We start from the raw sequence: 144,179 nt of genomic DNA on the forward strand, positions 1-144,179 counted from the left end.
GATCCTTCGGGGCCCATCAGGGGCCGTTCAGGACTGGTAGTGACTGCTCCCTATGCCGGTCCTATGAAGGATTTGTCCACCAATGCCCAACCCGCGCCATTGTTTAGTGATTATACTATACGGCTGCCATGTTGTATTACTTCCCTGAGAAGCGATGGTGGAATCTCAGACAGATCCTCCAGTGTGAGCAGCGCCTTCTTAGTGTGTGGTGACAGCACTGGTGTGACTAGTAGGGGGCCACTCATTTCCCAGCTGACTGAGGCGCCATAATCCTGTCACATTCCAGCCCACCTTAAATCCATGGAGGTGACTCCCCGCCGCTCAGCCCTCCCCCGCCACACTGAGCCATCACCAGACCGGCACACAGTGTCCTCCCTCCTCTCAGCCCTCCATCCTCGGCTCCGGTTCCAGTCTCGTACCACCTTAACAACAGCCGGCGCTCTGCGGACCGCGGTCACATGACACGGCGCCGCCATTTTGTCTTAGGAGTGAAGTGTGAGGTAAAAAAGAGAGAAGGGAGAGAAACCGGAAAGGAAGACGGGAGATAGACGGAGAGAGCGGCGGAAGGGCACGGAGCTCGGCGGCTGCCATTCTGCCTGTCAGAGCAGCTGTCAGCAGGGTGAGGAGCCAGGCCAGCGGAGGAGCGGACATTGCACTGACAGGATCCCTGAATCTGTAGGCCCAGCGCGGACACAATGTCGGGTCAGTCCATCACAGACCGGATCACGGCGGCCCAGCACAGTGTCACCGGCTCAGCCGTGGCCAAAGCCGTGTGTAAGGCGACCACACATGAGGTGATGGGGCCCAAGAAGAAGCACCTGGACTGTAAGTCGTGTCTATAGTGTATGTAGTATATATAGTGTAAAGTATATAGTGTGTACAGTATATAGTGTATACACCCTGTGTGCTCTCAGTTTATAGTGTATACACCCTGTGTACTCTGTCTATAGTATATACAGTGTATAGTGTATATGTAGTGTAAAGTATATAGTGTATACACTGTGTATTCTCTGTATATAGTATATATAGTGTATACACCCTGTGTACTCTGTGTATATAGTGTATATAGTCTGTCCGTACATCCAGCATCTCCTCAGTACTCATGGATGCACGGAAAACATTGGGCTGTGTTCACACTTCATCATCAGTCGGACCTGTGTGCGGCACCAGGAGCTCAGGAACTTATAATGGTGCCATCGTATTGACAGGAGGAGTAACAGTGCGAGTCATTGACCCTCACCTATGTATACAGTGCACAGAGTCCTATATACACACTATAGTATACTGGGTATGGGGCTCTGCTTGTGTATACAGTGTGTAGGATGATATATACACTATGTGTACTGGGTGGTGTTCTGTATATATGTCCTTACCTATGTATATAGTGCCCAGACTCCTATATACACTATAGTATACTGGGTATGGGGCTCTGCTTGCTTGTGTATACGGTGTGTATTCTGCTGTGTACGTACTATATACTCTCTGTGCTCTGTATACTCAGGTTATGTATCGTTATATATCTTACCTGTGTATACAGTGTGCATTCTGCCCTGTACATACTATATACTCTGTGCTCTGTATACTCAGGTTATGTATCATTATGTATACGGTGTGCACAGTGATATGTACAATGTATACGGGTTATATAGTTATAGTCAGTGGTGTTAGTTCCTCCCTGTATACTGTATGGTGTCTCGTATACCTGTGCTTATGGTGCTACAGTGTTTGATTTTAATATATAAATAATATGTGGATCTACATTGTTCTGTGTATATATAATGTATACGTCATGGTGCATATATAGAGACCTATACTGAATGTGAGTGTGGTCTGTATGCGGACACCCTGTATCACTATATTACATGGCCTTATCTCTGTATATAGTGATGGATATATATAGATAGATCTAACAGAGTGATATGTGTTGTCACATGCCTCTACCTGTGTATATACCCTACCTGCTGTCACATGCCCCTACCTGTGTATATACCCTACCTGTTGTCACATGCCTCTACCTGTGTATATACCCTACCTGCTGTCATATGCCCCTACCTCTGTATATACCCTACCTGCTGTCACATGCCCCTACCTCTGTATATACCCTACCTGTTGTCACATGCCCCTACCTCTGTATATACCCTACCTGCTGTCACATGCCCCTGCCTCTGTATATACCCTACCTGTTGTCATATGCCCCTACCTGTGTATATACCCTACCTGTTGTCACATGCCCCTACCTGTGTATATACCCTACCTGTTGTCATATGCCCCTACCTGTGTATATACCCTACCTGTTGTCACATGCCCCTACCTGTGTATATACCCTACCTGTTGTCACATGCCCCTACCTGTGTATATACCCTACCTGTTGTCACATGCCCCTACCTGTGTATATACCCTACCTGTTGTCATATGCCTCTACCTGTGTATATACCCTACCTGCTGTCACATGCCCCTGCCTCTGTATATACCCTACCTGTTGTCATATGCCCCTACCTGTGTATATACCCTACCTGTTGTCACATGCCCCTACCTCTGTATATACCCTACCTGTTGTCACATGCCCCTACCTCTGTATATACCCTACCTGCTGTCACATGCCCCTGCCTCTGTATATACCCTACCTGTTGTCATATGCCCCTACCTGTGTATATACCCTACCTGTTGTCACATGCCCCTACCTCTGTATATACCCTACCTGTTGTCACATGCCCCTACCTCTGTATATACCCTACCTGCTGTCACATGCCCCTGCCTCTGTATATACCCTTTCTTTTTGTCATATGCCCCTACCTGTGTATATACCCTACCTGTTGTCATATGCCTCTACCTGTGTATATACCCTACCTGCTGTCACATGCCCCTACCTCTGTATATACCCTATCTGTTGTCACATGCCCCTACCTGTGTATATACCCTACCTGCTGTCATATGCCCCTACCTGTGTATATACCCTACCTGTTGTCATATGCCCCTACCTGTGTATATACCCTACCTGCTGTCACATGCCCCTATCTCTCTATATACCCTACCTGTTGTCATATGCCCCTACCTGTGTATATACCCTACCTGTTGTCATATGCCCCTACCTGTGTATATACCCTACCTGTTGTCACATGCCCCTACCTCTGTATATACCCTACCTGTTGTCACATGCCCCTACCTCTGTATATACCCTACCTGCTGTCACATGCCCCTGCCTCTGTATATACCCTTTCTTTTTGTCATATGCCCCTACCTGTGTATATACCCTACCTGTTGTCATATGCCTCTACCTGTGTATATACCCTACCTGCTGTCACATGCCCCTACCTCTGTATATACCCTATCTGTTGTCACATGCCCCTACCTGTGTATATACCCTACCTGCTGTCATATGCCCCTACCTGTGTATATACCCTACCTGTTGTCATATGCCCCTACCTGTGTATATACCCTACCTGCTGTCACATGCCCCTATCTCTCTATATACCCTACCTGTTGTCATATGCCCCTACCTGTGTATATACCCTACCTGTTGTCATATGCCCCTACCTGTGTATATACCCTACCTGTTGTCATATGCCCCTACCTGTGTATATACCCTACCTGTTGTCACATGCCCCTATCTCTCTATATACCCTACCTGTTGTCATATGCCCCTACCTGTGTATATACCCTACCTGCTGTCACATGCCCCTACCTCTGTATATACCCTATCTGTTGTCATATGCCCCTACCTGTGTATATACCCTACCTGTTGTCACATGCCCCTACCTCTGTATATACCCTATCTGTTGTCACATGCCCCTACCTGTGTATATACCCTACCTGCTGTCATATGCCCCTACCTGTGTATATACCCTACCTGTTGTCACATGCCCCTATCTCTCTATATACCCTACCTGTTGTCATATGCCCCTACCTGTGTATATACCCTACCTGCTGTCACATGCCCCTACCTGTGTATATACCCTACCTGTTGTCATATGCCCCTACCTGTGTATATACCCTACCTGTTGTCACATGCCCCTACCTCTGTATATACCCTATCTGTTGTCACATGCCCCTACCTGTGTATATACCCTACCTGCTGTCATATGCCCCTACCTGTGTATATACCCTACCTGTTGTCACATGCCCCTACCTCTGTATATACCCTACCTGTTGTCACATGCCCCTACCTGTGTATATACCCTACCTGTTGTCACATGCCCCTATCTGTGTATATACAGTGGGGGGAATTTATTAAGACCTTCTTAAGCTCCTTCACTAGAATGGAAGTCTAAGGGTTGGTTCACATTGGTGTATGAATTCTGTCCGGTTAGAGTCTGCATGTAGACCCCCGGACAGAATACAATCACACGTGCTGTGCTGTAAAAGCACACGGACCCCAGAGACTATAATGGGGTCCATGTGCTTGCCGTGCACTGCCCTGACAAATCATTCTTGCAATCGCGATTGTATTCAGTCCGGGGGGTCTCCATATGGACTCTAACCGGACGGAATTCATACGCCAATGTGAACCAGGGGTAACACAGGGGTAATGCTTTCATTTCGTTCAGGTTTCTGTCCCCAAACCCATTTTAATAACTGCGGAAAGAAAAACACTGCAAGCATTGCTTTTCTCTCTGCATTTTTTGCCCTTTTTGGTTGGAAACCAGGCGCACCCCATTATAGTCTTTGGTTTTCGCAGGTAACTGCTTTTTGGAAGCGGATTAAATTTCCGTTTGAGGGGTCCACGAACAGAAACCTGAACACAGATGTGAGCTCAGCCTAAGTTATTCAGGGACTGATGTAGATTTCTATATATCTCAGCACCCCGGGACAACGTTTTCTCTGCTTATCTCCATCCACTTTTGTAAAACGTAGCCAGCCGTGTGTAGATAGTGGGAAGCGTTTCATATTTGGTGCAAAACACCCCCCCCCCAAAAAAAAAAAAAAAAAAAATCACTATGTGGCAACTATTTCCATCGTCATCCCACAACCATGTCCATGAGTTCACCCCTTACTGCGTACAGTAATACATGGCCATCTATTAGGTATGGATAAGATATTTATGGGGAGAATTCTGACTGGATAGCGGGTATAGGTGATGGGCACATCTAGGCGTATCAATGGAAAACGGAGCAGGGGGTTGGGCGCTGGTTGCTGATTTATAGTCACCGCTGTGACTACTGGGGGTAGATGGGGGCATTGGTGGACAACTTTTGGTCGATGGCTACAATTTGCGGTCGTTATAGGTGTAAATCTAATATTGTGATCATTTTTGCAGCTTTGATAAATCTGTTGTATATACGGTTACCCTTGGTTCACATCTGCGTTCAGTAGTCCGTTTGCAGGGAGTCCGCATGGGAACCCTCATGAACGGACTACCGAACGCATTTGCAAGTGGTGTGCAATAAAAACACACAAATCCCATAGACTTTAATGGGTCCATGTGCTTGCTGCGAGATCTCCGCATGTTCCCTGATTTGTGTACTTTCACTGCACACCGCTTGCAAGTGTGTTTGGTAGTCCGTTTGCGGGGGTCCCCATGTGGACTCCCCCATACTGATTACCAATGCAGATGTGAATGAGGCCTTAGATGGACAAACCAATCTCTCCCCCACCCACATATCAAAAATGGAGTCTGTGTTGTGGATGTGCTAAGTGTGTATTGGGCAGATGAGCTTAAATGGCTGCAAAATTCTGTTTTGTGACTTTTTAGGTGAGGATTTTGGGGGTGAAGAGCTTGATAAATTACCACTGTAATATGCAGAGTATTGAGGGAAACGACTCTGGGTGAGACTTTGGAGACTCAGTTGCAGGTTGTCGAAACTGAGGCCTCCATATTAAGGGATGACTCTGCCGTGACGTCAGAAAGAAAAAAAAAAAAAATTGTTGTAGAAAATGGGCCGAAAAACGCAGCGTGGATGAATTTATGAAGCCCTAAGCTCTGGAAATCTGCCATAAAGGCTAAGGTCTCACGGGACGATCCGCACCCCTAAAGGAAAAAAATGCGGTGGGAACACATCGGGGTTCTTTCCGCAGCGCTTTAAACAGAAAGTTCACAAAGTTTTCCTCTGCGGACTTTCTCTTACCATTATATCTACGGGGAAGCTGCCGGCGTTTCTGTAGGTAGAATTGACATGCTATGATTTCCAAAAATGCGCCGGTTTCGGAAATCCCTGCAATTCCACTATGCATATTTTTTTGCAATGTGTGGATGGGATTTGCAGCGTTTATGCCATTAAACCCATTGTCTATTAGGACCTGTGGCTAGTTAAGTGTCTCAAATCGACCTGACAGGTTCTCTTTAAAGGGATCCTATCTTTTAAACACAATTTTTTTTTTTCTCCCTAACATGTTGGAATAGCCTTAAGAAAGGCTATTCGTCTCCTACCTTTCCTTTTCTTCTCTGTGCCGCCATTTGCCTGCAATCCCGGTTTTTCTCTGTATGTAAATGAGCTCTCTCGAAGCCCCCAATGCTGCCATTGGTGTCCCAAATGCTGCCAGAGAGCTCTCCAGTGCCGCCTCCATCTTCTTCTGCGACGAGGTCTTTACTGCATCTTCTTCCGGCGGCATCTTCTTACTTCTAGGCCTAGGGCAAGCCGACTACGCATGCCCACAGCCACAAGAAAAATGGCCACTTCCACAGTATTATAAGTGGCCATTTTCTCGTGGCCGGCGGGCATGCGCAGTCTTCTATGCCCAAGGCCCGAGGCCTAGAAGTAAGAAGACTCCGCTGGAAGAAGACGCAGTGAAGACCTCGTCGCAGAAGAAGATGGAGGCGGTGCTGGAGAGCTCTCTGGCAGCATTCGGGACGCCCTCAGTGCTGCGAGAGATCATTTACATACAGAGATAACCGGGATTGTTGGCGAACGGCAACGCGGAGAAGACATCTAAAGGTAGGAGACGAATAGCCTTTCTAAAGGCTATTCTGACATGTTAGGGAGAAAAAATAGTGTTTAAAAGATAGGATCCCTTTAACAAACATTGATAAACACTGACTTTAAAACCTCCCCCTCCTCAAAAGGCAAATCATTAAATCCCCTTGGTGTTTGTCATTATTTGTTTTATCAGATCTTATCCAGTGTACCAATGAAATGAATGTTAACATACCGCAACTTGCTGACACCCTCTTTGAACGGACTGCCAATGGTAGCTGGGTTGTCGTATTCAAAGCCCTAATCACAACGCACCACCTTATGATGTACGGAAATGAGGTAAGATTGCTTTTAATGTTGTCCCTTTTTTTTTTTTTTTTTTGTAATTGAGCAAGTAATATTCACATTAATGGGATGGTAAATGTTATAGGTAGAGATGAGCGAACACTGTTCGGATCAGCCGATCCGAACAGCACGCACCCATAGAAATGAATGGAAGCACCTTTGACGCCGACTTTGCCGGCGGCCGGCGTCACAGGTGCTTCCATTCATTTCTATGGGTGCGTGCTGTTCGGATCGACTGATCCGAACAGTGTACGCTCATCTCTAGTTATAGGTTCATGAACAGCAGAATAAAGAATGGGCCTGTGTTTTTGCTTCCTCTTAACAGGATTTTATAGGACTAATGTGCTGTGAATAGGTCACATGATGAACGAACGTGATACCCCTAGTCTGACAAGTGACGTTACACTCATTGGTCATATTGCCGACACGTGTAGATGACTCCAGGAAAAATCCTTTAAAGGGATACGATCATTGAATACCCTTTTTTCTGATTAACATGTAGGTTTAGCCTTAAGAAAGGATATTCTTCCCTACCTTTAGATGTCTTCTCTGCGCCGCCGTTCGGTAAAAATCCCGGTTTTCTTTGGTATGCCAGTGAGTTCTCTTGCAGCACTGGGGGGCGGTCCCTAGCGCTCAAACAGCACTGGGGGCGTCCCCAATGCCGCGAGAGAACTCTCCAGCGACACCTCCATCTTCTTCTGGAACGCCCTCTCCCTGTGTTGTCTTCTGTCCTAGGTTTCAATTTTCTAGGCCTTGGACAGAGCTGACTGCGCATGCCCGGGCCACAAGAAAATGGCCGCTTACACCAGCTTACTTTGTAAGCCGCCATTTTCTTGTGGCCCAGGTATGCACAGTCCGCTCTGCCCGAGGCCTAGAAGATTGAAACCCAGGACGGAACAAGACATAGGGAGAAGCCGTTCCTGAAGAAGATGGAGGTGTCGCTGGAGATTTCTCCCACAGCATTGGACCCGCCCCCAGTGCTGCAAGAGAACTCATTTGCATACTGAAGAAAACCCGGATTATATACCAAACGGCGACGCGGAGAAGACATCTAAAGGTAGGAGAAAAATAGTCTTTCTTAAGGCTATTCCTACATGTTAGTCAGAAAAAAAAGGTATCCAATGATAGGATCCCTTTAAATAGTCAAACCACTGCTTTTCCTATGTATTTTTTTTTTAAATGGCATTTATTACTTCCTGATTTTCATCACTTTTTGTCTTTCCTTTTAGCGATTCATTCAGTATCTTGCATCCAGAAATACGTTATTCAACCTCAACAACTTCTTAGATAAAGGTGCTATGCAAGGTAGGTACACTTTATATTACACACTATGGATATAGTTTGTCGATGATTTCCTTTTGAAACGAAGATTCTCCGGTTGCGCAGTGCGGACGGCAGGGATTTTAAGCTATTTGGAGCTTCTTGCCTATGTTTAAGGTTGAACTTCCTCTTCAGACTGGACCGGACTCCTCTCCTCACCTTTTCTGTATTTTTAAATGCTTATAATCCCCATCAAATAAAATTTCTGGAGCAGGGACACTCAACAGATGAGTTTATTGCATTATGATAGCAGCTGGGAGAAACTCTCATTTTAGGACCACGTCTCCTAAGCCCTGACACATCGCAGTAATGGCAGCAGGGATGATGACCAATCTGAGGGTTTCTCCCAACCAGTGTTGGTTTCCATTCTTTGTGGGACGCTCAAGCCTTATACTTTGTGTGTGTGTGGGGGGACAATAATGGTGCATTATACTGTGTGGGGGGCAGTAATTTATCCTTCTATTCCATTTGACTACCAGAGTTAAAATGAATATAATTTCCCTTAATTTTTCTTGTCTAAACTTGGGGTATGTCTTATAGTCCAGGGGTAGCGAACCTTCAGCTCTCCAGCTGTTGCAAAACTACAACTCCCAGCATGCATACCTGCTCTGCTGTTCTTGGAACTCCCATGGAAGTGACTGGAGCATGCTGGGAGTTGTAGTTTCACAGCAGCTGGAGAGGTTCCCTACCCGAGTTGTAGTCTGTATTTAGCTCAGACCTTTCCTTGAAGGCGGACCCTGGTCAGTAGAATTTAGTAATAACTAGAGATATTTATTTCAAAAAACCAAGTATGTATTGTGGTGTTACTCTAATAATTCCCCGTAGTAATGTATGAATAAATTAAGGACTAAAGCAGTATCGCTTCTGCCGCTGCTGGCTTCATGCAGGGCAGGAGCATAGCGATGATGCAGGCATCTGTGCTGGCGTCCAACCGTCCCCGGCATCCGCCTCTCTATTACAGGGGATGCCGGTTCTGTATTGGCGGCCCCTTCCCCCCAAAGGGTAAACTACCCCCCCCCCCTCCAGACTCGCTCCCGTGCGCTTAGCCCCTCCTCCTCCCCCTCCCCCCTCAGAGCAGCTGATACATCACTTGACTTATGACCAGATAAGTCAAGGGATGTGTCAAAAAAAAAATGAGTAAAGTAAGATAGTGGAGAAACAAAGCGGTTTTGCTGAAGCAATGTATTTAGGAAAAGTCTTACATCCACATTAACAAGCAGTATAGATAGGATCCTTGTGATGGGACAACCCCTTTAAATCCTTTTCTACCCTTTTCTAGGCTACGACATGTCGACCTTCATTAGACGCTATAGCAGGTATCTGAATGAGAAAGCCCTCTCCTACAGACTCGTGGCGGTGGACTTCACCAAAATGAAAAGAGGGTATGTATAGCGAGGGTGTGGGTCACATGCTTGATACCTCTTGACTGTTTTTCTAAACCTGTTTTTCTGTCCCTATTTTAGGATAGATGGGGTTATGAGAACCATGGCTACAGAAAAGTTATTGAAAACTCTTCCTATCATTCAGAATCAGCTAGACGCTCTGCTAGATTTTGATGTAGGTGCCCCGTGACCTTGTGACTGTAGCGTCTTTAGTCCTTTTTTCTTTTCTTCAAGTGTTTTCAATATGTCTGTGTTTATTATAGGCAAACCCAAATGAATTAACTAACGGTGTTATCAATACCGGCTTCATGCTGCTCTTCAAAGACTCCATTCGATTATTTGCTGCCTACAATGAAGGAGTGATTAATTTGTTAGGTAAGTCGTCTTCTGTCCGTGTCTACAGATCACTTATGTTTCAGCACAATTTTAGTGTATTGGAAATAAAGGGCGATATAAGTTTTTGCTCTGACGTAGAAGCTGTTTAAAGGGCTTCCTGGCACATCGGACAGATGCTGCATTCAGTAGATGGGCCTTAGACATTGCTGTATATCCCGCATGCCTCCTAGTAAGGCGAGCTCTACATCCAGAATGGTGGCTGTCCACGTCTGTCTTTGCCTTTACTTCTATGGGACACTTGCTTTCAAACAGTCATTATGCCACCAAAGTCTGGGAATACGGACTGGTGCATTTATGGGTTAACTGGTATTGCCATCTCTCTTTATATGGCCATATCCGTAGGAAATGCCAAAATCCCTGATAGTCAGGTGCAAAAGAAAGAACCGTATCTAGCTCATGTCAGGAGTTATGGAAATAGCTGAGCAGGCGATCTTGCAAGAACAGACAACGGAAAGAATGATTGAGGTCACAGAAGTGGCATCTACAGCTAGTCGTACTGGTGACAGCCGTAAATACGAAGATGGGAATACTCCTTTATGTAGTCTGCTTCCTGAAATATGTTGTTTAAGTAAAACTACAAATGCTGGAAATGTTGTATATAATGCAAATCTATATGTAGTTAGTATCCACACTGTTAGTACAGAGCACATTGCATGAAGAAAACGTCACCGTTCAGCAGCTGGACACAGCTCTAATCTAAGTGTAACCTCCTATTTGTTGAATCTTGAACATTTTTTCTTCGTAGAAAAATACTTTGATATGAAGAAGAACCAGTGTAAAGAAGCCTTGGATATCTATAAGAAGTTTCTCGCTCGAATGACCAAACTGTCCGAATTCCTCAAAGTGGCAGAGGTCAGTATTACTGTTCCCGTATCAAAGAGGCCTCCTGTAGCTCTTGGCACTGGTACAGTAGCACGTGTCATGCATGCCCTACAAATTGAATGCTCAAATCTGGATATGCCAATGGTGAATGAATGCAGCTACAATAGTACACAGTGAATGCATTACTGCTCGATGCCTTTCTCACTTTTCTGCAGGTTTTGTCTTGCAACCAACAGCAACTTGCAAGTTTTCCCTCCTTTGCTATGTTGACATGGCACATTGCTCCCTGACTACATCAAGCCTGATCCACGCATAAGCCTCTAATCTTTGCATTTTGAGTTGCACTAACTGCATGATGTCGGCACCTTGCAGATTTCGGTTGCCTGGTTCTTGCACCTTTTGCTTTCATTGTTGATAGCAAGTGCCACTGTACCAGTCCATTAAGTTAACATAGGCCCTTTTCCCTTCATACTGTGTGTGTAAGCATTCAATATCCACAGCACTCTCCATTGCCGCTGCATGAAGTAATGTACACTTTTCTTTTCCCCCCTTTTTTTTTGTGAATTCAGCAAGTTGGGATTGATCAGGGTGACATTCCAGATCTTACTCAGGTCAGTGTGCATTTCACATTCATTCCATTCTTGTCATTTCACATGTCTTCCAGGTCTCTGTATTTTTATTGCTTTTATCCCTAAACCATTATCATGAGAAGTTTTCTCTTCCGTATATATTTTTATATGGAAAAAACATTCATGTGAACTGGTGACTTCATGTATCCACCTTGAATATTTCAATCCAAAATCTAACCATTGCATCGCAGCGCCACCTTGTTCTCTCTTTTGAAATGATAGGGACAATATGTAATGAGTGTTGCTTTTTGTGAAGCTCGGGTTCTGTGGTTAACGTCTGCTATAACATAAGTCTACTGAAAGTGAATGGGTTGATGTTTAGGTTTTGATGACTTCACTCTTGACAGGTTTGCAAATTCAGACTAAGTATACAAAATGTGTGTAATACATTATAGTTAAATGGTCTGTCCAGTTCACTTTTACATAGAGGTCAGTAGCAATCTGACACCCTGGACCCAGATATTTAACTTCATCACTCTTTACATCAAACACCGTCTGCTTCATTGCAACAGCTGCCTCACATAATAGTCAATGGGGCAAGGATACTATTAAGCAGACGGCATGCAATGTAAACAGTGACAAGTGCCATGACCCGCACAGGTCAGTTGCTGCAGCCTTTGGAGCTGCTCAGTTTGTAGAGTCAGGAGCAGACAGCCTTGTATACTGTGGTGTGGGAGCCGAGCTGCAGCACAACCACTACACAGTGTACAGAGCAGCCTGCTTTGGAGTTTGTATAGTGTACACAAATAGCAGTTATTGGGGGAGATGCCAAGTTTCAGACTCTGACAGATTCATTACTGACAATCTATCCTAAGGATGCACCAACAAAAACCTCTTTAAACAGCTGCATGTTCCTGCCCTTGACTCCCTTTGGTGCATTTTTGTTTATTTTCTGTATATAACAGCAAAACTGCACAGTATATATTTATACACACGGTCCCTTGTATTGAAAAGCATGGAGGCCTGTGTATTTCAATACGATTAAAAAAAATATCAGGAATGGCTTCTAATGTGGTGCACATCAGAGACTCTCCCTTACTGTGTTGTTCAGAAGAGGCCAAAGATCTTCAGACATCAGAACTACAGATGAGCGGGTGGTATTTGTTCAAATACCTCGCTGCCATAGGACTGTGTGTAAGCGGCCGATCACCAAGGGGTTAAGCGCATCAATTATTCACTGCGCTTAACCCTTTGATGATCGCCTGCTTACATGCATTCCTATAGCAGCAAGGTATTGGGTCGAATACTACTCGCTCATCTCTAATCAGAACCTCTGTCAGGGTCTTTTCACGCTGTGTGTTGACTCTATGTGCCACAGAAGCTTCTGGAGCATACTGTACTTTGCACAGATCCATAGGCTTCCAGTATTGCAAAGGAGGCCATAAGAGTATTGGGTGGTATAAATAGGTGACGTTTTTATTCCATACAGTCGCATCTAGTTAGAAACCAATACTGAACATTGGTGACCATCTCCTTATATCTCTGCGGTATTTGCAGGGGCACCGTACAATGCAGCGTAAGAGAATCCTAAGATTACGGTTTTGGCACCTGGTATTATTCTAGTTTTAGCAGGTGATTATTTAACAAATTGGGATTGCTGGAATTTCCTAGTAATTGTACTTAAGTGATTTCCTACCAGAACTTTGTATGATCTTATTATACATGTTATGTGTTTAGAAGAAATTTTAAAGTTCGTATTCTTGTGTGACACTGCAGCGAATGCTTTAGGTTAGGTAGAGTCGAGAGGAGAGACGAGTAAAACGAGGTTAGACGCAGGTATTTTTGTCTTGTACAACTTTGCATTGACTTTTTCTCTGAAAAGGGATCTAATTGATGACTATTCATCTGCAGGCACCCAGCAGTTTGCTGGAAGCACTCGAACAGCACTTGGCATCCCTTGAAGGGAAAAAAACAAAGGAACTCTCAGCTGCTAGTCGGTGAGTTGCACATAGCGCTCTCGTCATGCCAAGTGTGAGACTCTTAATTGAAGGACATCATCTAAAACTGTTTTGTCAAAGATTTCTTTTTTTTTTTTTTTATTTCCCACTCACGTTGCTATGTACAGATTTTTCACCCTGTTTATGATCTGTCTCTTACATGGAGGTGGATAATGGATGTATGAAAGGTTACATTTTGTGTTGTATTTGACATTATTTTGTCAGCTGATGTGTTTTTTTTGTTGTTTGCTTTACTGCAGAGCTAGCACTTTGTCCAGTGCGGTATCTTCTCTCGCCACAACTGGTTTATCTTTTTCTAAAATGGATGAAAAGGAGCGACAGCAGGCTCTGGAAGAGGAACAAGCAAGACTTCAAGCACTTAAGGTCAAGAAAGAAACAAAATTCTGTACTATTCACATATGCCATTTTCCACTGTATTTTAACAACTTAAAGGGATTCTATCATTAAAATCACATTTTTTTCTCGCTAACACGTAGGAACAGCCTTAAGAAAGGCTATTCTTCTCCTACCTTTAGATGTCTTCTCCACGCCGCCGTTCGGTAGAAATCCCAGTTTTCGTCTGTATGCAAATGAGTTCTCTCGCAGCACTGGGGGCGTCCCCAATGCTACGAGAGAAATCTCCAGCGCCCCCTCCATCTTCTTCAGGAATGGCACCTCTGCGCGTCTTCTTCTGGAGCTGGGTTCAAACTTCTAGGCCTCAGGCAGAGCCGACAGTGCATGCCCGCGGCCACAAGAAAATGGCCGCTTACTTACTGTGTAAGCAGCTGTTTTTCTTGGGGGTTGTCTCAGGAAGTCAGCTCATATCAATATATCCTATTAGGTCATATGGATATTATATGGGTTGTTAAATCTGGAACCTATTACAGCAAAACATGGAAAAAAGAAGCGTCCTGCTCGATATAAACCACCAATAGCAGTTTCAGACCTTTGATTTATAGCAGCTACATTGACATGGGAATCCTCATGTCCGAAAATAACCTTAAGGTAACGGAGAGAGTTGTGAGGATGCTCGGAGAGGTGAGTGGTGTCATTTAGCTAATGTCTATAGTAAGAGCCGTTTTTTTCTGTATCCAGCTTTATAATAGCTGTGTTGTGTCTGATGTGGATCTGAGAGGTCAGACTCCCATTGGTCACAACATAATGGAATATCTTATTTTATTATTATTATTATTATTATTAGCTGTATAAGAGGACAATACCACTGTAATATTAAGAGTGTTGCCTTTTACTGTTATTGTACAGTCTCTTATTTTCTCAATGTAAATGATTTCTCCTTCCAGGAGCAGCGTCTTAGGGAAATTTCTGTTGTGTCAAATTCTACACCCGGATCGACCTCGCCAAGCACGTTATCTGGAAAAAGTGTTAATACCACTTCAGCTGTGGACCTTTTCTCAACACCTGCGCCAACAACTAATAGGTAAGTCTAGGAATGTATACTGTGATTTAGGGAATGGAGAAGTCACCCATGTGCAGTCAGAGACCTCCTCACAGACAGGGTAGGGATTAAAATCAGCCACTAATGTATATGGAGGTGTAAGCGTCTCGTGGCGGCAGATGTTAGGGGGGGGATAGAAAGTTGGGACATGTTGGATGGGAATAGGCCGGGTCCAGGGCCTGGTGCTTGACTACATGTAGCGGTCTCTGTGAGCTTGTCACGTCATGTTCATTAATCAGATGACCATTCTTCAGCTCAGTCCCATCCAAGTTAATGGAGTTTAGCTGCAATATCAGGCACTGAAGCAACACCGTACATGTCATTGAAATTGATTTAGAAAAGTTCCACACCAGCAGCGGCTTACAACACTCTTCCCAATCAGAATATGTTGGGGTCAGGTGCTCTGTCTCCGCTCGCAGGACTTCTCTCTCTGCATTTTTGTGCTCTTTTCTGGTAGAAACTCGATAGACCTCATTATAGTCTACGGGGTCCACAGGTTTCTGAGGGTAACCGCTTTTCTGAAGCGGATTAGGTTTTTATTTAGGGGGTCAACAAGTGGACACCCCTGAATGAAAACCTATCGCCAGGAATAGCTGCTGGCCAAATAGTCTACTAACAGCTCTGTTATGTGTATGGCCATCGATGGTCTTATATACACCTCTCATGTCGCCCCAGACTTGAAATGTAGATTTCGTTTAGAGCAAGGTTACAATGATATGCATTATGGAAAAGATGGTTTTCGGGTAATTCTCGCTTGCACTCCTCCGGTCCAAAAGAGCCTCCCAATGTGCATTAAAGAATCAGGCTGAAAGTTGTATTTTGCTTTTACATCAATCCTGATTTTGTTGGTCTTCCAGTGGTGGGTTTTAATATTGCAAATTAAAACCATTTGTTCTTTCCAGCATGCCCAACCTGACCAGTGATCTGTTCGACTTGCAGCCAGCATTTGTACCAACAGTACAAAGCACTCCTGCCATAGCAACATCTACAAATAGCACATGGGGAGGTAAGTGCAAGGAGTATAGATATGTTGTATAGGAGTAGGCCTTGAAGTTGTTGCATTATCTCTATTTATGAAGAGCTCAATGATCAAAGACATTGTTGTATTGCTGTTAGGATATACTTCAACCTCAGTATACAGATAGCACAATGGCTTTGGTCTTATTTATATTTATGGGACTACAGTACCCAAAATATTACACAACGCACACCAATTTGTTACAGTCTGCGTCGGTTTCTTATAGTATTTGTTACTATTCTTTTCTTCACAGGGCCCTTTTCCTCATCCAATGGAGTTAGTTCCCCACCGCACTTGGACATCTTTGATATGCAACCTGTTGAAGAGGTTGTAAAGTCTACCCCCGCTTTCAGCACATCTACATTTCCTTCTAAACCAACAATGGGACTTGTTAGTGGTAAATCTAACTTTGTAAATCTATGTGTAACCTTGCATGTATTGTATGACCATTCTTAATGGAGACAGAGCAGATGCGTGAATATTTAAAGGGGTTCTATCGTTAGATTTTGGCCATTTGAGATAATCCTATGCCTGAATAGCCTTTAAAACCGACACCGAGTAACTGCCTCCAGCGTCTGTATTCTCAGCGGTAGGGAATTGAAATCTCGGGCGTGCACAGTAAGCATGCTCGAGCGCCATTTTCATGTACAGAACTGGAGTGCATCGGTAGTTGGGAGATTTTAGTCACATTCTATTGGGAACGTTTGCTATACTCTCCTATGACTGACACCCAATAGGATGAGGTGAATACGTCCTGTTGTACTTCTTATCAACTCCGTCCGGCCGCTAGATGCCGCTCGTTTTCCAGGAGCATTCGTGCAGGCGCAGTCCCACAGACAACCGGTAGTTCACAAACCGTGCTGAAGACTGGACATGACTATAAGTAAATGGATCAGGTCCTTCTTTCCCTTCTAATTCTTGTCAGACTTGGGCTCCATGGACACGACTGTAGTTATTATCCACCACTGCATATAAAGTACGGACACATTCATTCCTTCCCACATGGCTGTAATTTTTGCAGTTTTGTGTCCGGGCTCTAGTAAAGAACCACAAAATATGGAGCAGATTCTGTACTTGTCCATATTTGCAGCTCTGTCCATTTATTTCAGTGAATGGGGGTCAGTGATAAATACTAGAGATAAGCGAACATGTTCGGAACAGCCGTTTCGAACAGCACGCTCCCATAGAAATGAATGGAAGTGTGTGTGTGTGGGGGGGGGTTAAGCGGCCGGCCGCCGGCAAAGTCTGTGTGCCAGCTGCTTCCATTCATTTCTATAGGAGCGTGCTGTTCGGAACGGCTGATCCGAACAGTGTTCGCTCATCTCTAATAACTACGGATGACGCACATAGTAGAGGGATGCAAGGCCCAATATGGTGGATGGGTGTGAACGTAGGGTCCCAACCCCAATTATATAATATAAATGGAACGGATGACGCACAGCTACCAATCCATGTGTCTGTGCTGTTTTTACTGACCCCTAATTTGTCCAGCTTGTTCTCTGTGTATCTGAGATGCTTTTAAGGTTTCTTTTTATAAAACCTTTTTGCAGATATTTAATTATATTATAGTTCTGTTTTTGTCTCATGTTAACTGTGAAATTTAAAGGTTATGATCAATGTATAGTAATTGAGTGTTGGGATGTCATTGCATTTAGGTTTCCCCATGCAGTCGGGTGTACAGAACGCTTCCACAACGATGAATGTGGACTTTGATGCTGTATTTGGAACAAAGATTTCTGCACATGAAAGTAACGAAACACCAGGTAGGCTTTGTTTGCATTATCACAGTTATAATAAGGGTATGTTCACATTGGTGCTTGGACTTCTGTTATGCTACTCTGGTTTTGGTCTTAACGTTTCGTTTGTTTTGTCCTCCTGACTCAAGATACATAGTAATGTACAATGCTATTCTGCGATGTTCACACGGCATGTTTTACTAACTGAAAATTACAGGGATGATTTTAAGATAAATTCAGCCTTGTTGTGTTTTACTTCTACGTGACCTTTTCTTCGGTTGTGAGAATGCCTTTTGGTTCGATTCTCTGTGTCCTCCACTTACTAAACTAATTGTGTTTTCTCGTTTTCTTGCATGTTTTCTTGTGCTTGCCGGGGCGTCTCGCTGGTGAGTTATTAGATATTTCGTTTTTCTTTTATTAACAACTAAAATAATCTTCTGCTTTATTATTGCAAAAGGATTCCTCGTATTCCATGTGTAGATCTGATCTACCCCGCCAGCTATACTTCATTGTACAGATGTGTTCTGCTTTATGTGTGTGTCACCCATTTCATCCAGTAACCCCGCTCTGTACTAGTCCTGCCTGACAGTATGGAGTCTCAATGGTATATAAAGCCCCAAAACTAACTGAACTGACTGCTTGGGAATGGCGTGACTAAACTAGTAGTATAGAAGTGTAACTACATAGTTTGTGCTGTAGAAAAATAACTTCTGCCCATCACTTCCAACCAAGGAATAGGAAAGGCCATGATCGAAGGGATAAGTAAAGGAAATGTCATTCAGTGGTGTTTGGGTAGAACGTGGGTCTGTGTTAGAGGAAGGTCACACTACTGTATTTATAGTCCGTTGCTCTTATCTGTTGTAAGATGAGAGCAATGGACAATGATTGTAGAGTGATGGCTACAGACGGCGCCTTCTCCATCTGCATCAATTCCCATTGACTACAATGTCGGAAAACATCACCATTTCTTCCATCGTGTTTGTTTACTTTTGCAACCAAATAATTGCACGCAGGATTTGTTATTCCGTCAGCAAAGTAACAAAAAAGATATGATGGAGGAAATCTTATGTTCTGTTTTGTACATGGGGTGAATGGAGACGGACACCAGACATAGTAGACTCTGTCTTTAATGTTTGTTGCTCTCACCTTATGATGAATGAGAGCAATGGACATTAAATAAGACTAGCGTGAAGGCATCCTTAGGCCGGGATCACATCTACGCTGGTGCCGTTCCGTTCCCCTCTCCGCATCAGAGAGAAAAGCGCTGCAAGCAGGACTTTTCTCTTCACATTGTTTGTGCAGAAACCACATGGACCCCATTATAGCCGAGGGCAGATGTGAACCCAAAGTAAGACCAGTAGATGAGCCACAATTACCAGACACTATGCAACGCTTGATAAATCTGAAGATAACATTGCCATCTTAGACTCCAGCAAAACCTTCCCCTCCTGATAAGTTTTTCTCCCAATCTTTAGATTGTTTCGAACTTGTAACTTTGCGTTGTGACGAACATTTTTGCAAAAGGGACAAAACGAAGTGCGACAATATGGCTTTTGCTTTTCCCTTTCCATTATGAATTAGCGTCACAAAAGCCGATGTGAAATGGTCACTTATTTTACTTTTCTCCTGACCATAAGGTTCCCACAAATTCCATATATCCCTTATCTACAGGAATATAGGTTTGCTTGGAACCCCAGGGATCATATGTTGTGTTCCTGAGTCATGTGTGTGAATGAGACAACCTTGCACGTGTCGGACCACCACTTTTATTCACACAATAGACTTGAGATTGGAACGCTGAAGGTCTCGGTGGTCAGACCCCTGGCGATCCTACATTTACCTCCTAGTGGTAATTGTTGTCTGTGGGCCAGCCTCAAGGTATTTATCTTGAGGGGCGACATTGCTGTAATTGAAAACAATGACTTCTCTAATGAAAACCATGCGTCCCGTTCATATATAGGTATGTTATGCAGTGTATAGTGATAGTTCTGTCGTCCTATTCAGTTCACACTTGTTTTTTTCCCCCCTTTAGTTACCTACTTTATAGATGATGTATTGCAACCGACTGTCTCACAGCAACATCAGCGATCTGCAGCGCCCTCCACGCAGGCTGGGAAATTGTTGGCAAACGACCTGGATTCCTCGCTGGCAAACCTGGTTGGAAGTAAGTGGTTAGAGGCCGGTTTCTGTTGTTGGGTCGTATTTCTCTTGTAGATGCTTTTCCTCACAAAATTTCGTTTTGCGTTTTAGATCTTGGTTTTGGAGGAACACCGTCAAAAAGGTGGGTGAAGTGATTTCTATTTTGTCCAGAGCCCGGGCATGTCATAGAGACCTGTCAGTACTTGTAAACAAGTTCTTGTTCTCAGCCGGGATTGGCAGCTGTTCTAGGACCCCAAGTCATACATGATGTGTTACTGTTTGTGTGTGCGTAGATCTGACATGCAGTGGAATCAGCCTACAGAGAAGAGACTGACTGGTGGCACAAACTGGCAGGCAAGAACAAGCACGTCAACCACATGGAACCCTGCACCCGTAGCACCTGTACCCGTACCTCAAATGGTAGCTATTCTGATTTGTATTGGTTATTTTAGAATACCAAAGTTTGTCACTTTGCCAACCAACACATTCCTGACCCCAGAAGTGATTGCTGAGGGTCTCGCCCATTAGATGCCCTTTCCATGACACAAGGAGCTGGGCCACAATGCTACTTGAAGAGTAGCTAGACACTATAACATTCATGTCAATTTTGTACCAAATTGTCTTGGAATTGTGCTAATTTGCTATGATACAACTTTTGTTAGTGGCAGCTACACATATACGTATCTCCCCCCCCCTTCCCCCATGTAATATTTACCGATAATCCAGCACAACAGTCCTGAGACTTTGCTCTATTACATGTGGTCTCTTTAGTGCTCTTTTGGTTTGTGAGATTGTAATCTTGTTGGTTTTATTAACCATGCTGTCCCAGAATGGAGTCCATTATTCTACTGGATATGTAAGTTCTCATTTTTGTAACTATTATAGTTAGAATTGACATGTTTTTAATCATTTGCAGGTTTTAGTTTTTACTTTATTGCACTGCATTGAAGGAGCTCTGATAGCCCGGAAGGATTGATTTTTCATTCTGGCTACTAAGCTTAATAATAGACGGACACTTACCAATTCTGTAGGGGTTTTCTTTGCAGAATTGTTGCAATAAAATGTTAGATATTTCCTAATCGGACATATATGTAATCTTGTGAGAGAGTTTCCCCATGTGTGAGTCTTATGGGAAGGGCTTGTTAGACAATATATTAGATGCCATTATACCTCCACTAGATGTATGTGCAGATGGAGTGATGTGATTTTGCCTTCATTCTAAGGTTCCTGCACCAATGAACTATCCAGCCGCCACACCTCAAGTGCCTGTGTATGGAATGGTAAGAAAGTTATTCACGTTGCTTCCGGGTGGCTCTTTTGGGGATTCTAAAGTGAACAAATTCTTGCTGTTGCTTTTAGGTGACGTTTATAATGAAACCATTCTCCTTTGCTCATGTCTATTTGGTTTTTGCTCTTTAGGTTCCTACACAGATTGGTGCAAATCCTCTTATGGTTCCTCAGCCACTGATTTATACACAACCAGGAATAAGACCTACAAACCCATTTGCACCTGTATCTGGAGCACAGGTAACGTAATGAAATAATGGGCTAATAGTTACCAATGTAGAAAGGCTTCCTCCTCGTGCACAGCAGCTTAGTTACTTTTGATAGATGCTTGCTGGATACATTCCTAGATTTTAAAGGGTTAGTTCCATCCTGGCATCGCGCTACTGAGATGGGAATGACTGCTGCTGTTGAACACCAGAGCAAGACTTAAAGGGATCCTATCATTAGAATCCCTTTTTTTTTCTAACATATAGGAATAGCCTTAAGAAAGTCTATTCTTCTCCTACCTTTAGATGTCTTCTCCGCGCTGCCGTTCAGCATATAATCTGGTTTTCGTTGGTATGCAAATGAGTTCTCTCACAGCACTGGGGGCGTCCCCCAATGCTGTGAGAGAATTCTCCAGCGCCGCCTCCATCTTCTTCAGGAACCGGCCTCTACGCGGCGTCTTCCGGTCTGGCTTTCAATCTTCTATGCATGCGCATTCGGCTCTGCCCGCAGGCCTCGGGCAGAGCCGACTGCACCTGCGTGCGGCCTATTTTTTTTTTTTTGTGACCGCTTACTGGAAGAGCTCGCGTAAGCAACCACAAAAAAAATGGCCACATGCGTAGAAGATTGAAAGCCAGTCCAGAAGACGATGCGTAGAGGCCAGTATCTGAAGAAGATGGAGGCGGCGCTGGAGATTTCTCTCACCGCATTGGGGACGTCCCCAGTGCTGCGTGAGAACTAATTTGCATAAAGACGGAAAACGGAATAACTACCGAACGGCAGCAATGAGAAGACATCTAAAGGTAGGAGAATAATAACCTTTCCCCCTACGCCCAACAGCAGCACAACTGGGGTATTCCTGCCCCTATGAGCTGTTAGGACAGGTGGAATTTTTAATTACCTAACAGCTTTTGACCTCTATAAGAGGCCGGAAGACCTGCTCCTCCCTTGTGTTTTTTTCTGTCCTGTGGGACAGGACAGGTGGTCAGGGGGGGAGCAGATGTTCTGACCTCCTATAGGGGTCCACTACTCTCCCCCACCGGTACCTGACAGCAGAAGATCTTTTTCTGGACATCCTCTTTTTTCAGCAGAGGTCCCCTTCTCCCGGTGGGGACCCTGCCGGCTCGTGCACGCTCCTGTCCGGCTGGCGCGCCGGGTCGGGGCTTTCCCCTAGGAACGCTAGACCTAGGAACCTTTCTCAGGTTCCTCCGGTCCGCCGTCTAACAGGGTCCGCCGCACATGTGCAGTGCGCGGGTCTCGCGGCGGACGGGAAGAGAACAACCCCTAGACACGAGCATTGCACGGTAGTTCGGGAGGGGGGTCCCCCGGTCCTGGGGACCATACCTGGGTCAGATCCCCCTCCCCCTGTCTTCTCCCCTCCCCTTTTTTTCATGAGATTCTGGCTCCGTTGTAGCCCCTACCCCTTGGGCGGGGCTCCGGGCAAAACCCCGCCCCCTGGCCTATTTAAGTCCCCTTAGAGCTTCAGTTAGTGCTTGTCGCTCCGGTTGCAAGCACATCAGTTGGTGAAGCTCCCTGGTCAATTTCTGTGCTGGAGAACTGTCTTCATTGACTAAGGTTTGGCGGACATGGCCGGGGGGGGGGGGGGGGAGGTTGGAGAGTTGCATCTCTGAGTGCAGTAAGTAGTTAGTGTATCCTTTTTCTTCCTCCTCAGAATGTCTTCTTCTTCCTCCACTGTTCCGCCTAGAAGGAAGGCTACTTCCAAAAGGAAGCATCTGGCGTGCGCTTCGTGTAGAGTGCCGCTGCCTGATGACTCCCAATATCGCTTCTGTCAGGGGTGCAGGGCCCCCTCTGTTGAAACAACTCCCATGCGAGAGATGGTGTCCTGGGTGAAGGGGTATGTCCAGGACTCCATGAAAAGAATGGAAGCCGTCTCCCTGGCCAAGAGGCCACGGCTGGATTGCGAATTGTCCCTGCCGCCTCTGGAAAAGCTGCGCCTCAGGGATGTGGAGTCGTCTTCTAGTACGGAGGAGGAGAAGGAGATTTTTCCCCTGGACAAAATGTCCAGAGTATTCAAGACCCTAAGAATCAGAGACCGGGAAGGCAGGGAAGGCTCTAGCCGTAGGTCTCGTACCTTCAGGCCCTCTTCGGAGATGCTCCGCCTGATGGAGGGCAAATGGAGGCACCCGGAGAGATCCTTTGCGCCATCCACACGCTTCAAGGCACTTTTTCCCGTCTCTGAGAGTCAACTAAAGGCGTGGGGTCCCCCGTCAAAGGTGGACGTCGCCGTGGCCAAGTTATCAAGGCGCTCCATCCTTCCATCAGAGGACGGCTCGGGCCTCAGGGACCCCATGGATCGCCGAGTCGAAGGATCTTTGAGGCGTGTATATTCGTCCGCCTCTGCCCAGGCCTCTTTGGGCATGGTCGCGAATGAGGTAGCAACTGGCTTACGCGCAGAACTGTCATCCCTGGCCAAGGACATCGATTCCGGCGTGGATCGTGATGATCTCCTCGCGGCAGTGTCCGACATCACGCTGTTGGTGGATCACCTGACAGAAGCTACCCATTTTCAGACCCGTCTGGCGGCTAGATCCATGGCACTGGCTACTGTGGCTCGCCGACCCCTATGGCTGAAGCCCTGGAAGGCTGACCTTACTTCCAAAAATAGTCTCTGTGGTCTCCCCTTTGAGCCCGGACGGCTGTTCGGAAGGGAGCTCGACCACATCATGGAAGGCTGGGCCGACTCTAAGAGCAAGAACCTGCCACAGCCCCTTGAAGGTCGGAGTACCTCCTTTCGAGGAAGAGGCACCAGAGGCCAGCGGCGATCCGGGAAAGGAAGAGGTCGGGGCTCATCTCGTGGCCGTAAGAATGCCCCCTTCTAATTCCCTCTCAGTACACCCCCCCCTTCCTACTCCCCCCCCCTCCCCTGGGGTGGGCGGTCGTCTTTCCCACTATGTGGAGGCCTGGCGGCAGAATATTCGGGACCCCTGGGTCATCCAGATGATCCAGGAAGGTTATAAAATTAATTTTGTTTCCCAGCCGCCAGAGAAGATGGTAAGAACCCGCCCTCTTCAGGGCCCCAAACAACTTCATCTGGAGAGATTGATTCAGGAGTACGTGGACAAGGCCGCGCTAGAGATGGTTCCTCGCGCAGAACAAGGCACAGGCGTCTACTCTCCAGTCTTCTTGGTCCCCAAGCCATCAGGCGAGTGGCGTATGATCATCGATCTCAGGTATCTGAATCACTTCATCCGCAGGCTGCGGTTTCGCATGGAAACCATAAGGTCAGTACTACCTTTCATGCACCCTGGAGATCACTTCGTCACTCTGGACCTGAAGGACGCCTACCTCCACGTACCCATCTTTCTGGCACACCGAAAGTTCCTAAGGATTGCCGTAGACATACAGGGGAAAGAGGCGCACTTCCAGTTCGCAGCCCTCCCGTTCGGCATATCCTCCGCCCCCCCACACCTTCACAAAGGTCATAGCTCCGGTCGCTGCCGCCCTGCGCCTTCAAGGCATATTCATAGTCCCGTACCTGGACGACTGGCTCCTCAAGGCTCATTCAAAGGAGGTTCTTACCACACAGGTGCAGACCGTCGTAGCTCTACTAGACAAGCTGGGGTGGCTGGTAAACTGGCAGAAGTCAGTGATGGTGCCATCAACACGAGTTCAGTTCCTGGGACTTATTCTAGACTCTCTCAACATGACGGTCTCTTTACCCTCTCCTCGCAAAAGGAAAATTGCTCGGGCGGCACATCATTTGTCTTCCACACGGAAGGTCACCATCAGGACGGCGATGAAGGTCCTCGGATTGATGTCCGCTGCCCTAGATGCAGTTCCTTGGGCCCTATGGCATATGCGCCCTCTACAGAACGAGATCTTGAGAGTCTGGAATCACAGTCCTTCAGGTTTACAGAAGCCAATCCAGTTAACCATCAGCACCCGGCAAACCTTGCCCTGGTGGACCCATCTGCGAGATGGGAAGTCCTCGGTCCAGCCCGCCCGGACCCTGTTGACTACAGATGCCTCCCTCACAGGCTGGGGAGCTCATCTGGGGGAGACCCCGGTACAAGGTACATGGAATCAGCGGGAGAGGACGCACTCATCCAACTGGCGCGAGCTTACCGCAGTTCATCGAGCCCTTCTGTCATTTGCACCACTTCTACGAGGGAAAGCGGTCAAAGTAAGATCAGACAATCTGACGACAGTCCATTATATCAACAAGCAGGGAGGAACCAGGTCCCCCTCGCTCATGCAAGTCACCAACCTGATCTTCTCCTGGGCAGAACGAAACCTCTCCCAGCTGGCCGTGGTACATATCCAGGGCCGCCTGAACATCCTAGCGGATCAACTCAGCAGAGGCCGGCCGACCGCAGGCGAATGGTCCCTGAACCAGGACATCTTCCACTACCTGACCAGGAGGTGGGGTCTCCCCGAGGTGGATCTGATGGCCACCCAACACAATGCCAAAGTAGAAAGGTTTTGCTCCCTGTACCGGGAAGACAACCCTTTGGCGGTGGATGCCCTGTCAATACCATGGAGGTTCGAACTGGCATACGTGTTCCCTCCCATCCCGATGATACCGAAGGTATTGGCGAAACTCAGGCAGGACCAGACTTCGGCAATAGTGATCATGCCGTTCTGGCCAAAAAGGGCATGTTTCACCGACCTTATCCTTATGAGTCGGGGGAACTACTGGAGGCTTCCACCAGTCAGGAACCTGGTGTCACTGAACAGTCGGCCGTGCCTGGGCCTAGACAAATTCAACCTCACTGCCTGGAGGCTAACCGCGCCATACGCGCAGATAGAGGATTGTCCCAGGGAGTGCTAAGTACCTTAGCCCATTCAAGAGCAGAGGCAACCAATCAGAGCTACCAAAGGATCGCCCGGATATTCCGAGATTGGTGTACAGGCAGCCACCGCGATCCAGACAGAGATGCAGTCCTAGAGTTCTTACAGAACGGCTTGGAGAGAGGACTAGCACCTGCCACCCTCAAGGTTCAAGTGTCAGCTCTATCTGCTCTCCTGGAGACACGGTTATCACAAGATCCTCTTGTCAAACAGTTCCTTAGGGGGGCTGCCAGGCTCCGCCCCCAGGTACGGCCCCCTGTCCCCAGGTGGGACCTGGCCGCGGTTCTACAAGGGCTATGTGCGCCCCCCTTCGAACCATTATCTGAAGTGGACTGGAAGTACCTGTCATTTAAAGTGACCTTTCTGTTGGCAATAACCTCCGCCAAGAGGGTTGGCGAATTGCAGGCTCTAGCAGCCTCCGAACCTTTTATAACTTTCTTTCCTGACAGAATACAGCTAAGGTTCGTCCCAGGATTCTTGCCGAAGGTACCCACACTTCAGAACACCAATCAAGTGATCACCCTACCGGGTTTCTTTCCCTCCCCTGCCACTGAGCAGGAGGAGAAGCTACACACACTGGATCTGGTAAGAGCACTACGTAGTTACCTGGATCGTACAGCACCGTTCCGAAGATCAGAGAATCTTCTAGTTAATGTGTTTGGCCACAATAGAGGCGCTAAAGCATCAAAGGTAACCCTGTCTAGATGGATCAGAGAAGCTATCAGCTGTTCCCTACGGGCTCAGAATCTTCCTGTTCCAGATTTCCTACGAGCCCATGCCACCCGAGCAGTGGCGACATCATGGGCAGAGACACGGTTCCTCTCTCTAGAGCAGATATGTGCTGCAGCCTCTTGGAGCTCACAGCTGACTTTTGCCAAACACTACAGATTGGACTGGCGTACGGCCGATGCTACAGCATTTGGGCACTCCGTCTTGGCATCAGCCTGCCAGGAGGACCCGCCCTAGGGGAGATAATACTTGCTAAATCCCCAGTTGTGCTGCTGTTGGGCGTAGGGGGAAAGAAAGATTATGAATGATAATCTGTTTTCCCTTAGCCCAAACAGCAGCACAAGGCTCCCTCCCCAAGAGGTGCTATTGTACAGATTTTGTGTATATGTGTGTAGCTCTTGGCATAGATTGCTCTGTATATCATACTTGTTACTAACACAAGGGAGGAGCAGGTCTTCCGGCCTCTTATAGAGGTCAAAAGCTGTTAGGTAATTAAAAATTCCACCTGTCCTAACAGCTCATTAGGGGCAGAAATACCCCAGTTGTGCTGCTGTTTGGGCTAAGGGAAAACAGATTATCATTCATAATCTTTCTTTCTTAAGGCTATTCCTACGTGTTAGAAAAAAAGGGATTCTAATAATAGGATCCCTTTAAAGGAACAGCCAAGTAGTGCTGCTCTGTGTAACTTCCATGGTAGTTCCAAGAATAGCAGAGCAATATGCATGCTGGGAGTTGTAGTTTTATAACAACTGGACTGTGGAAGGTTGCCGACCCTTGTCCTAGGATATGTATATATGCAATTCTGGAACACACAGAGGTGCAGAGGCGGTCAAGGCTGATGCATGAAGTGCTGGTCTTTTTAAAACTTCCCTATAGACTTACATGTGTATCTCAATGCTGAATGTCAGGTAGCAAACTGAATATCCCCACAGTGTGGTCAGAATTGAAGAAGGCTATATATATATATATATATATATATATATATATATATATATATATATTATAAAAATTTTATTTTTTTTGTTTTTGTCATATTAATCTCGTCTATATATGATCTCATTAGTAGAAATAAATAAATGTTTTAGTATTACAGTGGTAAATTTTATTTTATTATTTTTTTCTCCCAGATGCAATTCATGTAAAACAGCCAAAGCAGCAAGGAGGCATTGACAACCAAAAACTGGTGAAAAAGGGATATCCAGTCCTTTGCTGGCACGGTCTTACCAGGGCACCCACGTGATTCCAGTTTCATATAAAGTCCCCTGCTTTAGAGATTGTTGGTTAGAACTGTCCTTCTGCCATGGAGTCTAATGTGACTGTGTAAAAGCTGCTCCAAAAAAAAAAACCAAAAAAAACACCCCCATCCTTCTTTCTTTTTTTACTACACTGGTGGTAGGCAAAAATCAGATATATAAAACATTTCTAAATGTGAACATTGAGGTGCCTTTGTCCAACAACACGAAAGGGGTTTTGTAGTCTTGTTTTTTTTTTTTCTCCTTGTCCCTTCCCTTCTCCATTCTTCAATCTCACATCACTCCCCATCTTTCTTCCTGACAACACATGTAGCTTTTCTGAAGATTTTGCTCAACGGAGGGTGAGCCGTAGGATTGTCAGGTTTCATTGTGCTAAACTAAACACGATATTGTGTATCCCGAGGACCAGGTTCAGTCTTCACGAGAAGTCCACGTCAGGAAAGCCAATATTTTATACTGCGGAGATGAACTCTGGAGCTGTAGGAACCAGTAGAGCCGATGGCAATGCAATAAGATGTCTTTATTGTCGGAAATTTTTCCTTTAAGTGTGGGTCCGAGGTCATTTTGTAAAGTCACAACTTTTTGTTATATAAATGGTATCTCTCGCTCCTTGTCGTCATCCACTTTTTTTTTTTCTTCTGTATATTTCACCCTTAAGATTCAGCCGTGACTTCTGTGTTCAACATATTGCACATGACAGGAGGCGATTTTTTATTTTTTTTCCCTTTTTGACACCGCTTAAAGAAAGTTTCTCCTTTGTAACCAGTAAGCAGGAGACGTGTAACTCTTGCTGTTCGTGCCACTTTACTTTAAAGACAGTACATTTTTTTTATTATGTAAATATATATTATATATATATCCTGAATTAATAATTTTCTTTAACGCTGACGCGTCCTTTACCTTTAAATCCTATTTCTCAAAGCAACGTCCTTTCAAAAAGGATCTTGACAACGTGCAGATTATCGTGGACTATGATTAGTCGATGCCAAATTAGCTCAATAGATGAAACGCATCAGTCTATATTTATTTAATCATAACGAGAACATCCGAATATTTCAGTGATCTCTTCAGTCCGCGTTGCCATTATAGCCATTTGCGGCAATGGAGGGAGAAGGACATCGAAGCCGAGGTTTACTGTGCCCATCTACTACAAGAATGTGGATCTCAGAGTGTGGTATTGAAATAAGATATCTCAAAAAGAATGAAATAATGTTATAATAAAATGGTATGTGAACTTTGTTGTATGCTTGTCTGAGTTGTCTTTTAGAACTTGTGCAGAAGCCACACCGACTCCATTATAGTCTGTGCGGTCTGCGGGTTAGGTTTCCATTCGCAGACTTCCCGAATGGAAACCCATGTGCAGATGTGAACCGGGCCTAAGCAACGTTCTGCTTATGAAGCTAGGCACCTGCAATTTATGTGGCTGTTAGTTTGACTCATACCACCAACCTAAATTTTGTACAGGTCAAGTACGCTCCACCATGGTCATCGTATTCTCTAGTGGCAGGGATCTATTTCAGAAGGTGAATGGCCCCTTGCCACTCTGCAAAAATTGTTTAAGAACGGTTTGACCAAAAAGACGGCTCCTGTCGAAATCAATGGGAGCCGGTCCGTTCTTTTTTTCCGGGAGCCGTTTGTTCCAGATCCCAGAAAAAAGAAGCGACTTGCTCAGTCTTTCAGGCGGAGTCACCTTGTGACATCGGCCTGAAGACAATGCCAACTAGGACATTCATTTGGGCTTAATCCGGAGCGGAGTGCGTGACTGGATGCTGGTGCACTGCATTGGCATCCAGCCGCAGCTACCCTGGGTCTTGTAGAGTCCATGACTAAATGGGCCAGAGCTGTTTTGGTGGCAGATGGTTTTAGTGAGAGGCTTTTTTGTTTGTAACTTCGTGCCAAAACAGACTGATATGTCCCATGGACAGTAATATTCAGCGACTACAAAAGAAGATGGTGCTGGAAGGTGCGGCCTTGCCTCGGGAGCACCAAATGCTCATTTGCATGCACATATGTGTGTGGTACATACATTATATGGAGTAAATTGTTGCGATCCTATGGGAGCTCTTATGATATCTCAGAAGCCACAGCTATTCATATGGAGTTTGTCCCCTCTTTGCATCTCTAGCAGCCTACTCTTCTGGGAAAGCTTTCTACAAGATTTTGGGGTCTGTAGGAATTGTTGCCCATTTGTTGAAAAGATCACTTGTGATGTCAGACATTGATGTTCAATAAGAGGAACTTGATCTAGTTCATCCCAAAGGTGTCTGATGGGGTCGAGTTCAGGGCCAGACAATGTCTTCCATCCCATACTCTCCCTTCCATCGATGGACCTTGCTTTGGGGTTCCCGATTGACTGACTGGCTGTGGACCATTGCCCTATTGTGATGTCACCATGCCTGTCCTAATGTCATAATACTCCATTGTGATATCTCAGTGCCCAGTTGTGATGTCACAATTCCCCAATGTAATACCTATTGTTGTCCCAATACGTTATTATGAGGTCACAGTTCACATTGTGAGGTTATAGAGCCCTATTGTCATGAGTTAAACGAGATGTCACAATACCCCATTGTGATGTCAAACTAGGTAAATAATGTTTATTGGTGGGCGGCACATTGGTGGGGCTTTCTGCATCTCTCGCTTTGGATTTTTCTGCATCTCATCTCTTCTGCTCCAGCTCTCATGCAAGTCTAACTAGATGTATGCACACACCTCAACCTTGAAATTGCAAAACCAAGGACAATGCAAATCGAGGAGGAGCATGTGTTGCAAAGATTTGCAAATGATCAAGTTTGCAAACACCTACCTCCAAGCTGTGACATGTGGGAGGAGCATAAAATCCAGATTGGAGGCAAAGTTTATTTTAGACACAAAAGGCTTCACAAATAGAATCTTGTGGTGGTTGGGGGGGGAAGGGAGGGATGTCTCGGTGAGGCCGTTTGTTGCCAGTTACTGCAAGTTGTCACAAACTGAGCGCGATAGAATTCTTGAATTGAGAGACTGCTGGTAGATTGCTACGTGTCCAAGCCAAGATGTCAGCACTGGTCTAAGTTGTGTGTCACGGAATGACAGCAAGATGTGCCTAGAGGTGATCCCCTGCAAGGACAGATCGTGTAGCGATCTATTCTGACCTTGGACATCACGTCCCGAGCCTAGGGTGGCAAACTTGATACAAACTATCAGAAGGTGCCTGCACATAGGTGGGCTTATGAGGTGTCCTATTGACCTCACAATACACAGCAAGTTGTGCTTTTGTCTCAGAAGCCCCTCGACCTCCTGACCACTGGGGGGGGACCGGCAATTCCCTGCGATCAGACACTTATCCCCTGTCCTGGGATAGGAGTTAAGTATTTGTAATGTGGCAAACCCTTTAAGGAGGACCTTTCACTGATTTGGGCACAGGCAGTTCTATTTACTGCTGAATTCAGCGCACTTCCGGCTTTCCTGATCTGTGCCCCGGATAAAGAGCTAGCGGTCCCAGTACCGTAGTGCTTTACAGTCAGAAGGGCGTTCCTGACAGTCAGTAACGTCCTTCTGCACAGCAGTGTCTATAGCGCCGTACAGTGTGAGTGCGATGAAATGTAAATGTATTGTGAGAGAGCCAAACAAATTACACAGACATGTATGTAAGAGGTGCCTTAGGCCCAGCTCACATCTGTGTCGGGGTTTCCATTTGGGGGTCACTGAGGGGTCAGTTATATTGCATGTTTGGCCTGGTGGGCGCCATTAGACTGCTATATGGGGCTATATGAGGGCGTTATACTGCCGGGGCATTAATCAGACCTGGTAACTCTTAATAATGACTTAGAAGCCATGTGAGGCGCTCATAGGCCCAGACTGTTCACAGCACTTAATTACATCATGGAAAACAGATTTGCATATTCTTCCCATGCTCCTTTGCGGTGGAGCGCTCATGGCTTAAAAGGATTCTACCACTAAAACACTTTTTTTTCTAGTTACCACGTCGGAATATATTCGTCTCCTACCTGTGGAAGTGCTCTCCGCCGCGCCGTTCGTTCAAAATACCGGTTTGTACCGGTATGCTAATTAGTTCTCTCGCAGCGATGGGGGCGTCCCCATTGCAACTCGAAAACCGACTGCAGCGCCGCCTCTCTGGTCTTCGGTGTCCTCCCCTTGCTTCTTCAGCGTACTGTCGGACGCCTGCGCAGTACGCTCTGTTCGGCGAAGATTGCCGAACGTACTGCGCATGCGTGAAATTGCGGTGCCCGCACTATGGCCCCGTGTGTGAGCTGCAGGTCTCTGTATCCCCCAGTACTGTATACACTACATATATACTATATCCCCCAGTACTGTATACACTACATATATACTATATCCCCCAGTACTGTATACACTACATATATACTATATCCCCCAGTACTGTATACACTACATATATACTATATCCCCCAGTACTGTATACACTACATATATACTATATCCCCCAGTACTGTATACACTACATATATACTATATCCCCCAGTACTGTATACACTACATATATACTATATCCCCCAGTACTGTATACACTACATATATACTATATCCCCCAGTACTGTATACACTACATATATACTATATCCCCCACTACTGTATACACTACATATATACTATATCCCCCACTACTGTATACACTACATATATACTATATCCCCCACTACTGTATACACTACATATATACTATATCCCCCACTACTGTATACACTACATATATACTATATCCCCCACTACTGTATACACTACATATATACTATATCCCCCACTACTGTATACACTACATATATACTATATCCCCCACTACTGTATACACTACATATATACTATATCCCCCACTACTGTATACACTACATATATACTATATCCCCCAGTACTGTATACACTACATATATACTATATCCCCCAGTACTGTATACACTACATATATACTATATCCCCCAGTACTGTATACACTACATATATACTATATCCCCCAGTACTGTATACACTACATATATACTATATCCCCCAGTACTGTATACACTACATATATACTATATCCCCCACTACTGTATACACTACATATATACTATATCCCCCACTACTGTATACACTACATATATACTATATCCCCCACTACTGTATACACTACATATATACTATATCCCCCACTACTGTATACACTACATATATACTATATCCCCCACTACTGTATACACTACATATATACTATATCCCCCAGTACTGTATACACTACATATATACTATATCCCCCAGTACTGTATACACTACATATATACTATATCCCCCAGTACTGTATACACTACATATATACTATATCCCCCAGTACTGTATACACTACATATATACTATATCCCCCAGTACTGTATACACTACATATATACTATATCCCCCAGTACTGTATACACTACATATATACTATATCCCCCAGTACTGTATACACTACATATATACTATATCCCCCAGTACTGTATACACTACATATATACTATATCCCCCAGTACTGTATACACTACATATATACTATATCCCCCAGTACTGTATACACTACATATATACTATATCCCCCACTACTCTATGGTCTATGAGCGGCTCCTTTACAATCCGACAGGAACCGCCCGGCTGTGACAAATGGCGCCCAGACACCGCCCGACAACTCTGAGCTACTGTTACCATAGTGATCGACCAACGCTGCTCAACCAATCAGCGATGACAGGGGTGGGGCTTGGTCTTTGTACGTCCTCGTAGTAATAAAGCACGTTGACGCAGAGCACGCACAGCTTCCAAGATGGCGACGGCCAATGAAGGCGGTGGTGTGGCTGGTATAAAGCGGGTGCACCTGGGCATCCCCGAGGCCGTCTTTGTGGTACGGATGGGTTGTGTGCGGGTGGTGGGAGGGGGCTGCGGATACGTGAGGCGCGGGGCTCCTGGCGCGGTGCAGGCCGCGGGGATGGTTGCCTAGGCGGCCGCATCCTTACATGGCAGTGCTTGGCGTTTGCTCGCCCCCTGCTGCTGGAAGGATCCGCCCCGCTCGGAGCACATGGGGCCCCTCATACAAAGTCTGTGGGGGGTGTCTGAGATTTACATAAAAGCTTCAAGTAGTCTGGATGTATGAAAACAAACTCTGTGCACCCCCATAGACTAACAATGGTATCTTCCGGGAGAATCCTACAATTATAGTACTGCTCCTCCTGTCACTCCGGTACTGCTCCTCCTGTCACTATAGTACTGCTCCTCCTGTCACTATAGTACTGCTCCTCCTGTCACTATAGTACTGCTCCTCCTGTCACTATAGTACTGCTCCTCCTGTCACTGCTCCTCCTGTCACTATAGTACTGCTCCTCCTGTCACTATAGTACTGCTCCTCCTGTCACTGCTCCTCCTGTCACTATAGTACTGCTCCTCCTGTCACTGCTCCTCCTGTCACTATAGTACTGCTCCTCCTGTCACTGCTCCTCCTGTCACTCCGATACTGCTCCTCCTGTCACTCCGGTACTGCTCCTCCTGTCACTCCGGTACTGCTCCTCCTGTCACTCCGGTACTGCTCCTCCTGTCACTCCGGTACTGCTCCTCCTGTCACTCCGGTACTGCTCCTCCTGTCACTCCGGTACTGCTCCTCCTGTCACTCCGGTACTGCTCCTCCTGTCACTCCGGTACTGCTCCTCCTGTCACTCCGGTACTGCTCCTCCTGTCACTCCGGTACTGCTCCTCCTGTCACTCCGGTACTGCTCCTCCTGTCACTGCTCCTCCTGTCACTCCGGTACTGCTCCTCCTGTCACTCCGGTACTGCTCCTCCTGTCACTCCGGTACTGCTCCTCCTGTCACTCCGGTACTGCTCCTCCTGTCACTGCTCCTCCTGTCACTGCTCCTCCTGTCACTCCGGTACTGCTCCTCCTGTCACTCTGGTACTGCTCCTCCTGTCACTCTGGTACTGCTCCTCCTGTCACTCTGGTACTGCTCCTCCTGTCACTCCGGTACTGCTCCTCCTGTCACTCCGGTACTGCTCCTCCTGTCACTCCGGTACTGCTCCTCCTGTCACTCCGGTACTGCTCCTCCTGTCACTTCGGTACTGCTCCTCCTGTCACTCCGGTACTGCTCCTCCTGTCACTCCGGTACTGCTCCTCCTGTCACTGCTCCTCCTGTCACTCCGGTACTGCTCCTCCTGTCACTGCTCCTCCTGTCACTCCGGTACTGCTCCTCCTGTCACTCCGGTACTGCTCCTCCTGTCTCTCCTGTACTGCTCCTCCTGTCACTCCGGTACTGCTCCTCCTGTCACTCCGGTACTGCTCCTCCTGTCACTCCGGTACTGCTCCTCCTGTCACTCCGGTACTGCTCCTCCTGTCTCTCCTGTACTGCTCCTCCTGTCTCTCCTGTACTGCTCCTCCTGTCACTCCGGTACTGCTCCTCCTGTCACTCCGGTACTGCTCCTCCTGTCTCTCCTGTACTGCTCCTCCTGTCACTCCGGTACTGCTCCTCCTGTCACTGCTCCTCCTGTCTCTCCTGTACTGCTCCTCCTGTCACTGCTCCTCCTGTCACTGCTCCTCCTGTCACTGCTCCTCCTGTCACTCCGGTACTGCTCCTCCTGTCACTGCTCCTCCTGTCACTCTGGTACTGCTCCTCCTGTCACTCTGGTACTGCTCCTCCTGTCACTCCGGTACTGCTCCTCCTGTCACTCCGGTACTGCTCCTCCTGTCACTCCGGTACTGCTCCTCCTGTCACTCCGGTACTGCTCCTCCTGTCACTGCTCCTCCTGTCTCTCCTGTACTGCTCCTCCTGTCACTGCTCCTCCTGTCACTGCTCCTCCTGTCACTCCGGTACTGCTCCTCCTGTCACTGCTCCTCCTGTCACTGCTCCTCCTGTCACTGCTCCTCCTGTCACTGCTCCTCCTGTCACTGCTCCTCCTGTCACTGCTCCTCCTGTCTCTCCTGTACTGCTCCTCCTGTCACTGCTCCTCCTGTCACTGCTCCTCCTGTCACTGCTCCTCCTGTCACTGCTCCTCCTGTCACTGCTCCTCCTGTCACTGCTCCTCCTGTCACTGCTCCTCCTGTCACTGCTCCTCCTGTCACTCCGGTACTGCTCCTCCTGTCACTGCTCCTCCTGTCACTGCTCCTCCTGTCACTGCTCCTCCTGTCACTGCTCCTCCTGTCACTGCTCCTCCTGTCACTGCTCCTCCTGTCACTGCTCCTCCTGTCACTGCTCCTCCTGTCACTGCTCCTCCTGTCACTGCTCCTCCTGTCACTGCTCCTCCTGTCACTGCTCCTCCTGTCACTGCTCCTCCTGTCACTCCGGTACTGCTCCTCCTGTCACTCCGGTACTGCTCCTCCTGTCACTCCGGTACTGCTCCTCCTGTCACTCCGGTACTGCTCCTCCTGTCACTCCGGTACTGCTCCTCCTGTCACTGCTCCTCCTGTCTCTCCTGTACTGCTCCTCCTGTCTCTCCTGTACTGCTCCTCCTGTCACTCCGGTACTGCTCCTCCTGTCACTCCGGTACTGCTCCTCCTGTCTCTCCTGTACTGCTCCTCCTGTCACTCTGGTACTGCTCCTCCTGTCACTCTGGTACTGCTCCTCCTGTCACTCCGGTACTGCTCCTCCTGTCACTCCGGTACTGCTCCTCCTGTCACTCCGGTACTGCTCCTCCTGTCACTCCGGTACTGCTCCTCCTGTCACTCCGGTACTGCTCCTCCTGTCACTCCGGTACTGCTCCTCCTGTCACTGCTCCTCCTGTCACTGCTCCTCCTGTTACTGCTCCTCCTGTCACTGCTCCTCCTGTCACTCCGGTACTGCTCCTCCTGTCACTCCGGTACTGCTCCTCCTGTCACTCCGGTACTGCTCCTCCTGTCACTCCGGTACTGCTCCTCCTGTCACTGCTCCTCCTGTCACTGCTCCTCCTGTCTCTCCTGTACTGCTCCTCCTGTCACTGCTCCTCCTGTCACTCCGGTACTGCTCCTCCTGTCACTGCTCCTCCTGTCACTGCTCCTCCTGTCACTGCTCCTCCTGTCACTGCTCCTCCTGTCACTCCGGTACTGCTCCTCCTGTCACTCCGGTACTGCTCCTCCTGTCACTGCTCCTCCTGTCACTGCTCCTCCTGTCACTGCTCCTCCTGTCACTGCTCCTCCTGTCACTGCTCCTCCTGTCACTGCTCCTCCTGTCACTGCTCCTCCTGTCACTCCGGTACTGCTCCTCCTGTCACTCCGGTACTGCTCCTCCTGTCACTCCGGTACTGCTCCTCCTGTCACTGCTCCTCCTGTCACTGCTCCTCCTGTCACTGCTCCTCCTGTCACTGCTCCTCCTGTCACTGCTCCTCCTGTCACTGCTCCTCCTGTCACTGCTCCTCCTGTCACTCCGGTACTGCTCCTCCTGTCACTCCGGTACTGCTCCTCCTGTCACTCCGGTACTGCTCCTCCTGTCACTCCGGTACTGCTCCTCCTGTCACTCCGGTACTGCTCCTCCTGTCACTGCTCCTCCTGTCTCTCCTGTACTGCTCCTCCTGTCACTGCTCCTCCTGTCACTGCTCCTCCTGTCACTGCTCCTCCTGTCACTGCTCCTCCTGTCACTCCGGTACTGCTCCTCCTGTCACTCCGGTACTGCTCCTCCTGTCACTGCTCCTCCTGTCACTGCTCCTCCTGTCACTGCTCCTCCTGTCACTGCTCCTCCTGTCACTGCTCCTCCTGTCACTCCGGTACTGCTCCTCCTGTCACTCCGGTACTGCTCCTCCTGTCACTCCGGTACTGCTCCTCCTGTCACTCCGGTACTGCTCCTCCTGTCACTGCTCCTCCTGTCTCTCCTGTACTGCTCCTCCTGTCACTGCTCCTCCTGTCTCTCCTGTACTGCTCCTCCTGTCACTGCTCCTCCTGTCACTGCTCCTCCTGTCACTGCTCCTCCTGTCACTGCTCCTCCTGTCACTGCTCCTCCTGTCACTGCTCCTCCTGTCACTGCTCCTCCTGTCACTGCTCCTCCTGTCACTCCGGTACTGCTCCTCCTGTCACTCCGGTACTGCTCCTCCTGTCACTCCGGTACTGCTCCTCCTGTCACTCCGGTACTGCTCCTCCTGTCACTCCGGTACTGCTCCTCCTGTCACTCCGGTACTGCTCCTCCTGTCTCTCCTGTACTGCTCCTCCTGTCACTGCTCCTCCTGTCTCTCCTGTACTGCTCCTCCTGTCACTGCTCCTCCTGTCACTCCGGTACTGCTCCTCCTGTCACTGCTCCTCCTGTCACTGCTCCTCCTGTCACTGCTCCTCCTGTCACTGCTCCTCCTGTCACTGCTCCTCCTGTCACTCCGGTACTGCTCCTCCTGTCACTCCGGTACTGCTCCTCCTGTCACTCTGGTACTGCTCCTCCTGTCACTCCGGTACTGCTCCTCCTGTCACTGCTCCTCCTGTCACTCTGGTACTGCTCCTCCTGTCACTCTGGTACTGCTCCTCCTGTCACTCTGGTACTGCTCCTCCTGTCACTCCGGTACTGCTCCTCCTGTCACTGCTCCTCCTGTCACTCCGGTACTGCTCCTCCTGTCACTGCTCCTCCTGTCACTCTGGTACTGCTCCTCCTGTCACTCTGGTACTGCTCCTCCTGTCACTGCTCCTCCTGTCACTCCGGTACTGCTCCTCCTGTCACTCCGGTACTGCTCCTCCTGTCACTCCGGTACTGCTCCTCCTGTCACTGCTCCTCCTGTCACTGCTCCTCCTGTCACTGCTCCTCCTGTCACTGCTCCTCCTGTCACTCCGGTACTGCTCCTCCTGTCACTCCGGTACTGCTCCTCCTGTCACTGCTCCTCCTGTCACTGCTCCTCCTGTCACTGCTCCTCCTGTCACTGCTCCTCCTGTCACTGCTCCTCCTGTCACTCCGGTACTGCTCCTCCTGTCACTCCGGTACTGCTCCTCCTGTCACTCCGGTACTGCTCCTCCTGTCACTCCGGTACTGCTCCTCCTGTCACTGCTCCTCCTGTCTCTCCTGTACTGCTCCTCCTGTCACTGCTCCTCCTGTCTCTCCTGTACTGCTCCTCCTGTCACTGCTCCTCCTGTCACTGCTCCTCCTGTCACTGCTCCTCCTGTCACTGCTCCTCCTGTCACTGCTCCTCCTGTCACTGCTCCTCCTGTCACTGCTCCTCCTGTCACTGCTCCTCCTGTCACTGCTCCTCCTGTCACTCCGGTACTGCTCCTCCTGTCACTCCGGTACTGCTCCTCCTGTCACTCCGGTACTGCTCCTCCTGTCACTCCGGTACTGCTCCTCCTGTCACTCCGGTACTGCTCCTCCTGTCACTCCGGTACTGCTCCTCCTGTCTCTCCTGTACTGCTCCTCCTGTCACTGCTCCTCCTGTCTCTCCTGTACTGCTCCTCCTGTCACTGCTCCTCCTGTCACTCCGGTACTGCTCCTCCTGTCACTGCTCCTCCTGTCACTGCTCCTCCTGTCACTGCTCCTCCTGTCACTGCTCCTCCTGTCACTGCTCCTCCTGTCACTGCTCCTCCTGTCACTCCGGTACTGCTCCTCCTGTCACTCCGGTACTGCTCCTCCTGTCACTCTGGTACTGCTCCTCCTGTCACTCCGGTACTGCTCCTCCTGTCACTGCTCCTCCTGTCACTCTGGTACTGCTCCTCCTGTCACTCTGGTACTGCTCCTCCTGTCACTCTGGTACTGCTCCTCCTGTCACTCCGGTACTGCTCCTCCTGTCACTGCTCCTCCTGTCACTCCGGTACTGCTCCTCCTGTCACTGCTCCTCCTGTCACTCTGGTACTGCTCCTCCTGTCACTCTGGTACTGCTCCTCCTGTCACTGCTCCTCCTGTCACTCCGGTACTGCTCCTCCTGTCACTCCGGTACTGCTCCTCCTGTCACTCCGGTACTGCTCCTCCTGTCACTGCGGTACTGCTCCTCCTGTCACTCCGGTACTGCTCCTCCTGTCACTGCTCCTCCTGTCACTGCTCCTCCTGTCACTGCTCCTCCTGTCACTGCTCCTCCTGTCACTGCTCCTCCTGTCACTGCTCCTCCTGTCACTGCTCCTCCTGTCACTGCTCCTCCTGTCACTGCTCCTCCTGTCACTGCTCCTCCTGTCACTGCTCCTCCTGTCACTGCTCCTCCTGTCACTGCTCCTCCTGTCACTCCGGTACTGCTCCTCCTGTACTGCTCCTCCTGTCACTGCTCCTCCTGTCACTGCTCCTCCTGTCACTGCTCCTCCTGTCACTGCTCCTCCTGTCACTGCTCCTCCTGTCACTGCTCCTCCTGTCACTGCTCCTCCTGTCACTGCTCCTCCTGTCACTGCTCCTCCTGTCACTGCTCCTCCTGTCACTGCTCCTCCTGTCACTGCTCCTCCTGTCACTCCGGTACTGCTCCTCCTGTCACTCTGGTACTGCTCCTCCTGTCACTGCTCCTCCTGTCACTCCGGTACTACTCCTCCTGTCACTGCTCCTCCTGTCACTCCGGTACTGCTCCTCCTGTCACTCCGGTACTGCTCCTCCTGTCACTCCGGTACTGCTCCTCCTGTCACTCCGGTACTGCTCCTCCTGTCACTCCGGTACTGCTCCTCCTGTCACTCCGGTACTGCTCCTCCTGTCACTCCGGTACTGCTCCTCCTGTCACTCTGGTACTGCTCCTCCTGTCACTGCTCCTCCTGTCACTGCTCCTCCTGTCACTGCTCCTCCTGTCACTGCTCCTCCTGTCACTGCTCCTCCTGTCACTGCTCCTCCTGTCACTCTGGTACTGCTCCTCCTGTCACTGCTCCTCCTGTCACTGCTCCTCCTGTCACTCTGGTACTGCTCCTCCTGTCACTGCTCCTCCTGTCACTGCTCCTCCTGTCACTGCTCCTCCTGTCACTGCTCCTCCTGTCACTGCTCCTCCTGTCACTCCGGTACTGCTCCTCCTGTCACTGCTCCTCCTGTCACTGCTCCTCCTGTCACTGCTCCTCCTGTCACTGCTCCTCCTGTCACTGCTCCTCCTGTCACTGCTCCTCCTGTCACTGCTCCTCCTGTCACTGCTCCTCCTGTCACTGCTCCTCCTGTCACTGCTCCTCCTGTCTCTGCTCCTCCTGTCACTCTGGTACTGCTCCTCCTGTCACTGCTCCTCCTGTCTCTCCTGTCACTGCTCCTCCTGTCACTGCTCCTCCTGTCACTGCTCCTCCTGTCACTGCTCCTCCTGTCACTGCTCCTCCTGTCACTGCTCCTCCTGTCACTGCTCCTCCTGTCACTGCTCCTCCTGTCACTGCTCCTCCTGTCACTGCTCCTCCTGTCACTCTGGTACTGCTCCTCCTGTCACTGCTCCTCCTGTCACTCTGGTACTGCTCCTCCTGTCACTCCGGTACTGCTCCTCCTGTCTCTCCTGTCACTGCTCCTCCTGTCACTGCTCCTCCTGTCACTGCTCCTCCTGTCACTGCTCCTCCTGTCACTGCTCCTCCTGTCACTGCTCCTCCTGTCACTGCTCCTCCTGTCACTGCTCCTCCTGTCTCTCCTGTACTGCTCCTCCTGTCACTGCTCCTCCTGTCACTCCGGTACTGCTCCTCCTGTCACTCTGGTACTGCTCCTCCTGTCACTGCTCCTCCTGTCACTCCGGTACTACTCCTCCTGTCACTGCTCCTCCTGTCACTCCGGTACTGCTCCTCCTGTCACTCCGGTACTGCTCCTCCTGTCACTCCGGTACTGCTCCTCCTGTCACTCCGGTACTGCTCCTCCTGTCACTCCGGTACTGCTCCTCCTGTCACTCCGGTACTGCTCCTCCTGTCACTCCGGTACTGCTCCTCCTGTCTCTCCTGTACTGCTCCTCCTGTCACTGCTCCTCCTGTCTCTCCTGTACTGCTCCTCCTGTCACTGCTCCTCCTGTCACTCCGGTACTGCTCCTCCTGTCACTGCTCCTCCTGTCACTCCGGTACTGCTCCTCCTGTCTCTCCTGTACTGCTCCTCCTGTCACTGCTCCTCCTGTCTCTCCTGTACTGCTCCTCCTGTCACTGCTCCTCCTGTCACTCTGGTACTGCTCCTCCTGTCACTCCGGTACTGCTCCTCCTGTCACTGCTCCTCCTGTCACTCCGGTACTGCTCCTCCTGTCACTGCTCCTCCTGTCACTGCTCCTCCTGTCACTGCTCCTCCTGTCACTCTGGTACTGCTCCTCCTGTCACTGCTCCTCCTGTCACTGCTCCTCCTGTCACTGCTCCTCCTGTCACTGCTCCTCCTGTCACTGCTCCTCCTGTCACTGCTCCTCCTGTCACTCTGGTACTGCTCCTCCTGTCACTGCTCCTCCTGTCACTGCTCCTCCTGTCACTGCTCCTCCTGTCACTGCTCCTCCTGTCACTGCTCCTCCTTTCACTGCTCCTCCTGTCACTGCTCCTCCTGTCACTGCTCCTCCTGTCACTGCTCCTCCTGTCACTCTGGTACTGCTCCTCCTGTCACTCCGGTACTGCTCCTCCTGTCCCTCCTGTCACTGCTCCTCCTGTCACTGCTCCTCCTGTCACTGCTCCTCCTGTCACTGCTCCTCCTGTCACTGCTCCTCCTGTCACTGCTCCTCCTGTCACTGCTCCTCCTGTCACTGCTCCTCCTGTCTCTCCTGTACTGCTCCTCCTGTCACTGCTCCTCCTGTCACTCCGGTACTACTCCTCCTGTCACTGCTCCTCCTGTCACTCCGGTACTGCTCCTCCTGTCACTCCGGTACTGCTCCTCCTGTCACTCCGGTACTGCTCCTCCTGTCACTCCGGTACTGCTCCTCCTGTCACTCCGGTACTGCTCCTCCTGTCACTCCGGTACTGCTCCTCCTGTCACTCCGGTACTGCTCCTCCTGTCACTCCGGTACTGCTCCTCCTGTCACTCTGGTACTGCTCCTCCTGTCACTCCGGTACTGCTCCTCCTGTCACTGCTCCTCCTGTCACTCCGGTACTGCTCCTCCTGTCACTGCTCCTCCTGTCACTGCTCCTCCTGTCACTCTGGTACTGCTCCTCCTGTCACTGCTCCTCCTGTCACTGCTCCTCCTGTCACTGCTCCTCCTGTCACTGCTCCTCCTGTCTCTGCTCCTCCTGTCACTCTGGTACTGCTCCTCCTGTCACTGCTCCTCCTGTCTCTCCTGTCACTGCTCCTCCTGTCACTGCTCCTCCTGTCACTGCTCCTCCTGTCACTGCTCCTCCTGTCACTCTGGTACTGCTCCTCCTGTCACTGCTCCTCCTGTCACTCTGGTACTGCTCCTCCTGTCACTGCTCCTCCTGTCACTGCTCCTCCTGTCACTGCTCCTCCTGTCACTGCTCCTCCTGTCACTCTGGTACTGCTCCTCCTGTCACTCTGGTACTGCTCCTCCTGTCACTCTGGTACTGCTCCTCCTGTCACTCCGGTACTGCTCCTCCTGTCACTCCGGTACTGCTCCTCCTGTCACTCCGGTACTGCTCCTCCTGTCACTCCGGTACTGCTCCTCCTGTCACTCCGGTACTGCTCCTCCTGTCACTTCGGTACTGCTCCTCCTGTCACTCCGGTACTGCTCCTCCTGTCACTCCGGTACTGCTCCTCCTGTCACTGCTCCTCCTGTCACTCCGGTACTGCTCCTCCTGTCACTGCTCCTCCTGTCACTCCGGTACTGCTCCTCCTGTCACTCCGGTACTGCTCCTCCTGTCTCTCCTGTACTGCTCCTCCTGTCACTGCTCCTCCTGTCACTGCTCCTCCTGTCACTGCTCCTCCTGTCACTGCTCCTCCTGTCACTGCTCCTCCTGTCACTGCTCCTCCTGTCTCTCCTGTACTGCTCCTCCTGTCACTGCTCCTCCTGTCACTCCGGTACTGCTCCTCCTGTCACTCTGGTACTGCTCCTCCTGTCACTGCTCCTCCTGTCACTCCGGTACTGCTCCTCCTGTCACTCCGGTACTGCTCCTCCTGTCACTCCGGTACTGCTCCTCCTGTCACTCCGGTACTGCTCCTCCTGTCACTCCGGTACTGCTCCTCCTGTCACTCCGGTACTGCTCCTCCTGTCACTCCGGTACTGCTCCTCCTGTCACTCCGGTACTGCTCCTCCTGTCACTCTGGTACTGCTCCTCCTGTCACTCTGGTACTGCTCCTCCTGTCACTCTGGTACTGCTCCTCCTGTCACTCCGGTACTGCTCCTCCTGTCACTGCTCCTCCTGTCACTCCGGTACTGCTCCTCCTGTCACTGCTCCTCCTGTCACTGCTCCTCCTGTCACTGCTCCTCCTGTCACTCTGGTACTGCTCCTCCTGTCACTGCTCCTCCTGTCACTCTGGTACTGCTCCTCCTGTCACTGCTCCTCCTGTCACTGCTCCTCCTGTCACTGCTCCTCCTGTCACTGCTCCTCCTGTCACTGCTCCTCCTGTCACTGCTCCTCCTGTCACTGCTCCTCCTGTCACTCTGGTACTGCTCCTCCTGTCACTGCTCCTCCTGTCACTGCTCCTCCTGTCACTGCTCCTCCTGTCTCTCCTGTCACTGCTCCTCCTGTCACTGCTCCTCCTGTCACTGCTCCTCCTGTCTCTCCTGTCACTGCTCCTCCTGTCACTGCTCCTCCTGTCACTGCTCCTCCTGTCACTGCTCCTCCTGTCACTGCTCCTCCTGTCTCTCCTGTCACTGCTCCTCCTGTCACTGCTCCTCCTGTCACTGCTCCTCCTGTCACTGCTCCTCCTGTCACTGCTCCTCCTGTCACTGCTCCTCCTGTCACTGCTCCTCCTGTCACTGCTCCTCCTGTCACTCTGGTACTGCTCCTCCTGTCACTGCTCCTCCTGTCACTGCTCCTCCTGTCACTGCTCCTCCTGTCACTGCTCCTCCTGTCACTGCTCCTCCTGTCTCTCCTGTCACTGCTCCTCCTGTCACTGCTCCTCCTGTCACTGCTCCTCCTGTCACTGCTCCTCCTGTCACTGCTCCTCCTGTCACTCTGGTACTGCTCCTCCTGTCACTGCTCCTCCTGTCTCTCCTGTCACTGCTCCTCCTGTCACTGCTCCTCCTGTCACTGCTCCTCCTGTCACTGCTCCTCCTGTCTCTCCTGTCACTGCTCCTCCTGTCACTGCTCCTCCTGTCACTGCTCCTCCTGTCACTGCTCCTCCTGTCACTGCTCCTCCTGTCACTGCTCCTCCTGTCACTGCTCCTCCTGTCTCTGCTCCTCCTGTCACTGCTCCTCCTGTCACTGCTCCTCCTGTCACTGCTCCTCCTGTCACTGCTCCTCCTGTCACTGCTCCTCCTGTCACTGCTCCTCCTGTCACTGCTCCTCCTGTCACTGCTCCTCCTGTCACTGCTCCTCCTGTCACTGCTCCTCCTGTCACTGCTCCTCCTGTCACTATAGTACTGCTCCTCCTGTCACTGCTCCTCCTGTCACTGCTCCTCCTGTCACTGCTCCTCCTGTCACTGCTCCTCCTGTCACTGCTCCTCCTGTCACTGCTCCTCCTGTCACTGCTCCTCCTGTCTCTGCTCCTCCTGTCACTGCTCCTCCTGTCACTGCTCCTCCTGTCACTGCTCCTCCTGTCACTGCTCCTCCTGTCACTGCTCCTCCTGTCACTGCTCCTCCTGTCTCTGCTCCTCCTGTCTCTGCTCCTCCTGTCTCTGCTCCTCCTGTCACTGCTCCTCCTGTCACTGCTCCTCCTGTCACTGCTCCTCCTGTCACTGCTCCTCCTGTCACTATAGTACTGCTCCTCCTGTCACTGCTCCTCCTGTCACTGCTCCTCCTGTCACTGCTCCTCCTGTCACTGCTCCTCCTGTCACTGCTCCTCCTGTCACTGCTCCTCCTGTCACTGCTCCTCCTGTCACTGCTCCTCCTGTCACTGCTCCTCCTGTCTCTGCTCCTCCTGTCACTATAGTACTGCTCCTCCTGTCACTGCTCCTCCTGTCACTGCTCCTCCTGTCACTGCTCCTCCTGTCACTGCTCCTCCTGTCTCTGCTCCTCCTGTCACTATAGTACTGCTCCTCCTGTCACTGCTCCTCCTGTCACTGCTCCTCCTGTCACTGCTCCTCCTGTCACTGCTCCTCCTGTCACTGCTCCTCCTGTCACTGCTCCTCCTGTCTCTGCTCCTCCTGTCACTATAGTACTGCTCCTCCTGTCACTGCTCCTCCTGTCACTGCTCCTCCTGTCACTGCTCCTCCTGTCACTGCTCCTCCTGTCACTGCTCCTCCTGTCACTGCTCCTCCTGTCTCTGCTCCTCCTGTCACTATAGTACTGCTCCTCCTGTCTCTGCTCCTCCTGTCACTGCTCCTCCTGTCACTGCTCCTCCTGTCACTGCTCCTCCTGTCACTGCTCCTCCTGTCACTGCTCCTCCTGTCACTGCTCCTCCTGTCACTGCTCCTCCTGTCTCTGCTCCTCCTGTCACTATAGTACTGCTCCTCCTGTCTCTGCTCCTCCTGTCACTGCTCCTCCTGTCACTGCTCCTCCTGTCTCTGCTCCTCCTGTCACTGCTCCTCCTGTCTCTGCTTCTCCTGTCTCTGCTCCTCCTGTCACTGCTCCTCCTGTCACTGCTCCTCCTGTCTCTGCTCCTCCTGTCACTGCTCCTCCTGTCTCTGCTCCTCCTGTCACTGCTTCTCCTGTCTCTGCTCCTCCTGTCACTGCTCCTCCTGTCTCTGCTCCTCCTGTCTCTGCTCCTCCTGTCACTGCTCCTCCTGTCTCTGCTCCTCCTGTCTCTGCTCCTCCTGTCACTGCTCCTCCTGTCACTGCTCCTCCTGTCACTGCTCCTCCTGTCACTGCTCCTCCTGTCACTGCTCCTCCTGTCACTGCTCCTCCTGTCACTGCTCCTCCTGTCACTGCTCCTCCTGTCTCTGCTCCTCCTGTCTCTGCTCCTCCTGTCACTGCTCCTCCTGTCACTGCTCCTCCTGTCACTGCTCCTCCTGTCACTATAGTACTGCTCCTCCTGTCACTGCTCCTCCTGTCTCTGCTCCTCCTGTCACTATAGTACTGCTCCTCCTGTCACTGCTCCTCCTGTCACTGCTCCTCCTGTCACTGCTCCTCCTGTCTCTGCTCCTCCTGTCACTGCTCCTCCTGTCACTGCTCCTCCTGTCACAATTCATTTGTGTGGGCAGTATTATAGTCTATGGGCTCCGTGTGCTTCCACTGCACAGCGCTTGCATTAGCGTTGGTATTCCATTCGGGGGTCTCCATGCAGACTCCTTGTGGATGGAATACAAGCACTAGTGTGAACCAACCCTTAGGCTACATGTACAAGACTGCACATACTGCCCTGCAATCCACAATCCCTATGTCTGCATGTATCAGTATATCGTCTGCCATCTTGGATCCGTCTGTCCTTGTATCTGGGAACCTGCGCTGCACAATCAGGCCCATCATTTGTGTGTAGTCTCTGTGGCCCCGACACCGATCAGTAAGAGCGCTAGACCAGTGTAGGGGCCATAGAAGTGACTGGGTCTGCTCCAAACCGCAATCTCGTCTCCTACATTTATAAATCATACACATTTTCTTCCAGAGTCTGGCTTGGGATTGTTCTATCCTCTATATTATATTCTACACGTCCTGATCCCGACTGTGTTTACAACCGCTGATATCTCTGGAAATAATCCTGGAAATATTGGTGTCGTATGAAAGAAGAATCTCCTCGTATAAAGTGTATAACCTTAAAGGGATTCTACCAATAAATCACTATTCTTTCTGCTTTAGACATCGGAGTCGCCTTTAGAAAGTCTATTGGTCTCTTACCTTTAGACGTGGTTTCTGTGGTGCCGTTCCTTAGAAATACCGTTTTTTACTGTTATGCAAAAGAGTTCTCTCGCAGCAATGGGGGCGGGCCCCAGCACTCAAACGGCGATGAGGGCATCCCCACTGCTGCCAGAGAGGTCTCTCCAGCGACGCCTCCATCTTCAGCTGCCTCCTCCCCTTCTCTGTCGTCTTCCTTCTGTGTCAGCTCTGACGCCTGCGCAGTCTGCTCTGCCAGCGAGACACTAGTAGAGCCGACTGCGCATGTCGGCCGGCGGCCATATTTTCGAGGCTGCAATTGCACACACGCACAGTACGCTCCTCGAAGTCTTCACCGAACAGAACATACTGCACATGCTCAGTAAGGTCTGTACAGACCCTCCAACATGCAAATGAAGTCATCCAGGCTTCGGAGGGTCTGTACAGACCTTACTGAGCATGTGCAGTATGTTCTGTTCGGTGAAGACTTCGAGGAGCGTACCGTGCATGTGTGCAATTGCAGCCTCGAAAATATGGCCGCCGGCCGACATGCGCAGTCGGCTCTACTAGTGTCTCGCTGGCAGAGCCGACTGCGCAGGCGTCAGAGCTGACACAGAAGGAAGACGACAGAGAAGTGGAGGAGGCAGCTGAAGATGGAGGCGTCGCTGGAGAGAGTTCTCTGGTAGCAGTGGGGACGCCCCCATCGCCGTTTGAGCGCTGGGGCCTGCCCCCAATGCTGCAAGAGAACTCTCCAGCCCCACCTCCATCTTCTTTAGGAACGTGTCTTCTTCCGGCACTGGCTTCAATCTTCTAGGCCTCGGGTAGTCAACTGCACATGCTCGGGCCACTAGAAAATGGCCGCTTACAATACGGTGTAAGCGGCCATTTTCCTGTGGCCGGCAGGCATACGCAGTTGGCTTTGCTTGAGTCCTAGAAGTTTGACCACCAGCGCCAGAAGACGACACATGAAGAGCCTATTCCTGAAGAAGATGGAGGCGGCGCTGGAGAGTTCTCTCGCAGTATTGGGGACGCCCCCAGTGCTGTTTGAGCGCTGAGAACCGCCCCCAGTGCTGCAAGAGAACTCATTTGCATACCGAAGAAAAGCGGGACTTCTACTGAACGGCGGCGCAGAGAAGACACCTAAAGGTAGGAAAGACATCTTTCTTAAGGCTATTCCTGCATGTTAGGGTCAAAAAACTGAGTTTTAATGGTAGAATCCCTTTAAGTGTAGCCTTGTGAATAATCTAACCTGTCTCTACTGTCCTTGTGTCCTGCAGGAAGATGTGGATTCCTTCATGAAGAAGCCTGGCAATGAGACGGCCGACGCGGTGCTGAAGAGGCTCGATGAACAATACCAGAAGTATAAGTTTATGGAATTGAATCTCAGTCAGAAGAAGAGAAGGTGAGTGGTCACACGCGGTACAATCGCCGTCATGGAGGATGTCACATAGAAACCCAAACATGGCTCCTGACGTCTTGTCTCCTCCTAGGCTAAAAAGTCAGATCCCGGAAATCAAGCAAACATTAGAAATTTTAAAGCACATGCAGAAGAAAAAGGTAATAAGTGATCGCCTCTGGTAGGTATCGGCGGTGTAACAGGGATTCTTGTACCGTACCGTATTAACCCTTCACAACATGTGACCAAGATGTCAGCCATTGCAAGGAGCGAACGGCGCAGACTGAGGAGCTGACACCTGTTTGCTCAGCAGATTGGAAAATACTTAAAAAACTTTTCAGACTGAACAAGTCTCTTGTAGCAAACTGAGCCCGGTTATTGCCGCCCTTAGGCCTGTTCCTTGTGTCACTGGGATATTTATCAGGAGGATTTGACCCGATTGTGTGTTTGACCCCTTGGTGCTGATTTCTTCTCTGCAGGGGACAATCGAACCGATGGAAACGAGGTTTTTGCTGGCGGATAATCTGTACTGTAAAGCGTCAGTGCCGCCGACGGACAAAGTCTGCTTGTGGTTGGGGGTGAGTAAATGCAAAAAGCTGCACCTGTATTAGCGCTACCTAAATCACGGCCGCAAAATAACGCGGCGTATACGTGCCATATCACGCGGCACATTACATCGTGTGAACGCACCCTAAGGCTCCGAAATAATAATCTCATGACAACACTGGAGGGAGTAATGGGAAGTATTTCTGTGTCAGGAGGGGTGACCTGTCCTCTGTAAAGAGAACCCTTCATCGCCTCCACCAATTCTAGTTCTCATCATCACTCATAGCTGGGACCCCGAGAGAACAGGAGCACATAAGTGCCGGGCTCGCCACAGGGGGTCTTAGCCCAAATCAGGAAGTGACTCTTCAGGGACCGCTCACACTTCTGTGCTGTTCCTGCAGATGGAACTGAGAACTATCGCGGTTTAACTTGTGAGCGTCTAAAAGAGGAACACAAGACGCAGCCAGGTTTCCTGCAGTGACATCCCAGTGCTGACACCGAACACTCAATTCCACATCAAGACTGATATTTTAGGTTCTGTGGACCCAGTATTTGAGCTTTCCATCATATACCATACATGTACCTCTGATGTGATATCGTCAGTCACAGGGCCTGATCGCAGCTCAGTCCCATTCAAGTGAATAGGCTGAGCTGCAATACCAAGCACAGCCACGATATACAGGTGTGGCGCTGTGTTAGACGTTTAATCCTGGCTCTCACTAACAATGTATTAATACAATAACCTAGAACATTTGATTGCGGTTCCTGATTAATCTTATTTGTTTATTGAATTTTCCGCCATTGGACGCCTGATATCCGGGGGCTTCCGACCACTTGTATGTATGGGGCTCTAGGAAAATCCTCAACATATATGTGTTCCTGGCATATACATTAAACACCGTGCACGCAGAGCGTTTGTGATCAGGATTTACCTTGCAGTAAGGTTGTCTGGCCTGTCCTAACGATCAGTATTGGTCTCGCAACGTCCGTCCCAACCCCCACCAGTGATCATAAAGGGGTCACAGTCTGCTGCTTAGTTCCATTCCCACGTGGGATCGCTCGTGGATTCTGCTGTGTTTGAGTTCTCATGTAGTCCAATGCTCAGCGTCTTCCTCTTCTCATGAGGTTTTGTTCCTTCCTAGGCCAATGTAATGCTGGAGTACGACATCGACGAGGCGCAGGCTTTACTAGAGAAGAACTTGTCTACAGCCACAAGGAATCTTGAATCTACAGAAGAGGACCTTGACTTCTTACGGGACCAGTTCACCACAACTGAAGTCAGTATCCTTCAAGGTGTTGCCATATTGAAAACTTGGCTGGCCAGACAGGTCGATACTGGCCGACCGTATTACCCTGCAAGCCACGGTAGGAGCGGCGTGTAACCGATTTAGGGAGTGATGATGATGGGACTAGTTGCAGCAAAATTGCTTCCCCCACCCCCCAGTATGTCTTTGGAGTGTGGGAGGAAGCAAAGTCTTTGCAGATGTTGTCCTTGGTAGGATTTGAACCCAGGACTCCAGTGCTGCAAGGCTGCAGTGCTAACCACTGAGCCACCTAAACATTGCTGTTTTTGTCATTCTGTAAATGAGCTCTTTGGCAAGCTGCAGTGCCCCTGTTGCTTCCAAGTGCTCCTATCCATATCGTGGCAGCAGAGGCAGGATTTACAAGAGGAAAACACAAGTGGGGTCACCTGAATTAAACAGGGGGGCTGGTTCCTGCTGCTCGGTTCTTGTGACACCCCCTCTAAAGTGAACAGCAGCATTGTAGTGAGTGCACGGCAATGAGAAACCAGGGCTATTGTGTGGCGGTGTATTCTATAGGACTCCACTGGGGTGCGTTGGTACATATATAGAGCAGATCAACGAAATCTGAGCACGTAAAGTATCTTTTGTTTTCTGGGGATGGGTCAGCCGTATCTGACTGGAGGGGCTCTGAAAACTTGGGACCGCTCCAGATCAGCTGTTTGAGGACACTGTAGTGCTCTTGTGGCCACATCCCGGTGTCTAGGATGTCTTGGTCATTGGTTACGTGGTTCAATACCAAGCACAGCCCGTGTACAATGTGTGGCATGCAAAGAGGCCGCCGCACTAAGGTTAAAGAGAGACCGGGGTAAGACGGGTGAAAATAAATTCACAAAGTGTCTGCCCATGAGCGTCTTCTGCCTGTCGCGGCAAAAACGTTTTTTGTTTTGTTTTTTAACTGGACACAGTCGGACATGCAGGACTTTGTCTAGTTAAGAAAAGAACCCGGTTTCGCCGCTGCGACCAATCTTACCAGGCTCAAATCAGACGTTTACCCTGTTTACCACTTTGTTTCTTTAACTCGTCTTCCAGACATGGCCAGGGTTTACAACTGGGATGTAAAAAGAAGAAACAAGGACGACGTCTCTAAAAACAAAGCGTAGCCCCGCGCCTCTTTTAAGTATTTCCAGACACAGATTGTTTTAGATTAACCCCCGGTTTTCCTTTGGGCCCTCAGGACGGACATTTGGTTGCGGCCTTGCTCTGTCCCTTTCCCTTGGAGCAGGCCTTTGTTTTCTCTTTATTTATTTCGGTGTCCCGTGACATGCATGCCCCCATGTTATATGAGGATCTAGCAATGGAAGGGTCAGAATTCTGGGCGGCTCGGGTGCCCGTGTAGTCTGTTAGGTAATCACATGTATGTTCTGCAGGACGCGATCCACCCGTGTTACATACGACACACGAATAAATCCACAAAGTGCCGTCTGGTTTGACTTCTATTTGTTACGACGCCGGCCTTACTCCATTTATTTTCTAGCCATGGTTATATAAATCAATGTCTTGTGATCCGTAGCCGGCTGCCCGGGACCGCCTGTAGTCCGCTTATCTTTATGTAGTCCATACAAGTTCACAAGCGCTGACCCCGGGGTGAGGTTTGTATATAGACTTGTACAAAGTCACTGTCGCGTTTTAGCTAAGATGCTTGGTGACTCCAGGGCTCGCCTTTCTGTTTGCCTGCAAGAATCCCAAGGCTTGAAAAGAAAATGTCTTGTCAGATATTCACCCGGAATCCTGTTCGCTCTTAGAAATGACCTGGGCGGCTTCATCCTAAAGCTTAATCCTACTGACGGTCTCCACCAAGGTTCCAGATGTCTTCATGTATTCACATCCAGTGGCAATGTCTTTGTATTTTAACCTGAAACGATAATATAAAGACTTGTTGCAAACTTACAGCTTGTGTCTGTGATGATTTTTGTAGATTGGGAGCCCCATATAGGGATATATGATATAGGGGTCACTATGTACATTTGGAGGAAATCCACACAAACATGGGGAGAACATACAAACTCCTTGCAGATGTTGTCCATGGCAGGATTCAAACCCAGGACTCCAGTGCTGCAAGGCTTCAATGCTAACCACTGAGCCAACGTGTTGGTGACGATTTATCCTTGTGTTGTCAGGCTACACACTAGGCCATGGTTGCGGTGACATAGATACTAGATCTGTGGCTTACAGTCCCTCATATAATCTCGTGTGGCATTGTGACTAGACATGCCATACTGTCCCATTGGCTAGAGCGCCCGTGCTCTTGTGTGACCAGCACTCCACTCTCTTCTATGGGGCTGCGGGTGCAATAAAGTCCTGGCTGCCCCATAGAAGTGAATTAAAGGGATCCTATCATTTAGAAGTATTTTTTTCTCCCTAACACGTTGGGATAGCCTAAAGACTATTCTTCTTCTACCTTTAGATGTCTTCTCCGCACCGCCATTCGGTAGAAATCCTGTTTTTCTTCAGTATGCAAATGAGTTCTCTCGCAGCACTGGGGGCGGTCCCCAATGCTGCGAGAGAACTCTCCAGTGATGCCTCTATCTTCTTCTGGAACGTCCTCTCCCTGTGTCTAGTTCCGTCCTGGATTTCAATCTTCTAGGCCTCGGGCAGAGCAGACTGCGCATGCCTGAGCCACAGGTAAATGGCTGCTGACACAGTATGCTGGTGTAGGCGGCCATTTTCTTGTGGCCGCGGGCATGTGCAGTCGGCTCTGCCCGAGGCCTAGAAGATTTAAACCAAGGACGGCAGAACACACAGGGAGAGGGCGTTCCAGAAGAAAATGGAGGCGGCGCTGGAGATTTCTCAAGCAGCATTAGCGACGCCCCCAGTGCCGCGAGAGAACTCATTTGCATACTGAAGAAAACCGGATTATATACCGAACGGCGGCGCGGAGAAGACATCTAAAGGTAGGAGAAGAAGAGGCTTTCTTAAGTCTATTCCTACGTGTTAGAAAAAAAGGGGATCTAATGATAGGATGTTAGCAGTTCTGAGCCCATAACATGTAGCCTTCACCTCCTCAAAGGAAACGTTTAGATACATTTCTTTACATGATGATGAATCCTATTGCATGAAGCCTTGTTATTGCCGGGTTCACACTAGTGTTCAGTCTCCATCCCAGAATCTGCTTATACCGGCGGAAAGAAGTCCTGAAAGGAGAGGATTTCTCTCGGCTGAATTCAGTATAAAACCAACAGTGGGTAAGTTCACACTGGGTTTTTTGGACCGGAACCTGAGATGGAAACCGTCTCAGGTTCCAGACCCAAAAAACAGGATGGGTAGCTGCAACTGAACGCCGGTGCACTGCTTTGGCATTTAGCTGCGCGCTCTGGATTAGGCCCAATGAATGGGCCTAGTGCGGAGGAGGGAGCGACTTCAGGCCAATCACAAGGCGACTCCGCCACAAGAATGAGCAGGTCCCTTCTTCTTCTGAGAGCCGGAACAAGCCGTCTCCTGGGAAAAACACCTGAGCGGCTCCTATTGATTTTAATGGCAGCCATCTTTTTGGTCAGGATTTTGAGGCGGATACAGCCTGACCAAAAAACCCCATGTGAACTTACCCAAACTTGGCGGAAACCAGTTGTAGCCTATAAGATCCCTAGTGGGTAGGTTTTCTGTCTTTTAGGTCCCCATACAGATGCGACCGCTTGTGTGACCCGAGCATTACCCTGTGTATATATATATATGTGTGTGTGTGTGTGTGTATATGTATGTATATACACCGCCATCCTCTCATGCGCCACTACTACACGTCTCGTCCTTTTGCCTCCCCCGCCACGTGCTCGTTTGGTGGATACGAAATAATGACAGAGACTTGTTCGGAGTTTTATCATGTCACATATTACCAGTAGTTTGTTCTAGGTACAAGCATGTTTGGTCATTCACGTACAGCTAGATAGCATATGTTCACATTTACAGTGCAAAACAGAAAGCAAGGAAGTGTACATTTTTATATTCTGGAGATTCTGAGGAACACAAAACCAACATGCAGATTGGACAGATCTTAGAATGTTCTTTATCTATTCATAGTAAGGTGTGGACTTGTCTGATTGTGTCTGGAAAATAAGAGAAATGGAAATCCGTATCGTTACGATCCTGCGATGGGAGTCGTGGAAAAGGACAAACGTGTTCCAAAAAAAAAACTACTGCGGGAATTATTGGAATCTATTAGACCCTGCAATAATAATCCACAGGGATCAACCATAAGCCCGGGCTAGGTCTTATGGCTATCATATGGGTTGTACCTCCCATGAGGCTCAGGCGGTCCATGGCTACCTATCCATCTAAATGGCCACCATGTAAGAATACATTTCACTTGCGGAATAAATCTGTCCTGACTACTAGCATAGTCCTATGAACAGTCAAGGGTTGTCAGTGTGCCCATTTCCCTGGTGTAGGATCCAATTCTGCCACAAAACATGACCCCCCCCCATGGACTGTTCATGCAGCTCTATGAAGGACGACTTGATGTGGGTTACTAAATGGCCCAAAGTCTGGAGACCTGCGGACCCCTATGAAGTAGAAGTGCTCGGCTCACCTTCATCGAGAATCCAGCAGGAGATTGGAGAAGCAGGTGACGCCATCTGGTGACATCATGTTGTAGTGATGATGTCACTTACAAACCCAGGTGTCAGTACTGGATACATTGTAATCGTATAGGCCAGGGGTAGGGAACCTTCGGCACTCCGGCTGCTGGGAAACCACAACTCCCAGCATGCTCCAGTCACTTCCATGGGAGCTCCAAGAACAGCGGAGCAGGTATGCATGCTGGGAGTTGTAGTTTTGCAACAGCTGGAGAGCCGTACGTTCCCTACCCCTGATCTAAAGCCTGAAAAACCAGCCAACCTTCTTCATTCCCAGTGTGGCCCCTACTGATACAATTCTGTCCTTTCTGTGTCCTTCATTCATCAGCAATTACTATGCAGGAGAATATTCCGGGCAGGGGTCATATCCTGGGGGGCAATGGTCAGAGAGCTCAACACGAATATCACCAATCTGTTCCCTTCACATTCTTCTACCAACCGTGGGGTTTAATCCTAAAAGGGGTCCTTGAAAGGGAAAGGAAAATCTACCTTAGATACGAGAACTGGCCCCAAAACTGGTGAAGCCCCCCAACATAGTGTGAGATACAGGCAGCGCGTCTTTATGGGGCTTTCGCATTATAACATCTATATTTGGCTCCCAATCTCTTACAACATACATGAGGGTCTATGGGGATTCGCAGTCACTTGGTAGAACCTTGGAGGAGACCGGTCCCAAGCCCGCAACACACAGAAGATGAGAATCTGTGACAATGCGGCCAATGGTACAAACAATCCGACCAGCAACCTGCCAAAGTGGCACAGCCGGGAGAGGGGTTATATTAAAAAACATAAGTTTGGGCAGAATTGTGCAATTATATCACACACCGGTAACAATGTCTGCAAAGATCCAACCCAACACTTTACATTTCCGGGAGACAGAAGTCTGATGTCAGGTATCATGAATGGGCAATCCTGGTCAAAATCGGCCACATCAGTCAACTTCTCTTTGGTGCATGGCCAGCTTTAATCGCAGAACCAGTAACATAACAGGACACCCGACCCAGAAATGTAACCTATTCCAATGGAAAATGTGTCAGCAAATCTGAGTCTACAGGATTTAGGCAAGACGACACTGGTCTGTCCTGGCACAAAGGTGACCAATAAGGAAGGACTCTCCGCGCGCCCCCGATATGTCCAACAAGAACCAAGTCAGAGGTCTACTGAATTTTACTCCAAGTCTCAGATGGCCCTTCAGGTTCATCTTGTATTTAGAATTTTTTTGGTGATATTTTTTTTATTCGATATATAATCTCAGCATCTGACCATGAACTGGTTAAACCGACACCTCGATCTCTGAACATGTCATCTACGGCCATGAGCTGGAAAATGGCGGCCCAAAACCACCACACATCATGTCCAGTTCCCGCAATATTAGTATTAGGGGTGGTGTCTGCAGGATAGGGGGGCAAATGTCTGACCCCTCGAGGTCAGACCCTGCTGGGACCCCCGGCTTTATGAGAACGGAAGCCCCCATGTGACTGGAGCAGTGGTATCGTGTGGCCACGACGTCTATGGGATTGCCAGAGATCGTAATCCTGGAAACCTGATAGAAGGGAGTAGACCAGGGTGGGAGCATGCACCCCTACCCCATTCACATGCAGCACTGGTGGACCCCATTCTGGTCATTATTGGGGATCCCGACAAATAGACATTCACTCCCTTATCCTTCGCCTACATTGGGAAACCCTTTAAGACCAATAGCTCAATGCCTGGCGGGCCCCCGCCCCTTATACATCACTGGATACTACAACAGACATTAGAGTGGATTCTAGTTTGCGGGTTTATTTCTAGACAATGTACAGCAATGTTTATGCGTCTACGTTACAGTATCCTAAGAGCAATAATCCTACGAAACGAGTGAACAATACCTGGTCTGGAGGCAGTCATGGTATTATAAGCACACATGTGAGAAAAGGCCAAAAACATCGACTTTCTCCGTTGTCTCGCTACCTTGTGTCCTCTGCACCTAGCTTGTATTGCCACACATTGGGGATTTCATCTATTGCTTACGTTACTTTTGTCTTTTCTTTTGGACTAGTGCAATCTATTCATCTATTTGGTCTGATGACAGTTTAATGTAAAAGAACTAAAATCACTGGAATCGTTACAATGTATCATCCATTGGGAATGAATAGTAATGCAATAGAATCTCAGCTTCCACCTTTGTACAGTAGTAGAGTCTTTTACTTGTTACATAGTCTCCATTAGTATCTACATTACGGCGTACGTAAAGCCACCCGTCGCCTACGTGACACGTGAGCGGCCATTTTGTAGGCAGCACTAATGCTCACGTTACTATTTTAGTAGAAGGCTTGAGCCACATGATACTTGAGAAGAGTCTCTTATCATCACATCCGTCAGTATCATGGCTCTGCTAGGTGTGATTGACAAACCTGAAAACGTAGGGCAGCATGTTATAGAGCCGTAAAAGCTGAGCGGATTGATATATAACACGGATATGAAAGTTCTACTATAAGGCGGCATTTCTTCTATGAAATCTGCTGGCGGTAGAGAGAGTAGTCACCGATTAGACCCGCCCACTGGATGCCGGAGCCCACAAGGAGCAAACATTTCATTGAACAAATAACAGGTTCTACCGAATCCTTTCCCACAAAACTATATATCAATCTGCTCGGCTCGTCCTGCTCTATAACACGCTGTCTGCAGATTGTACCCAATTTTCAGTGTGAGAGGTCCCCTTTAAGGCCATTAAACTCGTTAAGGTCACGGCAAGTTACACATTTTTTTCATCCGAAGCCAGAAAATTAGTCTTAATGTCTCTGTTTTCAAAGTCCAGTAACTAAAAGGGTTGCTTTTTTTTTTCTATAACTATATATAATGACCATTACACTGTGGTGTTTACTCACGGCATAAAACTACCAACATTAAACTACACAGAATTTATCAAATGAATTAGGATGTATCTGAATTCTTGGTATCATTGATTTATGAATCCCAACTCCTAAACATAGACATGCACACTTGGCCCTTGCCAGAGATGTAAGAGCTTCCTTAAGTTTGAGATGTGTTTACGGATTTTACAAACTATTTTTTTTTTTTCTTCCGCTGTCCAACCTCCCTTCGCTCTATAGTACCAACAGCAATTTCAAGGAACCCTTTAGCTCACAGATTGGTTACGGCTGTGTTATTGTATTAGAGTTCACAATGGCGACCTTGATATTCACTTCTACCGCTTAGCAAAGGCACCGCCTGTCTGATTTAATTACCTCCTCGGAGGAGTGCACTACATTTGGGACAAACCCACTTTTTACCCCCTCCCAGCCTTCTTGGATATTTATCTCTCCCTTTCTAACAAGCTCATATATATCGCGAGTCAGATCAGTGAAGGCTTTCTCTACGTTGATGGCGTCTCGGGCTGAGGTTTCTATATATCGCATGCCATAGGCAGTGGCCAGTTTCTCAGCCTCGTGTCTTGTCACTTGCCGTTGCGTGTCTAGGTCACATTTGTGGCCCACCAAGACAAAAACAATGTGGTAGGGCTGAACGTGAGCTTTAGCTTCTTCCAACCACTCGTGGACATTCTGGAAGGAGCGGCGGTTGGTGATGTCGAATAGCAGGAGCCCCCCAACAGAATTTCTGTAGTAGGCGCGGGTGATGGACCTGAAATGAAAGGGCACAGAGTTATAATACAAGAACCTGGACATTGTGCAAGATCTACTAAACGTATCAAGAGATAGAACATACAAAGGGGACACAAAGTTACAGATCTACAACAAGGCCTGACAATGCGAGTATGGGGACGTCAAAAGTGAATTAAAGGGCTTGTCCGGTTTTTAGTATTGATGGTCTATCCTTACAATAGAGGCCATTTGTGGGGGTCCCGGGTGTTGGACTTCGATAGGACGGCGCTGTTGTACCTACACTCGCTGCTACAGTTTACATGTACGCTGTCTCGGTGCTGGTGATCTGCAGGGGTCTTGGCTGTCAGACTACAGATAGGCCATCAATACAATATATATATTCCTTGTCACTGTACTAGAAATACCAGACCCCTGCAATTTTCACTCTGATCACTAAGCCTAATAATAACCTGACATGTCAGTATCAAATCATCTAGGGTCTAAGCCCCCCGCACCCTTAACGATCAGCTGACTGAAGAGGACGAGCTGCACTTCCTCTTCACAGACCGATGTCCTGTTCCTCCGTCACATTAGCATAACGCTGGTTTTGTTAAGCTCAGTGATCGGTAGACGTATAGATTTGGCATTTTGGGTGGTGCAACAGATCGCCATGAGCTATAAGGGGACAGTCTGAATCCTTATATGTTCTATTACAGGGATATCAGCCGATATTTCTATAGACCCTGTATATACATCGGCTGTGGACTGCACTGTATCAGGACTATTACACAGGCTAAGGCCTCATTCACACAAGTGTACGTATAACCACACGGGCCCAGACTATGGAGTAACTACTGTACATAGGAATAAAACCAAATATTGGACCAAGCAATAGGAATTATAGAGGAAAAGAGAACCTGCAAAATCCTAAAATAACGGCGACAAACAGGCTGCAGGTAATAATGCCGTACAATCCTGCGGACAGCGCCCATATAAAATACTGCCGGCCCTGGAAGTTACATGAACAAAACCCAATATAAACGTATGTAAAAGTCGCCATTTACAATGGGATTGTATTTGTAATGTGTAAAGGGACCTGCAAATGTCCCCTCTCATCCACTGTAGATTTTAGCATACCCCAGGCTTTGCTCAGGGCTCCAGGAGCGACTTATCCCCCTTTACCCACTGACATAATGTGTTTATGGTGACGCTGGGTGAAATAGTGGATGGACAGGCTTTGGGCCTACCTCTGACAGGCTTTGGGCCTACCTCTGACAGGCTCTGGGCCTACTTCTGACAGGCTTCGGGCCTACCTCTGACAGGCTTCGGGCCTACCTCAGACAGGCTTCGGGCCTACCTCAGACAGGCTTCGGGCCTACCTCTGACAGGCTTCGGGCCTACCTCTGACAGGCTTCGGGCCTACCTCTGACAGGCTCTGGGCCTACCTCTGACTGGCTTCGGGCCTACCTCTGACTGGCTTTGGGCCTACCTCTGACAGGCTTCGGGCCTACCTCAGACAGGCTTCGGGCCTACCTCAGACAGGCTTTGGGCCTACCTCTGACAGGCTTCGGGCCTACCTCTGACAGGCTCTGGGCCTACTTCTGACAGGCTTCGGGCCTACCTCTGACAGGCTTCGGGCCTACCTCAGACAGGCTTCGGGCCTACCTCTGACAGGCTTCGGGCCTACCTCAGACAGGCTTCGGGCCTACCTCTGACAGGCTTCGGGCCTACCTCTGACAGGCTTCGGGCCTACCTCTGACAGGCTCTGGGCCTACCTCTGACTGGCTTCGGGCCTACCTCTGACTGGCTTCGGGCCTACCTCTGACAGGCTTCGGGCCTACCTCAGACAGGCTTTGGGCCTACCTCTGACAGGCTTCGGGCCTACCTCTGACAGGCTCTGGGCCTACCTCTGACTGGCTTCGGGCCTACCTCTGACTGGCTTTGGGCCTACCTCTGACAGGCTTCGGGCCTACCTCAGACAGGCTTCGGGCCTACCTCTGACTGGCTTTGGGCCTACCTCTATTGGATGTGAATGGTACACTTTTCCTTAGGCCAGGGTCTGAGGGTTTGGTTGTCAGGGTAGGCCGGAAGTTGTATCATGAACGAGTCTCCCAAAAACCTACCACAGAAACAGGTTTGCACCCAAAGGTGACAGTAGAGGGCCAAGGTTATGGCCACCCATCTCCCATCCATCTCTGACTGCCCAAAAAGTCTGTCAGGAAAACCCCAATCTCTGGAGCTCATAGAGGAAAGGGAAATGTCTCGCCAAAGTCAGGAGTAGATCCTAAAGGACCACCAAAGCAAATGGTGACCTACTGCCAGGACTGATCCCGAGAGCGGCAGACAGCTGTGGAGCTATGGGGGCGCATGCCCGGCCTGTCGCTCCATTCTCATGTACCCCATTCTTGGGATCAGCGAGGCCTCAATGGTTGTACCCCTAATAATCGGTAACTTACCACCTACCATAAACTCAGGTCAGAACTTGCTATGGTGACGCAACATCCTTAAAGGTGGTTGTCTCAGTTAGACAATTCCTCTCCATGGGCCGTTTTAAGGCATACGGGTATCACAGAGGCCCCCTCTAAGCTATGGGGCGCTTGGAGTCGTTGTGTATCCGGTGCTATCACCCTGGCGGATACGTTCTATGGATGTGTCACATGGGTGGCCATTCCTTGACATGGCTGCCATGTTATATAACCTTGCAGAGAAAACCTACCGGGTGCAACTTCTATCAAAAACAACAACAAATTCAGTAGCCAGGCCCTGGAAAATGATGGGGCTGCCGTGCACATGTCTATGGACCTCATGGACCTCCGTGCTGTCCTCTTATTCATGGGGCCTGATGCATCCTATGCCATATTCTGCCTTACAAGCCTCATGGTAAATACAGCCCCGTAGGGACTCTCTGAGTATTGCTTTGCAAGTAGACGTTTTTCCATTTGCTTAAACCCTTAGGCTGGGCTCCCATGGGACGCACTCGCAGTGGCCGCCAGCAAGTCCATGGCAACTAATCTGCTGCAACGTACAATACCAGCAAAGCGGATGGAGAGGTAACCAAATCTCATCCAGGTTTCCACCATGATAATAATAATAATAATAGCAGCTCATTGATCCCCATAAGGGTAAATGCACACGGCGGAAAACAAAGCGGAATCCTCCTGTCCTGCTGCACCGACATTCCCATTTCAGATTAGAATCCGCTGCAGATTCCTCCGTGAGACGTTATCCTTAGGGGATGTTCACACAGAGTTTTTGTAGGTGGATTGTGACACGGAATCCACCAGCAAAAATGGCTCCCGCTGATTTCAATGATGGCCGCTCGCTTTTTTTTTTCACTAGCTAGTAGCGGAAAAAAGAAGCGACATGACCTATTTTGCCGCGGATTCCGTGGCTGAGTCAGCGGTGGCGTCCGTGGCTCGAGACACGATCCTGTTTAGGCCCATTCAATCACTACATTGCTATCCTGTCACAGCCAGCCGCATGGAAGTTTACAAGGTGGAAACCATTTTCCTCCCTTATAGCAGCATCGGTAACTCTTATTATAGGAGCCCCTCCCCCGCCATATTGTTCAGGCTGGGATATCTGGAACCCACAAGGACCACGTTTCAAGGGTAAAAGTCGGTGGTGTGAATCCAGGTTCAATTCCAACGGCAAAATCTCACGCATTATAAAACGTAGAAGCTTCTGGTGTCCTATGAAAGCGGAGATTCTCTTCTTTCCTATGACACTAAGATGCAAGTTCTACCTGTAGGATTTCCAGAGATATCACTGGTGGTAGGCACAGTCAGGACTAGGATACGTCTATGTAGCTGTACAATATATGTGATATAATTATCCCACCAGTGATATCTCGGGCCATCACACAGGTAGAACTGCATCTTGGTGTCATATGACAGAAAATCAAACGTTGTCTGAAAGTTTAGTTAGGGGGCGTTCACACTACCGTCGGTGTCCGACAGCTAGTGTCTGCTCCAAATGTCCGTGCCAGATTTTGAGCGGACACTACCTGTCGGACACCGACGGTAGTGTGAACGCCCCCTTACACTTTAAGGCGTCTCGAAATGTGGGGCCTCAGCCTAAGGCTCCAGGCATGTGACCGCGAGCTTTGTCAGGGTGATATCTGTGTTTTTTAAGGCCCATTATTTTCTACGCTCCCCTCTACCTGTGTATTATTATGGGACCGTGTATGGGGCCGTGTATGGGGCCTTGAGCTAGAACCAAAAAAAAAAAAAAAGAGCAAGTCCTACATCTGTCCGTTTTGGAGGTGAGTGAAGAAACTCAATGGGTCCATGGAGGCCGAGGATTTACTTCCCCATGCCGCTTTACCACCGACCCGACACATAGGCCTCTGCACGTAGCCTAATGCTGTTGTCAGGGATTTTCCACAACTTTTGGCCAATATTTAACAGGGAATCTTGGAGGGAATCTCTGGATAGTGGCGAACTGAAATCATAAGCTGGGTCAATGTGTCATGGCGACAATATGTCATCATGTGACCGCTGAGTCCCAATCACAAGCCGCAGTGGTGACCACAGTGGAACAAGACGTCACAAGAGGCCTGAAGAGGACACTGCCGGACACCACGAAAATCAGGCAACGGGGGGATAAGTGTTTGTTATTTTTACTCACCTCCCCTGGGCCTCCACTGGAAACTCCAAAGTATAATTATTCACCGAAACGAACCAGGGGGTAGAAAATCTCATGAATATTCTTCAAAATTAATCTTATGGGGTTTGCCCAGCAAAACTAATGAAGAGTTCCATCCATTGAAGCATTATACTTTGTTGGGCGATTGTGAGGAGCATTATATACGGTGCGGGGCCACTGTGAGGAGCATTATATACAGTGCGGGGCCACTGTGAGGAGCATTATATACAGTGCGGGGCCACTGTGAGGAGCATTATATACAGTGCAGGGCCACTGCGAGGAGCATTATATACAGTGCAGGGCCACTGCGAGGAGCATTATATACAGTGCAGGGCCACTGCGAGGAGCATTATATACAGTGCAGGGCCACTGCGAGGAGCATTATATACAGTGCAGGGCCACTGCGAGGAGCATTATATACAGTGCAGGGCCACTGTGAGGAGCATTATATACGGTGCAGGGCCACTGTGAGGAGCATTATATACGGTGCAGGGCCACTGTGAGGAGCATTATATACGGTGCAGGGCCACTGTGAGGAGCATTATATACGGTGCAGGGCCACTGTGAGGAGCATTATATACAGTGCAGGGCCACTGTGAGGAGCATTATATACGGTGCAGGGCCACTGTGAGGAGCATTATATACAGTGCAGGGCCACTGTGAGGAGCATTATATACGGTGCAGGGCCACTGTGAGGAGCATTATATACAGTGCAGGGCCACTGTGAGGAGCATTGCATACGGTGCAGGGCCACTGTGAGGAGCATTATATACAGTGCAGGGCCACTGTGAGGAGCATTATATACGGTGCAGGGCCACTGTGAGGAGCATTATATACGGTGCGGGGCCACTGTGAGGAGCATTATATACAGTGCAGGGCCACTGTGAGGAGCATTGCATACGGTGCAGGGCCACTGTGAGGAGCATTATATACGGTGCGGGGCCACTGTGAGGAGCATTATATACGGTGCAGGGGCCACTGTGAAGAGCATACCATACTGTGCAAGGCCACTGTGAGCAGCATACTATACTGTGCAAGGCCACTGAGGAGCATACTATACTGTGCAAGGCCACTGTGAGGAGCATTGCATACGGTGCAGGGGCCCCTGTGAGGAGCATTATATACTGTGTGGGGCCACTGTGAAGAGCATACCATACTGTGCAGGGGCCACTGTGTGGAGCATTATACTGTGTGATGTCGGGATAGAATACCTGACACCTGACTTAGGCCTTTGTTACACATATATTGTACTGTACGGCTTAGGAGATGTCACTGTGGATTATGCACCATAAAGCTACCAGTATACGTGTATGTGGCCATAGATATGACCCACGGATTGTATGTGTATGGGGGCCTGGCAGAGGGTGTCGGGGAGATAAGATAAGAGCTGGGCTGTTAATTTTCAACAGCTTGATCTTCCTTTCTCTGTGAGATAAGAGACTGCATTGACTTCTCCTCTGCCAGTACACGTGGTGTGCTCGGCCGGGTGTGCATGTGTTTATGGGTGGGATAGATAGTAGACTGCTGGGAGAGGCTTCTCCTAAGATATCTATAATGTGTGACCGCTATAAGGCCTCATGCATGTGACTATTACAGGGACCCATGCAATCCCCTGTGTGCCGCAGGTCAGAGAATACCAGCGAGGTGCAAGAGAACCCCATGAAACACTGTGGGTAACACGTGAGGCCTAGACAACCATTCACATGACTGCGTATACTTTGTGTGCTAATATATGCAATATTATTGCACCACCTGGTTGGCTCTTACCTGAACCTCTCCTGACCAGCCGTGTCCCAGATCTGCAACTTGATCCGCTTGCCCGGTTCAATTTCCACCAGCCGAGAAAAAAAATCCACTCCCACCGTGGGGTCGGACACCTGGGCGAAGCGGCCCTCTGTGAACCTGCGGATCAGACACGACTTGCCTACCGTGGAGTCCCCAATCACAATGAGACGGAATTGGTACAACCAGATTGCTTCCATTATTCCAGTCCTTAGAGTCAATCCTTCAAGGGGTTTGTTCGTGAAGAGACGAGACACCTAATCTTTATGTCAAAGTTTATTCCAAGGGTCTCTTAAGGAGCCTGCAGAGCAACAATAGCTTAGTATTGGGTTTCTACAAGGGAAGCAGATGACAAAGCTAATTGCACTAAGCAGAGCTCAGTCAGTTCATGTCCCACCTGAATGCAATGGACTGGGCACCTCCAGGGGGCGTTGTAGCCAGGAGTCAGGTGAGTGGGGCAGGAATCAGTGCAGCAGCAGCATGAGGTGTGAGTGGAGCACAGCCATGTCTTCTTCCTGATCACTGGCAGCAGGGGAGGAGGGAGATGCAAAGGTCAGACAGCCTCCATTTTGCAGCAGAGGATGATGAGAGTCTATGAAGCCCAGGCCTGAGGTGTAAGGGGGGCAATAGATGCAAAGCTGGGCACAGGGGGGGCACAATGCCGAGCTCCTGCCCACCTACCCCTCCGGAAAGATCCACAGGGCCGGCAGCGGGGATGGAGGCCAGGGACCAGCATCAGCCACCGGGCCCGGGAGACAAAGGAGGGCGCGCTAGGAGGAGGAGGAGGCCGCGGTGAGACGGAGCGCGGGGCTGAGGCTGAGGCTGCCCGGACCGAGCTGATGAAATGGCAGCAACATCAGCACCAAACACTCTGACTCATCCCTGGCAGCAGCAGCATCAGCAGCGGCGGCGGCGGCGGCAGCACCGTAATCACCGCAGTACAGGCCCGCCCTCTACCGTACTGCTCCCAACAGCTGCGCACTCACTGTTCTACATGGCGACCAATAGAGCCCGAGGGGTGGATGGCGCCCCCAAAAGACAACTACAAGGCCTCAGGAATAGCCCCAAATACACAACTCCAAGACCTTACTCAGGAATAGCCCCAAATACACAACTCCAAGACCTTACTCAGGAATAGCCCCAAATACACAACTCCAAGACCTTACTCAGGAATAGCCCCAAATACACAACTCCAAGACCTTACTCAGGAATAGCCCCAAATACACAACTCCAAGACCTTACTCAGGAATAGCCCCAAATACACAACTCCAAGGGCTTACTCAGGAATAGCCCCAAATACACAACTCCAAGACCTTACTCAGGAATAGCCCCAAATACACAACTCCAAGACCTTACTCAGGAATAGCCCCAAATACACAACTCCAAGGGCTTACTCAGGAATAGCCCCAAATACACAACTCCAAGACCTTACTCAGGAATAGCCCCAAATACACAACTCCAAGACCTTACTGAGTAATAGCCCCAAATACACAACTCCAAGGGCTTACTAAGGAATAGCCCCAATATCAGGGGCAAAACAAAACCGCCATTAAACGGACATTTTACCTCAATTACGGTTTTTTAGGCCAATATAAACAGTGTTCCCCTGGACTGCGATTCCGCCCCTGGTCCTCTTCAGGACGACGTTGGGTGACCCATAGAGTAGAATAAATGATTATTAATAATCGCTGGGCCGGTTTAGGCGAAAGCTCATAAATATTCTAATATCCTAAACGAAATAACCCACATGGACGACTCACACCGGGTACCCAGGCTGGTGCTCAGTTTCGGGGTTTTTTGACTAATGCCCGGCCCTATTACACCTCTGCTTAATAATGTCCATTTTTGTGTCCCAACTCACTAATAACACCCCATGACCTGCCCCTGTATGTGGCTATAGTCTCTAATAAAACCACCCACGAGTCCCCTCACATGCCCCAGTCTAATAATACACCACATGTGCCCCATTAATGACCCCTCACATGCCCCAGTCTCTAATAATGCTCCCCATGTGCCCCATTAATAACCCCTCACGTGCCCCAGTCTCTAATAATACACCACATGTGCCCCATTAATGACCCCTCACATGCCCCAGTCTCTAATAATGCTCCCCAATGTGCCCCATTAATGACCCCTCACATGCCCCAGTCTCTAATAATGCTCCCCATGTGCCCCATTAATGACCCCTCACGTGCTCCAGTCTCTAATAATGCTTCCCATGTGCCCCATTAATAACCCCTCACGTGCCCCAGTCTCTAATAATACACCACATGTGCCCCATTAATGACCCCTCACATGCCCCAGTCTCTAATAATGCTCCCCATGTGCCCCATTAATGACCCCTCACATGCCCCAGTCTCTAATAATGCTCCCCATGTGCCCCATTAATGACCCCTCACGTGCTCCAGTCTATAATAATGCTCCCCATGTGCCCCATTAATGACCCCTCACATGCCAGTCTCTAATAATGCTCCCCATGTGCCCCATTAATAACCCCTCACGTGCCCCAGTCTCTAATAATGCTCCCCATGTGCCCCATTAATGACCCCTCACGTGCTCCAGTCTCTAATAATGCTTCCCATGTGCCCCATTAATAACCCCTCACGTGCCCCAGTCTCTAATAATGCTCCCCATGTGCTCCAGTGTCTAGTGATGTCCCCTCACATGCCCCAGTCTCTAATAATGCTCCCCATGTGCCCCATTAATAACCCCTCACGTGCCCCAGTCTCTAATAATGCTCCCCATGTGCCCCATTAATGACCCCTCACGTGCTCCAGTCTCTAATAATGCTTCCCATGTGCCCCATTAATGACCCCTCACATGCCCCAGTCTCTAATAATGCTCCCCATGTGCCCCATTAATAACCCCTCACGTGCCCCAGTCTCTAATAATGCTCCCCATGTGCCCCATTAATGACCCCTCACGTGCTCCAGTCTCTAATAATGCTTCCCATGTGCCCCATTAATAACCCCTCACGTGCTCCAGTCTCTAATAATGCTCCCCATGTGCCCCATTAATGACCCCTCACGTGCCACAGTCTCTAATAATGCTCCCCATGTGCCCCATTAATGACCCCTCACGTGCCCCAGTCTCTAATAATGCTTCCCATGTGCCCCATTAATAACCCCTCACGTGCTCCAGTCTCTAATAATGCTCCCCATGTGCCCCATTAATGACCCCTCACGTGCCCCAGTCTCTAATAATGCTCCCCATGTGCTCCATTAATGACCCCTCACGTGCTCCAGTCTCTAATAATGCTCCCCATGTGCTCCAGTGTCTAGTGATGTCCCCTCACATGCCCCAGTCTCTGAAAATGACCCCTTAACATGCCTCAGCACCTAATAATGGCCTCTTATGTCTCCCCACTCTCACTATTAGTAAATATACACATGTATGTCTATATACTGTATATCTCTCCCTATGGAGTGACAATATCCCCCCGACCCTATATACTGTATACTCACTTAATCTCGTTCCCATAATGAGTTTTGTACCTCACTTTCTCTCCCTGGAATGAGGATGAACACCGTAGTGGGAAAAAAATATCAAAACTGTATGGGGGGGTGGGGTGGAAATAGTGATGGGGATATTATATGGGCCATGCAGTGGCCCCTTCACTGGTCCCCTTTATAACAGTATTAGATGATTACTTACCTGTCTTCTCCCTGTCCATCCCTGTGTCTCTGCTCCAGGTGCACTGGAAGAAGCAGGAGGGTCCAGAGAGCAGACAGGTAAGTTCTGATACTCAGCTTGTAGACCACAAGCTCAATGTGGCGTGCAACCTACAAGTTGGGGGGCCACTTCTCCCTGGTTCTGCAATCTGGTTGTATTCATTTATCAATCCCTGCTCCTGCTCGCAGCCTTCTCATTTTTCTACAGCCTTCCATGGGCCCAGTTTGCCGCACATCATGTCCCGATGATGTAATGTGCAGCGCATAAGGCCCCCTGGAGGCTGAAGAGGGAAGAGGAGGCAGCGAGTAGGAATGGGGATAGGTAAGTTAATAGGGGCCGTTACTGAATATCCACTGCCTATTTAAAAAGCCCCCCTAAAGGCACAGCGCCCACTTGGGGATTCACCGGTAACCTGGTGGACCAGTCAGAGCACATCACCAAACGCCGGGGGGGGGGGGGAGGAGGATGTTGGTGTTTACTTAGATTACAGAGATCAATTTATCCTGGACAACCCCTTTAAGAACCTGTATAATGCCACCACGTGCAAATTATATCAGATGTTATTGACTATAAATAGGGATGAGCTAAAAAATGATTTGCAACAGGAATTGCAGCAGAGGAGGGTATCACAAAGAAGTCTACCCTTTTTTGACATCTGGGATTTGATCTGTAGGGGGCAGCGCAGCAGATCTATCCCTCCACCTGTAAGTAGCTAGTGAAGAGAATGCTTCAGAAACTTTTAGACATTAGGCCAGACAGTCTTAAGCTGCTTCAGATTTTTCAAAGTATAGAAGACGCACAAGCTGTTAGAAAGTCTCTAAAACACAGAATTCTGGGACATAGTTGATCTGCGACCCCATGTTTGGGCGCAGTAATGGGGGCAATATACTGCACATTATAGTACTAATAGTATAGTACACATAGTAGAAGTATATATAGATGATACATACGGTATGTTATAGTACACATAGTAGAAGTATATAGAGATGGATGATACATATGTTATAGTACACATAGTAGAAGTATATAGAGATAGATGATATATATGATATAGTACACATAGAAGTATATAGAGATGGATGATACATATGTTATAGTACACATAGTAGAAGTATATAGAGATAGATGATACATATGATATAGTACACATAGTAGAAGTATATAGAGATAGATGATACATACGGTATGTTATAGTACACATAGTAGAAGTATATAGAGATAGATGATACATATGATATAGTACACATAGTAGAAGTATATAGAGATGGATGATACATATGTTATAGTACACATAGTAGAAGTATATAGAGATAGATGATACATATGATATAGTACACATAGTAGAAGTATATAGAGATGGATGATACATATGTTATAGTACACATAGTAGAAGTATATAGAGATAGATGATACATATGATATAGTACACATAGTAGAAGTATATAGAGATAGATGATACATACGGTATGTTATAGTACACATAGTAGAAGTATATAGAGATAGATGATACATATGATATAGTACACATAGAAGTATATAGAGATGGATGATACATATGTTATAGTACACATAGTAGAAGTATATAGAGATAGATGATACATATGTTATAGTACACATAGTAGAAGTATATAGAGATAGATGATACATATGATATAGTACACATAGTAGAAGTATATAGAGATGGATGATACATATGTTATAGTACACATAGTAGAAGTATATAGAGATAGATGATACATACGGTATGTTATAGTACACATAGTAGAAGTATATAGAGATAGATGATACATATGATATAGTACACATAGAAGTATATAGAGATGGATGATACATATGTTATAGTACACATAGTAGAAGTATATAGAGATAGATGATACATATGATATAGTACACATAGTAGAAGTATATAGAGATAGATGATACATACGGTATGTTATAGTACACATAGTAGAAGTATATAGAGATAGATGATACATACGGTATGTTATAGTACACATAGTAGAAGTATATAGAGATAGATGATACATATGATATAGTACACATAGTAGAAGTATATAGAGATAGATGATACATACGGTATGTTATAGTACACATAGTAGAAGTATATAGAGATAGATGATACATGTTATACATGTGGTTTCCGCTCGGCTTCTGTATGAATCATGCAGAGAGAAGTCCTGCAAGCAGTAGTTTTCTTTCCACATTGTTCGTGCGGAAACCACATGGACCCCATTATAGTCTATGGGGTCCGCGTGTTTTCCCAGGTAATCGCTTTTCTATGCATATAGGTTTCCGTTCGGCGGGGGCCCCAAGCAGAATGGAAACCAGATGTGAACCAGGCCTTAGAGTATTTGGGGACTGAACATGGCCAAAACAAAACTGTTTATATTATAGTCTTTTTGTTCCCCTTATGTGTTCTATTCCTTAGTCCTGTAAATGAATTGTACCTGCTTACATAATAATAATAATACAGAACACTGCTTATGTAGCACGGGACATGGCGTCCTACACTAAGACCCCTTAAAGACCGATGGAAAAAGGTGCAATAGTGGTCATTAAGGGGTTAAACGTCCGCTGACCAGATTTGCAGGGCAGGATATCTAGCAGGATTTGGGAGCGTGTGACCGCGCTGTAATGGACGCATTAGCATTTACTACACAATACCTCTGTGTTATCGTCTCTTACCTAATAACTAAGAAGAAACCACAAAAGCTTCACATTATGTCATTGTTACTCAACTACATTCCAAAATAGCCGATGGGGAGGCCACAGAGAAGGAGGGGGGGGGCCACAGAGAAGGAGGGGGGGGGGGAGGCCACAGAGAAGGAGGGGGGGAAGGCCACAGAGAAGGGGGGGGCCACAGAGAAGGAGGGGGGGGCCACAGAGAAGGAGGGGGGGGGGAGGCCACAGAGAAGGAGGGGGGGGAGGCCACAGAGAAGGAGGGGGGGAGGCCACAGAGAAGGAGGGGGGGAGGCCACAGAGAAGGAGGGGGGGGAGGCCACAGAGAAGGAGGGGGGGGAGGCCACAGAGAAGGAGGGGGGCCACAGAGAAGGAGGGGGGGGGAGGCCACAGAGAAGGAGGGGGGGAGGCCACAGAGAAGGAGGGGGGGAGGCCACAGAGAAGGAGGGGGGGAGGCCACAGAGAAGGAGGGGGGGGAGGCCACAGAGAAGGAGGGGGGCCACAGAGAAGGAGGGGGGGGAGGCCACAGAGAAGGAGGGGGGCCACAGAGAAGGAGGGGGGGAGGCCACAGAGAAGGAGGGGGGGGAGGCCACAGAGAAGGAGGGGGGAGGCCACAGAGAAGGAGGGGGGAAGGCCACAGAGAAGGGGGGGCCACAGAGAAGGAGGGGGGGAGGCCACAGAGAAGGAGGGGGGGGGAGGCCACAGAGAAGGAGGGGGGGCCACAGAGAAGGAGGGGGGGGGAGGCCACAGAGAAGGATGGGGGGGCCACAGAGAAGGAGGGGGGAGGCCACAGAGAAGGAGGGGGGGGAGGCCACAGAGAAGGAGGGGGGGAAGGCCACAGAGAAGGAGGGGGGGGAAGGCCACAGAGAAGGAGGGGGGGAGGCCACAGAGAAGGAGGGGGGGAGGCCACAGAGAAGGAGGGGGGGAAGGCCACAGAGAAGGAGGGGGGGCCACAGAGAAGGAGGGGGGGAGAGGCCACAGAGAAGGAGGGGGGGGGAGGCCACAGAGAAGGAGGGGGGCCACAGAGAAGGAGGGGGGGAGGCCACAGAGAAGGATGGGGGGGGCCACAGAGAAGGAGGGGGGGAGGCCACAGAGAAGGAGGGGGGGGGAGGCCACAGAGAAAGAGGGGGGGAGGCCACAGAGAAGGAGGGGGGGCCACAGAGAAGGAGGGGGGGAGGCCACAGAGAAGGATGGGGGGGGCCACAGAGAAGGAGGGGGGGAGGCCACAGAGAAGGAGGGGGGGAGGCCACAGAGAAGGAGGGGGGGAGGCCACAGAGAAGGAGGGGGGAGGCCACAGAGAAGGAGGGGGGGAGGCCACAGAGAAGGAGGGGGGGCCACAGAGAAGGAGGGGGGAGGCCACAGAGAAGGAGGGGGGGAGGCCACAGAGAAGGAGGGGGGGAGGCCACAGAGAAGGAGGGGGGGGGCCACAGAGAAGGATGGGGGGGGCACAGAGAAGGATGGGGGGGCACAGAGAAGGAGGGGGGGAGGCCACAGAGAAGGAGGGGGGGGAGGCCACAGAGAAGGAGGGGGGAGGCCACAGAGAAGGAGGGGGGAGGCCACAGAGAAGGAGGGGGGGCAACAGAGAAGGAGGGGGGGAGGCCACAGAGAAGGAGGAGGGGCCACAGAGAAGGAGGGGGGAGGCCACAGAGAAGGAGGGGGAGGCCACAGAGAAGGAGGGGGGGCCACAGAGAAGGAGGGGGGGAGGCCACAGAGAAGGAGGGAGGGGGAGGCCACAGAGAAGGAGGGGGGCCACAGAGAAGGAGGGGGGAGGCCACAGAGAAGGAGGGGGGGAGGCCACAGAGAAGGAGGGGGGAGGCCACAGAGAAGGAGGGGGGGAGGCCACAGAGAAGGAGGGGGGGCCACAGAGAAGGAGGGGGGGCCACAGAGAAGGAGGGGGGCCACAGAGAAGGAGGGGGGGGAGGCCACAGAGAAGGAGGGAGGGGGGAGGCCACAGAGAAGGAGGGGGGCCACAGAGAAGGGGGGGGGCACAGAGAAGGAGGGGGGGAGGCCACAGGGAAGGAGGGGGGGAGGCCACAGAGAAGGAGGGGGGGGAGGCCACAGAGAAGGAGGGGGGAGGCCACAGAGAAGGAGGGGGGAGGCCACAGAGAAGGAGGGGGGAGGCCACAGAGAAGGAGGGGGGGAGGCCACAGAGAAGGAGGGGGGGCCACAGAGAAGGAGGGGGGGGCCACAGAGAAGGAGGGGGGGCACAGAGAAGGAGGGGGGGCACAGAGAAGGAGGGGGGGAGGCCACAGAGAAGGAAGGGGGGGAGGCCACAGAGAAGGAAGGGGGGGGAGGCCACAGAGAAGGGGGGGAGGCCACAGAGAAGGAGGGGGGGGAGGCCACAGAGGAGGAGGGGAAAGAGTCTACATGGCGGATACGGCCTGGACTAGAATTTCTGTAGACTCCGGGGTGAGGAAGGAGCGGAGACGAGAGATAGGTGGCAAGAAGTAATACAAGTTTGGTTGTGTGACGTGAAAGAAAGGGGGGGGGGGCAAAATGAAATGTTACCCTAAGGCTACACTCACATGACAGGGAATAATGGCCATGTCACATCTGCTTTGTTAAAGGACATGACATGGTAGCATTGTATTCAGTGTCAGTGGGCGTTATTCACATGTGCGGACTGAACCCAGACGTGAACCAAGCATCAAAGGGGAACTAATGCTCGGTTCACATCTGCATTGGTATTCTGTCTGGGGGAGTCCACATGGGGACCCCCTGAACGACATACCAAACACAACTGCAAGCGCTGTGCAGTGAAAGCACATGGACCCCATAGACTATAATGGAGTCCGTGTGCTGCCCGTACGAATCATGTGGACAGGAAAGTAGATTGTGAAGTACTGGAGATCTGGCGGCAAGCACATGGACCCATTATAGTCTCTTGCAGTTGCGTTCACTATACACCGCTTGCAGTTGCGTTCGGTAGTAGGTTCTCATGCGGACTCCCCCAGATGGAATATCTAATGCAGATGTGAACGAGGTCTAACACACCCAATGGAAAGAGCGGAGGTCAAGTTTTCAGTGGAAACTTCTCCAAAAGCAATATTGCCTCTTGTATGTGCCTTCTCCAACACGTGAGATTCTTCTTCCCTTTTGTCGGCAGATACCAGGGGACAGTTGGCATGTCGCATAAACTTCAGATTAGTGGCAAATCCCTTCAAAGGCAATTATCTGATCTGAATTACCCAATTAATGGCTTAATGTACAGCCGCCAATATATACAGACTAGGAGACTTTTTGGGGAATATTACAGGTCAGCGTAGGCTGTCCGTCCTACTAGTACATGTTCATCTGTTGCCTGAAGACTACGAAAATCTAACGTTTCGCCAACTAGACCTGAAAAGATCTTAATGATCTTTAATTTTTTTTTTTGGGGGGGGGGGGAAGGGGGGAGGTTAGGTCTTTAAATTTCATCAGCCTTAACTTTTAATTTTTTTTAATGACGGCCATAGGACACATTGTTTATGCAGAAAGAAAGGCCGTTTGGGGATTCATCTATATGAAGGACGTGTCACGTGAACAACAGAATGCTGGGGGAAAAAAATCACCTTCTGTCTTCGCTGCACATATATTATTTTAAAAAGCCGTGATTTTTCAGCGCTGTTTTGTTCACGTCTTGTACGGTTCATGTTTCACACCGAATAACCTGTTAACTGCATTCTCTTTATGTAGCGTATGTGAACGGCATTTATAATTTAAAGGGATCCTATCATTGGATTCCCTTTTTTTCTCGATAAGACGTAGGAATAGCCTTAAGAAAGTCTATTCTTCTCCTACCTTTAGATGTCTTCTCCGCACCGCCGTTCGGTAGAAATCCAGGTTTACTTCGGTAAGCAAATGAGTTCTCTCGCAGCACTGGGGGTGGGCCCCAGCACTCAAACAGCACTGGGGGCGTACCCAATGCTGCGAGAGAACTCTCCAGTGCCGCCTCCATCTTTGTCTGGAACAGCCTCCCTTCGCGTCTTCTTTGGTCCTTGCTTTCAATCTTCTAGGCCTCAGGCAGCGCTGACTGTGCATGCCCCATGGCCACAAGAAAAATGGCCGCTTACTCAGTAAGCTGTGTAACGGCCACAAGAAAATGGGCGCTTATACAGCTTACTGAGTAAGCGCCCATTTTCTTCTGGCCACTGGCATGCACAGTCAGTTCAGCCGGAGGCCTGGAAGACTGAAAGCCAGGACCGAAGAAGACACAGGGAGAGGCCGTTCCAGAAGAAGATGGAGGCGTCGCTGGAGAGTTCTCTTGCAGCATTGGGGACGCCCCCAGTGCTGTTTGAGTGCTGGGGACCGCCCCCAGTGCTGCAAGAGAACTCATTTGCATACTGAAGTAAACCCGGATTTCTACCGAACAGTAGTGCAGAGAAGACATCTAAAGGTAGGAGAAGAAGAGACTTTCTTAAGGCTATTCCTACGTGTTATCGAGAAAAAAAGGGAATCAAATGATAGGATCCCTTTTTTGGAAAGCCTCCAGTCTCTGCTCCAAGCCTATTGTCTTGGGAAGTACCAGAAAAGTGACTTGACGTTCTTGGACCTCAGTGCAAAATCCATAATGGCGCCCCTATGTAGCATTGTGGTGCTATTTAGAATAGTTGTATATTATATGTGGCAGCAGGACCTTTGGGGCCCCCTCAGGGTCCAGGGCCCAGTAGCCGCTGCTACCTTTCCACCCCCTACAGCTATCCCCCCTTGGTCATGCAGTGGTCAAGGATCGTGGTACCCTTAGATCACACAGTGGTTGCGACGATGCAACAGTTAGCACCCGGAATTAACCATGTTCATATCCAACAGAATCTGGCCGCTCTTCATGTTGTGTGATATTCTTTAGTTTGGCAGCTGGTAAATAGATCAATTCAGTGTGGCTTCTTCTTTCCTGTAACAGAACTATCCCTCCGTCTACAGCTAAGATCAAAGGACCGCTTGAGTCTACAAGTAAAGGTCACCGAGAGACCTTGCAAGTAAAATATGGAGCAAGTGGATTATTTGAAGATTCCAGTTAAATGTCATTCACATTCTCACAGTGACATTTTTTGCAGAAACCATTTTTCATTTTGACTACAAGGACAATGTTGTACCATGAGCCAAAGCCAAGTTTGCACATAGCAAGGACATTTATAGTATCTATCAAAATTTGCAGACGTCTACCCAAACCGTACTATAAAAAATATGCAAAAACTGAATGCAAATACCCAAAATATAAATAAATAAATATTAAAGGCAACATTGAAGGGATTCTACCATTAAAACCAAATTTTTGTCAATCACACGTCAGATTAGCAGTAAGAAAGTCTATTCTTCTCCTACCTTTAGATTTCTTCTCCGCGCCGCTGATCGGTAGAAATCCCGGTTTTTGTCGGTATGCAAATGAGTTCTCTCGCAGCACTGGGGGCGGTCCCCAGTGCTCAAAACTCAGTTTCTGCATTGAGCACTAACATTATTACAGATGAAAGCGTTCATTGCACTGATAACAGTCACCTTTCACATGGTGGAATCTGGTGCTGATTTTGTGGTGAATTTCACCCGCAAATCAGCAGCAGATTGTTCCCTCATTCTGCCTTCCATTGAGAATATTGGAGCAGGATGCTGAAAAATCTTGACAGTAACCTATCTATCTGCAGGGCTAGGGTGATATGCTGGGTCTGGTGACAGTAACCTATCTATCTGCAGGGCTGGGGTGATATGCTGGTTCTGGTGACAGTAACCTATCTATCTGCAGGGCTGGGGTGATATGCTGGGTCTGGTGACAGTAACCTATCTATCTGCATGGCTGGGGTGATATGCTGGTTCTGGTGACAGTAACCTATCTATCTGCAGGGCTGGGGTGATATGCTGGATCTGGTGACAGTAACCTATCTATCTGCATGGCTGGGGAGATATGCTGGTTCTGGTGACAGTAACCTATCTATCTGCAGGGCTGGGGTGATATGCTGGATCTGGTGACAGTAACCTATCTATCTGCATGGCTGGGGTGATATGCTGGTTCTGGTGACAGTAACCTATCTATCTGCAGATCTGGGGTGATATGCTGGTTCTGGTGACAGTAACCTATCTGCAGGACTGGGGTGATATGCTGGTTCTGGTGACAGTAACCTATCTATCTGCAGGGCTGGGGTGATATGCTGGTTCTGGTGACAGTAACCTATCTATCTGCAGGGCTGGGGTGATATACTGGTTCTGGTGACAGTAACCTATCTATCTGCAGGGCTGGGGTGATATGCTGGTTCTGGTGACAGTAACCTATCTATCTGCAGGACTGGGGTGATATACTGGTTCTGGTGACAGTAACCTATCTATCTGCAGGGCTGGGGTGATATGCTGGTCTGGTGACAGTAACCTATCTATCTGCAGGGCTGGGGTGATATGCTGAGTCTGGTGACAGTAACCTATCTATCTGCAGGGCTGGGGTGATATGCTGGGTCTGGTGACACTAACCTATCTATCTACAGGGCTGGGGTGATATGCTGGGTCTGGTGACAGTAACCTATCTATCTGCAGGGCTGGGATGATATGCTGGTCCTGGTGACAGTAACCTATCTATCTGCAGGGCTGGGATGATATGCTGGTCCTGGTGACAGTAACCTATCTATCTGCAGGGCTGGGGTGATATGCTGGTTCTGGTGACAGTAACCTATCTATTTGCTGGGGTGATATGCTGGTTCTGGTGACAGTAACCTATCTATCTGCAGGACTGGGGTGATATACTGGTTCTGGTGACAGTAACCTATCTATCTGCAGTACTGGGGTGATATTCTGGTTCTGGTGACAGTAACCTATCTATCTGCAGGGCTGGGGTGATATGCTGGGTCTGGTGACAGTAACCTATCTATCTGCAGGGCTGGGGTGATATGCTGAGTCTGGTGACAGTAACCTATCTATCTGCAGGGCTGGGGTGATATGCTGGGTCTGGTGACACTAACCTATCTATCTGCTGGGGTGATATGCTGGTTCTGGTGACAGTAACCTATCTATCTGCAGGACTGGGGTGATATACTGGGGTCTGGTGACAGTAACCTATCTATCTGCAGGGCTGGGGTGATATGCTGGTTCTGGTGACAGTAATCTATCTATCTGTAGGGCTGGGGTGATATGCTGGTTCTGGTGACACTAACCTATCTATCTGCAGGGCTGGGGTGATATGCTGGGTCTGGTGACAGTAACCTATCTATCTGCAGGGCTGGGTGATATGCTGGATCTGGTGACACTAACCTATCTATCTGCAGGGCTGGGGTGATATGCTGGGTCTGGTGACAGTAACCTATCTATCTGCAGGGCTAGGTGATATGCTGGATCTGGTGACACTAACCTATCTATCTGCAGGGCTGGGGTGATATGCTGGGTCTGGTGACAGTAACCTATCTATCTGCAGGGCTGGGTGATATGCTGGGTCTGGTGACACTAACCTATCTATCTGCAGGGCTGGGGTGATATGCTGGTTCTGGTGACAGTAACCTATCTATCTGCAGGACTGGGGTTATATACTGGTTCTGGTGACAGTAACCTATCTATCTGCAGGACTGGGGTGATATACTGGTTCTGGTGACAGTAACCTATCTATCTGCAGGGCTGGGGTGATATGCTGGGTCTGGTGACAGTAACCTATCTATCTGCAGGGTGGGGTGATATGCTGAGTCTGGTGACAGTAACCTATCTATCTGCAGGGCTGGGGTGATATGCTGGTTCTGGTGACAGTAACCTATCTATCTGCAGGGCTGGGGTGATATGCTGGTTCTGGTGACAGTAACCTATCTATCTGCAGGACTGGGGTGATATGCTGGGTCTGGTGACAGTAACCTATCTATCTGCTGGGGTGATATGCTGGTTCTGGTGACAGTAACCTATCTATCTGCAGGACTGGGGTGATATACTGGTTCTGGTGACAGTAACCTATCTATCTGCAGTACTGGGGTGATATGCTGGTTCTGGTGACAGTAACCTATCTATCTGCAGGGCTGGGGTGATATGCTGGGTCTGGTGACAGTAACCTATCTATCTGCAGGGCTGGGGTGATATGCTGAGTCTGGTGACAGTAACCTATCTATCTGCAGGGCTGGGGTGATATGCTGGTTCTGATGACAGTAACCTATCTATCTGCAGGACTGGGGTGATATACTGGGGTCTGGTGACAGTAACCTATCTATCTGCAGGGCTGGGGTGATATGCTGAGTCTGGTGACAGTAACCTATCTATCTGCAGGGCTGGGGTGATATGCTGAGTCTGGTGACAGTAACCTATCTATCTGCAGGGCTGGGGTGATATGCTGGTTCTGGTGACAGTAACCTATCTATCTGCAGGGCTGGGGTGATATGCTGAGTCTGGTGACAGTAACCTATCTATCTGCAGGGCTGGGGTGATATGCTGGTTCTGATGACAGTAACCTATCTATCTGCAGGACTGGGGTGATATACTGGGGTCTGGTGACAGTAACCTATCTATCTGCAGGGCTGGGGTGATATGCTGAGTCTGGTGACAGTAACCTATCTATCTGCAGGGCTGGGGTGATATGCTGAGTCTGGTGACAGTAACCTATCTATCTGCAGGGCTGGGGTGATATACTGGGGTCTGATGACAGTAACCCATCTATCTGCAGGGCAGGGGTGATATGCTGAGTCTGGTGACAGTAACCTATCTATCTGCAGGGCTGGGGTGATATGCTGAGTCTGGTGACAGTAACCTATCTATCTGCAGGGCTGGGGTGATATGCTGGGTCTGGTGACAGTAACCTATCTATCTGCAGGGCTGGGGTGATATGCTGGGTCTGGTGACAGTAACCTATCTATCTGCAGGGCTGGGGTGATATGCTGAGTCTGGTGACAGTAACCTATCTATCTGCAGGGCTGGGGTGATATGCTGGTTCTGGTGACAGTAACCTATCTATCTTCAGGGCTGGGGTTATATGCTGGTTCTGGTGACAGTAACCTATCTATCTGCAGGGCTGGGGTGATATGCTGGGTCTGGTGACAGTAACCTATCTATCTGCAGGGCTGGGGTGATATACTGGTTCTGGTGACAGTAACCTATCTATCTGCAGGGCTGGGGTGATATACTGGTTCTGGTGACAGTAACCTATCTATCTGCAGGGCTGGGGTGATATGCTGGTTCTGGTGACACTAACCTATCTATCTGCTGGGGTGATATGCTGGTTCTGGTGACAGTAACCTATCTATCTGCATGGCAGGGGTGATATGCTGGTTCTGGTGACAGTAACCTATCTATCTGCAGGGCTGGGGTGATATGCTGGATCTGGTGACAGTAACCTATCTATCTGCATGGCTGGGGTGATATGCTGGTTCTGGTGACAGTAACCTATCTATCTGCAGATCTGGGGTGATATGCTGGTTCTGGTGACAGTAACCTATCTGCAGGACTGGGGTGATATGCTGGTTCTGGTGACAGTAACCTATCTATCTGCAGGGCTGGGGTGATATGCTGGTTCTGGTGACAGTAACCTATCTATCTGCAGGGCTGGGGTGATATACTGGTTCTGGTGACAGTAACCTATCTATCTGCAGGGCTGGGGTGATATGCTGGTTCTGGTGACAGTAACCTATCTATCTGCAGGGCTGGGGTGATATGCTGGTCTGGTGACAGTAACCTATCTATCTGCAGGGCTGGGGTGATATGCTGAGTCTGGTGACAGTAACCTATCTATCTGCAGGGCTGGGGTGATATGCTGGGTCTGGTGACAGTAACCTATCTATCTGCAGGGCTGGGGTGATATGCTGGGTCTGGTGACACTAACCTATCTATCTACAGGGCTGGGGTGATATGCTGGGTCTGGTGACAGTAACCTATCTATCTGCAGGGCTGGGATGATATGCTGGTCCTGGTGACAGTAACCTATCTATCTGCAGGGCTGGGATGATATGCTGGTCCTGGTGACAGTAACCTATCTATCTGCAGGGCTGGGGTGATATGCTGGTTCTGGTGACAGTAACCTATCTATTTGCTGGGGTGATATGCTGGTTCTGGTGACAGTAACCTATCTATTTGCTGGGGTGATATGCTGGTTCTGGTGACAGTAACCTATCTATCTGCAGTACTGGGGTGATATGCTGGTTCTGGTGACAGTAACCTATCTATCTGCAGGGCTGGGGTGATATGCTGGGTCTGGTGACAGTAACCTATCTATCTGCAGGGCTGGGGTGATATGCTGAGTCTGGTGACAGTAACCTATCTATCTGCAGGGCTGGGGTGATATGCTGGGTCTGGTGACACTAACCTATCTATCTGCTGGGGTGATATGCTGGTTCTGGTGACAGTAACCTATCCATCTGCAGGACTGGGGTGATATACTGGGGTCTGGTGACAGTAACCTATCTATCTGCAGGGCTGGGGTGATATGCTGGTTCTGGTGACAGTAACCTATCTATCTGTAGGGCTGGGGTGATATGCTGGTTCTGGTGACACTAACCTATCTATCTGCAGGGCTGGGGTGATATGCTGGGTCTGGTGACAGTAACCTATCTATCTGCAGGGCTGGGTGATATGCTGGATCTGGTGACAGTAACCTATCTATCTGCAGGGCTGGGTGATATGCTGGGTCTGGTGACACTAACCTATCTATCTGCAGGGCTGGGGTGATATGCTGGTTCTGGTGACAGTAACCTATCTATCTGCAGGACTGGGGTTATATACTGGTTCTGGTGACAGTAACCTATCTATCTGCAGGACTGGGGTGATATACTGGTTCTGGTGACAGTAACCTATCTATCTGCAGGGCTGGGGTGATATGCTGGGTCTGGTGACAGTAACCTATCTATCTGCAGGGTGGGGTGATATGCTGAGTCTGGTGACAGTAACCTATCTATCTGCAGGGCTGGGGTGATATGCTGGTTCTGGTGACAGTAACCTATCTATCTGCAGGGCTGGGGTGATATGCTGGTTCTGGTGACAGTAACCTATCTATCTGCAGGACTGGGGTGATATACTGGTTCTGGTGACAGTAACCTATCTATCTGCAGGGCTGGGGTGATATGCTGGATCTGGTGACAGTAACCTATCTATCTGCAGGGCTGGGGTGATATGCTGGTTCTGGTGACAGTAACCTATCTATCTGCATGGCTGGGGTGATATGCTGGTTCTGGTGACAGTAACCTATCTATCTGCAGATCTGGGGTGATATGCTGGTTCTGGTGACAGTAACCTATCTGCAGGACTGGGGTGATATGCTGGTTCTGGTGACAGTAACCTATCTATCTGCAGGGCTGGGGTGATATGCTGGTTCTGGTGACAGTAACCTATCTATCTGCAGGGCTGGGGTGATATACTGGTTCTGGTGACAGTAACCTATCTATCTGCAGGGCTGGGGTGATATGCTGGTTCTGGTGACAGTAACCTATCTATCTGCAGGACTGGGGTGATATACTGGTTCTGGTGACAGTAACCTATCTATCTGCAGGGCTGGGGTGATATGCTGGTCTGGTGACAGTAACCTATCTATCTGCAGGGCTGGGGTGATATGCTGAGTCTGGTGACAGTAACCTATCTATCTGCAGGGCTGGGGTGATATGCTGGGTCTGGTGACACTAACCTATCTATCTACAGGGCTGGGGTGATATGCTGGGTCTGGTGACAGTAACCTATCTATCTGCAGGGCTGGGATGATATGCTGGTCCTGGTGACAGTAACCTATCTATCTGCAGGGCTGGGATGATATGCTGGTCCTGGTGACAGTAACCTATCTATCTGCAGGGCTGGGGTGATATGCTGGTTCTGGTGACAGTAACCTATCTATTTGCTGGGGTGATATGCTGGTTCTGGTGACAGTAACCTATCTATCTGCAGGACTGGGGTGATATACTGGTTCTGGTGACAGTAACCTATCTATCTGCAGTACTGGGGTGATATTCTGGTTCTGGTGACAGTAACCTATCTATCTGCAGGGCTGGGGTGATATGCTGGGTCTGGTGACAGTAACCTATCTATCTGCAGGGCTGGGGTGATATGCTGAGTCTGGTGACAGTAACCTATCTATCTGCAGGGCTGGGGTGATATGCTGGGTCTGGTGACACTAACCTATCTATCTGCTGGGGTGATATGCTGGTTCTGGTGACAGTAACCTATCTATCTGCAGGACTGGGGTGATATACTGGGGTCTGGTGACAGTAACCTATCTATCTGCAGGGCTGGGGTGATATGCTGGTTCTGGTGACAGTAACCTATCTATCTGTAGGGCTGGGGTGATATGCTGGTTCTGGTGACACTAACCTATCTATCTGCAGGGCTGGGGTGATATGCTGGGTCTGGTGACAGTAACCTATCTATCTGCAGGGCTGGGTGATATGCTGGATCTGGTGACACTAACCTATCTATCTGCAGGGCTGGGGTGATATGCTGGGTCTGGTGACAGTAACCTATCTATCTGCAGGGCTGGGTGATATGCTGGATCTGGTGACACTAACCTATCTATCTGCAGGGCTGGGGTGATATGCTGGGTCTGGTGACAGTAACCTATCTATCTGCAGGGCTGGGTGATATGCTGGGTCTGGTGACACTAACCTATCTATCTGCAGGGCTGGGGTGATATGCTGGTTCTGGTGACAGTAACCTATCTATCTGCAGGACTGGGGTTATATACTGGTTCTGGTGACAGTAACCTATCTATCTGCAGGACTGGGGTGATATACTGGTTCTGGTGACAGTAACCTATCTATCTGCAGGGCTGGGGTGATATGCTGGGTCTGGTGACAGTAACCTATCTATCTGCAGGGTGGGGTGATATGCTGAGTCTGGTGACAGTAACCTATCTATCTGCAGGGCTGGGGTGATATGCTGGTTCTGGTGACAGTAACCTATCTATCTGCAGGGCTGGGGTGATATGCTGGTTCTGGTGACAGTAACCTATCTATCTGCAGGACTGGGGTGATATACTGGTTCTGGTGACAGTAACCTATCTATCTGCAGGACTGGGGTGATATGTTGGGTCTGGTGACAGTAACCTATCTATCTGCTGGGGTGATATGCTGGTTCTGGTGACAGTAACCTATCTATCTGCAGGACTGGGGTGATATACTGGTTCTGGTGACAGTAACCTATCTATCTGCAGTACTGGGGTGATATGCTGGTTCTGGTGACAGTAACCTATCTATCTGCAGGGCTGGGGTGATATGCTGGGTCTGGTGACAGTAACCTATCTATCTGCAGGGCTGGGGTGATATGCTGAGTCTGGTGACAGTAACCTATCTATCTGCAGGGCTGGGGTGATATGCTGGTTCTGATGACAGTAACCTATCTATCTGCAGGACTGGGGTGATATACTGGGGTCTGGTGACAGTAACCTATCTATCTGCAGGGCTGGGGTGATATGCTGAGTCTGGTGACAGTAACCTATCTATCTGCAGGGCTGGGGTGATATACTGGGGTCTGATGACAGTAACCCATCTATCTGCAGGGCTGGGGTGATATGCTGAGTCTGGTGACAGTAACCTATCTATCTGCAGGGCTGGGGTGATATGCTGAGTCTGGTGACAGTAACCTATCTATCTGCAGGGCTGGGGTGATATGCTGGGTCTGGTGACAGTAACCTATCTATCTGCAGGGCTGGGGTGATATGCTGGGTCTGGTGACACTAACCTATCTATCTGCTGGGGTGATATGCTGGTTCTGGTGACAGTAACCTATCTATCTGCAGGACTGGGGTGATATACTGGGGTCTGGTGACAGTAACCTATCTATCTGCAGGGCTGGGGTGATATGCTGGTTCTGGTGACAGTAACCTATCTATCTGTAGGGCTGGGGTGATATGCTGGTTCTGGTGACACTAACCTATCTATCTGCAGGGCTGGGGTGATATGCTGGGTCTGGTGACAGTAACCTATCTATCTGCAGGGCTGGGTGATATGCTGGATCTGGTGACACTAACCTATCTATCTGCAGGGCTGGGGTGATATGCTGGGTCTGGTGACAGTAACCTATCTATCTGCAGGGCTGGGTGATATGCTGGATCTGGTGACACTAACCTATCTATCTGCAGGGCTGGGGTGATATGCTGGGTCTGGTGACAGTAACCTATCTATCTGCAGGGCTGGGTGATATGCTGGGTCTGGTGACACTAACCTATCTATCTGCAGGGCTGGGGTGATATGCTGGTTCTGGTGACAGTAACCTATCTATCTGCAGGACTGGGGTTATATACTGGTTCTGGTGACAGTAACCTATCTATCTGCAGGACTGGGGTGATATACTGGTTCTGGTGACAGTAACCTATCTATCTGCAGGGCTGGGGTGATATGCTGGGTCTGGTGACAGTAACCTATCTATCTGCAGGGTGGGGTGATATGCTGAGTCTGGTGACAGTAACCTATCTATCTGCAGGGCTGGGGTGATATGCTGGTTCTGGTGACAGTAACCTATCTATCTGCAGGGCTGGGGTGATATGCTGGTTCTGGTGACAGTAACCTATCTATCTGCAGGACTGGGGTGATATACTGGTTCTGGTGACAGTAACCTATCTATCTGCAGGACTGGGGTGATATGTTGGGTCTGGTGACAGTAACCTATCTATCTGCTGGGGTGATATGCTGGTTCTGGTGACAGTAACCTATCTATCTGCAGGACTGGGGTGATATACTGGTTCTGGTGACAGTAACCTATCTATCTGCAGTACTGGGGTGATATGCTGGTTCTGGTGACAGTAACCTATCTATCTGCAGGGCTGGGGTGATATGCTGGGTCTGGTGACAGTAACCTATCTATCTGCAGGGCTGGGGTGATATGCTGAGTCTGGTGACAGTAACCTATCTATCTGCAGGGCTGGGGTGATATGCTGGTTCTGATGACAGTAACCTATCTATCTGCAGGGCTGGGGTGATATGCTGGTTCTGGTGACAGTAACCTATCTATCTGCAGGACTGGGGTGATATACTGGTTCTGGTGACAGTAACCTATCTATCTGCAGGACTGGGGTGATATGTTGGGTCTGGTGACAGTAACCTATCTATCTGCAGGGCTGGGGTGATATGCTGAGTCTGGTGACAGTAACCTATCTATCTGCAGGGCTGGGGTGATATGCTGGTTCTGGTGACAGTAACCTATCTATCTGCAGGGCTGGGATGATATGCTGGTCCTGGTGACAGTAACCTATCTATCTGCAGGGCTGGGGTGATATGCTGGTTCTGGTGACAGTAACCTATCTATCTGCAGGGCTGGGGTGATATGCTGGGTCTGGTGACACTAACCTATCTATCTACAGGGCTGGGGTGATATGCTGGGTCTGGTGACAGTAACCTATCTATCTGCAGGGCTGGGATGATATGCTGGTCCTGGTGACAGTAACCTATCTATCTGCAGGGCTGGGGTGATATGCTGGGTCTGGTGACACTAACCTATCTATCTACAGGGCTGGGGTGATATGCTGGGTCTGGTGACAGTAACCTATCTATCTGCAGGGCTGGGATGATATGCTGGTCCTGGTGACAGTAACCTATCTATCTGCAGGGCTGGGGTGATATGCTGGTTCTGGTGACAGTAACCTATCTATTTGCTGGGGTGATATGCTGGTTCTGGTGACAGTAACCTATCTATCTGCAGTACTGGGGTGATATGCTGGTTCTGGTGACAGTAACCTATCTATCTGCAGGGCTGGGGTGATATGCTGGGTCTGGTGACAGTAACCTATCTATCTGCAGGGCTGGGGTGATATGCTGGTTCTGGTGACAGTAACCTATCTATCTGCAGGGCTGGGGTGATATGCTGGGTTTGGTGACAGTAACCTATCTATCTGCAGGGCTGGGGTGATATACTGGGTCTGGTGACAGTAACCTATCTATCTGCAGGGCTGGGATGATATGCTGGTTCTGGTGACAGTAACCTATCTATCTGCAGGACTGGGGTGATATGCTGGGTCTGGTGACAGTAACCTATCTATCTGCAGGGCTGGGGTGATATACTGGGTCTGGTGACAGTAACCTATCTATCTGCAGGGCTGGGGTGATATGCTGGTTCTGGTGACAGTAACCTATCTATCTGCAGGACTGGGGTGATATGCTGGGTCTGGTGACAGTAACCTATCTATCTGCAGGGCTGGGGTGATATACTGGGTCTGGTGACAGTAACCTATCTATCTGCAGGGCTGGGGTGATATGCTGGTTCTGGTGACAGTAACCTATCTATCTGCAGGGCTGGGGTGATATGCTGGGTCTGGTGACAGTAACCTATCTATCTGCAGGGCTGGGGTGATATGCTGGGTCTGGTGACAGTAAGGGTACTTAGACAGTACAAGCTTTATATAGTGGACTAGTTAGGATACATTATGAGGCATTACAATGTGGCACGGACTGGCTACTGAGGCAATGTGATGCGCAGTCTGGCACCAAGTAAAGCAGTAGGCCATTATGTGTTATAAGAATCCTTTAGTCAGTGACTAGACCTGGGGCAGGCGTGTTCTTCTATCTATGACGTTGTCTTATTACAGATTGCTGAATGATGCGGCATCTTCAGGACAAAGCCTTACAGTCTGCAGGAACTTCAAAGGGAGAAATAAGAGCGACAAAACCAGAGAGATAACGTCACTGCCTTCTTACGTCCATTCTGCCCAGACATCTCCCACTAGATGCAGTAAGATTTCTGGACTAAGACAATGGCTGCCACTGAGCACAAGCCTGGAATACGTGGCCTCATCACATCTGGGGTCACACTTATTTAAGCGGGGTTATTGTTGGGACCGTTAATGGCTTGTCCAAGATGTTCCATAAGATCAGAGGTGCAGCAGAGCTCGCTGGCTTACTACAGGTGGATTTTTTCCATGAGAGTCTAAATCGGGCCAGGTTCACACCTGCGCCTCCTCTACATACGGGGTTTCCATCCCCAAATCTGCTTAAAAAATGCAGAGAGAGAAGTCCTGCAAGTCGGCGGACCCCATTGTAGTCTATGGGGTCTGTGGCCTGGGGACATTATTATTTGCTTTGGATCACTGGAGGACGTGACTACTTGTCTGGGGGGGGGGGGGGGGGCTGGAGAACATGATACACAGTCCAGTCATAGTAATGTGAGCAGCGCCTATTGTGGACGTCAACGTTTAATAACCAACGGCAGAAGGCGCGTGTCATCAGCCATCTGGGTGCACTCATCATTGTGGAAGGCACGATGGATCAGCACCAGTATGCATCTATCCTTGCGGACCATATTCACCCCTACATGCGAATTGTTATTCCTCAGGATGATGGCATCTACCAGCAGGAAAATGTGACGTGTCATAAAGCTTGCAGCGTAAGTGCATGTTGCGAGGAGAACCTCGATCGGGTTGTTTGCGCCATGGATGCTCAACCATGTAACCTAGCGCAGCTGGCCACGGCACTGGAGTCGACATGGCTCAACATCCCAGTGACATCATCACAACATCCCCTCTCTTCCTGCAGGTCTCGCAGCGGTCCACTCTGCCAAAGGGGGTTATTCTGGATTGTGACAGGTGGTCGCATCAATGTGACTGGACTGTGTACTTGCCTGGGGGCCACTGGGGTCATTATTACCTGTCTGGGGGTACTGGAGAGCATTACTACTTCCCTGGGGGCCACTCGGGAGTATTACTACTTGCTTGGGGGCCACTATTAGGTGACATGGGGCCACTGGGAGTCATTATACTATGTGGGGCCACTAAGGTAGCTTGGTGATGGTACAAGGTGAATTTTTGTAAGTGCTGGGTGGAAAGTATCGGATGGTGCAGTTTTTGAGGGGCATTCAGGGGGTACAGGTGAGATGCAGTGAATGCAAAAATGTTTGCAGTGTGTGATGTGGTTTTGCTGAAGTTCTCTAAATTTACAAGTGAAACTAATTTACGTTCCAGCTGTAAGTGTGCTAAAGAAAGCACCTCAATGCTGTAGTCTATTGTCTTTTGGTAAAAATTATTTGGCATGGGTGCCCCGAGTCTGAAAGGGTTGGGAAATACTGAGCAGCTACACAAAACCACAAGCTAATCCATATAAAAAACCACAAGTACAATGACTTTATTGTCTTACCCTATTTCACACTGTAAAGTGCCGCCACGCTGACGCACTCGACACTATAGGTTTGATTTCCAGAAAACAGAACAAAGCTAATTTCTTACACCCCACAACATAAAATAAAGTCCCCGCACATTTCTTCACCGGCAGTAATTGGGAAGAGATTCCTATTATTTCCCTCTTATAAGTTTTGTGCTATTTTACCATGTGTTGCCTTTTCTTCCTTATTTTCGTCACTCCCCTGACAACGTCGCATGGCTTCTTCGTAGGAAAAAACCAAGCCCTTTAGAAAACTCGCCAATCGAGACTTTCCTGTTTGCTCTACAAAGGTCCTTAAATCTTTCATCGCACTTGAAATGTTCAAAAAGTTACTTAGACGACCAGAAACCACCTGAAACCAAATAACAAGAACTGTTCCATCGTCTCGAGACATTGTCAGTGTAAAAAGTAAAAGTTCTGCCAAATCTTTTCCTCCAAGGGTAGTCCTTAAAATACATCCGAAATAAAGTGCTTTGGTATTAAGAAATAACCCGCGTGCAGGATAACATCCAACTGAGAAACCAAGGACAAAATCCAACATCTTGTCTTCTATCCTACACACTCCAATAAAGTAGATCCGACAAAATATCCTCACCCGAAATATATATACCGCTATATATACTCTTCTCTATTTTAGGCGTACCGTGACGTATTTCCGTACAGAAAGTTTATTTTATCTTCTTTCTCCCAGCCAAAGATCTTAGAGGGAGGGATCCTTCAACCCATTCATTTGGAGTCATCATCATTTCCTCCCATAAGGCCACCTCTTCCTGTGTAGAGTCCATCCAGTCCACCGCAATCCCATAACTGTAACCTAAAATAATCATATCAGATCATCATCAATACTGGAAATCACAACTTCTGCATCAAACGGGAAGGGGAAGAAAGCTGAATGTGGTGAGAATTCAACACATTATCTGGAAAACAGGTAATTCAGGTTCAGGTTTCTGCTTAGGGACCCCCCTGAATAGGGACCTACATGTGTTATAAAGTGGTTATCTGGACTATAAATGGGGTCTGCATGAAACATGGACATAAAGGACTGCAAGCAGCACTTGCGGATACCGAGCGGAAACCACATGGACTGCATTATAGTCTATGGGGTCCATGTTTTTCATGATGGTATTCGCTTTTTAATGCCTATAGGTTTCCATTCCCCAAGCGGACTTGCCAAATGCTGATGTGATCCAAGCCTTAGTAAATGGAATCGTCTTGTGCAGGGAATGTCTGTCTATGTGTCAAAATGGAGATCTACATGGAGCAACATGGTGGCTCAGTGGTTAGCACTGCAGCCTTGCAGCACTGGAGTCTTGGGTTCAAATCCTGCCCAGGACAACATCTGCAAGGAGTTTGTATGTTCTCCATATGTTTGTGTGGATTTCCTCCCATTCTGCAAAGACATATTGATAGGAAAAACTGTACATTGTGAGCCCTATATGGGGTTCACAATCTACATATAAAAAATATAGAGATCTTATCCGTTAGCCACTGGCATAGATTTCCATGAGGCCGGGGCGCCATGGCTAATCTCATTCACACATTGCAGAAAAATATCCACAGCAGAAAGGCCGCGATTTCCAAAACCGTTGCATTTTTGTAAATCGCAGCATGTAAATGATACCTGTGCCGGCATTGAGGTATAATAGGGACAGAAAGTCCGCAGAGGAAAACGCTACAGACTTTGCGTTTTCGCCGTGGTCCTTCGCCTTATAACTCATTCCAGAAAACGTGTGTGAGTTCTAATAAATATTTCAGGCTTAGAGGTTCCGACCCTGCTTGACTCACATTAGCCCAATGTGGCGGTGCTCAACAGGACTTATGGTGCCTGTTTGGCGCAAGAAAGAGCCTGTCACCAAATGTGCACCCCTCTACATAAGAAATATGGTGTCGATGGATTGATAACTTACCCCTTGTACCTCATTGCACCCTAGACCTGCGTCTACATTGCCTAACCTTCTTTATTTGGTTTACGGATGTATTACCTGAACCAAGTCCAAGTCTTATTCCACCAAGGAAGTGATTGCTGAGTTTTTCATGATCCCAGACGGTTAATTCAACGCAGGCGTCCTTCAAGTCTTCGGTGTGGAAGCCATCATAGACAATGGTGTGGTTGAACACTGGGTTTATATCCTTCTTAATGACACGTGTTTTTTGGTAACTCTTCTTGCTGGTGTCCGGTAACACATAGCTGCAACGTGAGAAGAATGCTTAGTTAGTTTAGTATTAGTATGTAATCCCGCTGGTTTCTGGCTGTTCTCATAGTTTGCCTTCCCGGCTCAGAAAGTATAACCGAAAATAAAAACCTCAATTAAGTCAAATTCTAATAAAAGTGAACAAAATGTATACAGGGCCAATATTGTGTATACCTGCCTGTAGGATGTTATGTAAGTGCATGTGTATAATGGGGCTATAGGAGGAGAAATAATGACTCCGATAAACGCTGCATTTATAGCTTCACTCTGTAAGTAAATATAGGCCAGGCAAGGGATTTCACTATAAATGAATGCACACGCTATGACCAGAGGCACGAAATATGGAAATTCAGGCAGTGAGCAGAAAGATAGAAATAATAAGACACAATATAGGATTTCTGTATAAGGCTTATAAAACTAATAAGTTGGAGCGAACACGTGAGGCAGCCACTGGGTGGAAGAGACGTGGCAGTAATGTGGGCGAAAACCGCGGTATATTAATAGATGGTTAGAAACAGATTGACTGTCTATCATGTATGGCCGCATAGTTAACCTGCGGGACTATTATCAGGCCATTCAGGGTAAACCCGAGTTAGGGCAAGTGCCAGATTGACAACCCGTCATGTTCCCATACACTTACATTATTATCACGGGTCTGTGTAGGGGCAGGACAACATTTCCGTCTTGTGCCCCAGGCTCAGTAGCAAAATGAATGGGTCTGTGGATATTATCCATGTCCTGTCCGTGCCACTTTCTCACAGACCTGTACATACACACGTCTGTCTATGCCGTCATGCACCATTATGTAATACATAGTCACATGGACTAGAGGGCTACCATGCTTCATGGAGGGGGTGCCTGGAGTGCTTACCATAAGCTTATACTCACCACTTTACAAATGAGTCAACCCCTGAAGGTCTGAGCTGTGGTAAATCTTTTGTATCTTTCACCCAGATATGGACTTCTCCTGAGGAGGGACGCTTTGGACCTGAAAAATAAAGACGTTTTGTTTCTTTCCCCCATGATCTTATAGATGTTCAATCGCTTTCCATTTCTAAATAAAATCTCCTCCGACCATCTGTATTCTATACCAATGGTCCCCAACCTTTTTTGCACCAGGGATCGGTTTCAAGCAAGACCATTTTTACAGGGCCCGGCAGGGCAGGGGTGGGGTTATAGGCGGGCTCTGCTGTGTGGAAGGGAAGGGTCTCCGCGGGGGCAGGCGGGCATGACATGAGCATCTGCGCGGACACCAAGGCTAGATACTTAGAGCTAGGCCATGTTGCTATCATAATGTGTACACTATTGGGTAGCACGGCGTACTTAGCAGCCACACTGTAGCGGGGCGCTACCAGATAGTTTACACCTTACCATAGCAACGGGGCCTAGTGTGAAGTATCCAGGAGGGAGAATAAAAAAGTAGTTAAATGTAGATAATCTTCAGATTCACGGCATCTAACTAACAGTGATACAAGGAGCAGCAAGTAAACTAAAGCCAAGCAAAGGGGGCACAAGGAAACAGGGAGTACTTATCACTGATGTGCAGATACTATTTGGAAGCTGGAGAACCCCTTTAATCTAAAACCCCTTACGCTGGGTTCACACCTGTGTTCGGCACTCCGGTCTGTGCTTTCCGTCTTCTACATGCAAGAAGACGGAAAGCACAGACCGGATCCGGCCGTGAGTGGCGGTGAGCGTTTTATGCTCTCCGCCGCGAAACCGGTTTTTTAAATCTGGACACAGAGTACTGCATGTCCGACTCTGTGTCCGGATTAAAAAAAAACGGTTTCGCTGCGGAGAGCATAAAACGCTCACCGCCGCTCACGTCCAGACTAGAGTTGAGCGAGTACTGTTCGGATCAGCCGATCCGAAAAGCATGCACGCATTGAAATCAATGCATGCAGCCGGCACGCGGCGGGTTAAGCGGCCGGCTGCCGTCAAACCGGAAGCACCAGGTGCTTCCATTCATTTCAATGCGTGCGTGCTGTTCAGATCGGCTGATCCGAACAGTACTCGCTCAACTCTAGTCCAGACATCTTTCTCACCCATTCAAATTAAAGAGTCCTGCAGGTTTCCGTCTCCTGCCTCTGTTTTATGCAGGAAAAGGAAACCTGCAGAACGGAGACCGGGCGCAGATGTGAACAAGCCCGTATCCAAGTAAATGAACTCTATCCATTCAGTATCTTACCGAGAGTTCCTGGAGGGATATATCTAATGTACAAGTTCATAACTCCAAGATGATCCAAACCATTCATGGCAGACAGACTCTGTAGGAAGAAAAGAAACACCATCGAATGTCACAAATCATCCTATAGATTGTGGTAAATGTAAGTAATATTCTACAATGTATCTTATATAATATTGTAAAAGGTGTATGTACCCTGCAATAAAAAGGTATATACCCTATAACATGGTAAAGGGAAACCTTGTAATAGTATAACTGTATTCCATATATACACATATATACACAGACAATACTGTAAATGTATACTATGTAATACCGTAAATGTATCTGACATAATGTAAGCGCATCCCATTCAATACTTCCTTTTTCTACCATTGACTAATCGTTATATTGTTTTCTTAGAATCCACTTCAGGTTGCTTTGATAATTCTAGGCAGCGTCCACTAGGGGGTGTATGTATAACATCAGGCCTGCAGTATACAGAGATATATGGGATATACAGGACAGTGTCCCTGCACCCAGACCTGCTTATGTTCTATCTGGTCAAGCGAAAAAATTTCAAATAGAAAAAATGTCATGTGAGCCCGGGTGTGACTCCTCTGTATACAGCAGTGCCCCTGCGCCATGTCAGAGATCTCTTCCCAGCAGTGAGATATTTACTCGGCTTCTCTCGCCCTCCATTAGATCCCAATTGTTCTCTCTCTGTTCAGTGCTATTTACAGCTGCTATGAATCTTAAGAAAACTAATATAGACGTATAGCAAATCCTTACACATCAAAGTCACAAGGAGCTGATGGAAGCGATAAGTCTCTTTCTGTGATGGTGAGAGGAGATTATTCAGGGTCCTCAAAACTATACACAGTGCTCCCAAAACTAACATGGAGCTGCTCTCAGCCAATCAGTGTGGGCAGGGGTGGATTAAGGGTAGCATGGGCCCCAGAGTGTTCAGAAAGTGCAGCCCCTTCCCTGATTTATGCCAAAGATCCCTCTGACAGTATAATGTCCCATAGTGGCCCCTGTACACAGTATTATGCCCCATAGTGGCCCCTGCACACAGTATTATACCCCATAGTGGCCCCTGCACACAGTATTATACCCCATAGTGGCACCTGCACACAGTATTATGTCCCTTAGTGACCCCTGCACACAGTATTATGTCCCATAGTGGCCCCTGCACACAGTATTATGTCCCATAGTGGCCCCTGCACACAGTATTATGTCCCATAGTGGCCCCTGCACACAGTATTATGTCCCATAGTGGCCCCTGCACACAGTATTATGTCCCATAGTGGCCCCTGCACACAGTATTATGCCCCATAGTGGCCCCTGCACACAGTATTATGTCCCATAGTGGCCCCTGCACACAGTATTATGCCCCATAGTGGCCCCTGCACACAGTATTATGTCCCATAGTGGCCCCTGCACACAGTATTATGCCCCATAGTGGCCCCTGCACACAGTATTATGCCCCATAGTGATCCCTGCACACAGTATTATGCCCCATAGTGATCCCTGCACACAGTATTATGCCCCATAGTGATCCCTGCACACAGTATTATGCCCCATAGTGACCCCTGCACACAGTATTATGCCCCATAGTGACCCCTGCACACAGTATTATGCCCCATAGTGACCCCTGCACACAGTATTATACCCCATAGTGACCCCTGCACACAGTATTATGTCCCATAGTGGCCCCTGTACACAGTATTATGCCCCATAGTGGCCCCTACACACAGTATTATGTCCCATAGTGGCCCCTGCACACAGTATTATGTCCCCATAGTGGCCCCTGCACACAGTATTATGTCCCATAGTGGCCCCTGCACACAGTATTATGTCCCATAGTGGCCCCTGCACACAGTATTATGTCCCATAGTGGCCCCTGCACACAGTATTATGCCCCATAGTGGCCCCTGCACACAGTATTATGCCCCATAGTGATCCCTGCACACAGTATTATGCCCCATAGTGATCCCTGCACACAGTATTATGCCCCATAGTGACCCCTGCACACAGTATTATGTCCCATAGTGACCCCTGCACACAGTATTATGCCCCATAGTGACCCCTGCACACAGTATTATGCCCCATAGTGACCCCTGCACACAGTATTATACCCCATAGTGACCCCTGCACACAGTATTATGTCCCATAGTGGCCCCTGTACACAGTATTATGCCCCATAGTGGCCCCTACACACAGTATTATGTCCCATAGTGGCCCCTGCACACAGTATTATGTCCCCATAGTGGCCCCTGCACACAGTATTATGTCCCATAGTGGCCCCTGCACACAGTATTATGTCCCATAGTGGCCCCTGCACACAGTATTATGTCCCATAGTGGCCCCTGCACACAGTATTATGTCCCATAGTGGCCCCTGCACACAGTATTATGTCCCTTAGTGACCCCTGCACACAGTATTATGTCCCATAGTGGCCCCTGCACACAGTATTATGTCCCATAGTGTCCCCTGCACACAGTATTATGTTCCATATCATATGTCCCATGTCAAAAGTTCACCACGGGGCCCCACCATTCCTAGTTACGCCACTGCATACATACCTTTGGTTTTAAGGTATACCAGTTAGGCTTTGTATTACTCCAATCCCAGCTGGTCAGGTCAATCTCTAGTTCTCCGAGGAAACTGTTCCTCCCAAGTGGGTCATTGTGCCATACAGAGAGATTAAGTTTCTGTATAAGCAGCACCATTTTTTCAATTTTGTACTAGAATGAAAAAGCAAAGCATTCAATGTATTAGTAACAACGGACTACGAAATATTCTGAATCCATAAATCAGGGATGTGTCCAGGCAAAGGCCTTGGGTTCACTAGTAGGGGCGCAAATAAGCCAGTCATAGCCAGGGTAGCTAGGCCAGCAACCGACTCTCTGGGTTGGAATATAAAAGGCCAGTGCAAAAAAACCTGAATTGTGCACGTTGCAATGTAAAATTAATGGAAGGCCTTACCCTTAAGACTTCGTTGTAAATTGGATTGATTGTCTTTCTCTTGACTGACGTTTTCCTCTTCCCCATCCTTGCCTTATCTGGTAGTAAGTAGGTCTTGACATATCTAGAACATGTTTAATACATTACTGTCTGATCTGCAATTGTGAATCACCCCGACCACAATACAAGGCAATAATCCCACCTTTACGTTGCAGATTTTGCACATGTACATAAGCAATGGCTGTGATGTTCAGATCTGATATAAACTGATTAAAAAATAATAATAACATGCAGATTGTCCGACCGAGATGCAGAGACGATGAGGAATATAAATAAATCAGACACAAATCTGCAAAGATAAGATCTGAATGGCAATATTGTTTCATTCCGGAAATGTTTATGTAACAAAGGACATACAGATACTTCCTGATCGTCTTCAGCAGAAGTAATAACAGTGAGGAGTGAACTAATTCCACAATGACGAGGATTATTCTGGAAAGTCCCATGCAGATCAGACGATTATTCTACAACCCGTTGATCCAGAAGAAGACAAAATCCCCTTTGTGGTGGAATCTGTATAAATCAGGGGATCAACAACTCATCTTCAAATATCAGAGCTATTACATCCAGGCCCTTCTTGAGTAAACCATGAGAACTCCCTCTGACAGACAATTTCTTCAGTCCTGGCTTTCAATCTTCTAGGCCTCGGGCAGAGCTGACTGCACATGCCCGGGCCACAAGAAAATGGCCGCTTATACCAGCTTACTGTGTAAGCGGCCATTTTCTTGTGGCCCAGGCATGGGCAGTCAGCTCTGCCCGAGGCCTAGAAGATTGAAAGCCAGGACAGAAGAAGACACAAGGAGAGGGCATTCCAAACGAAGATGGAGGCGGCGCTGGAGATTTCTCTCGCAGCATTGGGGACACCTCCAGTGCTGTTTGAGTGCTGAGGAACGCCCCAGTGCTGGAAGAGAACTCATTTGCATATCGAAGAAAACCTGTATTTCTACCGAATGGCGGCACGGAGAAGACATCTAAAGGTAGGAGAAGAATAGCTTTTCTTAAGGCTATTCCTATATATCAGCCCCAGGTTTCTGACCTATGTGTGGTCCAGGACAGGTCTAGAGTAGGCCTCAGCCCCAGGTATGGGTCATAAATGGCTGCAGAGCCTGCAGGTCAGGGCAGATCCTAGGAGTGAGAGGAGGTGCCTGGGTCTGTTCTGAAATACTGAGAGTCTTTTGAGACCGTACTGTGCTATTTTGTTTGTGTGGTTTGTAGTAAGCCACACGTATAGTTAGTTTTTTTTCCTGTTTAGTTAGTGCTCGGACGAGCAGGGTTTTGTTTGACATTTTTGCCTGAAGTGAAGGTTTATTTATTTTGCTGTTCTCCTAAAAAACCTGTTTGCACCAGACATTGTGTCCCTGTCTCTGACTAGTTGGATGGGCACCATTGCTGCTACCGAGGTACCTTCCCCACAATATATCTGTATATTATATACATAACACCCCGTCACATCTTCTTGGGCAATGAAATGTAGAACAATTGGACTAGTATTAGAGGCATTAATGGGTTCCATGAAGTATACTTGTGTAATAATATCACCGCACCTCTGTTTAGTGGGAGACGTTTCCTGAACACTGGGTGAAGTGTTATTCAAGAGCAAACACCATGTCATGGCTATAATGAACTGTTCCCAGTAATTCTATATAGAACGTCTCTGTGTTTCAGTTTCTTCTGTTGCAGCTGTGAAGAATTATTCTTGGCACTAATATAGAAACATAGCTAATGCACAGGTACATCTTAAGGAAGAATGTTTGCAAACTGAGACATTAATTGCACTTGGATAAGACACGACATTTGTCAAACAGGTTTGTCCTGAGCCTGAAGTATCCAGCGTGAATAATAGTCACATTCTACCGTGTCAGCACAACAATAGCGCTGATCTAATGGAGGTGTATATGAGCCATTGTCATGGCTTACACAAGTGTATAGCGCACTACTCGGAATCGTGTGACCTTATACAAAGCCACATTACCGGCTTCTAATTTTATGCCACATGAAATGGTTTGGGCAATGAGCTTTGGCACAACAAGGGAATCCATTGAAGTGATGATATCGCCGCCACAGAGCCCTGAGCTCAACATCATCCAGTCTGTCTGGGATTACATGAAGGGACAGAAGTAGAGTTGAGCGATCGTGTTCGGAAAAGATTGAATTCCGATCGGCGATCGAGAAAATTTCACGATCGTGATCGGAATTCCGAACCCGATCTTTTTAGGCGGGATCGAGATCGGTGATTATTTCCCACAATGCTTTGCTACTGGCCAAGCATTGTGGGAAAAGCTAACAATGTTAGCCTTCACACTGAGTATACGCTCCACTCATTCTGAGCAGAGTGTATTCTCAGTGTGAAGGTTCCACTGCGGTTCCATAGGAATGAATGGAAGCAGCCGGCACAAAGCTTTAACCCCCTGCGCGCCGGCTGCGTCCATTGATTCTAATGGGAGACTAACTAACATCTCTAGTAGCTACTTACCTGCAGAGATGGCTGGTCCGGTGCCCGGTGTTCTTGTTCTTCTTCGCCTCGCTGTCCCAGGTTAGTGTTAAAGAGCTAGGAAGAAGGCAGGGCTTGTGGCTTAGGAGAGTGTGGGCGGGTACAGGGTGGGGAGACGTGATGTCTCCCCTCCCGGTACCCGCCCACACTCTCCCAACCCACTCACACTCTCCTAACCTGGGAGGCAGGGGGCAGCGAGGCGAAGAAGAGCGAGAACACCGGGCACCGGAGCAGCCATCTCTGCAGGTAAGTGGACACCAGGGGGGACTAAGTAGCCAGAGGATGAAAAAAAAATCACTACACAGCGTGGATTCTAACAATTAAAGCGTTCACTTGTTAGATTCAATGCTGTATATTGAATAGGATTGTTTTTAAAATCTGATCTCCAATTAGTAAAAAAATCCCATTGACTTGCATTGGGATCGAGATCGGGTTCGAATGAAAAATGATCAGAAATCGGATTTCAAAATCGATCCTGAAAAGTCAAGATCGGCTCAACCCCAGACAGAAGGATTGGAGCGAGTCTTACATCTACAGAAGATCTGCGCTTAGTTATCCAAGAACAACCTCCCTGCCAAACTCCTTCAAGAACATGTGTAAGTCTATCTACAGCTGCATATAAACTATAGGACATGAGGTCCCATAGTCTTCAGCACCGTCATGCCTGACATATTGTCCATGTGCAGCTGCAAGGTATCTGTAAGCTAAAATCTGCATATTCTGTAGATATAAAGTACCATGTATATAACATACAACATACAAACACTATAACATACGTAGAATACTGATAGCGTAATACTAACGGGTCTGATCGTCCTTTCTTCTCGTCCACCACAGCCAGGTCTCTGCATTGAGCCACATATATCTGGAACTCGCGGTTCTTCTCATCGTAATCCAGAGAAAACTGAACCGTTCCCTGAGCGTCCACACTTCCAAAATCACCGCTGTACACGCTGAGGACACTATTACTGACCTGGCATGGAAAATAGGGTTAAACTATTACACATGCGTAGAAGCAGTGCCCAAAAAAACCTCCCTCCAGTAAAAAAATATTACTGACACTGTCCTATTTAAAAATGAGCCCATGTGTCGTGTAATGTTACTGAATTTTTTACTGTGCAGTTATGTGCTCACCTCTGGAGCCCAGACCTTCTCTTTGCACACACTGCTTCCTGTATGAACTGGTCATATCCAGCGCCGCACCTCCCATGAGGTGACCTGAAGCGACCGCTTCAGGCGGTGCTATGCCAGGGCCCCAGGGAGGTCGGCATTTTTGCTTACCTAAGCCAGTCCAGGACAAGCTGTCCTGGACTGGCTTAGCACCAAGCGGTGGATTGGGGAGGCTGCTGGAGCAGCGCTACTCCAGCGGCCTCCCCTCACACTCAGGCAGAGAGCAGGTCCTCTCCCTGCCTGCTCTCTGCCTGCGAACGCTCTCTACCCCCTCCGATCAGCCCCGCCCCCTCCGCTCCACCCCCTCCTCCGGGGGGGGGGGCGGCTTTCTGTCATCTGCCTCGTGCGGCGAAAAGGGCAGGTTCACCCCTGGTCATATCACAATACATGTTCGGGTCTCGATCTGACTCCCATAGATCTGCACTGATAATTTGATCTCCTGTTCATTCAGGAGATACTGTGCACAACAGAGAAGGAGAAGGGGTTTAGCGCTTTGGAGGAGAGCACATAATGTCACATGCAGGGGACTTTTTCTTTTTATAATTAGAGTTCTTCTTTAAAATTTGACTAGAAAGACTTGACACCTACTGCTACTGAAAACCTAAAAGTACAGCTGTAAATGAAGTTTACTCTAATATCTCCACACCACTTACAGATTGTTAGTGAGCTAGGTGATAAACTATCAGGCTCATAGGTATAGTAAAGTGTTATCAGGGCAATACACTAATGTACAATGGAACAGGAGGTTTAACAATGATGCCATTTTGTGTGCAGAGTAATCTGTGACCCGTCGCTCTGGGTTTAGGAACTATAGCTACCGTGATCAGCAAATTCCTTTGCTTTGATGCATAGACTAAGGGGAGAATGTAAATGAATGAGCCTAAAATTGGGTAAGTGACAGGCGGCGGTGCTGCGCTGGGCCTAGTTAATCTTTAAATTATTGACCTTGTGTACGGAGCAGAACGTAAAGTCTCCTAATGAAAGAGAACAAGACAGAACATGTCGCTGGCCCTGCTGAGATAAGACATCTTAGGGGGGATTTTTAATGTATAAACTTATAAAAGTTCACCATAAAGAATATGCCTACGCTTTATTCAGTCCCAGAAATGTACAACGGATAGGTCAGTAATTGGAGATCCATGGGGATCGGACACCCGGGTCCACGTCGTGATTCTTCCTGCCGTGCATTAAACAGAACGTTTGTAGAGTTTTCCTTCGCAGACTTTCTGTTACAATCATCTATAGTGTTTCCTTAGATATAATTGACACGCTGCGATTTCCTAAACTGCGCCGGTTTTGGAAATTGCGAGGTGTCTGCACCGTGGTTTTTACTGCAAAGTGCACATGGGATTTGCACGAATCCCATCCACTTTGCAGTTACTATAAAACGCCGCGATTTTTCTTGCAGCGTTTCCGCCAGGGGCAAATCACTGCGTTTCCAACCCTTGGGGCCCCGGCCTTAAGCTGTGCTAGTGGTGGCTGTGACGTACAGCATCAATGCAAGCCCATGGCTGAGTACTCACAGAAGATACCGATGCCATGTCAGAGGAGTTGCTGCCACTGCTAAGAGTCTTCCTGTGTCTCTTAAAGTTAAAGCTGATTTCAGAGGCAGTGTCAGACTCCGTCTGCAAAGAAAAACATCAAAATCCATCAAATCCAGTGCGAACAGACCCTGACAAAGACTCCTTTTCCGTCCCTGTCCTTACCTCAGAGTGCAGGACAGGAGTGGATCTACTCAGCTCCTTGGCACGTTCTGGCTCCAGAAGTTTGTGACTTAACTTGTTTGGCTTGTTATAAGCTTATGGAAACAAAGGGAGGAAATTAATAGAGATAAACATAACCTTGGGAAACAATAAAGATACATCAAACTGGAAACATATGATATTGGATGCGGCCTTAGCTGTCTCCTTAATACATTGTCATTCTACATTTGTTCTTCTCTTCTCTCTACAAGATCTGTTATGATAACAGGGAACTTTCTTGTAAGAAGAAAAATGTATTTCTAAAATGTTTTTTTTACTATTATACAACAAAGTGTGTCTTATTAATCCATAAACTGTTACTAGGCACTGTCCACCTCTGATTCTGACACAGTTGGAATTGTTTTATCTAGTCCCCACCATTCCTGAGCAATCAATGCTGTCAGTTTTGGTGCCTGATGTACTATTTAAGCTCTGTCAAGTGGGCGGTATCAGGCAGGAGGGTGTAATTCAGTGCTCCAAAGAGCTCAGAATCACGCCCCCTTGTCTGTTCCTGACTGACTCCGCCCTCCTGACAGTACAGAGACTAAATAACATATCAGGCTCCAAAACTAACAGCACTTATTGCTCAGATACTATGTGGGCTAGAAAAAAAATTCCAGCTGTGCCAGAATCAGGATAAATATCAGGGACGACCAAGGAGGTTGGATCACATTCTGACACCATGGCGTTGGCTAAAGAGTATATTATAATATTCTGTAAAGGTCACAAAGTAAAGTGAATGAAAAGTGCACCTACATGTCTTATTTGCTCTCTGCTTTCATCCCTGTTTTTAACCCTATAATATCTACAAAAACAGATTACTCAGGGCATGGCGGGGTATTACTTCGCCCTCTTTATTTCACATTACACCCCATGCTATTTGCATCTGTGTCTTCCCCTGCACAAGTTTTCAACAGTTCTCTATAGAAATACAAAGACCTTAAGGAAATCTATTTTACACCTGACTCCACCGACCGACGTGTATCAGGAAAAGGATGTGGACGAACAAACATTAGATTTGTAAAACAGAGTCAATATTGTGCAGTAAAGGCTTGTTTTCATGGGTACAATGACAGATGGGTGCGATGACTGCGCTGTAAAGATTTGCAACTGGCCTTTCATGAAACGCTGCAAAAATAATACCTGGATGACGGGCAAATGTTATCGACACTAACACTCACTATGGCAGGCAATAAGATCTTGCATCCCTATAAAACTCACTTTCCGTGGAGGTATAAATATTCACCATGCTTCTTGCGTTGCTAACATTACCCGACTTTGTTGCAGCCACGTCCTCGATAGAATCATCAGCGCTCCGTCCTAGAGAAGAAACAAATAAGAAAGGGGTTCATGGCCAGCAAAAATGTCATACTAATTCCCACCTAAAATGTTAGGAGTTTTACAGTTACAGTATAGGAGCCATAGTGTATGGAGAATGGGGGGAAAGATAGTGTATGGTGGAGTATTCCCTGTGGGAGACAAAACTAAACCACTGCTAAAAGTTCTAGCAAAGGACTATCCCCCCTATATCTTGGAGGAAAACAAAACTTAGCCAAGCCAAGTGTGCATGCTTATGGTGGAATCGTGCAGAATCAGGGGCGTAAGTACCGAGTATAATGATCGGAGGGAACATAACATACAGTGTTACTTACCTCTCCTGCGCTCCAAGCAAGATTCAGGCCTACTTGTGACGTCCCTAACGTCACATGGGATGGGGCTTGCGTCCTTATGTGTCATGATGCAAGCCCCGGCTCTAGTGGCGTCCCATACATCACTAGAAGCCAGGGAGAGGTAAGTAACAGTGTATCCTCCCCTGGGTCTCCAATTATTATACTCTGGGTTCTGAGTATAATAATTGTTCATGAGTGTCCACTATGGAGTATAATACTGTGTACAGGGGTCACTATGGGACATAATACTGTGTGCAGGGGCCACTATGGGGACATAATACTGTGTGCAGGGGCCACTATGGGGACATAATACTGTGTGCAGGGGCCACTATGGGATATAATACTGTGTGCAGGGGCCACTATGGGACATAATACTGTGTGCAGGGGCCACTATGGGACATAATACTGTGTGCAGGGGCCACTATGGGACATAATACTGTGTGCAGGGGCCACTATGGGACATAATACTGTGTGCAGGGGCCACTATGGGACATAATACTGTGTGCAGGGGCCACTATGGGGCATAGTACTGTGTACAGGGGCCACTATGGGGGATAATACTGTGTGCAGGGGCCACTATGGGGCATAATACTGTGTGCAGGGGCCACTATGGGACATAATACTGTGTGCAGGGGCCACTATGGGGGATAATACTGTGTGCAGGGGCCACTATGGGGCATAATACTGTGTGCAGGGGCCACTATGGGGCATAATACTGTGTGCAGGGGCCACTATGGGACATAATATTGCATTTACAAATGTGGGGTGGTCGGTCGGGATCTTCAGAAGGGAAGTTGGTGGGAAGGGGGGGGGGGCATGTCAAAAGTTCGCCATGGGGCCCTGCCATTACATCACTGTGCAGAATAGCCGCGGACCAAACAAATCTTCAGTATTCTTACTATAGATACATTCAGTAACATATTGTCTAGTTTCCTAGAATACAAATGAACATGCTCAATGAACAGACGCCTAATGGAGCGGCTCGATCGTATGGCAAGTTCCTTTCTGTAGTAATACTCAAACATAATAGGTCTGGGCAATAATCTGAAATAAACCAGTTCAGAAGTAAAACACGGAGGAATACATTACAGACTGTGATACCATTTTCAGTTTCCAGCGGAGACCGTTCTGCGTTGTCTTCACTCTTGGGTTTATTGTCTTCATCGGAGGACACGGTATCAATTAAAATCTGAACTCTGCTAAAAAATGACTCTGTTACTTGTGGTTTCCTTTGTGGGACAATGATCTCCTCCACAGAGTCTGTTATCTCTGGCACAGAAACGGGTGGGAGCTTGTCTTTCGGAGAAGAGGTAGGATCACTTTTAATCTCCTTGACAACTGAAGAAGCTCTCACCGGAAGCTTTGATTTCTTAGAAGATCGGTTCGCTCCATTGTTGTCCTCACTGTGTGACGTTGTATCGTTACTTTCCGAGACAGAGACGCTTCTAGAATTGGACGACCCCTTGCTTTTGGCATACGTTGATCTCGGTATTGAAGAAGACGACGTTCTTCGATGTGGAACCACGTGGACCATTTCATCTTCACTGGAAGATGCCACTTGAGGTCTTTGTGAGAAATACTTCAGTCTCTGCGCATAGTCTGGTAGAGGTCTCTCCTCGCTATTAACTTTTGTGGTGGACTGAATAGGAACGAAGTGATTTGGCTTTGCGGGAGACTCGTCTAAATTCTTTGCCTCTTCTTCTTGCTCTAAATAGCCGTGACCGGCATTCCCTGAATTCCCTGCTCCTTTTTCCCAAAACTTTCTTAGGGACATAAACTGTCCTTTGTCTAGCCCGGGCTCTTGCTCCTCTTGCATCTCTTTCATTGAATGAACTTCAAAGTTTGTGTTTGTTTTGACATTTTTCGGCAACTCGTTTTCTGGCGAGGATAATCCAGACGGTGCTAATGTTTCTGTCTTCTTGGAACCGACGCTTGAATGATCCAATTGTGGTGAAATGTCAGTCTTCAGCGCTTCCCTGCTTGTTTTTGTTTTGACTGGAATCTTACTTGGGCTTACCATTTCTTCTTTTGGACTTTTCTCAGAAGATATTTTTCTGGTGAGCGGAATAGGTTTTGGGATAGAGTTCTTACTTCGTGTACTGCCTTCTTGCAAAAGACTTACAGGTTGGCCTATGGGAATATGGAATGATGCATTAGCACAAATCTGACACTATGTTACGAATATATCATATATATATTGCAAACATTCTATAGGACACAGAAAAAGTGTCATGTTGTATGCATATTAATACAAAGCTGTAACAGATGATGTCAACACAGATTTGGCTCCTGTTTGTATGTCGGGAGGTCTATATGTCTAGTCTATATGGCTCAGTGGTTAGCACGGTTGCCTTGCAGGACTGGAGATAACAGCTATTAATATAAGGGCTAAACAACTGCAGCAGTAAATAGTTCCTAGATAAAGTGCAGAAAGGTTATATTATCCCCTAATTGAGATCTAGCTTCTGGTTCTGATCCCCTTCCAAGGTCTGAGGGTGCACTCATTAAGTGATGTAGAATAACATAACTCTATGAGATACATTCATCCCTGTTCTAAGAGAGTCCAAGGTTGTCAGGAGTTTAGGCCTGGTTCACATCTCCGCATGAGGACCCCCGAACGGAATATCAAACGCATTGACAAGCGGTGTGCAGAGAAAGCACACGGACCCCATGGACTATAAATAAGGCCTAGTTCACACGGGCTAGCAACCGCGTACTTTTGTCCTGATTTTGATGCAGGAGTCACGTCAGAATCCGGACCAAAATGCGCCTGCAGCGGCTAGCTGCGACTGTCGCTGTCCGACAGTCGCGGCTTCCTGCTCTGTAGTAGGCCGAAATGAATGGGCCAAGTCCATAGTCCAGGCTGCTGTAAAGCACATTTATATATTAGGGTAACAGCAGCGCAGGGAAGATGGATGATATGTCACATGACCATGGGCTGATTTCTATCCACCAAGAGTAAGCAGAATGAATGACAGCAAGAAGAGGAAGGTCAATGGAGACCACAGATCCTCTAACAGGGTAAGGCCTGGTTCACATCTGTGTTCGGGGATTTCCATTCCCCTCTTCTGCAAGCAGCACTTTTCTCTTTGTATTTTTCATGCAGAAACAGAGTGGAAACCACACGGACCCCATTGTAGTATATGGGGTCTGCGGGTCTTCCTAAGGTAACCGCTTTTTTTGCAGATTAATTTTGTCCTTCACTCATAATTCTTTCATATCACATGCACAAAAAGTTACTGTGGTCGATATCTAGAATATATAGAGATAGGAGAAGGGTTCCTAGGTGTCACCTTGTTCAGGAAGATGTCTTGTCTCAGAAGATGGTGATAGGTCCGACTCTTCACTGAGGTTCCTCTGCAAACAATAATAATACAGATATTGCCAAGGGTATCTGAACGGACAGCAGATAATCGTGGTGGGAATAAGTTCCTGGAATCTTATCCTTCTCATCACTTCTATTGAGATTCTTGGAGGGAAAATCGTTTAAATGTATCTCCAAAATAATAAAAGAAAACATGGCAGCTTTTGTCCAAAACCAGCGCCAAGTCTGTCCACGGAATATGCGAGGACAGGTAAATGATGCAGAGCAGTGACTACAAAGGTAGACGTCCATATTTACCTATTATACTGTAGAAATATACATGACGATTACACAGCTATCCCATAATGACTTGCCTTCTCTGGTACATAGTGATTGAACGTTTCAGGGTCCACAGATGGCTCTATCTGTAGCGGAGGCGCACCGGCAGTCCGACCATAGTTACCGGCAATGGCGCTGTCGATGAAGAAGTGAAAGTGATACTTTATTATTCACCGAATTCTTGTTTACGCAAAGGAGATTACAATGTGTAAAAACGTGGAAAATACAAAATATAGAAGTGGTGACTAATACTCAGCAGATTGGTGGTGACAGTCGCCATCTTGTCTGTTTTAAGGTTACAAGAAAGTCCTCACTTTTTGTTCTATTGGGTTCACGATAAATTGACGTTTTTCTCTTTGCTTTTTCAGCTATAACTTAGGCTTTCCTGGTGTGAGTTATAGTAAATGTATAGGGCCAAGGTAGGCCGGGGTGAGGACGCCTTGGCCCTATAAATTTACTATAACGCACACCAGAAGAGCGTATATTCACCCCTACTCACCTCTCCCGGCATGATGGACAGACGGGTAAATCCGGTGAACACACAAGCCGATTTTAAAGGGTGAAACTTGTTTGTGTGGGGTAAGACTAAGGCCCCAAATTTGGAAAAGCTGATTTTTTTGTAGCTGATTTTGCTGTTTTTTGTTTTTTTTTAGCCAAATCCAGTGGTGGCTACATAAGGAATGGGAAATGGGAAAAACGCAGCAAAAAAAATTACTGTATATACTCGAGTATAAGCCGACCTGAATATAAGCTGAGGCCCCTAATTTTACCAGAAAAAGCTAGGAAAACATTGACTCGAGTATAAGCCGAGGGGGGGGAATCCACCATTGCAGATAGTCTGGTCATGTGCATTGCAACTTAGTAACTCCATGGGGAGCATAGTAATAGCAGTTAACCCCATCATGTCCCTCACATTAACCCCCTGTGTGCCTCACATAGGAGTTACTGATAGGTGGGACATATGGAGGTAATAATAAGGTATCTTCATCATTAAGGTCCTTCATTAGTCCCCTCATGTGTCTCACCTATTAGTAACCCTATGGGCCACACAGGGGTTAATAGAAGGGACATGATGGGGTAACTGCTATTAATATGAGGCACATGGAGTTACTGAAACTAAATGAATAACCCCAAATGCCTGACATGGCCCGTGGACCCTGACTCGTGTACAAGCCGAGGAGAGCATGAAAAATGTGCTGAAACAGTCGGCTTATACTCGAGTCTTTACGGTACTAGCTTTTCCAAAACATGGGTCTAATAGTATGTTCACAATAGCATTTGGGTCTCCATCGTTCCGTTCCTCATTAGGACCTGGTCTGCTTAAAAAACGGTTCCCCGCGGACCCAACGATTATAATGGGGGACTTTTCTGTCTTTTGACTATAAGTGGAATTTGGGAAGGATTTTCCTACGGCGACCTGAACGCTAAAAGTGTTGAGTTTTATCTTTATGGACCTTTCATTTTCATGAAGTTTTTGTAATGTAGTGATAGGGAGAATTCAGACTGAATCTATCAAAGTCATTCCATAAGAAAATACTTATTCATCTCCTGGTTTTTGGATTGTCGTTCCTCTTCGTTTTAGAATCTTCTTGTAACATTACCTTTGCTGTCCTCGAGGCTCCGGCTCGGCCTGGGTAGATAGATTGCACATCGCCTCTTTAAAAACATCTCCCCTTCCGTTCCTTAGACCTGATTGTAAAGAGAAAAGTGCAAAACATCTTAATCATTTTTTTTAAATTAAAATTTTTATTGCAAATCTTAAAACAAATTTTAACCGTACAACAGGGTCTGAAACCAACCTGGATACATAAAATAACAAAAGCAAATAGAACAAAACATCACTACTGGGTACCAAAAAACCTGTTTCCCTCCTTTTTACCCACAGCCTCCTGGTCAGCTGCTCCACCACCAGAACTATACAGTGTATGGAGCTGAAAGCAGCAGGTGGGTACACTACCATTATTACAGATCGTTGTTTCAATGACGGATGAGAGCAACAGACTTCAAAGGCAATAGAGTGGCTGATGCAGACAGAGCCCCCTCCGTTCACAGAATTGTAACAAACATTTCTTAACTTTGCTAAAAAAGTTGCACATGGAGATTTTTTTTTTCTTTTATTACAAAGGTAAACAAGTGTCCTTCATGTTTTTTGCATTAGAGCAAGTGAGGTCAGACACAGATGTAGGGGGCTCCTTCTGCATGGGTCACGGCTAGTCCGTTGCTCTTATCCTATGACGGAAATGGTAGTGTGAAATGCAGCTCAGCTCTCTGTACAACACATAGTGCTAGCGGATGGGTGGGGGATGGGTCATCGATATCAGATGGATTGGGGCATGACATGGCACCCAGCACCCCCACCAATCAGCTGTATATAGGAAAACCAGAACCATGCATGCTACGTAGATATAATACTAGAACTTAATTTACTACATATATATATAATACAAGAACCAAGCTTATTACATAGCTATAATATTACAACCAAACTTACTACGTAGCTATCACACGAGAATCAAGCTTACTACTAAATATAAGCTTATTACATAGCTATACTACTAGAACAAAGCTTACTATATAGATATGATGCCAAAAGCAAGCTTACTACACAGATATAATACTAAATCATAGCTTACCATAGAGATATAATACTAAATCATAGCTTACTACAGAGATAAAATATTAGAACACACGTTTGCTACATAGATATAGTTCCAAAACCATGCCTACAACACATATATAATCCTACACATACCCACATATCATATATAATACAAGAACCATACTTACTACACACATAGAATACCAGAACCAATCTTACTACATAGATATAATACCAGAACAAAGGATCACAGGCTTCTCCTCTAGGACAGGGGTCAGCAACCTTCGACATTCCCAACACGCTCCATTCACTTCCATGGGAGTCTCAAGAACAGCAGAGCAAGTATGCATGCTGGGAGTTGTAGTTGCCGCAGGTTGCCGACCCCTGGCCTAGGAGACCTTCACTTAACACAAGTCCAATGACACCCCTGTATCGCCCCCTGGCTGACGCCTTCCCTTTACTCTATGTCTACAGGGTAGGGGTCTCCCTTGAAGTTTGTAGTACTTATGGAAAGAGATGAGACCCGCACTCTCCATATACATATAACACTGTGTGAAGGATATAGCTTTATGTAGAGATGTTTAGTGACCAAAAATATGTACAAATCTCAGAAATTCAGAATGCAAGTATTTCCCGTGAGGGTGCAGGATATATTCACACATTGCAAATATAGTATCCTATGGGTCCATGTGTCATCACTCCGCTGCAATGATACAGGCTGACCCTGACACGTAACCACCGAAGCTAATCCACTCCAGGACTTGGGTTTAACAATTTCCTGTTTAGTGAGAAAGTCACCTGATATGGACAAACATGGGAGGAGGCTAACAAATATAATATAGCAGCCAGATAGTGTTTGCATTGGCACAGGCCCAGTCTGAACTGGGAATTATTACTGGAAAGGAATTGAAACTAAAACTGGTCCTCTTTGTGGCACCGAATCTGAGGGCATATAATTGTTGGGTATACAGCAACTGATGGAACACGAAATAAACATGAAGTGTAGCACCCAAACCAGCAGCATGTCCGGACGCTGCCAGGGCTTTGAGCCCTAATCCTTGCAGTTTTAGTCTTGAGTTGAGCCCCATAGTCCCAGATTCAACAAGAAGGTCCCAGATTTTGGCTGCCTACCCATTGTTTGGGTTGCGTGCATTACCTCACGGCTTCAAAGGACGTAGACAGAGTTGAGTTCAATGGTGAAGCAGTAAGCTGTCTGCTCCCTGCTTCACCATTCAGCCCCTGTCTGTCTTGCCAGGAGCAAAGTAGTGACATAACTGCATGGTAAGATCCTAAACTCACGGCAGATAAGACGTTTGTGGGGGATTAGGCCAAGGAAGGGATTACATTTTTTTGCACATTTCATTATGGGGACCATAATGGAGGATATGATTGATACTGTTTGGGAGCCACAATAAAGGGGCGTTATTTATACCGTGTGGGGGCACTATGTGGAGGCATTATAGTGTGGGAGCCAAATTGGGGGACTATACTATGTGGGGGCATTATACTGTGTGAGGGTCACAAAGGGACATTATACTTTGCAAAGACCACAAGGGGGCATGATTCTGTGGGGACCATAAGGAAGCATGATATTATACGTGAACACCAAGGTTTCATTATACCATGTCTGGGCCATTATAATGTGTAGGGGACAAAGGTACGAGGGCTAGCTGCATAATCTTTGCTATGTAAATTTGGGTGGTATATATTGCACTGTTATAGTTTACTGACCATATGCTTTTTTTTTTTTTGTTACTGTAGATTGTGAGCCCCATATAGGGATATATATACTGTATATATATATATATGGATCACAGTGTACATTCTTCCCTATCAGTATGTCTTTATAGAATGGGAGGAAAGCCACACAAACACAGGGAGAACATACAAACTGCTTGCTGATGTTGTTCCTGGTGGGATTTGAACCCAGGACTCCAGCGCTGCAAGGCTGTAGTGCTTGTAGTGTTGCCCCTTGACCATATGTATTTGACACGCTGAAAGTTATTAAATCCAAACTCAGCCAGAACCAAGATTTCCAGGTTTGGGACCCGAAACGCCAACAGCAAACAGATCTTAAAGGGGATGTATTTCCTATTTGTTTTATTTAGTAAAACCAGTTACTGATATTTTTTCTAATTTGTTTTTATTTTGTGATTGTATATTTTTTATTGTTTGGTTTTTTTTTGTTCAGTACAGACTGTTTTGGTGACTCCCTTTAACTCTGGTTAGAGGTTCCCTTTAATCACCATGTCTTAAAGGGGTTGTTCAGGCTAATTTTTTTTTCCAATTAGGGTGAGGTGAAAAAAAACCCCCAAAACATACTCACCTGTCCCTTGTGCTCCATTGTTTCCCAGCACGGTCCTGCAGCTCTCTAGTTTCCGAAGTCCCCGCCACATGTGTCCACTGAGGCCAAGGGACACGGGACATCACTACCTGTGACGTGCCCGGGCCCTTCCTTAGGCCGCTGATTGTTGGCTTCAGAGGTCATGTGACCGCTAAGGCCAATCAGTGGCCTCAGTAGAAGGGCAATGGTCATCACAGCCTATGAGGACTGTTCTGTGATATCCCGCCCGCCCGCCCTGGTTAATAATTATATACATTTGCAGCATTTTCGAGGTGATCATTTATTATTTGCAGTGGGTTTATACTTTCTTTCATACTGAGATTAGTCACTATAACATTGGGCGTGTACCTGTTTGGTATTCAGATTTTTCGTGTCATGCTGTGTCTCCTGTGGGCGTTATTTGTGTAGATTAAAAACATAAAACATGACCTTGTTATAGGGTAACGTAAGGCTCTGTTCACACGGGTGTCCTTCCTGTTCTGTTAGTTGTTTCATTGCTTTAGGTCAGTATAATACATTAGTCTCTATAGATGTCAAAAATACCTGAACCCCTCTGACATGAATCTGATGAACCTCATTACAATGCCTAGGAGTCAGGGCTCCGTTCTGTTACTTATCACAGAAACAGCGCCACTCTCGTCCAAAGGCTGCATCTGGTATTACACCCTATAAGCCCCTGTACCAGACACAGCCCATGAACAGGAGCAGTCATGTTTCATATCTGCACTCGGGTCATTCTGTTCCCCGCTCCACATGAAAAATACATTGATACGGACCCAATTATACTCTATGGGGTCCTCGGGTTTCGTAAGGTAAGCGCTGTTTTATGCGGATTAGGTTTCCGTTTGGTAGGTCACCAAGTGGACACCCATGCGCAGATGTGAACCAGGCCTAAGCTCACTTTCTTTTAAAAGTGGCACTCGTAGTGGAAACGGCCATGTGCCAAAAAAGCCCCACTTATATACCAGAAAATCGGGTTGCCTGCGATATTCTATTCCGCCATACGTTGCACTTACTATGAGGTGGACTCCTCTTCTTCCGTATTGACGCTCTCAGTAAGTCGGAGCCTTGTAAGTCTTCCTGGAAACGTCGAGACTTGACATCCTGAAACCATTCCCCGGTCACAAATTTTTTCTTCTTTTCATCTTTCAATGATCCCTGGAGACGTCTATTTAAAACAAAAATCACAAACTTTATTCTTCGGTGTCCATAATACACTAGCGCTGGCTCCATATTTATACCTGCAACTCACTTCTTTTACATTTATATGAATTAATATTTAATAAAATATCATCCTAAAATAATAAATTATGAATTTTCCAATTGTTATCCCATAAAATAAAGAAAGGATTATACTACAGTGATAAGTAAAATAATTTCCTGGACAACCCCTTTAAATCTGCAAGGGCCGGCCAGACCATGTCCTAAACTAACGCGGCCTCCCCTCTACGACTGTGCACACGGAGATAATTGTCAACCACAGATAGGACCGCCCACTTGACTTATTAGCATGGAAAGGGCATAGACATGTTATACTGAATCTATACACACAAACCTATAGATCAGTCAGCTCAGCATTTCCTGCTCTATAGCATGATGTCTGCAGATCGGACGGCGTATAGCTATACCTACAGTCCTATGAAAAAGTTTGGGCACCCCTATTAATCTTTATCATTTTTTGTTCTAAATATTTTGGTGTTTGCAACAGCCATTTCAGTTTGATATATCTAATAACTGATGGACACAGTAATATTTCAGGATTGAAATGAGGTTTATTGTACTAACAGAAAATGTGCAATATGCATTAAACCAAAATTTGACCGGTGCAAAAGTATGGGCACCCTTATCATTTTATTGATTTGAATTCCCCTAACTACTTTTTACTGACTTACTGAAGCACAAAATTGGTTTTGTAACCTCAGTGAGCTTTGAACTTCATAGCCAGATGTGTCCAATCATGAGAAAAGGTATTTAAGGTGGCCAATTGCAAGTTGATCTCCTATTTGAATCTCCTCTGAAGAGTGGCATCATGGGCTACTCAAAACAACTCTCAAATGATCTGAAAACAAAGATTGTTCAACATAGTTGTTCAGGGGAAGGATACAAAACGTTGTCTCAGAGATTTAACCTGTCAGTTTCCACTGTGAGGAACATAGTAAGGAAATGGAAGAGCACAGGGACAGTTCTTGTTAAGCCCAGAAGTGGCAGGCCAAGAAAAATATCAGAAAGGCAGAGAAGAAGAATGGTGAGAACAGTCAAGGACAATCCACAGACACCTCCAAAGAGCTGCAGCATCATCTTGCTGCAGATGGTGTCACTGTGCATCGGTCAACTATACAGCGCACTTTGCACAAATAGAAGCTGTATGGGAGAGTGATGAGAAAGAAGCCGTTTCTGCACGTACGCCACAAATAGAGTTGCCTGAGGTATGAAAAAGCACATTTGGACAAGGCAGCTTCATTTTGGAAACAAAAATTGAGTTGTTTGGTTATAAAAAAAGGCGTTATGCATGGCGTCCAAAAAGAAACAGCATTCCAAGAAAAACACTTGCTACCCACTGTAAAATTTGGTGGAGGTTCCATCATGCTTTGGGGCTGTGTGGCCAATGCCGGCATCGGGAATCTTGTTAAAGTTGAGAGTCGCATGGATTCCACTCAGTATCAGCAGATTCTTGAGAATAATGTTCAAGAATCAGTGACGAAGTTGAAGTTACGCCGGGGATGGATATTTCAGCAAGACAATGATCCAAAACACCGCTCCAAATCCTCAGGCATTCATGCAGAGGAACAATTACAATGTTCTGGAATGGCCATCCCAGTCCCCAGACCTGAATATCATTGAACATCTGTGGGATGATTTGAAGCGGGCTGTCCATGCTCGGCGACCATCTAACTTAACTGAACTTGTATTGTTTGTCCAAAATCCCTTTATCCAGGATCCAGGAACTGATTAAAAGCTACAGGAAGCGACTAGAGGCTGTTATCTTTGCAAAAGGAGGATCTACTAAATATTAATGTCACTTTTCTGTTGAGGTGCCCATACTTTTGCACCGGTCAAATTTTGGTTTAATGCATATTGCACATTTTCTGTTAGTACAATAAACCTCATTTCAATCCTGAAATATTACTGTGTCCATCAGTTATTAGATATATCAAACTGAAATGGCTGCTGCAAACACCAAAATATTTAGAACTAAAAATGATTAAGATTAATAGGGGTGCCCAAACTTTTTCATAGGACTGTATATACTACAAACCTGATGTCTGCAGATTGGACAGCGTATACCACAAACCCAACGCCTGCAGATTGAATGGCATATAGGTATACCTATATACCACAAACCTGATGCCTGCAGATTGGACAGCGTATAGCTATACCTATATACCACAAACCTGATGCCTGCAGATCGGACGGCGTATAGCTATACCTATATACCACAAACCTGATGCCTGCAGATCGGACGGCGTATAGCTATACCTATATACCACAAACCTGATGTCTGCAGATTGGACAGCGTATAGATATACCTATATACCACAAACCTGATGCCTGCAGATTGGACAGTGTATAGCTATACCCATATACCACAAACCTGATGCCTGCAGATTCAATGGCGTATAGCTATACCTATATACCACAAACCTGATCCTGCAGATCGGACAGTTCCCTGGATACTTTACTTTTACATACACAATAGCTACTATAGGTTAGCACGACGGCTTGCAATAAATTTGCTATAACTCTAATCCCGATGCATTGTAGAGGGTAATTCTACAGTTTCCCAATCTATCTGTTATTCAGCTTCGGATCCCCATGTTCAAGGTAAAATCGCCATGTTATCCACATAAAGATCAAGGGGAAAGTGCTTTGGGGTGTGTCTTGGTCTCAGTTCTAGATTCCTGGGAAAAATGCTCTTTTTTACCTAAATTGCATATGAATAAGAGATTACAATAGGGTTCCAAAGCTGAATAATGGAGACGTAATAGCAAGTTACTACTAATTCCATCTAACTACTTTACATACACGGATTCCCAATAACACACATCTTAAAGAAACCCGAGGTGTTATAGGTTTCTGCTCTGCTGAAGGGTTAAATCTGCTGACAACCAGCACAGGATCTGATCACTAAGTGTCGTTCACTTTTCATCGGTTCATTGGCTTATAGTGTGAAATACACGATGTATATAATGTAGGGTCCTACCTGATACGGTCACTGTCCTTCTGCTGCAGCTCGGCATCTCTCTGCAGGACCTTCATGAGCTTCTCATACTCCTCTTCCGTCAAGAAGCTGAGGTCCAGCATGCTGCCGGAGCAGTTCTTCATTGCAAACCGTGCAGGAACAACGACTCCTCTTCAGGCTAGCACACCTCCACCACGGAGGGATCATAAGCAGGGACAACTTCTCTTTGAAGAACGGCGTTAGCAAGGGCTGAACATGTGGAAATTTGGCAGCTTCATCTTCTTCAGAAGTAATGAAGGATAATTTCCATCCAGCGCAGTCACTGTGTTTCCAAGTAACGCGAGCAGACTACAGTGGTCCCCATTGTCTCTCGCAATAGGGTTTAGGGTCCGTTCCAGACGTCACACTCTTCCCTGTGAAGAAAACAAGAGTTGTAAACCGGAGAAAGTAAAGATTCTTTCTTGATTTAGATCAACATATGTCGAGTGACTATGTACTATGGGGGCGGATATTTACTCGACGGTACACGTTCCAAAAAAGAAAGCGACAGCGTTCTGCTTCTTCCAGCGGTGCTGGTAACTTTCTGCTAAGGTAACTGTATGCGGTGATATCAGAAAGGGCACGGGAAAAGCAAACACTCAAAGATCAGGACGTGTTGTTTTAGAAAAAAAAAAAAAAACTGTGCAAACACGGAGCGTAGAGCAGGCGGGCGGAACAAAGCAGAGGTCATTTGTCAAATTGCAAGGTCACCTGGAGCTTTTGTCGAGATGTCAGGTAAGATTTGGGAAGGCGGATGAAGTCAGGTAGGGTCTTGCAGATTGTCATGTCCATATGTTTTTTGTGGCTCAGGGCTCGATGCATGTGCGGAGCGGTAACAAACGTCAGATGGGAGTGTCTACCTGTCCTACCACTTTCCCTTACCATCCTGCACACTGATAATTCCAGTAACCCTTTTACTCATCGTAGCCCGTAGGCACAGCCAGAAATACATTGTGACGAAACCTTTTGTGGACTATATACATCGCTGACCTTAGCCTGCCCAGTTTCCTTAAAGCTACAGCGAACAATTGCTGGAAAGGAGCCCGGCATAGAAAAGGTTACAAAAATAGAACCGTAAAAACAGAGTTTTTTTGTCTATAGCGCTTCACAACCTCCCTATACAGATCAGGTTATATTGTTACATTTACAACTTTCTATTGTGACATTGTTTTCCCTACAAAACCTAAAGTCTTATCTGCATTTTCAGTGCTGATGGATATAGACTATTGTCCTCTGTTATCAGCCATTGCAGCCTGGAAAGGGATTGATGGTAATGTTCTTCATTGGTGTGCCTGAGTAAATGACCGCTCGCATGATCGCTGCTGTATCTCATATATCTCCAGGTCTCAGAAGCTCTATAAAACAGTCACATCATGGCGTGGGGATCAGATTTCATCTTGACGTGTAAATGTGTGTAAACCTACAGGGAGTAAAGTAATAATATGAAAGCGAATGTATAAAGTATGTGTCATTGTTACAGAAACTATCACTAATGTTTCTAATGTATTTACCGTCCATATTTCCCTGTTACATTGTATCCATAAAGGTATAAAGGTTCAGGGAGGACATCAACAAGCTGCTCCGTCCTGTCCAGGGGATTCATCGACAGGGTGAGGGCAGACAACTAAATATTTGTCCCAGGAGAAGGCCCGGTTCACATCTGCACATGGGTTTCCGTTCGGTGGGTCCGATCACTTATGGTAATTTTTTAAAGGGATTCTACCATTAAAATAGAATTTTTTCTCCTTGACACGTAGGAATAGCCTTAAGAAAGTCTATTCTTCTCCTACCTTTAGATGTCTTCTCCAGGCCACCGTTCGGTATATAATCTGGTTTTCGTCGGTATGCAAATGAGTTCTCTCGCAGCACTGGGGGTGGTCCCTAGCGCTCAAACAGCACTGGGGGCGTCCCCAATGCTGCGAGAAAACTCTCCAGTGCCGCCTCCATCTTCTTCAGGAACAGGCTCTCTTCGCGTCGTCTTCCGGCGCTGGTTTCAAACTTCTAGGCCTCAGGAAGCCGACCACGCATGCCTGCTGGCCACAAGACAATGGCCGCTTACAATACTGTAGAAGCAGCCATTTTTCTTGTGGCCGCAGGCATGCGCAGCTGGCTCTGCCTGAGGACCAGAAGTTTGACCCCTGCGCCGGAAGAAGACGTTTAAAGAGGCCGTTCCTGAAGCATTGGGGACACCCTTAGTGCTGTTTGAGTGCTGGGGCCCGCCCCCAGTGCTGTGAGAGAACTCATTTGCATACCGACGAAAACTGGATTATATACCAAACGGTGGCCTGGAGAAGACATCTAAAGGTAGGAGAAGAATAGACTTTCTTAAGGCCATTCCTACATGTTAGGGACAAAAAAATTGAGTTTTAATGATAGGATCCCTTTAACATACAATTATTAGATTAGCTAGAAGATGGGCTGCAGGGTCCAGCTAGACAGTCAGTTTGTAGTCTAAATTACAAAATTACTTGACTCCATCTTTAATGTTACATACATTTGAAAAATTGGTTGGAAAATTGGACCTCTTCTATCCCGACAGTAAAACCTATGGAGATCCCTGATACTGTGAAATGCAAATAGATATCAAACAATTGACTACTCTGCAAAAGTTTTATTTCTTCCTCTTCTCCCATGTAAATGTTGGCACGTGAGGCCTGCTAGAGCAGTGCGGACCCTAAGACATGATCTATTTATTCCTAGTGATATAATGTCAGACATCTTTCCAATACCGTGAGCCTAGTGGGCCATATTAGTCCTGGGGCATCATACAGAAGAAACATCAGTGCAGCGGGCAGACACTAAATCCTTTAATGCCCCGTGTGTGTATTTTAAATATTTGACAAGTTCCTATTGTTTGCCTCAGAGGTGTAGGCTACTGACACAACACTTGTTATCTACTGAAAAAAAATAATAATTTACAAATTTCTGAACTTAACTATGTTGATGCCAGCGGTGCCGGCACGGAGAATGAGCTTTACTATACAGAAAATGTATATAGTATAGCAGTTATACACTCACCGGTCACTTTATTAGGTACACCTGTCCAACTGCTCGTTAACACTTAATTTCTAATCAGCCAATCACATGGCGGCAACTCAGTGCATTTAGGCATGTAGACATGGTCAAGACAATCTCCTGCAGTTCAAACCGAGCATCAGTATGGGGGGGAAGAAAGGTGATTTGAGTGCCTTTGAACGTGGCATGGTTGTTGGTGCCAGAAGGGCTGGTCTGAGTATTTCAGAAACTGCTGATCTACTGGGATTTTCACGCACAACCATCTCTATGGTTTACAGAGAATGGTCCGAAAAAGAAAAAACATCCAGTGAGCGGCAGTTCTGTGGGGGGCGGAAATGCGTTGTTGATGCCAGAGGTCAGAGGAGAATGGCCAGACTGGTTCGAGCTGATAGAAAGGCAACAGTGACTCAAATAGCCACCCGTTACAACCAAGGTAGCCAGAAGAGCATCTCTGAACGCCGCACAGTACGTCCAACTTTGAGGCTACAGATGGGCTACAGCAGCAGAAGACCACACCGGGTGCCACTCCTTTCAGCTAAGAACAGGAAACTGAGGCTACAATTTGCACAAGCTCATCGAAATTGGACAATTGAAGATTGGAAAAACGTTGCCTGGTCTGATGAGTCTCGATTTCTGCTGCGACATTCGGATGGTAGGGTCAGAATTTGGCGTCAACAACATGAAAGCATGGATCCATCCTGCCTTGTATCGGTAACGGTTCAGGCTGGTGGTGGTGGTGTCATGGTGTGGGGAATATTTTTTTGGCACTCTTTGGGCCCCTTGGTACCAATTGAGCATGGTTGCAACGCCAAAGCCTACCTGAGTATTGTTGCTGACCATGTCCATCCCTTTATGACCACAATGTACCCAACATCTGATGGCTACTTTCAGCAGGATAATGCAATGCCATGTCATAAAGCTGGAATCATCTCAGACTGGTTTCTTGAACATGACAATGAGTTCACTGTACTCCAATGGCCTCCACAGTCACCAGATCTCAATCCAATAGAGGAGCATCTTTGGGATGTGGTGGAACGGGAGATTCGCATCATGGATGTGCAGCCGACAAATCTGCGACTGCAACTGTGTGATGCCATCATGTCAATATGGACCAAAATCTCTGAGGAATGCTTCCAGCACCTTGTTGTATCTATGCCACGAAGAATTGAGGCAGTTCTGAAGGCAAAAGGGGGTCCAACCCATTACTAGCATGGTGTACCTAATAAAATGGCCAGTGAGTGTAGATGTATATAGTATAGCAGTCAAAGGGATGTAATGGTATATTTTCACTTGAATGGGCTGTAAGGCAGCGGTACCTGGAGGTGCAACTATCCAGGGAGCAAAGTGAACGAGCTTGGACCCATGAGTCCCAGGTATGGCCGGGATCCTAAAGGTCAGACCCTAATAATAAACCGTTAAACCAATAGTATGAGGATAGCCCTGCATCAAGTATAGAACTGCAACACTGAAGAACAACAAACACCACTGCATACAGAATATATCTGGCAGGGTGCGACTATATTCTATTGAAAGGGTGAACACGCACGCCATGGACACATGAAAGGGGTTTTACGAAACAATGATATTGATGATCTATCCTTAAAGAAGACCTTTCATCGCCTCCACCAATTCTAGTGCTCTGCATCAGTTAATAGTCGCTGCTCCACTGATTCCAGCACAGTTGGAATTTTCTCTCTAGCCTTTATTGTTCCTGAGCAACAAGTGCAGGTAGTTTTGGTGCCTGATGTGCTATTTAAGCTCTGTCATGTCAGGTGGGCGGGGTCAGGCAGGGCATGTGATTCAGAGCTCCAATCAGAGGCAGCCAGTGTCAGAGCTCAGACTCACACCCCCTTGTCTGCTCCTGCCTGACACCGCCCTCCTGACAGTATGGAGTCTAAATGGTATATCAGACAGCAAAGATAACAGCATCGATTGCTCAGGAATGGTGGGGGCTAGAGAAATATTCCAACTGTGCTGGAATCGGTGGAGGGCCATCCTTCCAACAGATGATCTGTGCGGGTTCTAGGTGGCGAACTCCCAACAATCTGATATTTATCTTGAGGAAAGGATCAATTTCATGGTGCTGGAAAAAAACCTTTATGTAAGAGGCAGTTTGTAGTTGTAGGGGTCATGATGGAAGAATATTACGTTAAATATTGGCTTGAACACATCAATTGGTACATGATAACACACAAATACCCCATGTACCACTGTATCCCCTCCCAGACCTGCCAACCCCTTGACATACAAAACTACAGTAATGATGTCTCTGACATTGGAGGGGACACAAGTAGAGGGGCCGGCGTCACTCAGCGATGCCCCTTAATAATTCTGCTGTTCACAATGGGCCTGTCTTTATAAATTCTCCAAAATGACCATGTCAGTATTGAGCTAGGCATCTATCTTGTTTTGTAGAAAGAAATGGTCCAAAATACCTTCATCCAGGATCCAGGAACTGATTAAAAGCTACAGGAAGCGACTAGAGGCTGTTATCTTTGCAAAAGGAGGATCTACTAAATATTAATGTCACTTTTCTGTTGAGGTGCCCATACTTTTGCACCGGTCAAATTTTGGTTTAATGCATATTGCACATTTTCTGTTAGTACAATAAACCTCATTTCAATCCTGAAATATTACTGTGTCCATCAGTTATTAGATATATCAAACTGAAATGGCTGTTGCAAATACCAAAATATTTAGAACTAAAAATGATTAAGATTAATAGGGGTGCCCAAACTTTTTCATAGGACTGTATATATTTGCCAATCAATGTGGTGCCAAAGGAGACGACTAAACCTGCGTTCAGAAAGGGTAATGGCAGGATGTCTTGTACTGAAGCTTTACTTTTAATCTCTTTAACAATTTCCGTTTTTACACGCTTGCTCTTTATGCGGTGCCATTTTATACGAGCGGCGAGCAGATGGTATATATCCCAGCAACTCCGCTGCAGCCCAGAGATAAATATTTTTTTAGCTGCTGTAACAGGAAGACGGTTTCTTTCCATTCACTTACCGAGGAGGTTCGGACCCATCTGTCCGAGTATTATTCACCAAATGCAGAGTTTTTCTTCAAGATGTTGATTTGTTAGATAAGAAGAAAAACTCAGCTGGTCTAATGGCGTGGGTACAAACTGTTTCTATCATCGTTCAGATCTGTACATTAGAATGGCGACACCGCTAATAAAAGATACAATTTATCGGTAAAAGTCACACAGTTGCTAAATATCGCTACTTGGTGTACGTGCGTCTCCTCGTAAATGAAGTGCACCCTCAGGTCCCCAAGCGGACTCCCTGAACGGAAACCTATCCGGATAAAGGAAATCCGCAGGCTCCATAGACTATCATGGGGTCCATGTGGTTTTCGCTTGAAAAATGCGGAGAGAAAAGTGCAGCTTGCAGGACCCTTCTCTCCGCATATTTCATGTGAATAAGTGAATGGAATGGCCTGAAAGCAGATGTGAGTCTTACACAGAAACACAATAAACTAGAAGGAAAAGGTGAAGTGGAGAATTGAGACAGCAAAGTGAAAAAGGCAGAAGACAGAGTCAGCAAAGAAAGCTCCAATAATGCTCACCTGGGGCAGTGCGACCTGCAGCGTAAAGCAAGAGGTAGCAAACAAAAAAACGTAGGGAGAATCTCCATAATGGTTAATTCTCCGTGTAATAGCCGGGCAAACAGAAGTAAACCTTTCCTTTAGCCTACAAGTCAATGCAGGTTCAATTGTTGCTTATTAGTTGGGATTTGGGGTTATTTGTAGTAGTGGTAAAGGTCTTCTGTATACAATAATATACACTATTCCTTAAAGGGATCCTATCATTGGATACCCCTTTTTTTCTGACTTACACGTAGGAATAGCCTTAAAGGGATCCTATCATAGAAACCTTTTTTTTATGAGTAACATGCCGGAATAGCCTTAAGAAAGGCTATTCGTCTCCTACCTTTCGTTGTCTTCTCCGCGCTGCCGTTCGCTTACAATCCGGTTCTTGTCGGTATGCAAATGGGTTATTTTGCAGCACTGAGGGCCGCCTCAATGCTTCCAGAGAACTCTCTCCAGCGCCGCCTCCATCCTCGTCAGCAGGGTCATCTTTGTCCTCTTCTTCCAGTGCAGATTTATGATGTCTCAGGCCTTGGGCGGAGCAGTCTGCGCATGTCCACAGGCCACGAGAAAATGGCCACTTCCAATACTGTGCAAGCAGCCATTTTCTCGTGGAGTGTGAGAATGCGCAGTCTGCCCGAGGCCTAGAAGTTGGAGACCTGCGCCAGAAGAAGAGGACGAAGATGACACTGCTGAAGAAGATGGAGGCGGCGCTGGAGAGAATTCTCTCGCAGCATTGGGGCCTGCCCCGAGTGCTATGAAAGAATTCATTTGCATACCAACAAGGACCGGGATTGTAGGTGAACAGCGGCGCGGAGAAGACTAGCCTTTCTTAAGGCTATTCCGACATGTTACTCGTAAAAAAAAGGGTTTCTATGATAGGATCCCTTTAAGAAAGGATATTCTTCTCCTACCTTTAGATGTCTTCTCTGCGCCACCGTTCCGTAGAAATCCGGGGTTTCTTCAATATGTAAATGAGTTCTCTCGCGGCACTGGGGGCGTCTCCAATGCTACGAGAGAACTCTCCAGCGCCGCCTCCATCTTCTTCTGGTACGCCCTCTCCCTGTGTCTTCTTCCATCCTGGGTTTCAATCTTCTAGGCCTCGAGAAGAGCCGACTGGGTGTGCCCGGGCCACAAGAAAATGGCCGCTTACACCAGCTTACTCTCACAGCATTGGAAACACCCCCAGTGCTGCAAGAGAACTCATTTGTAAAGTTTTAATTTACCCCGGACAACCCCTTTAAGGTCATGGATACCCAGTGAAGATATTGAAAGTGCAGTAAGCGCTCCCCGCCATCTGGCATGCCGGCCGCTCTCCTGTGCTGGCATACTGCCTGTAGACCTTAGAGTGTGGCCCCGGGCACGGCACTTTCCTTCTGTAAGAAATGGCTTTTATCTATTCACCCAGATACAACATTTATTATTTATAACTGCGGAGAGAAATCCCCGTACTTGCCATATAACTATGTCGGCTAATACTGTCACGTCTGCAGATGTAAGCATTCCAGTATACAGATGTTTTCTGCACGTACCAAGATTCCCATGTATTCCTATGGCAGATCAGAACAATAGACTTAATAGCAGAAGTGACTTTGTCGCTTTATATTTTGCACTAAAGCCTATTCCTCTTACTACCCAGCAGTGACAAAACCTTCACCTAGGACCAACTTACTGCAGGGCTGAAGCCAATGTAAATGAATCCGCCTCGAACAAACGGCTGCTGTTGGACAGACTTTTTCCCAGTGTCTAATACACACCTCACCAAAGAAAACACAAAGTCAGTCATGCACTTCGTCCTCTAAGCTCTTTCCATTTGCCGTGTGTGCGGACGGATGTGCACACAGACACACACATACACACACACACACACATACACACACACACATACACACACATACACACACACACATACACACACATACACACACACACATACACACACATACACACACACACACACACACACACACACATCTTGGCAACACCAATTCTCAAGGAGATGGAACCTAGATAAAGTAACCCTTCCAACTTTGCACTGGAAAAATCCTGGAATTTCTATTTCTAAAATACTTTTTTTCAGGAAAAACCTTACTTATAAGCAACTCTTCAGCCAATTGGAACAAAATAAACAAGTGGTTTTCAGTATGCTTTGGCTCAAAAAACCGCAGCAAAATCTGCAACAAAAAAATCTGCATTTCCGCAATGTGAAGCTTCAGCCTTATGGTAGGAACGGTCAGGAATGATAGCAGACAGTAGGAGCCTGTTAGACTAAACCCGTGATGGTGAACCTATGGCACGGGTGCCAGAGGTGGCACTCAGAGCCCTCTCTATGGGCACCCATCTTTGGCACAGATCATACTGTGTGGGGGCCACTGTGGAGCAGATTGTACTGTGTGGGGGCCACTGTGGTGCAGATTATACTGTGTGGGGGCCACTGTGGTGCAGATTATACTGTGTGGGGGCCACTGTGAAGCAGATTGTACTGTGTGGGGGCCACTGTGGTGCAGATTATACTGTGTGGGGACCACTGTGAAGCAGATTGTACTGTGTGGCGACCACTGTGGAGCAGATTGTACTGTGTGGGGGTCACTGTGGAGCAGATTATACTGTGTGGGGACCACTGTGAAGCAGATTATACTGTGTGGGGGCCACTGTGCAGCAGATTGGATTACGTGGGGTCCACTGTGGTGCAGATTATACTGTGTGGGGGCCACTGTGAAGCAGATTGTACTGTGTGGGGGCCACTGTGGTGCAGATTATACTGTGTGGGGGCCACTGTGAAGCAGATTGTACTGTGTGGGGGCCACTGTGGTGCAGATTATACTGTGTGGGGACCACTGTGAAGCAGATTGTACTGTGTGGGGGCCACTGTGGAGCAGATTATACTGTGTCGGGGCCACTGTGGAGCAGATTGTACTGTGTGGGGGCCACTGTGGAGCAGATTATACTGTGTGGGGGCCACTGTGGAGCAGATTATACTGTGTGGGGGGCCACTGTGGAGCAGATTATACTGTGTGGGGGCCACTGTGGAGCAGATTGTACTGTGTGGGGTTACTGTGAGGCAGACTGGAGTACGTGGGGTACAATGTGAAGCAGATTGTATTGTGTGGAGGCTCTTCACTATTTATATCACATGGTATCTGTTTTATAGCAGACATGATATTATTACAGGTCATAATAACATTGTCCGGTCACTATAAAACAGATCTGTGCGATGTAACTGCAGTACAAAATTGTTTGTATAATTGGAATCTCGGTAAAGCCCCATTGTCTGCAATTGTGGATCTGCACAGTATTAAGGTTAAAATGCAATGTTAGCACTTTGTGATAAATTAGTGGGTTTTGGGTTGCAGGTTGGGCATTCGGTCTCTGAAAGGTTCGCCATCACTGGACTAAACCAAGATCTAGCTGCACTTTTTATAGGCTAATTATACAATTTTTCTAGACATAAACAGAAGACCCTAAACCTTAGGTAACAGAGGTGACGTTCCGGGTGCACTGACTTCCTGGTTTCTGCAATAGGTCCAGGTCTGATGTGCAGGGACAGAAGATATAGGGCTGTACAGGGACATTGTCTCAATTATGCTATAATTATATAAAAAGATTAACTTCTTAGAGCAAAGGAGCTAAGAACCTCATAAGCCTCAAGGAATTTGTGTAACTCAAGCCTTTGGTAAACAAGGCAAATGTATCCTTCAACACAATAGAAGACAATGGCCAAACAAGGTGTAGCAAAATGTTGCTTGAATAACAAGGATAAGGTAATGGCGGGTAATTGGTGCTAGGGATTATTTTGACATTAAACATATACATATATATGGCTGAGGCCCCACATTGCAGAAATGCAGCTTTTTTTATTGCAGATTTTGCTGCATTTTTATAAACCAAATCCAAGAATGGTTACAAAAGGAATTGGGAATATATGGCGCCCTTATAATATATGATTGGTGTGATGCTGGTGTATACTAATCTCTTTCTAGTTTGCAGGAATGTGTTTAACTAAATAAAACCCCCTTTAATACTTGCACTCCCCCACCATTCCCATATCTGCTGCCACTCTGTTGACTCTGTTTTGCTTCCATTTGTGTCTGGTCATTGTTCCCGTGAGTGTTGCAGTCTCTTCAATACTCGCCAAGTACAGCGCCATACATTGGTACAGTGGCTGTGCTTGGTATTACAGCTCAGCCCATTGGCCATGTGACTGATGAACTTGACACAAGGCCTTTGAATCCAGGTGAATCCCAGGTATCGGACCCCCATGGATCTTCTATTGATGACCTATCCTGGTAATATGCTGAAAATAACCGCACTCAATCATGTATGTAACATATCATGCATACATGCAAAAGTATATGACCAGGTTTAGAACTTGTAAGTCTCCTGCTTAGACGATTTACAAAGTACAAGAATGCCAATCCTATTTACAGCACCAGTTCATTCCACAATAGCTGTATACATTCCCTGCAGTACTGATAGAAGTGTTTCTAAGTCTTATTTACAGCCATCAATAAACTCCTTATCACTGAGAATGTCTATGCCGCTGTCATGCATATTCTTGTCCGAGGCTCATACCAATAAACATATCATTTTTCCTGCCATTCCGGTATAAGAAGCATTACACTGGTTAGACTAGGTAAATATGGTGTCACCTTCACCAACATAAAAGACTAAAACAAGTTCTGTGCAGGATGTCACTTGGGCTCTGCAAAATAACTGGTGCATTCCCACGATTAATCTCTTGCATGACTCAGGACATAAGCGCCCTGGCTATTTGTCAGTTCTACAAGTTACTTTGTTTTTGCACTAGGTAGTCATTGTGTTATTTGGTACCACGTAGAGACATTACTCAGACACATGTAAAAAAATAATCAAGCATTAAGGCCGGGGCTCTAGGTAGCGTATACGCCGCAGCAAGAAATGTGATGTTTTACAGTACCTGCAAAGTGGAGAGAATTCAGTCTAATCCCATCCACACATTGCAGAAAAATATGCCCAGCAGACATGCTGAGATTTCAAAAACAGTTACGCTTTTGGAAATTGCAGCATGTCATTTATACCTACGGAAACGCTGGTGGTTTCACTATAGGTGTAATGGAAGCAGAAAGTCCGCAGATGAAACCTCTGCAGACTTTCTGTGACTATATATTATATTGGTTGAGATGGTATACGAAGAATATCTGTAATAATTACTATGAGTATACCGTGTCATGCCAGGGTAAACTGATGGCCCACCAAGGGATTGATCTGTTCATCCGTGGGCCAGTCCAAGCCTGACTAAAATGGAGATTGCAAGCCAGGCTCTCTTGTGCAACATCAATGTCTGAGCTCACAAATGTTATTCTAGATAAAAAAAGCAAAAATTGCCAAAGACACACTCAGATATCTTCTAGGAAGCCTTCCCAGAACAGAGGGAGGTGTTCTGGCTGTAAAGTGTCTATTCATGTCTATGTATGTACAATATAATATAAAAAAAAACTCCTATAGGTGTAATGTGTAGGTGTCCCAATACTTCTGTCCATATACGTAAATGTCAAATAGTAGAGGATCAGATCAATGAGCAGAAAAGGGCCCAAATAAGAAAGAAGACAAAAAAAGGAAAGCCTAACAATAATGGGACACCAAACAGGAAAACAGCCAAAATCTCCAGTTTATTATTGACGGAGCTTTATGTATGACAGTGCAGTCTCCTATAGGAGTACATATATATTTGTGTCTCGCCACTATAGTCTTAGAGAGAATCTTTCATCACCTCCACCAACTCTTTGTATTCTTCAAAAAGTGCCGATCCACTGATTCCGGACCCCACTGTTCCCGAACCATTATATTGGTTAGTTTCAACACAATTATGTTGTCTACTGTCCAATGGACGATCGCTGTCTTCTCCAGACCAAGACAAAAATACCATCTGTGCCAGGAATCATTGGAGCAGCGCCAATTGAAGGATGCAAAGAGTTGAAGTTGGTGGAGGTGGTGAAAGGTCTTCTTTAGATCCATTACAGTCTTGTATGTGTCTCTAGCTATTAGCAACATGAATAATAAAATAAAGAAGTCATCTATAAAACTTGAGGAACCTGAACACCTTCCCTAGATGTGACATGACATGACCCTGCACAACCACCCCTCTATATGATGACTCCATCAGGAAATAGCTGTAGAACTGGTTGAGCTCGACCATGAAGATTCCTCAATAATATTTATATTTCCAAAAACCGAAAATGTTTGGCAGGAGAAGACAGAAAATAGTGCAATTTGAGAGATGCCACTATTCTTCACACTGTGCAAGAAACATGGACAGACTTGCTTGCTTCCAGCATGGCTTCAGTCTTTATGGGCAACAGAGCTAACAATCTAAAGCTGCCATACACATTAGATGTAAGGCCGGGTTCACATGTGGTTTTTCGGTCTGGAACCTGAGGTGGAGGCCGACTCAGGTTTTGGTCCAAAACACAGGTAGCTATGATTGGATGCCGATGCACTGCACCGGCATCCAGTCGCGCACTCCGCTCCGTATTAGGCCCAAGTGAATGGGCCTAGTAAAGAGGAGGGAGTGTCTTCAGGCGGATTTGCATGGCGACTCCGCCTGAAGAATGAGCATGTCCGTTCTTTTTTCCGGGAGCCGAAACAAACCTCTCCTGAAAAAAAGAACTGACCAGCTCCTATTGAAATCAATGGGAGACAACTTTTTAGTCAGGATTTTGAGGAGGATATGGCCTCAAAATCCTGACCAAAATACCCCGTGTGAACTCAGCCTAAATCTGTTGTCCCAGGCCCGGTTCACATCTGCACATGCGTTTCCGTTCAGGGAATCCCCCCGCACGGAAACCTAATCAGCTACCTTAAGAAACCTGCGAACCCCATGGACTATAAGGGGGTCCGTGCGGTTCGCACATGAAAAATGCGCAGAGAAAATTTCTGCTTGCATGACTTTTCTCTGCGCATTTGTCTTGCAGAGAAGGGAACGGAATGACCCGAACGTAGATGTGAACCGGGCCTCAAACATTCCTTGTATAGGGGCCTCCCGATCCTCCATAAGGATTGAACATTTGGATTTCAATTGCTCAATCTTATTGAACTACTGCTGTAAAATAACATGACAATTCTGGATACTAAGCTCCCAAACAACAGTGAGAGCACAGTTTCCATATGAGCACACACATATATAGGAGCGTAGTACATGCTCACGTTGTCGAGACGCACACCTTACACATACGGAACTTTTCTTTGCCAGCAAATTTAGATTTCCTATAAGAAAATCTAAATATTTCAAAGTGTGAATAACCAAATCTCCAGAAACCCAAAGCCTTTATACCGTGTTTGCATTCTATTCCGCGTCACTGGCACAACAGCTTACAGTAGACAAATCAGCAGTGAAAGCTTTGGGTGAGGCTAAATCTTTATGGTATGTAAAAGATGTCAATGAAAGATAAAGGCATTACAAGAAATCCTCCTTAAAGCGAAAGTGTTTCTTATAGAAATATACATAATAAACTAGTATTTTTTCCTAATTTGTGTAGCAGACGCACAAGCTTTAGTGTAACCGTCCCTTTAAGCTTCTATAAAGCACTCAGTATGAAGTGAGCGTTACATATAAAGCCGATAACAGAACACTCCATACAATACAAGTCCACACTAATTTATAGCACTCTATAGGGGGCTCCTCCGTCCCCCTATAGTTTTACAAGACTGGAAGAAAATTCACCATCTCCATGGAGAAGAATAAAGACTAAGGCCGGGGCATTCTAACCTGTCACATTTGTTATTAGATTTATTAGAGGGGTAACATGGGGAGACAATGGGGACGGTGGAGGCTGCCGTTCCATCTACACAACCTTGTTCCAATCCGTGTGTCGGCCATATTTCCCGGAGTGACCAGGACCATGTGAATGCAACTGACTGCATGGCCAGATCGCTGCTATACGGAAGTGACATAAAGCTGAGCAGACATGGCGGTGTCCGTAGCCCCAGAATCAGCACATGGCTCAGGTAAAGCAGAAATCAGCGAGAGAGAAAGGGAGAGAGAAATCCATGAAGGAGGCGATGATTCTCCAAAACTCACGCCTGAATCAGAGAGTAAAAGTCCCAAATCCAACTCCCAGTTGTGAAGGAAGGACAGAGGCAAACCCCAATATGGCCTAGACAGAAGCGAGGATGTCTCGTACCGGACCAGAACCCGAGCACAAGCATACAAATGTAGTCGCAGAGGAAGTGTCTGCAGAGGGTTTAGACAGGGAGGCAAGAAAATCAGAAAACTGGTTCGCTCTCCCAAACCCTCAGGGACATGGATCCATCAAGTCACTTAGATCCTGCACTGACAACCATGAGTTGTTTCAAACAAAAAAGCAAGCTCTGTGTCGACCAGTACGAGACCAGCGGAGAAATGCAGGGTCACAAACTCCTGGTTTTGCAAAAAAATTTTAACACCACTCGTCACTAAAATAGTCACAAGCGGTGCTTTTATGCCGCCATCACCACTTTTCTCAGTTGAAGCTGCTAATTCTGCTAATCTAGTATTTATGCCCATACAGTGGCCTAACTAAAGTCTTGTGGGCCCCAGTGCAAACTTTTGTCCAGGGCCCCTACTCCTCCCTGAGGCCCAGTTCCACGGAGTAACGCGCCATTCATTCCGTCAATGCATCCCCAGACGCACCGAAGCGGAGAGGGGCTTATAATACTTTATGGGGGCCACTGTGGAGCATATAATACTGGCTGGGGCCACGTCACTATCAAGGATCTGTGTCAGGGTGCTTTCACAGTAACGCTCCGCTCATTCTGACACGTAAACACGTGTCAGAGTGACCGCTGTAAAACAGAATCCCATTGACTTCACCGGGTGCCGTCTTACGCACACTACACATTGAAATCAATGGGAAGCTTTTAAATCCATTCATTTCAATGTGTAGTGCACGTAAGACGGCACCCATTGAAGTCAATGGGATTCTGTTTTACAGCGGTCACTCTGACATGTGTTTACGTGTCAGAATGAGCGGAGCGTTACTGTGAAAGCACCCTGACACAGATCCTTGATCGTGACGTGGCTCCAGCCAGTATTATATGCTCCACAGTGGCCCCCATAAAGTATTATAAGCCCCTCTCCGCTTTGGTGCGTCTGGGGACGCATTGACGTCATTATGCTGCCGCTGCGCCCCATGTGCTCTATTCACAGGTCTCAGTCACATGACGGAAGAGCACCGGAGGGGACGCTGAGCATTTGTATTCATTATTTTCAGTTACCTCCCCTGGGCTGCCATCCATTGGAAAGGGGTCTGGCGATATAATAATAATGACAGTATGTATCGCAGTGCGCTATCACAGTGGTCTGAAGCTCCGGCCATCTCCATCCGCGGGCCCCATACCCCACCGGGCTCGGTCGCACCCACTACGTTACGCCAGTGTGCCCATAGGAGCAATTTTCTTTAATTTGGTGCATCCGAGGACACTCAGAACATGCAGCACATAAATGAAACTTAGGCTACAGGCACACGACAGTGAAAAACAACCGTCATATGGTGTTTCTAAGACACAGATGTACAAAGACTGGTGATTTCAGCCCATATATATCCGGGGCCCCTCCACCGGGCCGTGTGACTGCACTAAAATCTTCTCCCGCCAAGACTGAAGTAACGTCCTGATGTGCAGAATGTGGACTATCCCTCTACTATCCCTGTACACAGGACACACATGTTGGGGTGCACGGTCTACGTTACTGTATAATGTCCAAACAAAAAAACTAATGAAAAAGGCGAAACCCCTAAGGGGACGTTCACGCTACCGCTATGACAGATGAGGGTGATGGGATTTATGGCAATGTGGCCGCTCCTATTGACTCTAATGTAAAAAGTCCTGCAAATATGACATTCAGGTAAGTAACATACATGACAGAAGAAAGCGCCCATCGCGTTTTGTACCTCTGACGTCAGACGTAAGCGGCCTCGTCTGTATCAGTCACTATTGCTGTTTATGTCCGTTGCTCTCATCCTATGATGGACATTAATCACAGTAGTGTGAACCTATCCTTATACATTATTTTGTGCCAGAAAATTGCAACGGTTTTGGAAATGTCATCGTGTCCCTTGCACGTATTATCCCGCACCGTGGGGATGGGATTCGCCGTGACCAAGGTGTGTGAGATTCTTTGTGTGGGACACAAGGCGGACTGCGTACACGCCATAACATATGTGACAGGTGCAAACTACAGGACAATGCACCCGCCCGACTTCCTGATTGTATATGTCACCTCATACACCTCGCCCTGAAGCGACTGCTATGTACGTGTAGCTGACATGGACGACTCGCCTTCTCCCTGGTGATGACAACATGTGGCGTGTGTAAAAAAAACATGAGTGAAAAATCTCACAATTCAGCCTTATAACGTGGCGCGTACACAGCGCTTTTACCCTATAGAGGCAATTACAGATCACACGTCATTTATACAACAGTTTGCAAATTTTCCTCAAAGTTGTCAGTCATTTTACCACAAATGCAAAAAAACAAAACAAAAAAAACCCCATTCTTGCCATATAGAGATATAGATGATTGATTCATCACCTCCTTCTCTGACAGATCTTTTTACAGGACTACATGCACGACATAGATCGCAACACAGATGGAGTCTTAAACTCCCCCCCCTTTTTAATAAAAGTAGTAGAGTCCCCTGAAGGGCATAGAATGCGCATCAGAGCACAACCACTTAGAGTTTAGGGGTGTCATGGCTGTGCCGTGTATCAGTATGTGGAGTGTGAGTGCAGCCTCTTACCTGTGATCTCGGCAGCAGGTGCAGCTCTAGTGAGGTAACAGCTCACACTCAGCAGTAACACCGCGGTGCCGGAGCCGTCCTGGACTACACGGATCTGGAGGGAAGTGCTGAGGAAGAGCCGGAGACTGGAGCGCGGGCTGACGGAGTGCTGGTGTTACCTCAGAGTGTGTGTCCGCTCCGTGCACCGTCACCGTGTGGTGTCACTGACGTCACTCATGTCACACGTGCACCAGCATTAACCCCTTGTGTCTGACATTTATCCTCCTGTCACCAGAGAGTCCTCAGCCCTCCACAGTAATAAGCCCCTATATGAATGAGAGACCCTTCTATCCTATAGGTTATATCCTATAGCTGGGGGTCCGGCCGCTGGGACACAGAACAGTAGCGGCATAACCTGAGGAGGTGAATTTGGGGTCCAGGAGCCTCAGGTTCACACCTGCGCCCGGTCTCCGCTTTCGGGATTCCGTCTTCTGCCCGAGAAACCGGAAAGGAGACGGAAACCGGCAAACAGTTTTCAAACCCTTCACTTGAATGTGTGCGCAAAGTGTCCGCCTGTGAGCGACTTCTGGTCTGTGCGGCAAAACCGTTTTTTTTTTTTTAACCGGACACAAAGTTGAACATGCAGGACTTTGCGTCCAGTTAAAAAAAAAAAAAAAAAAAACGGTTTCACCGCGGAGACCACAAAAGGCTCACCAGAGCCGGGCAACCACCCGGAGCCCCGCACCCAGCGGGGCCCCGCAGCCCGGACCTAACAAAACGCAGGTCAGGTCAGTCGGTTAGAAGTGCGAAGCCCTTAAGCTCAACCAGCCCATGAGCAAGCAAAGAGTAAAAGAGACATAGAAATCTGTTATATTGAAATTTCTCACTCCAAAATTATTGCGTCATTGTGAGCCAGTGGGGCCCTGCAGTCTGGACGTAACCGAAAAACGCAGGTGGGTTAAAAGCGCGACCCCTTAACCAGCCCCATAAGCAAGCAAAGAGGGAATCAATGTGAAATACTTACGGTAAATAAAACCACAATCTGGTATTTATTGATATTATTATTTTGTAGAGCCCTCCTGGGCCTAAAGCGGCTCGAATTCAATATAGAACGCATTTTTAGGGCTAATTGTATCAAAAAATCCTGGGGGGTATTCCATACCCCCAGACCCCCCGGTAGGTAGGGCCCCGCAAAGCCTGGATCCACCACTGATACTCCCGGGTGGACACTGACCCGAAAGCGGAGACCGGGCGCAGGTGTGAACCCGCCCTTAGGGGGTCCATAAGCACTGACATCAGTACTGAGATTGCAGCTTCCATCTGGCCCATAAGACAAGGAGACCCCCAGATTACCCGACCACACTAAGGGGATGAAACTTCTCAGCCCCCGTAACCATCACTATCAAGAATTCACTGTAGGATGAGGTAGGGGGCCCGGACAGAAGATTGCAGCGGGGCCACAAGACTTTAGTTACGCCACTGATTAGGAGAACAGGGGCTGGAATTACCCCCACACCTCCCCATGTGAATGAAGTGTCAGCACAAATCAGCGACCGTCTCTCCATTCACTGCTATGGAGTCTCCAGAAGTCCATAGAATTGACTGGAGGACACTTGCGTTTCATTCACACACACGAGGCATGCATGGGGAATTTCTTGCCCCCATTGTCCCAAAGGTTGTGCCCAAGTGATCTGACACTCATCCCCTTTCCTATAGATTGGGAATAAGTGTCTTTAAAGGGGTTGCCCAGACAAAAATGGACAACGCTTTTAATTTCTTATATCAGTGGGGGCAGTGAAAAAAATCTTTAAAAAACTTCATCACCTCACCTGTCCCCGATGCTCCAGTGTCCTCTTGTGTGTCCCGGCTCTTCTGCTCCAGCGGCTTCTCCCGGGTCTCATCCCGTGTTCGGCTGAAACCACTGATTGGCCTCAGGTAGCGGACCCGCAATATGACAGGTAGTGACATTGCAGGCCCTTGGCTGATCGGCCTCAGGTAGAGGACCCGCGATATGACAGGTAGTGACATTGCAGGCCCTTAGCTGATTGGCCTCAGGTAGAGGACCCGCGATATGACAGGTAGTGACATTGCAGGCCCTTGGCTGATCGGCCTCAGGTAGAGGACCCGCGATATGACAGGTAGTATCATTGCAGGCCCTTGGCTGATCGGCCTCAGGTAGCGGACCCGCGATATGACAGGTAGTGACATTGCAGGCCCTTGGCTGATCGGCCTCAGGTAGAGGACCCGCGATATGACAGGTAGTGACATTGCAGGCCCTTGGCTGATTGGCCTCAGGTAGAGGACCCGCGATATGACAGGTAGTGACATTGCAGGCCCTTGGCTGATCGGCCTCAGGTAGAGGACCCGCGATATGACAGGTAGTGACATTGCAGGCCCTTGGCTGATCGGCCTCAGGTAGAGGACCCGCGATATGACAGGTAGTGACATTGCAGGCCCTTGGCTGATTGGCCTCAGGTAGAGGACCCGCAATATGACAGGTAGTGACATTGCAGGCCCTTGGCTGATCGGCCTCAGGTAGAGGACCCGCGATATGACAGGTAGTATCATTGCAGGCCCTTGGCTGATCGGCCTCAGGTAGCGGACCCGCGATATGACAGGTAGTGACATTGCAGGCCCTTGGCTGATTGGCCTCAGGTAGAGGACCCGCAATATGACAGGTAGTGACATTGCAGGCCCTTGGCTGATCGGCCTCAGGTAGAGGACCCGCGATATGACAGGTAGTATCATTGCAGGCCCTTGGCTGATCGGCCTCAGGTAGAGGACCCGCAATATGACAGGTAGTGACATTGCAGGCCCTTGGCTGATTGGCCTCAGTGGTCACGTAACCGCTGAATCCAATCAGCGCCATCAGTGGAACTCCAGAAGAGACTCCGGAGAAGCCGCCAGAGCCACAAAAGGGACATGTGGGAGGACACCGGAGCATCGGGAACAGGTGAGTGTGAATTTTATTTATTTTTTCAATGCCCTCGGCTGATTTAAAAGTCAAAAGGCTTGTTCATTTTTTCCTGGACACCCCTTTAAGTCACTTTGTATTAAAGGGGTTATGCAATTCCTAATGATGGGCCGTCTACAACAGTATGAGAGCCAAACACCCTACAGATCAGCAGTTTAGGGACAGCGTAGCTCCTGGTGATGTTTACCTGCCATGGGCCATGCCGCTCTCTCGCTGTTTTGGTACTGCTACTCTTCTTCCTTAAAGGGTTAAACAACAACCCCATGGATTTGTTTGACTATTCATTATGTCTGGAGACTTTTTCAGAACTTATCAGACACCGTTGACGCAGAATTGAAGGAAGTCATGAACATATGAACAGAACCTTGTCACCGTCAGCGAGGACTTGGAGTGATGGAAGTCTCAGTCATTTCTGGATGATCTTGTAAGGAGCCGGGTCTTGTATTAGCCAGTAACTAAGTAACAGAATAGAATGTCAATCACTGATTCACTGATTTTGCGACAAGCTTGTCTGGTAATGGCGCACACATAGAAGAAGGACACATTCATGCTGCTTTATACATAACAGGGAACATTCACTAAGCTGGATTATTCACCGGCCTCAATAAACGGCCCATCTGGCACCGGGTATGGCGCATACATCTGCAGGACATCCTTGCTCAGAATGTAAAGCAAAGCCAGGTAGGAAGTAGTGTAGAATTTCGTTCTAACTCCTGCCAGAAAATTGGCGTAAGTTATAAAAAAATTAGTCTCGGCTTGGCCCTATCAATGCCCTGCTGGGCTCTCATTTGCAAAATACGGCAGGCGAAGCGAATATGTAGCTCAAGAAATGGTCTTGCTCCAAATGTGCGCCTCAGTATCATCACTCGATATGATGAATTGAAATGAAATGATGAATTCCCCCCGTTGTATCTGAGCTGAATGTTTTTTTTATCCATGAGGGGCACAATAGGCACATTGGGGTGACCCTGATCTAACTGTGTTTTTGGTTTACGATGCTTCACCCTGGTGACAGACTCACTTTGAAGCACACAAATAGGGATACATATTTCGTTAAGCCTTGCCCCATCTCCAACGATACCCCTTTGTGCCCCCACACAGTATTAATCATATTTGCCCTCGATGTTGCAGAATTTTCAGGTGAAGCGATGCCCCCTATGGGTCTGACCGTACCCCCTTTTTGGATATTGACACTCCTTCTTTGGACATTGACTGTGATGGCCACAGTCAATTCAGCACATAAAGTACCCAAGTCACATATAATGGGGGGCCGGGAGATTTGGCTGCTCTTCCCTTATTTCTATTGTATAACATAGGGCCTCCTTAGTTCCCACCAAAAAGTATGACACCCCCAAGTACCCCCACGGTATAATGCTCCCTTTGTGCTCTCACACAGTATAATGTCCCATTAGTGTCAGACACATAGTACATAGTATAATGCTCCCTTAGTGCCCCCCACACAGTATAATACCTCCTCAATGGCCCCCATACTGAAGTGGTATCTCCAGTTTGGCACAGTTACATCCTTATATTACATCTGCCCAGGGGTGAACCTGCTCCTTTCGCCGCCCGAGGCGAAGTACAGAAAGCCGCCCGCCCCCTGCCGGGGGAGGGGGCGGAACGGGGTGTGGCTTAGCGGAGGGGCGTGGCGACTCGCAGGCAGAGAGCAGGCACGGAGATGACCTGCTCTCTGCCTGAGCGTGAGGGGAGGCTGCTGGAGCAGCGCTGCTCCAGTGGCCTCCCCAAATCACCGCTCGGTGCTAAGCCAGTCCAGGACAGCTTGTCCTGGACTGGCTTAGGTTAGCAAAAATGCCGCCCTCCCTGAGGCCCTGGCATAGCGCCGCCTGAAGCGCTCGCTTCAGGTCGCCTCATGGGAGGTGCGGCGCTGCATCTGCCACAGCTTAAGCCGCATATAGGATGGTGAATGGTGGAGTAAGTAGCTGAGGCTCTCTGCTCCACCATCGTGTCCACTCCAATAGTATCCTGAGAACAAAGATAGAATCGAAATTGGGACATGCTACCCAGGACTATGAGACAGTGCCGCTGGATCTAGGATGTCTGACAAGGTCCCCCTCATTCCCCCATTGCTATAGATCTTAGTGCAGCTACACCATTTACCCTATTGTTCAAGCATCCCTAAGTGTAGCAGACATGACAAGGCTTGGTTTGGGGAGTAATGGTGGCAGAGGATAAGGAATAAGGGGATCTGATAGAGGGGAGTGTTAGGGAAAATGTGATGGAGGTATCTGGTGATGGGTAAAACGTGTCGTCCAGAATTCAATCCCACATTATGGGTATATATATATATATATATATATATATATATATATACATAATAAGTACTTTACAATTTTTGGCTTTCTGAGGTCAGCTACACGGTTATGTTTAGTGCGGTCAATGTTTTATAAGGAATGCTTATTATTAGTTATGTATTGTATACGTGTGTATTAAACATAGATCTGGGTGTGGTTATTAATTTCACTTGTCATGTAGTGTGTGTTTATAGGTGACGGAGCCAAATTTGTTCTACCTACAATAGAGGCAGGGCAGGAGATTGTACGAGGCGCAGTTACATGCGGCCACCACCAGGGGCATTGCTGTACACAGATGACTTACCATTGAGTTCAGTACTATAGTGTATAAATCCATCCTGTTTTCTCCCCCTAGTGGTGTCAGGATTATATAGTTTAACTCTTACAGCTGCCATAGCCGTATTCTACAGCGCTAATGTCCAGGTCTCTTATGATTTGTCAAAAAAACCAAGATCTCATTCAGCTCTGGGAATGGAAAAATGCAAAGGTTATGGCTTCTGGAAGGCAGGGAGTAAATACAAAGACACAAAAATAAAAAATGGGTGCGGAGTAAGGGGGTTAATGCTGTAGGTCACTGCTGGAGGCCATGACACATGTGATGTGGGATGTGATGGAGAAAGTTTGGCATGCTCCATTGCCACTCAGACACTGACTTGTTAATCTTAAAGGTCTTCATGTCCTTGCTCTACAAATTATCTTACAGAAGAGATAAGAAGGTAGGAGAGAAAATAATGGTCTTGTACAGTAGATGATCATAAAGAATGAGTTGACTTTCTTAGTTTTCTGGTTCACTGGAGAATTCGAGGAGCAAAGTTAACAAGATTCTGTCGATCCCATGATAAATATAGAGCTAGATGTCATGCGGCTAAACTTTATATAAATCCAGATATTAATCTGGAACCCGTCTGATATGGCTCCTGCCTATTCATGTTGGCATAAAGAAAAAATGCGGGTATCACCAGGGAGAAATATCTTTAGGTCAAACAAGCTGACATCTTTCCAAGGGATATGGCCAGCTATTGACTTTGGGACTGGAAACTTGCTATGGACGCTCTTTTCTATATTAGTAGATAGGACAATAAGAATAAGTTTGTTGAATCTAGATAAGAAATGAAAGCACCTATTTTGGAAGGTCAGATCCGGTCAGTGTTATGGAAGTTTAAAGAAGTTATCCAGTTTCTAATATCGATGGCCTATCCTTACATCTGCAAAGGTCTGACAGCCAAGACCCGCACAGATCTGCTCCTTTTAATGTTTGCATCCTGTGCTGCTCACTCACCATACCATTTGTAGTGGTGTGTTTTGATGCTGCAGCATTACCCTATGGATTTCAATGGGGCAACACTGCAGTACCAAATCCCACCACTGCAATTTGAAAAGTGATTGAACAGCACAGGATGCAAAGATTACAGGGAGTTGTGTGGGGTCTCGGCTATTGGGCCCTTGCAGATCTAATATTGATGGGTTATCGTATAAGATAGCACTGCAGTGTAAAATCCCACCACTAAAAATTGTATGGTGAGCGAGCGGCGAAGCACCCAGAATGCAAACATTACCAGTAGCCAAGCTGTCCCCCAACAGCAAATCTGTGGGGGTCTCAGCTTTCTGACCCTCACAGACCTAATATTGATGTCCTATCCTAAGGATAGGCTATTAATATGAGAGGCTGGGTGACCTGTATTAGAGAGCAGTGTATGTGCTATATTCAACATTTTTGAAAAATACAGATCCTTCCTTTAGAGTGCTGCAAACCCTATGCGTTTCGAGGTGCTGGGTACTTCTCATCAGGGGACCTATCTGGATACTTAACAGGAATAAATATACAGGTCTGAAATCTGTTTTTAAAACACCCTGTATGTCTATCAGAGTCTACTCTATCACGGGAGGGGGGAGTCAGTGGATATCTCCCCCACCAGTGTAGCAAACTAGCATCCTCACGCTAAAACGGCAGTGGCATGTACCATCTTTAACCAAACCAAAGGCTTTGCCCCTCGTTACAGAAATGCAGCTTTTTTTGTTGCAGATTTTGCTGCGTTTTTTTGAGCCAGAACCCAAAATGGCTACAAAAGGAATGGGAAATCTATAGGAAGTTCTAATACTTCTTCCTTCTGCTCAATCCACTCCTGGGTTTGGCTTAAAAAATGCAGCAAAATCTGCAACGTGTTTCCGCAACGTGTGGCCTCAGCCTAATGATAAGTTCCCCCTGTTAGAAGTGGCCTGGGCCACCAAGGGAATCTTTTCTATTGTCATCTTAGACTATATCTCTTTAAAGTACAGAATATAACGGCGCTATATATATAAATAACCAAAATAAAATCTTTATGTTGCAGACCAGCGCAGATGGATAAAGCTGTTACTACAGACAGATCATCGATGAATAGGTACAGTAAGTAGAGGACATTACTAAAGCCTTATGCTGCTTTGTATGATTTACCAATATTGCATAAAACACAAATGTGAACTATAGTTTAAAGAAGGAAAAAGTCAGATGACCCTGCAAACATTATCTGCAGCTCTGTCCATCTGGATGTTATCTGTCGCTTTCTATGAATGTGCTTGTGAATATTTTAGCACATGCAAACTCCTATTAATACATGAGCCGTCAGTTTGCATGCATTTTGCATATTGTCGGATCTCAGTAGAAATGAATGATAAAGATGATAAATAACATGTCTGTGTATGAATACATTAGAAGGATTTTCTAGCATTTGTGAAACAGTCAGAATGATAGAAACTTGTACAAGCACCTAAAAAGTCACATCATTAGTTATTTATTCTATAATATCTGTTTGTGATCAGTTTTTCAATCAGTTTACGGTAGGTTCACACCAGTGTTCGGCTTTACATTCTTCGGGACCCAAAGAACGGAAACCTAATCCGCTTTAGGCAAACCGAAAATGCAGCTTTTTTTGTTGCAGATTTTGTTGCATTTTCTTGAGCCAAAGCCTGAAGTGCCAAGTGGATTGAGCAGTAGGTAAAAGTCTAAAAACTTCCTATATATTTTCCATTCCTTTTGTAGACAGTTTTGGCTTTGGCTCAAAAAAACTGCAACAAAAAATTGCGGACTGTCGGCTTTTTATGTGTATATACTATCGTGTCTACCCGAGAACATGAACGTCCTCTTTTAGGTGTTCATGGTAACGTGGCACCCCATTACAAGTTATGCCCTTGCTACGGTTTCTGCTCCTATTAAAGGCTCACTATTATTTGGGAGGTACTTTAGACCTGCCATACCCCTTTTAATGGATTGTGCAATATTTTGCCCTTGGTGCAGAGGTTGAACAACAGGATCCTGGATGTACATTGAATGGTTGCCCTGATAACATTCTGTCCAGTACAAAAAATATTTGCAATGAACATTATTAAAGGGTCAAACTAGAAATCCCAGGGGTGAGGGCGGGGGTAAAATAAAACCACCTACCCCTGGTTCTCCAGTCCCCCATTCGATCCCATGCAGGCACTGGCTGTCCTGAAGGTGAGTCGGCTCAGGTGACCACTGAGGCCAGTGACTAATGTCACCTGAGATACTTCACTACTGGCCTGACCAGTGCCTGTATGGGATGGCACAGATAACCTGACACCAAAACAGGGAACTGGGTGTATGTGATGATCACTTTTTTTTATCCTGTTCCCTGACAACTCCCCTGGTTTTCCAGATTGCCTAAAAACCCCTTTAAGAGATAGAATCCCTTTAAATGATTTCCCTCTGGTGCTAAATGACTCCAGCCTCTTAATAATTCTGCCGCACTCCCATGCACCAAAATTGAAATCTACATCAGATAGGGACTTGTGAGTTATAGTAAATTGGCCAGGTCTCCGCCCCTCTCTTCGGTAAAAGGGGTGAGTGGGACACAAACAACAATCTGGCGCATCATAGGTGCAGAACGGGCCATGCACAAAAGATGCATTACATTTACACAAATAACTGTTGTACAATTTAGAGATGAGCGAGTGGTATTCGATCGAAGACCTCGCTCCCATAGGAATGCGTGTAAGCGACCGAATACCAAGGGGTTAAGCGCATTGAATATTCACTGTGTTTAACCCTTTGGTGTTCGGCCGCTTACATGCATTCCTATGGGAACGAGGTCTTCGATCGAATATTACTCGCTCATCTTTATTGAACATGGGTTAGTAAGTTTCCCCACTATGTTCATTTACAAATATACTTGTTGCTGCGCTTGTCACTATCATACAGTACATACAAAGTACATAGTATAGAAATCATTACAAAACCAAATTCTTGTGTACAAGGATCCTGTTATTTCATGCGGCCGG

The 144,179-nt window shown here is 47.6% G+C and overlaps 4 protein-coding genes across 7 annotated transcripts; 2 read left to right on the forward strand and 2 right to left on the reverse strand.

Annotated features, from left to right (window-relative positions):
• Positions 1-354: 354 nt before the first annotated feature.
• Positions 355-29,421, forward strand: LOC142184530 (phosphatidylinositol-binding clathrin assembly protein-like). Of its 4 annotated transcripts, none has more exons than XM_075259434.1 (20): positions 355-825; positions 7,045-7,187; positions 8,423-8,498; positions 9,793-9,895; positions 9,977-10,070; positions 10,159-10,270; positions 11,037-11,143; positions 11,683-11,724; positions 13,594-13,679; positions 13,940-14,063; positions 14,981-15,117; positions 16,038-16,141; positions 16,407-16,564; positions 17,835-17,916; positions 19,922-20,053; positions 20,140-20,170; positions 20,322-20,448; positions 21,252-21,308; positions 21,448-21,555; positions 28,188-29,421. In XM_075259434.1, the coding sequence occupies exons 1-20, from the start codon at positions 696-698 to the stop codon at positions 28,200-28,202; spliced, it is 1,968 nt and encodes a 655-aa protein (XP_075115535.1). In that variant the 5' UTR covers positions 355-695; the 3' UTR covers positions 28,203-29,421. The 4 variants fall into 4 exon arrangements, with proteins under 4 accessions (XP_075115535.1, XP_075115537.1, XP_075115534.1 ...); XM_075259436.1 differs by having other exon boundaries at positions 19,937-20,053; XM_075259433.1 differs by having other exon boundaries at positions 16,407-16,550; positions 17,809-17,916.
• A 4,635-nt stretch (positions 29,422-34,056) lies between these two features.
• On the forward strand, positions 34,057-52,999 carry VBP1 (VHL binding protein 1). The gene is made up of 6 exons (XM_075260348.1): positions 34,057-34,176; positions 49,144-49,268; positions 49,357-49,423; positions 49,742-49,840; positions 50,951-51,089; positions 52,142-52,999. Exons 1-6 carry the CDS (start codon positions 34,099-34,101, stop codon positions 52,210-52,212), a joined length of 579 nt encoding a protein of 192 aa, XP_075116449.1. The 5' UTR covers positions 34,057-34,098; the 3' UTR covers positions 52,213-52,999.
• A 5,271-nt stretch (positions 53,000-58,270) lies between these two features.
• Positions 58,271-66,312, reverse strand: RAB39B (RAB39B, member RAS oncogene family). The gene is made up of 3 exons (XM_075260614.1): positions 66,085-66,312; positions 65,673-65,988; positions 58,271-59,298 (listed from the first exon to the last, which is right to left on the reverse strand). The coding sequence occupies exons 2-3, from the start codon at positions 65,885-65,887 to the stop codon at positions 58,872-58,874; spliced, it is 642 nt and encodes a 213-aa protein (XP_075116715.1). The 5' UTR covers positions 65,888-65,988; positions 66,085-66,312; the 3' UTR covers positions 58,271-58,871.
• A 24,317-nt stretch (positions 66,313-90,629) lies between these two features.
• On the reverse strand, positions 90,630-134,746 carry LOC142184546 (synaptotagmin-like protein 2). Its single transcript, XM_075259467.1, has 17 exons — positions 134,637-134,746; positions 117,257-117,648; positions 114,072-114,223; positions 109,714-109,801; positions 108,125-108,247; positions 107,763-107,824; positions 105,571-106,599; positions 104,021-104,119; positions 102,764-102,855; positions 102,581-102,682; positions 100,691-100,860; positions 97,358-97,460; positions 96,955-97,116; positions 94,391-94,469; positions 93,091-93,190; positions 91,993-92,198; positions 90,630-90,824 (listed from the first exon to the last, which is right to left on the reverse strand). Exons 2-17 carry the CDS (start codon positions 117,376-117,378, stop codon positions 90,679-90,681), a joined length of 2,835 nt encoding a protein of 944 aa, XP_075115568.1. The 5' UTR covers positions 117,379-117,648; positions 134,637-134,746; the 3' UTR covers positions 90,630-90,678.
• Positions 134,747-144,179: the final 9,433 nt, after the last annotated feature.

The sequence above is a fragment of the Leptodactylus fuscus genome, chromosome 11 (assembly GCF_031893055.1).
Source record: "Leptodactylus fuscus isolate aLepFus1 chromosome 11, aLepFus1.hap2, whole genome shotgun sequence".
Taxonomy (NCBI): Eukaryota; Metazoa; Chordata; class Amphibia; order Anura; family Leptodactylidae; genus Leptodactylus; species Leptodactylus fuscus.

Bases quoted from the DNA above. Each gene is read 5' to 3' on its own strand.
- LOC142184530 (XM_075259433.1), top strand. From the start codon at position 696: ATGTCGGGTCAGTCCATCACAGACCGGATCACGGCGGCCCAGCACAGT. The intron at 10,271-11,036 runs GTAAGTCGTCTT...TTTTCTTCGTAG, and splicing joins AGGAGTGATTAATTTGTTAG to AAAAATACTTTGATATGAAG. The intron at 21,309-21,447 runs GTAAGAAAGTTA...TTTGCTCTTTAG, and splicing joins AAGTGCCTGTGTATGGAATG to GTTCCTACACAGATTGGTGC.
- VBP1 (XM_075260348.1), top strand. From the start codon at position 34,099: ATGGCGACGGCCAATGAAGGCGGTGGTGTGGCTGGTATAAAGCGGGTG. The intron at 34,177-49,143 runs GTACGGATGGGT...TGTGTCCTGCAG, and splicing joins TCCCCGAGGCCGTCTTTGTG to GAAGATGTGGATTCCTTCAT. The intron at 49,841-50,950 runs GTGAGTAAATGC...GTTCCTTCCTAG, and splicing joins AAGTCTGCTTGTGGTTGGGG to GCCAATGTAATGCTGGAGTA.
- RAB39B (XM_075260614.1), bottom strand. From the start codon at position 65,887: ATGGAAGCAATCTGGTTGTACCAATTCCGTCTCATTGTGATTGGGGAC. The intron at 59,299-65,672 runs GTAAGAGCCAAC...CTTTCATTTCAG, and splicing joins GCTGGTCAGGAGAGGTTCAG to GTCCATCACCCGCGCCTACT.
- LOC142184546 (XM_075259467.1), bottom strand. From the start codon at position 117,378: ATGAAGAACTGCTCCGGCAGCATGCTGGACCTCAGCTTCTTGACGGAA. The intron at 109,802-114,071 runs GTAAGTGCAACG...CTTTACAATCAG, and splicing joins GAAGAGGAGTCCACCTCATA to GTCTAAGGAACGGAAGGGGA. The intron at 102,856-104,020 runs GTGAGTTTTATA...TGTTTCCATAAG, and splicing joins TATTTATACCTCCACGGAAA to CTTATAACAAGCCAAACAAG.